Source organism: Lycorma delicatula, chromosome 1, assembly GCF_047948215.1.
Source record: "Lycorma delicatula isolate Av1 chromosome 1, ASM4794821v1, whole genome shotgun sequence".
NCBI classification, from domain to species: domain Eukaryota; kingdom Metazoa; phylum Arthropoda; class Insecta; order Hemiptera; family Fulgoridae; genus Lycorma; species Lycorma delicatula.
In genome coordinates, this window is record NC_134455.1 from 163,208,706 (window position 1) to 163,326,518 (window position 117,813).

At 30.3% G+C, this 117,813-nt stretch overlaps 1 protein-coding gene and 1 long non-coding RNA gene across 2 annotated transcripts; one reads left to right on the forward strand and one right to left on the reverse strand.

Moving 5' to 3' along the window:
* Positions 1-1,977: 1,977 nt before the first annotated feature.
* Positions 1,978-88,834, forward strand: LOC142325106 (ubiquitin carboxyl-terminal hydrolase MINDY-3 homolog). The gene is made up of 9 exons (XM_075366454.1): positions 1,978-2,235; positions 22,756-22,898; positions 31,437-31,681; positions 39,875-39,989; positions 42,006-42,159; positions 47,591-47,728; positions 56,775-56,934; positions 77,710-77,869; positions 88,578-88,834. The coding sequence occupies exons 1-9, from the start codon at positions 2,121-2,123 to the stop codon at positions 88,722-88,724; spliced, it is 1,377 nt and encodes a 458-aa protein (XP_075222569.1). The 5' UTR covers positions 1,978-2,120; the 3' UTR covers positions 88,725-88,834.
* A 17,738-nt stretch (positions 88,835-106,572) lies between these two features.
* On the reverse strand, positions 106,573-109,031 carry LOC142325111 (uncharacterized). Its single transcript, XR_012756490.1, has 2 exons — positions 108,745-109,031; positions 106,573-106,742 (listed from the first exon to the last, which is right to left on the reverse strand). It is a non-coding gene; the product is annotated as an uncharacterized LOC142325111 (long non-coding RNA).
* Between the last annotated feature and the right edge of the window lie 8,782 nt (positions 109,032-117,813).

Here is a 117,813-nt window from a genome sequence, read left to right on the forward strand (position 1 = left end):
GAGCTGCATCAAACCAGTCAAATGACTGAAGAAAAAAAAAAATAGAAGTGAATTTTAAAGAGCTGATACAAACATTCACTTTGAGTTATTTATTTTTCATAACTTTTGATTTATAACTTCTTTCATCTTACAAATACTACATCACACTTGCTATCTTTCCAAGAAATAAACTGTTTATGATTAAGTCCCTTTACATGGTCAACAGCAAATTGATCGTGATCTCTTTTTTCGTGGTGTTATTTCAATCATTGTCCATAACAAAAAAGAGTAAATTGCATAGTCAGCTCATTAATAAGTGTACATATGACATAAACAGTTAATAATGAATTATGAAAAATAATTAAGTCTGATAGATTTTTAAAAATATAACAAATGTTATATTTTTAAAAATAACTCATCTGCAAGTCCCTTAGTGTACTTTTTATTATGTTTGTACTACGATTCCACGTTTTGTGTATTAGTATTTTTTTTTGTAAATAGTATTTTTAAATACTTTTACATATATTCAGTATGACTTGTATCACGGTACCTGTGTTATTTATATTATAATTACACATGTGTTATTGTTGTAATTTATCATGTACAGTTCCACATAATTATGATGTGATAAACATAATTTTTATTTCAAGAGTCATTAGTGATCACTAACCTTTTTTTCTTCTCTTTCCTGTTTGGCTTCTGGTAATTACCATTCAGGTATTACTCAGATGATGAATGAGGGTGATATGTATGAGTGTAAATGAGGTGTAGTCTTGTACAGTCTCAGTTCGACCAATCCTGAGATGTGTGGTTAATTGAAACCCAACCACCAAAGAACACTGGTATCCACGATCTAGTATTCAAATCCATATGAAAGTGATCAGTAACCTAGATATTATTATTGTCATTCACATTAATGGACTCAATGTAGGTTTTGTTGAGCTTATGTTGGGTAATGAATTGTAACTTGCAGTATAGTTTGCTGATATAAATGAAGGCAAGTATGACACTAGCTTGTATTCTTTCAAGTAACACGATGTTTCTATTTATCATCTCGTCTTTTCTTGTCTTTGTAGGAGCCTGGTTCAAATCCAGTTAAAAGTAACACATATTTTTAAACATGATTTAATTTACATGACATTTCAATACTCTATACAGAGTTGAACTAACATAACTGCGACAGAAATGGTTCACCTGTAACTGATGAAAATAAATTTCAGTGTAGTAATGAAGAGTAATCATATAACTTTAAAAAGATGGTTAAGTAATTATTTTTATGAGGGCTATAAATTAATTTTAATGGACTTACAGTATAGGCAGAAAAGTATTAACTCAGAAAATGATACACACACACTAGCAAGTAATACAATAGAATTATACTGAATTAATAAACAATACGTGTATTTATTAATACGCAATTTGTAAAGGAATGTAAAATCTTCTCTCTCAATTATGTACTTTGTTGTATTACACACTTGTGAATAAAAGAATTGCACTTGCGATTAGAATCTCTTAAAGATCTGAGAAAATTTGGTTCAGTTACTAAATTTCCACACAAATTGAGCGTCCTAAAGTTCGGATGAAAGTGCTACACAGGCAATTCAACCTCAATTTAAAACAAAGCGTTTGTCGTTAAATGTGACTACTGTCTAATTGTCGATGAAATTTAGAAATTCTCCATATATAATATGGTGTTTAAGTATTTAAAATAGGTATATTATATATATATATATAATATATATATGTATGTGTGTGATAAATTAAAATATAACTTAATTGATGATAATGTAATATAGTAAAAGTAATTCATTTTTTTAAAGCGAAAATCATTAATCCTTGAGTAAGCGATTAGGTGTATTATAAAAATTTTATATTTAAAAAAATAAACAAAATTTCTGCTATTTAATTAGTCTATATTTTATAAAATTCATTTGTTCTGTATGTAGTATGTTTTTAGTGGGTGTGCCTTCTTGTTTTTAACTACTCATTTAAGATGAATAAGTATCAGCTGATTTTGTTTTCTGAGGGTATTATGTTGTACTGGATATTATTTTAGGTTATACGTTAGTTTCAGTTAATTTATTGTAAGTGATGTAAATTTTTAAAAGATTTCATAGTTTATCGGATAAAGTATTATTACCATGGATATTACTGACAGCCCGTCAACATCTGGTGTTAGTAGTGAACTAGAAGAGATAATAAAGTTAATGTGGGGAACTCATGTGAAAGAAGATGTGTTTCAAAGGTGGACGCAAGGTATCTATAATATCTAACGAACGAAATAATGAACGTGTGATTTTTCTGTTTTTCGTCTATTAAAATTTGCTTGTATAGTTTTACTATGTCGTAGTAGGTAATGTATTGGAAATCTTAGATTGTTGCTTATTACAGCCACTTTATTTAATTATGACCATGCTGATTTAAATAGGAAATGAAATTTTTTTAGATTTTTTAGTTGTTGACCAGAGCTTTAGTTACTTTTAACTATGTTAAATATGACTCATAATGAAGGTAAGTTCATTTATACTCTATACACTGTGCAGTACTCGTATCAGTATTAATAATCTATTTTACTTATTTAGTGGTAGATTAATCCAAATAAACAACAAATTCATGTTCCATTATTTTAATAATTGTACCTTCTGGTTTCTGAAAGACACTTATCAATAAGTCCTAACTCTTTTGGAAAATTAATTACATAAAAAAGTGTCACTTCCATTGAGTTAGTTGTAGAAAAACCTTTTTAATCTTTTGTTGTTTGTAAATATGAAAATCATTTTGAAGTTCTTGGATACAGTTTTATATGAAGGACCATATCAAGTTTACTGATGCTTCAACTTCTTTACCCAAAATGTTAATTAATAAAGGAAACTTAGATTCACAAATAATGAGAATGGTTATCTTTGTTCTTTTTATCTCTATGTTCTGATGATTAAAATTTCCAATTTTTACCAATTTTTAGATTTTGTAATATGACATGATAATGATGTTTCACTAGTGTGTAACTGATTTTTGCTACATAAAGTAACATTTTACTACTTAATAGATGAACTAGCTACATTTATAATATGATAGTAAATTATACAAAATATAAGCGTAAAAATTTTCAAGTATAGTAATCTATCTATTTAATGATATATAAAGAATCTATTTATTTAATTTATCTTTACAAAAAAAAAAATAATGTGTTAAATAACACCAGTAGAGTTAATGGATAGAATAGTAACCTACATCCATTACAGCCTCTAAAACTCTTGAGATGTCTCGGAAAGTAATATCTTAAGTCAAATTGAATGGTGAAGTGAGAATAAAATGCCATTTCATGAATCCTCATTTAATAAACTAGTTTCCATTGATAACCAAAGTTAACATTGATTGTAGTTTCCTTAAATACTTTTGGCATTTAATATAAAGGGAAAAAATTGTATTACAAGTGTAGTATGAGAGATTGGCATTACAAAAATTTGCACCTACAACAAGTAGTTTGACCATGAATTTTAGCAACTCCTAACTGCTTCTACTAAGCAAGGTAATGATTTATTCAAAGTAGTAAGTTATACAGGCATTCCAGAAAGAAGTGAACAAATTTCTTGAACTGAAGAATATAGAGATGCAGCAAACAAAAAAGTTAAGTAAAACATCTTCACATCTTTATTTATCTTGTTTATTTTTAAATAAAATGTTATATCTTGTTAATTATAGTGGTTATGATACTGTAAATTGTTTAATACTCATAATAGTGTGTAGAGTAGGCAATAAACTCATAAATTGAATGAATATTGGATCTGGATCATGTGACATCATTGGCACTCAACAACTTTAATTAAATGGCATCCTTAATATAACTGATTATTTCTATTTATATTTATGGTAATCTGATTAGTGAAATGCTAATTAAATGACTGGTTTAATATATACATTAATTATAATATTTGACTAATATTTAATCAAAAGTTAAATAAAATTACAGTAGTCTATGCATGTGAATAAAGGCTAAGTGAATAAAGGAAGTGACTTCCTGGGGATTACAAAGTAGATTTAATATTTTATTTTTTTTGAAAGAAGTATGTAGCTTGTAATATTATTAGATTTAGATTCATTTTTATAAGGAACATAAAATTGAGGGAGATATATATATATATATATATAATGTTTATATAATCGTAACACACATACATATATATTTTTTTTTTTTAAGGAACAAAATTTTATGAGGAACACAACACCAATTTGGAACTTTGTTTCAAATAAACCTTTATAATAAAAAATTAAATGTACGACGCATATTCATAAAGTAAGGGCCGTCAGCTAAATATTAGCGGGTCTGAACACAGTTTCACGGATGCAGGGCCATCTATCGGCTATTTTCGAAGCCACTGTAGTTGTTTTGATATCGTAGTCGTTTGCCTGCTGGTAAATGCAGATCGCAATGCCCACGAAAATTGTTTTTCCCGCCAGTTTTGAAGTGCGCGCTGTGATTCGATTTTTGTGTGCAAAAGGATCTTCAGCTGCTGAAGTTCATCGGGAGTTGTGCCCAATTTATGGACCTACAGTAATGAATGAAGGAAAGGTTAGACAGTGATGTCGAGACTTTAAAAATGGCCGCACAAATTTGTATGACGAAGAACGGAGTGGCAGGCCCAGTATTGAGACCGACGAAATCGTTGAACAAGTGAACCGAAAACTGTGATGTGATCGGCGATTGACGATTAGTGCTTTGGCTGATGAGTTTCCGCATGTTGGACATACCTCTATCTACACGACTGTCACAGAAAAGCTCGGATATCAAAAATTGTGTGCAAGGTGGGTACGGAAAATGCTCACCGGCCAACACAAAGAGCAAAGAAGTGGACGAGCGTTTTTGGATTGCTATCGACGAGATGGAGATGATTTGTTTTCCTACATTGTTACGGGCGACGAGACGTGGATATCCTATACCAACGTAGAATCGAAACAAGTCAATGCAGTGGCCCCATTGAAATTCCCCAAAACCGAAAAAGTTTAAGCCATCTCCGTACTTAGTCGAAAAATGTTGGCTATCGTTTTTTGGGACGAAAAAGGCGTCATTTTGGTTGATTTTATGGAACGTGGATCAACAATTACAGCTGATGTGTACTGCGAAACGCTCACCAAAACTGTGACGTTCGATCCAAAAAGTACGACGCGGGAAACTGTCGTTCGGCGTAATGCTTCTTCATGACAACGCGGGTCCTCACACCACTGCTGTAACCAAGAAGATTCAATATTTTCGTTGGAAACTTTTTGACCACCCTCCATAGTCCCAACCTTGCACCTAGCGACTACTTCCTTCTCTTGCATTTGAAAAAGTGGCTTGGTGGGGACAACGATTTAAAAACAATAAGGAACTCAAAGACTGCCATTGTCAAGTGGTTCATTTCCCAGGCAGCGAACTTCTATGCAGAGGGGTTAAAGGAACTGGTGCAGCACTAGAAAAAGTGCTTAGAACTGAATGGTGATTATGTGGAAAAGTTAAGTAGATATGTAATAAACTAAAACGTTTCTCTCGAGTTAATTTTTTTAATGACCAAACGACCCTTTATGAAAATATACCTTGTATCTTTAATATAGCATTGTAATAAAATAAATTTAAGTACATTCTGTTTCCAAGGAATAAGCATTTTTTAGTGTACATTATAAAAGTTAATTTCTAATATTCTGAGTTATATGAAAACTCCTTATTATTTATTTTTGTTTTGAATAATGCATTCGTATTAAATCATAAAAGCTGAAATATTAGATAGAACATATAGCTCTTTAATCTTTAAAGGCTGTTTCCTAAATTTTCTATTCGTAGTTAATTAACTACTAATAGAAAATTTAACAAAAATTTTTTAGAAAATTTATGTTAATTAACAAGAAGACATGAAAGCATTCTGTTGGAATCTGTGTTAATTCTTATAAAGATCTATTCTGTTGCGTTTTGATCCTATTCTCCAATATAAATAATTGCAGCCACTAAAAATGATTAGAGTTTACAATTATAAGTTCTTAAAAAAATTAGTATTTAATTGATTGTAAAATGAACAATGAGTACTGTATATTTCTTATTGATAAAGGAATACAAAGAAAGAAAGATTCTTTTGTAAGAAACTTGGATTTCCGGAATATCTAATTTGCACCTCTGATCTCATTTAAGAATTTTATTCATGAATAATGTTGGTTGCAGTTGGCTTTATTAAAAGAAAATTTGTCAAATATTAGTATTTTCTAATCTAAACTAATAAATCATAAAAAAGAACGTAGGATTGATTATGCGTAAACCTTTGTAGTGTAATTTGTGGCTTAGCAGAAATTAAGTAGCAGTTTAAGTAGAACTAGATAGTATTGTTAGGAAAATGGAAATTTGCATCAAGTCATATAAATGATTTCAAATGCTTATTTCTGTGGTATTGAGAGGGATTATGTGTGTAGCTAAATGAGCTGTAAAAAATCTGTATTTTGCCACAGCATTGGTCATCATTGTTACCCACTCTACTGATGGTATGGTAATAGTAGTAGAATGTTTAGAGAAAAGTAGAGTAGGAGAGAAAAATGTAGAATTGTGAGATCATAATTATGTTATTAGGCTTATTATAATGCTGTGCATTTATATTAAGTATATTAAGAGATATTATGAAAGTTGCTTCCTCTTTGTTATATACTACAGAATTTTATATTTATTCTGTGATAAAAATATGTTTGGCTTTGATATTATTGTCAAAAGCATTACTGTGCATACATAGTTTTGTTTTGTTGTATATACTTAGCCCTCATATGCTGTCTGTGGAAGACTTATGATTTACTCTGTAAGGGTTTCTTTTCTGTTAATTCACTACCTAAAGATTTTACTACAATGTATATTTACTCCTATATATTGAATTTTTATGTGGCTATTAACTAGGTTATGCATGTGGTTAATACATAAGGTAGGTTTAGATCATGTTAATGTAATGTAGTAAGGTTAGATAATGTAATGTAATATGAACATAACCTATAATATTCATATAATTTGAACGTAACACTCACATCATTCACTAACTTTATCTAACATTAAATATACAGCTTGTTAATAGCAAAAGTGATATTTAAACTAAATACAAAATGATAATAAATTAAATAGTAATATTTAAAATGGTATCGCACGGTGGCAAGAGAGTCTGTTTTCGTAGTTGCATCAAGATACCTGGACGATTCATTTGGCATCAAGATACCTGGGTGATTCATTTCTCAGGTGGAGCCATGAATTGGTAGGAGGCACATTAGGTTGAGTTTCGAATTCATGTAGTTTCTTACCGGCCATGGGAGTTTCAATGATTATCTATGCTGAATGCGTAGGCATGCTTTGGTGTTGTGCATTTATTGCAAGGTGGTGACTTTCCTGCACATACGATATTCAAGTATTGCAGGTGAGATTTCGCTAGGTCCAATGTAGAGCGACTTATTAGTAGGCTGACGGCCGACAATTGTGTGGAGGCTATGCTCTTCAGTGAACATAACTGGGGGCTGATAAGCAATATGGTGGGTAGGATAATGTGCTGTAAAGCTTTGAAGGAAGTGGCGAATATGTAGTGTGGTATACCTGTTATATTTTTGGTGTATATATTATGTGTGTTGGCATATGTGAGGAGTGTTGCTCATGGATAAGGGTACATATGATATTAGAGTAGGGCTGCCAGACAGACAGTCCTGTTCAGGAGTGGTGGTGTCTCACTCCGATGAGTGAACGGGGACTCCTGGGATCCTTAGGTGAGGAGATTAAAACCATAGACCTGATTCAGGTACCTCTTTGGGGACTCTGAATTAAAGGTGAGGTAATTAACATGAAGACCAAGTCTAAGCTTCTTCATAACCAGGCCTGGAATGGCTGTACAGGGATTTTGAGGCAAATGGTACCCCCAAGGTTGAGTTATACAGGAACATGGATCTGACCTGGGGGGAAGGGTTTAAAAAAAAAAGGAATAACAAATAGAAGGAGTGGGGATTGTGTCATATCAGCTGTACCACCTGCTTCTATGCCATGGTGTTCATGTTTACTCCAGTATTCATTAATTAATTGGTAAATATGGTGATTTTCACATTTCAAAGATGTTCATATTAATCTTTACTTAATATCCATTTTATTAATATCCATTTTATTGTGAACAAAATAAACTAATAAAAATTTCTTCCAATATGGAAGTCAGTAGTACATATTTACATAAATTGTAAAGAAAACTTTTGAGCCGATTTTCAATTTCATCAGGAGAAAAAACATTGAATTTATTGTTAATTTGACTTTTAAGTGGATTGTAAAACAGCTACACTTTTATTTTTTAGTTCCTGAAAAGTATTTTAAAAAGTAGACTTATTGCAAAGGATTACTACATTTCTTGGAGGAAGAATTCTTATACTGAGGATCTGAGGATGTTCCACTTCAAAATTGTAAATTCAGGATGATAATGTAGAACCTAATTCAGTGAAACTCTCTTAATATGTTATTTAATAGATTTTATTTATTTTTTATTATTTAAGTAGTATTATTTTTTATTTAATAAACTCCCTTAAACATTTTTGAAGGTTTGATCGAATGATTAGGATGTGTAAACGTGACCTATCCAATCACCAAACCTTACACCCCTGGACTTGCTCCTTTGGGTATGTTTGAAGCCAGGATATATCAGAATGGAAAGCCAGCAACATGGGAAGAGCTGGAAAGAATACATGTGAATGTGGCTTTCAGTGATTTAAGAAAACTGGAATTTATACAGGGTTATTTACAGGATTATTAAATGATTTTTGTGGGATAAACTGAGACAAATGAAAGCCTTACAAAAAGTCTCTTACGTAAAATTGCAAATGCATTTAGCAATTTATTCCTCTTAGATTAACAAATATATCTCTTATTTATTAGATGGGGTTTTGTTAGATTTTTATATTGGTGGTCCAGGGCAAATGCAAGTGTGTTTTTCTTGAGTTTTTATTAGAAATTAAAAACTGTTTCAAAAATATTTCTTGAGAATTAATGTTGGAGTTGATCAGAACTTTAAGTTGGCAAACACACTTTGACAGAGGGTATTTGAGATAAACAGGTTGGTTGTCCATTTTATTGGTAGATAACTTGTTAATTTTATTTATATTTTTATTTTTTCGTGTGTGCTATTTTATTTCAGTTTATTATGAATGAGAAAGCTCTTTACATCACTATCATACTGATTGTTTTGTGTGATGGTTACATGTCGTACATGTTTGTTTTTATTATTTAATTTTTTACTTTAATTTACTGAGCTCCACTACCCTCATTTGTAATGTTATTATTCTGTATAAGATTCATTTATTCTATTATTTTTTATGTTAACTACTATTAGGAAACAAAAAAAAAACTTTAAAAGCCATTTACAGAAATTTTATTTAAAGTTTGAGACAGCTATTTTGATAGTTAAACAATCAGCAGAGATTGAGGAGATTATAATTTTAAGAAAATAAAGTTATAAATGAAATAGTAAGTGAAAAAAGGCACATAAACAGTTCTTTAACAAAGAAAAGTTAAAAAAATTAATAAACAGGAATTAGTTGGGAAACTTATCATTAATAATGTTACATTTATTATTGGTTAATTTATTCAATAATATTATGTATTGTTATATTTTCATCAGTGATTATAATAATAAATTTATTTACTTTTTTATTATGTTTGTGAATTACATTTAAATTACTGGTTCTTATAAAAAGATATAAAAACTGCCAGGTCTATTAAATTTCATTTAATTAAATCTACTCGCATAATAGTACTTTTAAAACAGCATAAGGTGAGTATTTTTAATAATGATTTTAGAATGAGTAAAAATTACAAAAAGCTGTTAACATTTTAGATAATTGCTGTAGAAATTGTCAAGTTAGTGTAAAAATATCTGAATCATTGGAACCTAAGACTGAAATTGCCCGTCATTATTAATAAGTTAAGATTCCTATCTAATTTCTGTTTATTGCATACATTAAAAAAATACTTTTTCTGTGACTGGATTTCGGAAATATTGGATTATGTCTTCCGTATTTATAATAAGCCAGATTTCTTTTACTCTTGTTTTTCAATCTTTCTTTTAATTTGTCCTATATATCCTAAATTGCAGTTAAAAAGAAACCATTTAACTTGCCTGTATCTCTAACAAAATTTTTTTCTTTCTGATGTACTTCATTTACTGTAATACAATTAACATCCAGTCTTCCACATAAATCATCGCATTAAAAGTTGCAATCTTATTTCATAGGTGGCATAGAATGAAAATAATTTTTTATATAAAAATCAGTGCGAATACTTTTTTGCAAATATCAAAAGAAATTTTATTGTTGTTTTGAATTAGCTTTAATTAATAGGTTTTATGTTTTTAATGATTTGGCTTAGTTTTTTCACAAAATTTTAGTATGGTAAGAAGTATCAAAAATATCATCCTTGTATCTCAGCCCGACTTATAGGAAATTTGAAATTCTCTTTTACCTTTAATTTGTAGGGTTGCCTACAAAAAGATAAGAATGGAACTTATAAGGGGTTACCCATTGCTGTTTCATAAATTTTTAATTAAATTTATCAGAAGATTCTGTAGATTATTATTTAATAAAAATGTTCGCAATTATAATAAAACCATTTTTCACAGGCCGATGGATTTTATTATTTAATGCAAGAATAGTTCTATTGTTTATTTGATAGAAGTGGATATTTTATGTTTTTTAAATTTATTTTCTTTTTGTAGAGAAGAATTTTCCATTCATAAATGTAAGAATTTTAATTTACTAAATATCAGTCTACATGATTAATATTTACTGTCGCCAATTATTGGTATTATACTGATTTTTGCTTCCTGAAATCTTTTTTTAAATTTCTGAAGAACTCATAATACAGTATTTATTGAATGGAATGTTTAATGATGGGATAGTAAATATTTGATGATAACTTAATCTTATTAGTCAGTAGAATTTATCATCTTACTCTATACTCAAAAATTTCACATAGTAACTTACATTTCCAATTAGAACATACATTCCCTAGCTACAAAATTAATGGTAGTGGTTTTATCCATATTTAGGTTTAGAATTTACCTAAAACGTTATTTTGTGAATAATTAATTTTAGATTGAATTTATTGATATGATTATATCAAATACACATGAAAATTCATTAGTTGCTATAAAACTGTGCTGTAGTTAATACGAGTATAATCATTCCACATCATCAGTTGAGGTTAATGGCTCCCTAGTTCTGTTACTTTTGCCTCGATAATAATTAATAATTTGCATAAGATACTTTGCAAGTGAATTTTGTTAGTCTTCAGTTTCAATTTGGCGTAATACATAATTCCTGCCCTACATAACTTTGTACAGTAAGTGTTCTTACATTTGACATGTTCTGTGTTGTGATGAAGTGAAAAATAAATGAGAAATTTGCTGAGTAACTTACATTCTGGTTTCTGGAAGCACCTCTGTCACTTCTTTATCATGGTTAGGATCAAGCACACAATGGAATGCAGGTTATGTACCTTGTTGGTGTTAATTACAAGTTTTATTGGAGTGAATATTAATGTATAGAATATATAGAAGTGTTCCTCAAGATTTGGTTATTATTTTCCTCAAGCTGTTATTGTTTAATACTATAAAGAAATTAATACACTATGCAAAACTTGACTTCTGTGTTCTCAGTTTACAGATCTAACTCTGCTTACTTAGAATGCACTGCTTACTCAGATTTAACATTGCTTACAGGATTGTTATCGATTTAAACAAAAGGTAAAGGTGGATTTCATTGCTGTCAATGACTGGACCACTAAAGATGGACTAAATATAAATGATAATAAGAATCAGATCAATTAAGATTAATGATTTATGTGGTTCTGACTAATGGTCAGTTTGATTGGCTAAACTACTGTGGGATTGAATATAGACAAATGGTTAAGGACTAGGAACTGACAGCTCTTGACAGTTCTGTAGTACTCGTGCTGAGTACCAGGTCAGTACTTGATTTAAAGTGTTCAGGATGTTCTTCTAGTCAATTTAATAGCTCTGAAATTGTTGGAAATCCTGTTTATGTTGTCTTCTTTAGCTGACTGTGAAAAGCTCTTCAGAACTAAATATTTGCATTCACCACATCAGAAAATAATGATAAAAAAAATCTTTAAACCCTTTAAGTCTGCTTGTGTTCTGATTGGGACAGGACTTTAAAGAAAACTTATTGCAAAGCTCTTCGAAGGTGTTTTCCCAATGTTCAGTCACAAAACCAGTTTCCTTCTTGAATAAGTGTGCTATTTATCTCGGTAATAGATTTTGGAATGCATTTTTTTTTTGTAAAGAAAATCCCCTTTCTTATGGTGAAGTAAATTTCATTATATGTAATGATGTGGGCAGCAATATCTAAAATGCATTTGATAGGTCCATATGTTTTTGAAGGAAGTTTTAACAGCATTTCAATCCTTAATGTGCTTGAAAGTTATTTTATTCCTCATCTTTGATTGATTAGTATGAAAGTAACTGCCATTTTACAGCAAGGTGGAGTTCCAACTCATTATGCTCATTTGGTAAGGGATTTTTTAAGCGAACATTTTGAAAAATGATGGATTGGTAGGGTCTCTGAAATACAGTGGATGCCTAGGAATCCAGACTTAAAAACTTTCTAGACAACTCCTTTTGGGTCGTAAAGAAAAAACCTGCTACTAAGGAATGTTAACCAGCTGAAAACTGCTGTCAGGTCTGTTTTTACAATTTTTATAATTATTTCAATAGAACTGTACAGACAATGAAAGAGCACAAACAGGTTGTAACTTAAAGTAAGTTTTATGTGTAAAAACATTAAATAAGCTAATGACAAACAATTTATGTATATTTCTTCATATGGAAAGTAACTTTGTGGCTACGATGTACAATGATTGATTACTTGAACTTTATTGCATTTTGCTAACAAACATGCAATTTAATGCTTCTACAGATTCCCCTTTTCTAAAAAAAAGTTTTTTGTTTTCCAATAGGTTAGACTATATAAGTCAACTGCCAGCCTGTGTACGGTACTGACATATTATTTTCATTCAGACTAGACACTAATCTATTGAAATTTCCCCTCCACCCTTTTAGATATTTTTGAAAAATAAGGAAGCAAACTTACAGGTCTGTAATTTTCTATTATCATTTTACTTATGTTTTCATAAAGGCTTAGTTTTGTCTATTTTTAATTATTCTGGAACTACTGTTATCTCAATTGAAACATTGTTAATTAAGCTTAATGATCCTACTATTTGTTCTCTGTTGTAATTTAGGATAACATGTTATTTTATCAATAACAAGATTTTACAAATTGTAATTATCGAATCTTTCTATCATGGCGGTTCTAATACCATTTAAAATAATACTGTTCAACACAGAAATGTTTTTTCCTGCTTGAATGTATCAATTTTATATTCCAATTAGGTTATAAAAAACTAATTTAACCTTTAAAATGGTAGATTAGCTCTTATTTTCAAGATCAAACAGTAAATGTATTTATAGGAATTTTTGTTTAAAAACTGCGAAATTTCATTGTTTGCGTCTGGCTAACCTGTTTGAAAACATTATTGTTGTTATTTGAGATTAGTGCTTGTCTGACTGCATTGGAAGGTTGGTGAGTGTTAGTGATGCTTTCTTTGTTTTCTTATATTGTGTCAAGAAATTGTGAAAATGCTTCACAAATGCATTCATTAATAGTGCTAATAACCTTTGCTACATATGTGGTGAAGTGACATTTTCTGCTTAGAAGCAACCTATAACACTAGTAAAAACAGCCTACTTTACTTACTTTGGAGTCAAAGTAAGGGATCAGGACAAGTTATGAGTGCTCACTTTTGTTGCAATGTACATTCAGTGAATCTTTGTAATTGATTAACTGGAAAGAAACATTCAATGAGCATGGGATTTCAAAGGAAAAAAAGTGGACTATAGAAATCTGAACCTTCCATCAGCTATTCATCCCTTCTCACAAGTTAATGATCTTACAGTACCTATGCCTCCACAAGAACATGAATTGCTGCTAGATGATGACTAAGACAGATCAAGTGACACGGTGAGTACTACATTACAATATCCTCAAAATGATTCGAGTTAGCCACAGAGACTTAACACAGGATGAGTTAAGCAATCTGATTCGAGATTTAAGCCTACCTAAAGACAAAGTTCTTAGGAGCTTAGGATTTAGGCTTAAGCAATGGAATCTTTTATCACCTGATTTTAAAGTTAGTTTTTACAAAGATCAACAAAAGCGTTTGATGCCATAATTTAAAAAAAAAAAAACAATGTTGTTGCATGCTGTGATGTGAATGGTTTGATGAAAGCTTTGAATGTAGGGTATAAACCTGAAGAATGGAAGCTATTCATAGGTGCATCAAAATTGAGTTTTAAAGTTGTTTTGCTTTGTAATGGCAACTCTCTACTCTCCATTCCTTTGGGCCTTGCTGTGGATATGAAGGAAACATAGGACATTTTGGATTCTATCAAGTATGAAGAACATAAATGCCATGTCTAGGGATTTGAAAGGTGTAGCTTTACTTCTGGGCATGCAGCTGGGGTACACAAAATATTGCTGTTTTTTATGTGAATGGAACAGCCATGCTAGGAAGTCTCTTTACAAAGTAAAAGTGTGACCACACAGGAGACTATGCTCTGGGAAGAAAAAAATATTATAAACAATCCTCTCATTGACAGTAGTAAAATCATATGCCTCCTTTACATATCAAGTTAGGTTTGATGAAGAGTTTAGTAAAGGTAATGGATAAAGATGGTGAGGGGTTTAAATATCTTAAAGGAAAATTTCGTCAACTAAATGATGCCAAAGTCAAAGAAGGTATCTTTGTTGGCTTTCAAATCAGTTGATGAAAGATGAAAACTTTAAAAATGCACTTAACATCAGTGAGAAAGCAGCTTGGGAGGCTTTTGAAAAGGTAGTTAAGGGGTTTTTAGGCAACAAAGTAGCTGAAAACCATGTTGAAAATATAAAGGAGGTTCTGGAAAAATACCATAAGTTAGGATGCAATATGTCTTTAAAAATTCATTTCCTCCACTCACATTTGGATTTTTTCCCTAACAGCTGTGGAAAGGTAAGCGACAAACATCATGAAAGATTTCAAGACATTGATCCCATGGAGTGGAGGTATCAGGGCAAATGGTATGTGTCTATTCCTACAGGTTATTGCTGGACATTAGCAAGGAATGTTCCAGATCAAGAGCACAAGCGGCAAGTTAAAAGGAAGCATTTGGAAACATAAAAACAGTAATGATAAAGATTTTTAATAACAGTATTAACTTCTTAATAATTAATTTTCTTTTCTTTAACAATGTAAAATGGTTCGAAGCCTACCTAAAAACAAAGCCGAGCTCTTACAATCTAGGCTTAAGCAATGGAATCTTTTGTCACCTTTTATCATCAATCTTTTTGATGATAAAGTTAGTTTTTACAGATTGACAAAAGATTTTTACATTTTATAAAGTTTTTTATGTAAATTCAATTTTTACATTGTTGTTTCCTGTAATGAAGATCATTACTTATATACTGAAAACAGTATATGAATAAAATAGGAGCTAAAAACGGGTTTTGTAAGTTATATTCTTTTTTCTTACCCAATAAACAATCCAAATCACCCATTTCAGTTAGAAAACAAAATACTTTTTTTTTTGTTGCCTAGTATAATTATTGAAATTATCTCTTAAGATAATTTGAATCAATGTATGTCATTTTCTTGTTTTGCTTAATTTTAATTGTTGCTGCTGGAAAATACTTATTAAATTAGTTGCTAATTTTCTTATTTTCACTTGATAAATTTTCATTTAAGTTTTCGCATCTAAATTTATTTTTCTAGATCTATTTTTCCTCGTGTATTACTTTCCCTACTGAGGTAAGGTTTGCTAATACTTTAAAACATTTTGAGATTTTAGCTTTTCAGCTCTGTTCTTTATTTTCATACTTTTAATTTTCTTAAATTTCTTTTATGTTTGCTTATTCTGAGCAGTTCTTGGTTCTTTTTCGTAGCAAAATTTTCCTAACCTGTTCTCTTAAGTTCGCTTAGTTTTTGGATATCCATTCATATTTTGATGGATATCTACTTGTAATTTTCATAGAAGGAAAGTTGCATTGTGATATATACTTATGTTTTAAATTAGGCCCATTTTTTGTTGGCATATCCAACCAATCTGCTTTTTAAATAGAGCAGGTAATTAAAATATTTTATTATTTAATACCAATTAAATATAATTACGTCTTCCAAACTGTAACAATGAAAAGAAAAACTTCAGTGTTTTGCTGAACATAAGGTTTAGAAACATTTTGGTATCCGCTAAGACTGATAGTTTTTATGATGTTACGAAAGTCCTGTGTTTCTTTTGAATAATTTTTGAAAATTAAGAGTTATTTTAAGAATTAAACAGTTTAGTTTAAAAGAGTCGTTTTTTATTTCCAAAGTGAAATTCGGCTTGTTGATTTGTCAAATCGTCATCGTTGTTTTGGGGACTGAATACGCTTTCTTTATTAAATACATTATACAAATTTAAACGACTGTTATAGCGTTTCTCCTACTGAATAATTAAATAAGTAGTCAAATTTAAATTATATTTAAAATCTGTTATTAACAATAATGAATTATATTATACGTTCTTAATAAGTTTGACAGCTACAATTAGAGCATAAGAAACAATTGCATGGAAGGTTTAGCTAAAACATTATACCACTTATTAGAAATGAATCATGTGAAATATTTTATATTAAAAACAATGTACTTAATATTTAACGTAGGAAAATTTTTATGACAAAATAGCAGTCTGTATTATTGGTTGTGAAAAGATCCATTGGAGTTACAGATTTCTACGTTTTACCGGTCATGCGGTACAAGAAGTTACAACAGTTGCATAATTTTTGGACACGTTTTGATGTCAAAGAGAGCAGAATATTGAACGTTTACGATTATCTTGTATTTTTTTTTATTCGGTTTTGATTTCTAAGCACAACGAACGAATGCAGGGGGTAAATAGTGATTGTGTTTCGACATCGCTTTCAAGATCGCGCTAAAATAAAAATTGTAATACTTTTTTAATCTTTAAATTTTTATAATTTAAAGCCGGCACGAAATTAAAGACAATTATCAAAAATTTGCTAACCGTTAATTTGTCGCCGACTTCAAAACATAGAAAGTTTAATAATGGAAATGTATTATTTGTTACATTTTCTGTGTTTTTAAAATATCATATTTTAAGTTTATTTTAACTTTTTTAGTATAATATGGATGTGTCATTCCCAACAAAAATATGGGTTGGGCAACAAAATGTAAAAAAAAATTACATTAAAATTTCTTTTTGAATGTGTATAACTCTAAAAATATTGCTTGTGAACTTTTATTTCTATTTTTTCTCCAGCTTTTAGAAAATAATAGTTCCTAATAGTTTACCCATCGTTCGGCATTCGTGGCTTATATTTTTTCCTGGCGATAATTACCTCCTTTGTTTGTTATTGACATGTAAAAAACGTTTGCGAGAAACGCCAAGGCATGATGACACCGTTGGTTGTTACTTTGTCGTATAGGCCCTTGACGTTGCTGCCGGTTATTGGTAACGTCTTTGAAAAGGTTCTGTACCTGCATATGAGTGAGAGACTGATCTCAGAAAGCTTATTGATGGAAAATCAGTACGGGTTTCGTCTCGGAAAGGGTACCAAGGACGCCATACTCCGCGTGATGAGTCTGGTAAGAGCTAGCGAGAAGGAATATGTTCGGGAAATTTTCCTGGACATCTCCGGTGTGTTTAATAACATACGGTGGCTTTCTGTCGTTAATCAATTACAAAAGAGACAGTGAACTGCGAGTAATGTAGAGTTACTGCAGACATCGGGATGTGCTGCTCCGCGTGGGCGGACATGAGGTAGGCAAGACGCAGTCCAAGAGTTGTCCTCGGGGCAGCGTGTTGGGTCCATTGTTATCGGTGGTGGAGTTTGATTTCCTCCTGCGGCTGAGATTGCCCGGCGGCTGCCTCATCGTGGCTTATGCCGACGATGGATTCCTGCTGGTCGAAGGAAGCTCGTGGAGGGTGGTTGGTTGAGTTCCGAGCACCCAGGCATGCAGGATACTTGAATTGTGGGGTCATCAACATAAGATGACGTTCAGCCTGGAGAAGACCACAGTGATCTTCTTAAAGGCCGTTTTGCAGTGAGGCCTCAGGTTCGTGTTTCAATGTCAGGCCTTCGTATTAAATATGTTCAAGTTCAAAAGTACCTCGGGGTGTTTCTTGACGAGAGATTACAGCTCAAGAAGCACCTTAATTACGTCGCGGAGAAGACTTGTCGTGCCTTCTTCAAAATTCGACGCGTGGTCAATCCTGTTTGGGGTTTTAATTTTAAGACTATGAGTATCCTGTGTAAAGGTGTGTGCGAGGCAATTATGCTATATGCGGCGCCTGTTTGGGCAGATAGGCTAAAATTTAAAAGCTATCGGGATAATATTATTAAGAGCTCAACGCCTTATATTGTTAACGGTAACGGGAAGTTACCGTATTATTTCACGGGAGGCAATCTTGATGATTGCAGGCGTGAAACCTATCGATTTAATTGCATCAGAAAAGCAGCAGCGTTATGTTGCTAAGAAGTCATGTGAATAGACTTCAGAAAAAAATCGCGAGATAGAACGGCATGGCAGTACTTTATGGTAGGCCAGATGGGATGAGGCAGAGGGTGTACGTTATACGCATGACCTCATCCCAGACGGTGTTGGTTTGCGGGGCGCCCCTTGGGTTCACCCTAACAAGTATGTAACGCAATTTCTTTTTGGTCATGGCGCCTTCCGAGACAGACTCCACGATTGTCCTGGTGGATTCAGGTGTGGTGATCAAAACTGCCACATGGAGGGTGTCTTCCCGTACGGTGTCAGGATGTAACTTTATAAAAATAAGAAAGTTGATGCAAAAAAATTGTTTAAATAGACGACTAGGACTGAAATAGAGCTGGATAAATAAAGTTTCTGTGAAAGTAAAAAAAAAGTGAAAAAAAAATCAAGTATACTTCCATACTTGATTTTTTTTTACATTATGTTTTTCAATTAATTTTGCAGAATTTTTGAGTAAAAATACATTGAATGTAGGAATAACTTTAAGGTGTATCATTACAGCAAAAAATCCATGGAATTCATGTACCAAGGAATGTTAAGACAAACAAATTTCAATGTAGTTAATGTAGTCTGTAATTTTTTATTTAAAAATGTTTTGCCCAAGTTACCTAAAAGAAAATTTACAACAGGATCTGTAGCAAACTTTCTATGCAAAACAAAAAAAGAATCTGAAAACTTTAATGGATTAGGCGTGAGATTAAAAAACGATTACAGATCAAATTTATGACCTTGTCCTTTTATTGAAGTCTGTAAAAAAAATTTACGAAGTGTAAAAGAAAAGCCAGGTAACAATTTTGATGAAAAGATTATTTTAAACTTTTTATAAGTAAAAATTAAGAAAAAAGTAATTATTATTATATTATTTATAAGTAATTATTTAAAAAAAGATCGAGATAAATTTAAGTAAATAAGTATGTAACAATTAATATACTTGTAATGATTGTTTTAATTACTGCAGTAGCTGATTAATTCTGTAATGTAAATGTCTTGCTTATGATTGTTACAACTCTCTTTGTTTATCACATTTTTGTACTCGTTATCTTAGTCATCTTGCTACAGATTTTGATTTTTTAAAAAAATCAATTCTAATATTTTTCAATGATATTCTTTTACATAAAATACATTATTCAAATTCTGTTTAAGTTAAGCAGTTTAAGTCCTGGATAATATGCCATTTTAAAAGATAATCATAGTTGGTTGATTAGTTGATGACATTGCAGAGTTTTTAAAAAAATCACTTCATCAAATTAAAGATGATTCATTTTTTAAGATTGTGAACATAAATTTTTTTCAAACTAAAGCTGTATCACTCAAACATTGCCATTTTGCAAACCTATTATTAAAATATTTGTAATATAAACTATACTAAGCAGTAAACTATGTACATTTTGTGTTTTCTCTTACTTGACGAATAAATTTTGTTAGGTAGAGGTTTACATGATACCCCTTCCATGAATTACTTAAATGGAAAATGGTGTAGCTATTTTCCATACTTAAAAACAGTTACTTTAAAATTGAATTTTGTTTTGTAAAACTGCTTACTGTGAAAAATGTTCCGGTGATGCTACAATTTTTTTAAAGGCCTTGCCAATCACCAAAGAAATGAACGAACAAAAATCTAGTGTGACAGTATAAATTACCTGTGTGTTTTGACTCATGAAACACCACTGCAAACAATAAGAAATACCTGCACTATAAATGTTTTCCCATTGGAACGTTTAAAATTAAGAATTACTGGCTGGGGGAAGTCTTATCAGTGTAATAAATAGTTTATGCTGCAATAAAACATTTCATTCTTATTTTAAGAATTACTAAAACAAACCAACAGTATACACGTATGTGCATCATTTAATTCTGATGTGCTATCAATTTAATAGATAGTGGGGAGAAATTCTCTTTAAAATGATACCAGGCATGTACTTAAAATAAACTCCTAAACAGGATACTTTTTGTATAGCTTCACAACTGGTACCTTACAAATTTAGTTGCAAATTTGTAGTTATTCAGATAAGTCTACATCTTAACTAGAGGGTTTCATTTTTCGATATAATTTTTTAAAAGTTTTTTCAAAATTCTAACAGTTCAAACCATTTTCTTTCAGTTCACATTTGGCTTAGGGTTTTTAGTTGAAATGGGATGTTGGAAAACGTTTGTTAACTGTTTGGAAACTGTCAACTTCTTTTTACTGCAGTCTATGTTGCCGGCCTCCATGGTGTGAGTAGTAGTGTCTTGGCCTTTCATCTGGAGGTCCTGGGTTCAAATCCTAGTCAGGCATGGCATTTTCACATGCTAAAAAATTGCCGTTTCATCTCTTCCTCTGAAGCAATACCTAATCATGATCCCTGAGCCTAAAAAAGAAAAAATATATATACCGCAGTCTATGTTGCTATTTAAAATACAAAAAGAAAATCCTGTTTTGTTTGAACAATTAACAACTAACTTAATGCAACAAAGAAAAAATAATTTAATGATGTATTATACCATATGTGTACTAATAATAATTCTATAAACAATTTTAATTTAATTTTTTGTTGTAAAAAAGTGTATTTTATACTTTATATTTTTTTGGTATTTTAAACTTTATGTAAATATAGTTTTAATATTTTAAATATTGAGTTTAAAATGTATAATTCATTTAAATTGTATGTATGAAATTGATGATAACTTTAATAACAGTTTTATTTTATAATATTAATTCAAATTTTGAAGAATAAAAGGAGCTATTTTAACAAGTGCGATCAACTACATTCAAAATGTAGTAAAATGATACCAAACTACTGGATTGTGTCACAAAACTTATTATTTGCTTGTTTATTGTAATTCCTACATTACTTCATTTTATAATATACATGTAGCTCCTGCTCTGCTTGTAACAAAACAAGAATTAATGAACATATTCGTATAATTTCCTTTTTAACATATTTTTATTGATTTTGATTTCCTGTTTTGGCTCCTTTGTACTGTTGTCCAAGACAATAACAATCAAACGTAATAGAATAAAATAGTTTTATGTTTACATTTGAATACAACCTATAACATTAAAAATGTATAATAAAAAGTGAGTATGGGCCTTCCAGTATTGAATCTATTAGGGAAGAATAGAAACAGTGATTTAATTGTTTATTTAAACATTATTTCAGTTTAAAATTAATTATTAAATTACATTTATAATACTTTTGATCCAGTTATCATTGCCAAATTTTAAGTTGTTCATTGATTTAAAAATATTTTTTATTGTTAAAATACATTCTGATGGAAAAGTAATTGCTATAAAAGTGTTCAAGAGCATATAAAAAAGAATTATTTCACTAATCAATTTCGTAGCTGCATTCTTGAATTGTTCAACAAGTAATTGTTTCAGAATTGGGCATTTTACCTAGAACTTAAGGTTTAATTAATTTAAGCTGACGTTTCTTTTTTTTTAGTGATCACATGTTTGGGTTTGTTAGAGAGTTATTTTATTGTTTGTTGATATTTATCTCTCGGTTCATCACATAGATCATTCAAATAAAATTATTTGATATTCTATGTGGTGGTATTTTTTTACAGAATTCTTTGTTAATGATGAAACAGTGACCTTTCCTTTGTTTGCTTTTATAAAAGTGGCATTCTGTGTGTCTCATTGTGCTGTTAGATGGTTTTGTGATTTTTAAGGTGTGGTTTTGTTCTTTGAAGTGTTAATAGTTTTTATGACATTCTTTGTGTCACATCATAATTGTATGTCTTAGTGATGCTGTTAGAAAAAGAGATTGTACTTTTATGAGGGGTAAGCAAGAGACTGGTTGCATTTTACCTTCATCTACAGAATTGAAGTAAGTATTCAGTTGTCTCTCTTTCTCCACCTCCATCCCCTCTTCTGCCTGTATTTCTATTTTATAACTTGTTTCTGCATGAGCACTTTTATTTGTTTGAATGTTTAAATAGACTTGCGTAGTAAAATCTGATTAACTCTAGCACATGAGTATATGACAGCTCTGGGTATGACAGTGGAGTTAGACAGTCGGTGAGGTCGTACTGTTGTAGAATGGATTTATGGTTTTTCAGTCTGTAGATTGTGTTTTATTCTAGTTTCACCTTAAACCTGAAGAAATCATTAGTGAGAAATATTAGTTTCTTGTAATTTTGTAATTAATAATAAAACTTTATTGTTTCAGGTTTCAATTTTAGTGCAGATGAACCAACTGCCTTAATACAGTGGGAAGGTGGACCATGTGCGGTATTAGCTCCCGTTCAAGCATTTATTATTAAGACATTAATTACAGAAACTTGGTCTTCAAACTGCAGCAACTGGCGGGAGGTAATAATTTTGATTGATGTTAAAAATGGTTAATATTAGGGTGTATTCACCCTAATTCATGATGAAAAATCCCTACAGTAAATGTAAAATGAGTTCCTAACTGACCATGCAAATTTTGCAAACTTGTATTTGCAAAAGTGGTAATTCATAAATAGTGATAAAGATTAGAATAGCTCCTATTAAAACTTCCATTATTTCTTTTGGGGTCTCTTATAATGTGGAAAATTTATTAAATGATTTCATTGTTTAGTGGAGACATATCTGGATGATCACATTTTGAAATTTGTAATCATTATTCGTATACAGTTCACTTCACATTCACACTTTTCCCCTACGTATTAATCAGCTGATTACATCAGTTAATTATTTATATTTATTTAAAATTTAATGTAAATTTTAGCTTTTATACGTTTTACTTTATAGCTTTATACCTAGGTTGTCTGAAAAGTTTTGAGTTTAACATAGAAAGACATATTTTTTCTGTCAACTATAATTTTATTTTTCAACAAAGTCTCCTTCTAAGTCAATACACTTTTTGCACCTCTTTAATGCTTCCAAATAGTAGCTGACTTCTTTCTCCTCACTAGGCGTTTATGTATGCAATAACCTCGTCATCCGATGAAAATCACTTTCCTCCAAGTGAAACTTTAAGGTTAGGAAACAAGAAAAAGTTACTTGGGACCAGATCTGGTGAATATGGTGAGTGGTCAACCAATTCAAAGTACAATTCGTGAATTTTAGCCATGGCAACCATCAACGTGTGAGCAGGCGCATTGTCTTGATGGAAAAGCACTTTCTTCTTCTTCTTCTTCAAATGTGGTCATCTTTTTGCAATTTCTGCCATCAGCTTGCAAAGTAATGATGCATAATACTGTCCTGTTATTGTTTTAAAAGTTTCTTTTTGAAGATGATCGATAAACAAAATTCTGTTACTATCCCAAAGAACAGTTGCCATCACCTTCCCAGCCGATGGAAACATCTTTGCCTTTTTCAGAGCAGATTCACCCTTTGCAGTCCACTGTTTTGACTGTTGTTTCATCTCAGGAGTGTAGTGGTGGAGCCATGTTTCATCTACAGTTATGAATCTACGCAAAAAATCTGACTCGTTTTGCTTAAACTGTTCCAGCAGTATTGCTTCATTTCAGCCTTGGAAATGTTCATTCAATTGCATTTTTGGTACAAAGTAAGCAAACGTGGTATCCAACACATGAGTTCGATGCAGTTGCAGTGAGGCAATATCAGTTAGCGTGTGGTAACAATGAGTGAAGAGTACGTCACGAGTATTCCAGTGTGGGTAGTGAGTAAATGCAGGAAGTTGTTCAGTGAGTTTTTGGTAAACAGTAGTGAAAGTGACAATATTCTACTCATTCGTAAAGTGTATTTCTATTGTAAACAGTAAAAGTAACAGTATTTGTAGAAAGTTAACAAGATAACAATAGAACAGTCTAAAATTCATATAATTATTAGTTTCTATTAGTCATTTTAATGTTTTTGGTAAATTGGACTGTATTTTGGTTTTTATAATTTAACTGTCATTAAACAAATCTTCTTGCCCATTCTATTTTACTATTGTTTAATATGCATTATCCTTGTTATTTATTTTTATATGTCTTTAAGGTAATAAATGGTATTTATAAGACATTTTTAGTTTGTTAGTTCTTAACATTTTGTTTGAACTACGAACACAGGACAATATTATTAACAAATAAATGCAAAACAGGTACTTTTAGCATTATTTGTGCAGGTGTTTCAAGGGGATGGGAAATTTTGAAAATTGTGTTGTTGGTAACCCTAGGTGATCAGAGTACTGATTAACATGGAATCCAATTTACACCATTTTGGGATTTAGTTATAATTAATCAATGGAGCAGTGTGCAATTTGCTTAGGCCATCAGAGGATTTCACAAAAACAAATGTGTGGAGGTTGTTCAGAGTGAATTTTGCAGTCACTTTAATTTAGGATGACCTAGACCACGTTTCTCAGAATATGCAATTAAGACATAAGTACAGAACTTTTGAGAAACCAAATTTGGCTCAAGAAAAGATTTTCTGTTTAAGTATGTGAACCATCTGTATACTAATATCAAGACTGCCCAAGCTGATATCATGATATACCCATTCTTCAACTCACAGTTGAGGAGTACATCTATAATAGCATCATTCAAGTGTGTACATATTTACTAATTGCTAATATGATAGTATACATATATTAGTATACATATATTTTGGTTCTCTACACAAACATCTTAGGTTACAGTTAGTTGTATTGTTTCAGTTGTTACTGATAACAAAAACCATTTATTTTATATATATTTACCTTATAATAATTTGTATGAGGTAGGAAGAAACAACCCACAAAATGTATAGAAACTACAGTTCTGACTTTTGCCATTTGCATAACAAAAATCAGTTAATTAGTTTTATGAAACGGATGCAGACACATCTTTTGGACAAACTGAAAGGATTTATTTTTCTAATTTGTTCTCTTAAGAAGCCATGCTAGAGCTAAAATTTGACCAAATCAGTGTTATGCATCAAATGTAAAAGGGTTATAATCACATAAAAAGGAATACTTCAGTATGTGATATTTTGTATTTCTTATTTTCTTTAAAAGCAGAATTTCTTTGGTATTTAGTCAAAGTATAAATAGACAAAGCTTATGATCAGGGGAAATTTGGATCTGGATATTTAATAAATCTACTTGCCAAAAGTTTTGCAACATTTTGAGAAAATGTCAGTTTGTGAAATTATGTATCTTACAAATTTGACTGCACCTAAAATCTCAATTGCTTGATTAAGTCTTATCAAACTAATACCCAAGGTGCTTATTCTTCTATTTCAATATCTGGTTTCAATCATGAGAAAATTCTTACAAGAAAGAAAAACATTTCTGAGAATCAAACTACATCAATTATAAATTTTAAATTTAGACTATTCAAAAACTAGGATCCCCATGATTACTCAGTAAGTATCTTTTAGCCACCATCAGCTTTAAGGTGAACGAAAAAAAATGAAATGAAATTTTATAAGCTAGATTTCATTTATGTAACGAACAAGGACGTAACAATTTAAGTTTTTTATTTTATGCAGTTAAAAATAACAATAAGATGAATATCTGTCTAGGTGAATGAAAGACATCTTTCATTCTAAAGTCTATAATACTTATAACCCCAACAAAGTGTTTGGTTATATGAACATAAACAGTTCAATGTATGTACTATTCTAACATATTTTTTAAAATTTTGATTATAGAGAATTATATGAATAAAAATAATTGAAAATGCACGAGATTTGGCGAAAGACACTGAACACAAGGTATACACAATAGGGCATAGTGTGGTATTTAGTTAAAGATCACTTCAGTACCTCAAAAAAGTCGCATTATGACTCTGAATAAATTTTTACAAGTACTGCGATAATTCAGATCTTAATGATGTTAAATTATTCAACTTGTGTCAGAGTATTATTTGAAAAAAAATGAAAGAAAAGAGACTTGATTTTTTTTTCAAATAACATTCTTATTCTAATTTTAAAAATAATTTGATTATTCATTTAGATTTCCACATAATTATGTTTGAGATTTTTGTTAAAATCAACAGCTATATGATAAAATGATCCAACTAATTTAATTACATCTCACTTTGACCTTCATATCAGAAAATACAGGAGTTATTAGACTATTAAAAAGATTTATATTTCGCAATGGCAAGAGGCCGACAAGCAAAATATTCTAGTTGCATTTGATTTTGCCCAAAATCTTCCACTATCAAAGTTCAACTGAACTTCTTATTTCAATAAAACATAAATAATAACAGTGATAATGCATATTAAAAAATAGTAAAGTAGAAAGGGCAAGATTTATTTAATGTGACGTAATTATAAAAGCTAAAATACAGTCCAATTTACTAAAAACATTATAATGACTAATAGGAACTAATATTGTATTAACAAGATAACAATAGAACAGTCTAATGTTTATACAGTTCACTTTCTGCAAATAATATTACTTTTACTGTTTACAACAGAACTATCCTACATTTTATGAATGAGTAGAATACTGTTCTGTTACCTTCACTACTGTTCACTAAAAACTCACCGAACAACTTCCTGCATTCACTCACTATCCAAACTGGAACACTCATGACGTACTCTTCACTCGTTATCACACACTTACTGATATTGCTGCCACCGACTATACTGTTATTGCTTATCACAATTATGCTGAACACGGCCTCGCAGAACTACTGATTCTGTCTGCTAGCCCCTGGCTGTATCCCTCATCCCTTTAATTGTTGAAGCAAAATAATTTTCATCATCCATGCCCTTATGTTTTTCTATAAATTCTTGTTCTGGTTCAATAACCCTTTTGGTTGAACAACAGCTTTTGAGGGGCCGTTGTCTGTATTATAAAGAATAGATTGTTAAATGGACCTGTTAATCTGAGAAAAGAATTGCTTTTAGCCCCTTCTGGATTCTTCTTTTCATTGTTCTTTCTTTTTCATTCTCTTTCTTTCTTCTTAATTAAAAGAAATCCGTTACCCTGATATGTTATACTGGTCTTGTTATTAATATGTATTATTATTTTTCTATTAATTTTTTACTTATTTCTTTAATTTTATTTTATATATTACTTCCTATCTGCAAATGATGATTGTTTAGCAATTAAGGTGGCCATTTGGTTTTAGATTTTAGGTAACATTTTTTGACAATAGTTTTTCTTGTTTTTCAACTTACTTGTGCATTTTTAAATTGGGATTGCCTTTTTTCTTTTCTTTTTCCCATATTGCCTCTGGTAATTACCTTTAAGATAATACTTCAGAGGATGAATGAGAATGATATGTATGAGTGTAAATGAAGTGTAGTCTTGTACAGACTCAGTTCGACCATTCCTGAGATGTGTGACCCAACCACCATAGAACACCGGTATCCACGATCTAGTATTTAAATCTGTGTAAAAATAACTGACTTTACTAGGACTTGAACGCTAGAACTCTCGACTTCCAAATCAGCTGATTTGGGAAGACACGTTCACCACTAGACCAAGCCGGTAGGTTAAATCGGGATTGCCTAAAGTATGAAAACGTCAATTCAGTAATTCATTTTAATTCACTTTACTGCTTTTGGTTGTTCATAATTTAATGATTAGTATATAAAATTTAATTTAAATCTAAGTAAGATTTTTTCATGTTATTAAACTGGAGGTACTTAGCCTCCATTTGTGTTTGTTTATTTGCTTGTTTGTCGTCATACAAAAATATCCAACTCACTTGTAGTTAAACACGAGCTATGGCTTAACTTGAAATATTCTCATGGGATTTGTCCCTTCAAATAAAAGTTTTTTTACATCAAATGCGCTGTACCAAAAAAATTAAACCTTACAAAATTTATGACAATTTCTTTTAGAAATTCGGAAGAAAATTCCAAAACAACCCTCCTTTTGCCTAAAACCTTTTTATTATTCATTCATTATATTATTTTTTCATTTTATTTTTATTATTTACTTGTTTGTTTTGTTTATAAAAACACTTCAAGGAAAAAATTGAGTAAAAATTGAAAGTTTTTGGAAAATATTTCTATCTGAAAGAGGTTCCATCCCTCTTAAGAAAAATTGTACTTTTTTATATACACGGTAAGGATTACATTGAACAAAACATTTGTAGAATAAACATTTTAAAACAGTTTTATTAGGAAAACTTCAATATTTTTGACATCTCATTCTCTTACATCATGTGCCAAAATATTAGGTATATTGAAACAAATGAAATTAGCGTAATAAATTCTAACACCAGAACAAAAAATTATGGAACTTATTAATGATAAATAATTTTATATCCTAATATGTATGTTGCAGTCTGTTCAACTAGTGAACAATAAGCATGGCCCAATGAAATGAGGATGATATGTATGACATGTAAATGAGGTGTGGTCTTGTACAGAATAAGGCTGACCATTCCTGCAATGTGTGGTCCTTAATTGAACCTCAACCAGCAAAGTACATTGGTATCTGTTGTCTAGTATTCAAATCTATATAAAAGCAACTAACCTTTACTAGAATTTGAACCTCAGAATCTTTGACCTCAAATATCAGCTGTTAGACAACTTACTTGTAATAATTAATTAACCCCAATTTTTATCATCCTGGTGGGCTTGATAAATATAACAAAATAAAGTATACCCATTGTAATACATCATTTATAATACATTAATTTATATATGTTAGATTATAAGATTATATTCATTAATATCCATCTTTATTAATAAATATAAATTGTATGCAAGTCATAAAAATGAGAATAGCATACATTCGTCATAAACTGTACCCAATTAATTTTTAAAAAATTTAATATAAAATATTGTCACATTAAAATATTTCTGAAGTAAAGAAATTTTTTAAGTATATAAAAATTGAAACAACTCTTCAGTAAACAATTTTTAGAAACTGACTGAAGCTTTCCTTTAAGGTAATAAGTTATAACCAATAATCATCGAAATAATCTTATCAGGGTAATACAGTTAGTTTTATATACATTTCACCAGAGGCACTGTAAAAAGAGAAATAATGCTTCGTATGAGATTTTTTGATGCCTGTTCCTTGAAAATATTTATTAATTTTCAAAAAATATTAAAAGATGGAATTATTGCTCAGTTAGTGTTTACTTCATACACTTGTTTGGTCATGTATATGATTAAAACTGGTAAATCTGATAACAGTATCTTAGGTATCAATAAAAAGTGAAGCAGGAATTGCTTACAGTTGTTTTATCTAACAAATACTTTTTTTATATATGTATAAATGAAAGTTTAGATGTAAATTTTTAATGTTGTCTTTAATTTTTATTCTTTGAATTACCAGCCATATACCTACCAGATATGTAAATATGAAACTGGAATTTGCCCATAGATGGCCCTAGCTGTCAATGTAGTTACCATCAAACCTCATCATCAACGCCATTTTCTTTTTCTGGCAGCTGACAAACATTTTCAACTCACAATAATACAAGTTCCATACAGCATAATTTTAATAGCATTGAACATGTTGAGTTTAGTACCTTCAAACTATGTTTTGCAGACAGCATTGATTTTCTGCTACCATTTAAAGAAAATGCTGTGGAATCGCATCGAGTGCTTATTGAAGCTTACGGTGAGCATGCTCTTGGTAAATCACAGTGCTTTGAGTGGTTTAAAAAAAAGAATTCAAAAGTGGCGATTTTGATGTGAGAAACGAAGAACGTGGAAGACCACTGAAAAAGTTTGAAGACAACGAATTGCATGCATTTTTGGACAAGGATGATGTTCAAATGCAATAACAATTAACAGACCAATTAAATGTAATGCAAGAAGCCGTCTCCATACATTTGAAAGCCATGGGAAACATCCAGAATATGGGAAAATGGGTTCCACATGAGCAAGAAAATCAAAAAACCACTTGCAAAAAGCTGCTCACCAGATACAAAAGAAAGTCATTTCTCCATCGAATTGTGACAGTTTATGAAAAGTGGATGTATTTTGAGAATTCTAAGCATAAAAGATTATGGGTAATTCCAGGCGAACCACTGACATCGATTTCAAGGCTAAATCGCTATGGAAAGAAGACAATGCTCTATGTTTGGTGAGATCAGAAGGGTGTGATCTATTATGAGCTGTTAAAAACCTGGCGAAATTGTTAATACTGAATGCTACCAACAATAAATGATTGATTTGAATCAAACATTGCGTGAAAAATGACCAAAATATCAAAAAAGGCAACACAACGTGATTTTGTTTCATGATAATGCACCATCACACACAGCAAAACCAAAACGGTGAAGGAAGTGATTGAGGTGTTCAGTTGGGAAATATTTTTCCAGCAGAAATATTTACTCACCAGACTTGGCTCTGTCCGACTACTATTTATTTGCATTGATGACACTTGCTGAGCAGTGCTTCACTTCTTATGAAAATGTACGAAAATGGCTCGAAGACTGGTTTACCTTCAAAGAGAACAGTTTTTTTAGTGTGGCATTCATAAATTGTCAGAGATGGAAAAAATGTATAGCTAGCAATGGTCAATATCTCAAATAAAATTTTTTTTATCTTTTTCATACTGTAAATGTGTATTTTCTATATAAAAATTCTGGTTTCATATTTACTCACTTGGTAAATACAAAAAAAAAACTGAAATTATATATTTTTTTTAAAAATAATAAAGCCAAACAAAAAAGTAAACAGTAGTTGGATAAGCTTACATTCAATTAACTCAATGAATTAAGGTACAAATAGAGCATAGTTAGTCAGATTTATATGTTAAATTGTAAAAAAAAACAAGTTAGTTGTAAAAAGATTTTATTTAAGTATAAATAAAAGATTTAATATTTATATTTCAGTGAGTAAAACTAACAGATTTGATAGATGGGATGTTATTGTATGAAAAATTAGTGGGTCTAATTGATCCATTAAAAATAGTGGTTGCTATTTTAATATGAGTTTATTTTTAATTTTATTTATTGTGTGTGTAATTTTACATTGTATATATTTTTAGTTGTTTTCCATATTTTTCAGATGGAGGCTGAAAAAGTAAATAGGTTATTAATAAGAGCTGCTTGTGAAATCTTATGTCAAGCATATGGTGGGCGAAAGTACATGTTAGTTCATTTAAATGACCAAGAAACAGTGACAAGGTCTTCTTGCGACAAAAAACTTACTGATATTGATCGTTCTTGTATTCTAATGGAAAGAGAAAATTTAATTAGTAGCCCTAAATTAGATCATAGACTAGACCATAGAGACTTCCATTCACAGTTAAGGTGACTATCTCATTAAAATGTTGTGTAATCTTGTTAAATGTAGGAATACTAGTTAGATGTTTAAATTTATTAGAACTGTGTTAAAATTTCTTTTAGTTTTCATTTGATTATCACAATTAAGGTGACTTAAAACAGTTTTCAATCTTTATAGACTTAGTGACAAATTTGTTAGATTATATGTGTACTGTATATACATATATATATATATATATATTTGGCACAATATACATATATTGTGCCAAATGAGGTGGTGTATCGAGAAATAGAGCCTGTTACTGATACTATGCGGAAAAAAAGAATCTCTTTCTTCGGTCATCTCATAAGGACACCACAAACAAGACTGTCAAGAAATATCATTGAAAAGCTCTGGTTCCAAAAGCTAGAAGTAGGATGGATCAAAGAAATTAGAGAAGATATGAAAGAATTGGGAATTTCCCTGACTGACCTACAGAATAAAACTGGAAAAATTACAAAGCTAAAAGATAAAAGCATTAGATTTAAACAAACGACAAAATACAACGAAGAGGGTGTTTACGGATGAAGAAAAGAAAGCAAGATCTGAACGGATGAAGAAATACTGGGCAGCTCGAAAGAGTAAAATAACACGCTTTTCTCAGAAAAGATCCAACTAAAATTGACTTAAGTGGTCCCATGTTGGCCGTAAAAGCATAATAATAATAATAATATATATTATATACGAGGTGTGTTCAAAAAGTAACGAGAATTTTGAAATTTTGCGGGTTGTATTAGTCCGTTTCTCAGGATTTTTTTGTTGTTGTATTGGTAGACATGTCTGAAAAGCATCTATACATTTTTAGTCATATTGGATATTTAGTCTGTTGTCAGCTGTCAAAAGGATAACATGTGTTTTGGTATGATTGGCGATTTTTTATTTGTACAAATAATGGATCAGAGAATTTGTATTAGATTTTGCTATAAGAATGTAATGTAGTGTAGCAATGTTTTAAAAATGTTAAATATTGTTTTTGGTGAGTCTGCTATGAGTAAAGCAAGGGTTTATGAGTGGTATAAGTGTTTCCAAGGTTATGCAGATGACAAGCGCCCCAGACACCCCGGCACATCAACAACTGATGAAAACGTGGAAAAAGTGAAAGAAATGATTATGAATGATCGCCGAACCACAATTAGAGAGTTGCTGATGATGTTGGGATATCAATTGGCTCATATCATGAACTTTTTTCTGATGTTTTGGGTATGAAACCTGTGACAGCAAAATTTGTTCCAAAATTGTAGAATTTTGAACAAAAACAGCGGCGAATGGAAGTTGTTCATTAGTCACTAAATGAAGTCAACAACGATGCAGAACTACTGAAACATGTCGTAACAGATGCAGAAACATGGGCTTATAGATATGATGTTGTAACTAAGGCTCAATCATCCTATTGGAGGCATTTTGGATCACCAAGACCGAAAAAAGCTAGCTCGACAAGTACGGTTGAATGTGAAGGTTATGCTCACCGTGTTCTTCGATTTTAACAGCATAGTGCATCATGAGTTCATGTGCATAGTGCATAATAGTATTACCTACAAGTTCAATGCAGTTTGTGTGAAGCAGTCTGAAAGAACACCCAGATTTGTGGCAAAACAATTCATGGCTTTTGGACCACAATAATGTGCCTGCTCACACTTCAATGCGTGTTTGTCAATTTTTAGCCAAAATCATCTCTGTAATGATATCTCAGCAGCCATATTCGCTAGACATGGCCCCGTGTGACTTTTTTCTATTCCCAAAAATAGAGAGAACCTTAAAGGGCCATTGTTTTACAAGCATAGATGAGATTAAAAGCAAATAGCTGAAAGAGCAAAACACTATTCAAAAGATTGAATTCCAGAAGTGTTTCAGGGATTGGAAAATGTGCTGGCATAAGTATATAATGGGGACTATTTTGAAGGGGATAACATTTATGTAGATGAATAAATAAAATTCTTTCCAAAATACAAAAATTCTCATTACTTTTTGAACACACCTCGTATTTTCTATGATTTGGTAAAAATTTCCTGTAAAAATTGTTTTGAGAATTATATAAGTGGTTTATTTTTTTTTAAATTTTAATTTAATTTAATGCAGATAATTAATAATTAATTTATTATTATAATAATGTATATTGTTTACTTAGTGCATTACATCTATTATTTTCTGAGAGAGAAAGACAGAGAGAGAATGGTCATAAAATGATAAAAATTGTTTTAATGAGGCATGTTGATTTTATCACCAACAGTTAAAAATATTCATTTCTTTCTAAATCGTTAACTTACAAGTTCATTACATTTGAGTTTACATTACATTTCATGTCATTTTGACTTTAGACCAGTATATAAATTTTATTAAACTGATATAATATTTGAATATTATAAAATTACACTGAAAGCTCATTTTGCTATTATATAATGTGGATAGATTTATTTGTCTTGTTGAGTTAGTGTATATTATTACTGTTATTAGATTTTAGACTGTTAATGTTATAATTGAACAGCACCTTTAATTGTTAAAAGTAAAAGTGAGTTTTAAATAATTTTGAATGTTTCATGTATTTGTTTCATTTATTTCATTATTAGCATCTAATTCTACAGTACTAGAAAATGTCTGTTCTTATTCAATGTCCTCTTAGATTGCTTGCAGTTTTCCATCATCTCTTCATAGGACATCCTGTATCCTTTCAGTTGTCTTATATTGATTATATTGAAGAGCCTGTTTTTGAGTACCTGCTCATCAGCCATCCACAATAAATGGTCATGACACCTCTGTTGTCTCCAGTTTTATGATTCAGTTTTATTGTTATGTTTCATCTGAAATACCCTCTATAATTTTCTAGTAACTTATCGTATCCACTTTTGAACCATCGTTAACAGGTATTAACTATCACAGTTTTACTAAGAAGTGACTACAGTCTTTTAGCAAAAAAAAAAATCTTATTAGCTTTTATATTTAAAACAGTATTTCTCTGTAGTTCTCACAGTTTCCTTTACCCTCTGTCTTAAAAATTAAAAAAGCAGTTCACACATCAGGAATGACATCACTCGTTTAACACATGTTTAAAAAGTTTCATAAACTAAATTAAAAAATGACCTTTTCATTTAAAAAATTCGTGATTTATTGCCAACAATCTTGCAACCTTTTTTAATTTTCAATGATTTTAAAGCAGTCAACAAATTCATTTAATTCCATTTTATCGACAGCAGAATCACTACTGTCAGTAGCAAACTCTTCTTCATTAAGTTGTGCCATAATTTCTTGATATGACTAGTACACTCTTTCTCTGTATTTAGTCTAGCTGAATCATGAACATCAGAGTTAAGATGTTTCAACTTTAAAAACTGTATCATGTGGACCATGTAAATCTTCCTTTTTGTTTTCAATAATCTTGTCCAGTGACTTCTTTTCATGTATTTCATATTGCAGGTTTAGAAATGTTTCTCAAGCATTTATGTTCCTTATAATTTGCATCTGTTGGAGTACCTATAAATTGTGGTAATGTTTTCTTATTATCAACAGCATTCTGAACATCATTATCCCTGTTCTTAGTGTTTTCCTTTTCCAAAACAATTTTTCCTTTCCAGAATCTCTGAAACTGCTACCTTTAACATAGAGACTTAAGTTATTCCATTTACTACCAAAAAGAGAAGAATTTACGACCAAGAAAAAGTGAGTGGTCTTTGTAGATTTAATTGGAAGACATTCTAAACAATATTCAATCTGTTAATAAATAACTCTTAATTTCCTTATCTTACAAAAGGTGAACTTTAAATACTTTGTCTTGCTTCTATTTTTGAAAGGGACTCAGTTTTCTCTATGAAGACACAGATCAATTTTTGATGATTTGATCCCACACACTTCCTCTATAGTGTCTGGTTTGGTTTGTGATCACAAAATATGAATTTATAATCTCATCAGCAAATGAACTTTAAAAGAAGTATTTCTTATCTTAGTTATTATGAATAGAAAATTCAGTTAACTTATTTCATATTATTTTACATCACTGTTTAAAAAATACTTGATATTAGTGCCAAAAACACCCTAAAAGAGCTCGATTCCCAACTTGTGCATCAAGATCACCAGAGAGAATGAGGAAATCCCCATTTCATTTAATAGTTTTTGGTTTATCCTAAAACCCTTCTATGTTGTCAACTTAACTTGTTTTGCTGCATATTTTCCAACTATTGATTGAAATCATCATTCTGTTTTAAAGTGGCAGTAATAATTCTCTTTTATTGTATTATATTCCCTATCTATTTCCTATTAACTACGATAGCCATACTTTTGCTTTTTCTCCATGGCCTGCTTACACCACTTTATATTAAAGAATTGTTATATAAATCCATTGCAATCAACTTCTTTGTATTTGATAGTAGTGAGATATTTATTCTGCTTCTTTTTATTTTTTCTGTTTAGCCTCCGGAAATTAAAAAAATAATTTTTTTAAATATTTTTTTTTTTTTTTTAATGTAAGTTGGTCAAATATCCTTATCCAAACTGCTTTTTCTTTTGATGTTTCCATTCAGATACTTTCTAAAGTTGCTATCCATATCCAAATCTATCTTTTGGGCCACCAGCATGTGAAAAATGTCTCTCATACTCCTGCATAAGGAAGATACCAGTCTGACTAAGAAGATCAGGTATTATTCTGTTGATATTATTATATCTTAACTGAAAAGTCTCTGTTTTTAAGGAGTCAGGAATTTATCTCTTCACCCTCTTCTACCTTCTTACATAATGACAAACCACATGTCACCATCTACTCAGGATTTAAGCCAAGGACTAAGAAATAAGATTTGCTGGGAGAGCTGATATGCATTTACTTTTCAGCCCTTTATCAGTGTTTTATTTGTAATATAAATCCATTTTTTTTAAAATTAAAGTAATAAAACTGTTGAAATTATCATTTTAACACCATACATAGTTTAATTACCAGTTTACAAAAATCATAGAGATATGGGAACTGGTTGTTGCAAAATTTAGCCAAAGTATTTGTCTAAAAATCTAACTACAAAACATGATAAATTTCTGTTGTGAATCTTTTAGTAGAAGAATGCATTTATAATATAAATACAGAATAGAAAATACCTAATTTATAAATATAAGAACATATAAAATTGTTGATTAAGAATTTCTATAAATATTTTTTGATTATATTTAATTTTTAGATGGGTACTGTTCCATAGCCTCCAGCAGTATTAGCACCTCAGCCTTTTATTGAAAAGATCCCTATTTTAAATCTCGGTCAGCTCGGCTTAATATATTTCATTATGAAATATATTAAGCCGATATTATGCTACATAATTTTCAATTCATATTCCTGTGCATGTCATTTATAATTAAAATGGGTTGTATATGTTAATGCACCCATTTAATAAATATGTAGTTGTAATATATGAGGACTATTCGAAAAGTAACTTCTGATTCATTATTAAAAAAACTTTAATTGATAAAAAAATAATGTATTACATATATCTTTTAGCTACTTTTCTACATAATTGCTTCTAAAGTGAGGCACTTATCATCTGTAAACAAGTTTTTGAATACCCATGTCATAAAACTCTACTACCTGTGAATTAAGCTAGTTAGTAGCACTGTTTTTCAATTCCTTGCAATACTGAGGACTGGAAGTTAATTTCTGAATGGCCCCGAACTGAAATAACACTGTAACTTACTACAAGAGTTACAGAAATTGAGAAGGGCCATACAAAACAAATGATGTGGCATGCTGAGTTCAGGCATCATTTTTCTTCATAACAATGCTTGTCCACATACTGCAGAACGCACTCAACCTAAATCAACTGTTTCAAATGGGAGTTGTTTAACCATTTTCCATACAGCCCTGATTTTTCTCACAGTGGTAATCACCTTTTCCCAAAAATGAAAAATGGTTAGTGACACAGGATTTTGAAAATGACGAGGAGTTGAAAACTGTGTTACTGCCTGGCTTAATTCACAGACAACAGAGTTTTATAATGAGGGAATTCAAAAACTTGTTTACAGTTATGACAAGTGCTTTAATTTTCATGACAGTTATGTAGAAAAGTAGCTAAAAGTTGTAGCTATGTGATATACATAATAAATTGTTTTTTATCAATTGGTTTTTTTTAAATAATGAATCAGGAGTTACTTTTTGAATAGCCCTTGTATTTATGAATGACTGTGATCTATTTAAAGCCCTTTGCTTTTTGTCACTTAGTAAGTGACTTGCTTCCAAGAAATTCTTGCTTATTTACCAATCTCACGCAAATGCAAACAATAACGTTTAGAAAAGAATAATTTGTTACAGGAAAACATTGTTATAAAATCATTTCTCATTTCTGTATAAACATTCGACATTTACTAATATTCTTTTTAATAATTAAATACTGTACTATTACTTCTTTTTGCCGTGTAATTTTTTTTCTTCTTTGAATCTTTCAAGCAATGGATTTTTAACATTCATCTTGAGGAGCATTTTGTTTTGGTAGGTTCCTTTTAGAATACCTTATTGTAGGGTTTTAACCTTGAGTGCTGCTACTAGTCAGTTGTTTGTGTAATTTTATGGGTTTTTTTTTAGTGTTTCTTTGAATTAAATGTCACTTTGGATAATCTGTACTCCAGAATTTATTTTTTATCTTATTAAAATTAATAATAATAATTATTAATTTTATTAATAAATATTATTAATTAATTTTTTAATCATTAGTTTTATCAATTTTTACAACGTAATGATAGAATCTCTATGATGATACCACAAGGTTAGTCTATAAATAAATATCAATAATTGTATAAATAATTTTAACTTATTTATATGAAGTATTATTGTTATCATTAAAGCACAGTATAACATAATGGTTTTAGTCATGTTTTTTTAATATTACTTCCATATTACACCTTCTATATGCAGTGCGCACACGCATGTGTGTTTACTCTTATTTTTCTTAATTCTCAAGTATTTTCTCATATGTTGTTAAATCAACATAAGATTCCTAGTGTGGTGATTTGTAACTACAAATGTTCTGCGTTACATTATCAAAGGAAAAGAAAACCAGTTGTAGCATGGAAGAGTTAATAGTTATATTTAAGGATATCTTGTAAGTAATTACCATTTGATAATATTTCCTGTACATTTACAGATTTATAGAACTCAAAGTCTGTCAATTTGTTGATATTATTTATTAAAGTCTTCTACTTGTGGCTCTCTTTAGATATTCACATGTGAGTTGTAAAGTTTACACAAATAAATTGTTTTTGTTGCTACTAACTATGAAATTCAAACAGCGATAGATTTTTGGACTATCAGGGTGGGATATTGGTTGTAGTTTATGAACCAACTGGATGCTGAGTTTGTTCTTAACATGAAGAATGAGAGAAATATACAAAAATAGGATAAAGTATTTCAAATGATGAGCAAAAATAATGGCAAACACTGTTCTAGATAACTTATGTAAACAAAAGTGAACACAATTTGAAGAAGTGCACTTACTGATAATGTAATTAAAAAAAATATCAAGTTGCCATCTGAGGTTTAATTTGATTTTTCTGGATGTTCTAAAATATTCTTTGTAAAATTGTATCTCAAAATTTAGGCGACACAAAATTTGTTTGCATTGGATGGCAAAAACATTTTCAGAAAACCAAAACAATGTTGCCAGTGGGATCCATATTGAAGTTTTTGTGCTCAAATTTATTTTGTTTTTTTTTTCTGAAGAATACAATTTGTATTTGTCTCCGAGTCACTTCTATTTATCCAAAAGTTGAATTTTTAGGTAGAAAGTGAATCATGAGTTCATGGTTGAACTCTGTAAGCAGAAATTTAATGAACTGATGGCAATGAAGAAAGATGACATCATTTTGAAGCTTACTTTATCACTGTGATAAATCCTCAGTGTTTGTATAATTATGTTGAACAGTAGCTACTCTTTATTTAAGCCTGAAATAAAAACTTTTTAGAAAAAAAACAGTAGTTTTAGTGAAATTGATATTTTCATATTAATTATCTTTAAAGAAATCAGTTTTTCTTTTACAAAGATTCCTCTCTATGAATGATTTAAATAAAATTTTAAGTCATTCTTGAAATATGTTTCAGCTAATGAGAATAAGATAATATACTTAAAGCTAAATATTATATTATTGTTATTATTATTAAACTTAAAATAATATTTGTTTGTACTTTACAATTTAAATTTTGTGTAAAGAAACATAATTTTTTTTAGGGTTCTCAGTGTAGACAGTTCAGATGAAGTTGAAGCTTTCTACTTAGAGAGGATAGAAATGTTAAGAGAAACGTTTGGAGTTCTTCTTTTTCTTTATTCTGTCATGTATACTAAGGTAATTACTAGAAACCACGTATTTTTTACGATTTAATGGGATCTATGTGTGATTACTTCTTGAATTAAAAATTGCTTAATTTTTCTTAAAAATGTACGTATTCCTAATAAAATAATTGTTGGGTTTCTGGAAGTTGCAGCTGAACAGATGAAAGTCATTACAAATTTCTGCCCTTGCTTTTAACAGCAAATTTACTGCTTCCTGTGTAACAGTATTATAATAATGTGACATCCTTATACCCATGACCCTGGGACATCAGTATTCAGTCATTTATTCCTGAATTCTGACTTTTCATTTATTCTTTATTGGTTTTGCTTTCTCTTTTTTATCTCCCACAAATAAGATTCATTCCTGTGATAAGAAAGTAAAGTATTCCCTTGGATAAGTACAATTATCTGATGCTTAAAGGATGTAATCAGTGATGTATTCATTTTTTTATGTGGAAAGAAAGTGTTTTACAGAATAGCAGCTTTATTTCATTACTTTCTAATTTTTTTTTTAAATCCATTTTTTCTTACTTGAATTAAATTGTAATCTTATATAAATATTCATAAAAAGATAGAATATAGGTACATCTGTTCTTACATGTATACATTATGTAGATTACATCATAATGGGATAAATTATAAATATAAAAACGTTAATTATAAGGTAGATTATTGTCTAAGTGATTTTTATTTATTTATTTTTATTTTACAATTGTAATTTCTGTGTTTTTAAATTTTTTGACAGTAAATTTTGTTTTTATAAATTTTTCAAACTTTTACCAAAAAAGAATTTAGGTTTTTTGTTTACATTAAATAATTACTTTTCTGACAAATGTAGTAATGTAATGTTTTTAAATAAAATTTAAATTTTTCTAACTTTTCTTTGTTTTATTCAACTTATACACCATTTTCTTCAGAATTAAATTTTCTACAAGTTTTGTTAAAAATTTTATGTATTTTTTACCCATTTAATAAAGTTATTGTATGTCAAAACTAAAAAACAGGGCATTTTATCCCAATTTATAGGTTTTTGTCCCAGATTTCTCTAGACTTACGCAGATACAGTTCTGGGGCCTATTTTATTCAATTTTTCAGGTCAAAAACAAGAAATCACTAATTCTTCTCCTTAATTAATATCCTAAAAATTTCAGTATGACCTCATTTCACCAGGATAACTGAAATCCTAGTGAAATCTTTCACTTGCCATTACTCACATATGTTTATAGTACCTTTTTCAGTTATTTTCATGAGTAGAATAGGTTATCCAAGTCCCGGGAGAACGTTTTGATACACCTGTATATAACAATGTTCAGCATGTAGGACTAATGATTTGACCTCAGTGGTGAAGTTCTCTTAATTTAATCCAATATATCTGTAGGATCATGACCTTTAATTAACCCAAATTGAATACTTCTGGTGATAATATTCAGGAATCACGTCTCAGGAATGGTTGACCGGAGACTGTACAAGACTACAGTTCATTTACATTCATACATATCATCCTCATTCATCCTCTGAATCACCTTATGGTGATTTAGAGGCCTCATTCATCATCACCTTATGGTGGTTCCAGAGGCTAAAAGAAAAAAGAGATCAATAGTATGTGGAATCTGATTTTATAATTTTTTTTATTTATAAAAATAAGAAAAATAAGGAGGTTATTACCGCCCTGTTTATAAAATGCTGTCAAGTTGATTATAACATATTGATCATTTAATTTGTATAAAAATGTAATGCAATAAAAAAAAATAATTCAGAGAAGATTTTTTAAATTATCAAATATTTGTGAATATGTAATGAGTACATCATCATGTATCTATATTTAAGATTTAATCACTGATGCTGATTGACCAGTTGTTATAATGTATTATTTTTAAATTTTATTACTACTTTGTATTAAAAGAAAAATACAAAAATTAAAAAATAAAATAAACATTATTTATTATAATTCATAATTACTGTTAAAATCATTACTATTGTAAAATTACAATCTGAATATGTTGATTAAGTTCTACTGCTCTTTCCACAGGGATTAGAACAACTACATAATGAAGTAACAGATCCAGGTGAACCACTTATAGATGGTGAATATGGTTATGGAAGCCAGTGCCTAATAAATCTCATGATCACTGGTAGAGCTGTTGCACATGTTTGGAATCATGATCAAGATGTTGGAGGACTCAGTTAGTTTTTTATTTCTATTTAATTAAAACTTATTACTTTTCTTTTAAAAAGAGCTTTTGTATTACTTTTCTTTTAAAAAGAGCTTTTGTAGTTCAGTGTTATGTTAAATTTGATTATTGAGATATTTACTGTAATTTTTTTTAGTCTGATTTAGATAATTTAAAAGAAAACTAATTTTCATGATAGTTGCAAATAAATATTTTTAACAATGAAATTTTGAACATTCATCGAAGACTTAAGGAAATTGTTATTGTACTTTTTTTTTCTAGTATTAATTTGTAAAGTTTATTATTTGTATTTCAGTCAATAGCTGGAAAAAAATCACCCTGGGATTTTTAATACTGTTAAGGTACTATTTAAATGAGAACAAAGTAAAGATGAGCAAAGTCGGATTAATTTAAAACCAGTTAGAAAATCTAGTATAATAAACTCTAATTTACCTTGCCTAACAATTTTAGGATGATGAACTGTAAATAGAGAATTGTTGTTCTTGATGATTTAAATAAACAAATAATGTTATACATTATAATATTCCATAATTCCCTGATAAGTTAAAATTGTTGAGTTATATATTATTCTCTTATTAATAGTAATAATAGTATATTAACAAAAAACTGCATTAAATTTAAATAAATGTGTAATATGAGCTGTATATTTTTAATTATATATTTTCATTGTAAATAATAAAATTTCATTGTTTGCTGTTGGGATTTATTAGTGTGAGTGAGTAGCAATAAAGCTTAAATACTTAAATGTAACATTATGGTCTCATTGAACTTACAATGAATGCCACATACACAAAATTAAAGTCTTTTTAAGATTAATTTTATTCCTCTGTATGTTAAATTATATTTTAAATTCTGTTAATATAAACCACCTAATACAGAATATTGACAAAACATATATTACTGTAGCCATAACAAAAATAAAGAATTTGCAGAACGTTTCCAAATAAAACAAGATTACACAAGCATACTATAAGATAGATTGTATAAATATTGAATTATACAATATACATTTAAAATTACAAAAAAGCTTAGGACCACTCATTTTTGATTATATAAGACAGTTAATTGAAGTTAATATAGAAAAACATAAATATAACCTAAAAAATATTCATGAAATTAAAAATAAAAGTACAAATAATTTTTTTTTTAGTACTGTTTTATTTACAGTCAGTATCCCAAATAGCAAAACTATAAGTAAATTTATAAAGCAGCAGTGAAGTGAAAGAGAAGTATCCAATGATACCTCCCAAGACAATACAATAGAAATCTGAACAAAGCATAATACAACTAAAAGTACAGTGAATAAAATACAACTGATAATTTACACAAACTCTGTAACAAAGTACAGTTAAATCAATAACTAATGAAAGGAGAAAAAAAGATTAATGGTCAGCATAATTAAATTGTTAATAAAACAAAGAAAGTATAATACTTGTCACACAACAGTTTCAAGATCCAACATACGCAAACTTTTCAGTCGCTTCACATCCTCACTGTTATCCAATAGGTTAACAGCCAAGTAGTTTTCATGCTTGTTAAATTTAAGTATATACTTTGTGCTCAACTGATAAATTTCTTCATGAATAGAGCATCCGTAAGTAATCGTGGATTTTGTTCTTCGTAAACCTCAGGCCACTGATATGTTTCTCAGCACTTTTGTTCTAGAACCATTGGAGGATGTCGATATTGTTATTGGAGAATTTATTAACCAGAAATATATGTTAATAATAATTCAAATAAATTTAAACCTAATTGTATACATGTTCAAGAAAATTCAGGTAATAACATAAGTAATATATTTTTAAACTTAACAAATATCAATTTTAATGATAATGAAAATTCCTTCATCACTAATGCATTTAGATTCAACTTATATGATAATAAAATTAATGTTATTAAGAACATCATTGTATATTCTGAAAAAAATTCAACAGAATGGGTCCTGCAGGTAAGGAACAATTATATAATATTTTCAGCTACAATATCCAAAAAATTAAGTTTACAAAATTTATTAATAAACCATTTATAATTAAACAGTTAGAGAAAAATTAAATGCAAACAATCTTTTAATAGTAAAATCAGATTAAAAAAATCACTGGGGTTATTATGACACTTGACAAATATAATAACTTAATGAAACAATGTATTGTTGAAAATAGATTTGAGGAATTAATGATCCAACTTACAAATTTCTAAAAATAACAAAAGTTTAATAAAAAAATCCAGACCAATTTTTAATAATAATAATTTAAAATACAATTATAGATTACAACCTTTTCAAACGATTGCCACTTAATTAACTGGACTACCAAAAATTAATAAATTAAACATCTCAAAGTAATTTGATCAGTTTTAATCTGCCTCCTGTTATATTATATCCAAAATGGTAGGTAACATTCTTGGGAAAAAGTAAATTTACCTAATACATTTAATATAAAAAATGGTTATGAATTAGTAAATAAATTAAAAAGTTTAAATTAAATAAAGACACTAGAATGGTTATTTATGACATAACTAACATATGTCCTAGCATACCTATAGACCACACCATAAAAATAATGAAAAATAAATTAAAAAGTAACCAAGGAGATCCAAAATTCATTAAAGGTGTCATTACTATTATAAGAATTATATGTCAACAAAATTATTTTTAATTTAATAACAGATATTATACACAAAAAAATACCTTTCGTATGGGATTTCCAAGTTTTAATATGGACACAATATGTTGATGATATTCTCATTATCTTCACCCAGTTACAAAACAATGGTCATCTAATGTAATTAAACAAATTAAATTCTTATGAAAATTTTCAAATGAAAATTCAAAATTCACATTTAAAATAGATAATAATAAAATGTTAAAAATTATTTTGATATTAGTTTCAAAATAAACAAGGAAACACCAAATTAGAACAAATATAGGAAAAACAAATAGATCCTTTAAAATTAGATTTCTTTAACATTGTAGAAATTACAAAAATAATAAATTAGATTTGTTTGATATGGCAAACCATCTAAACAATAAACATACATCATCTGATATTAACAGAAATTTAGAAATATTAGAAATTAATAAAGATGATGTAAAATTAAATATTTTAGAAAAATACAAATGTAAAAATACATATGTAAATACACACTTTCAATTTGATGAACCATCATGTTTGAGGAAGACAGTCATATAAAAACTGCAACAGATAACAGCACTTGAATAATAAATTAATACACAATTTTCATTATTTTAGTATGTTTAATTTTTATTATGCAGTTTAATGAAATATTTCAATCATGACTAAAGATGCAGGATCCTACAAAAATACTTTCTTGGTAAAATTAAAGGTAAGATAGGTCTTATCTCAATATTCTGTACTAGGTGGTTTATATTAATAGAATAAAATCAAAGTCATCAAATTGATGAAAATGACGAAACCTGTAACATTACATAGCACTGTTTTAACTGGATTTTAAGCTACTTTACATAACTGTATGCTTTTCATGGTCTAAAAGACAAACTAGCAAATGTTTAACAATGTTTAGTGCAATTTTTAATTGTAAAATTGTAACATTCTTCCATGTATATGTTTAAGAATTTGTGATCATAGAAAATATCTGGTTTTAACCTATGTTTGTTTGTCATCCAAGCTAACATATCTGACCAAATAACATATGTTTTTATCGTTAAATTAGATTTTTTAAATTTAATTTCTTAAACTTTATTTTATGTAATTAATTTTATAAATTATTCTTAATTTTCGACTATTTAAACAAAAAAACTTGTATTAATGTAAATTTTTTGTTGGTATTAATGTAAAAAAATACTTTATTCAAGTACTAAAAATGTTAAATGGAATTAAAGATAATAGTACAAAGTATGGTAATATATTATCGCATGTTCACGGCTTGATCAGGACATTGAGAGATTGACAATTGAAAATGTTTATACAATTGCAAATTTATTAGTTAAAGAACATAAAACAAGATAAATCACTTATAATGACAATAGTAATAATAATAATAATAATAATAATAATAATAATAATAATAATAATAATAATAATAATAAGCTACAATAATAAACAACTCACAATAATAATTAGAATAATGATAGTAGATAGTAATAAATAAACAAATAATGATCGTAGTAATCACAACCACAATAATAATAACAAACAGTGGTTATATACAAAACAAAATTTAAAGTAATTGTCAGGATTTATTCACAGGTAGATAAATAATGAAAAGTAGAATTCAGTCCCATCGACAAAAGACTTTAGCATGACCATTAGTCTTTTATTACCAACAATATATAAGACAAGTATAAAGTTCTTTTACTGCAAATATCTTTGCTGTTCACAAATAAAACTACCCTAACAATTTATGAGTGAAATTTAGTACACTATCTCTCACTTATATTCTTACAGTAACTCACCAAGCCATTTGTTGTTTTCATGTATTGGAATTACTTATAACATCACCATAATTGTGTCAAACCTAAACTAGAAATTCGCTCCTTCACTGACCTCCTTGCAGTATACCCTCACTGACAGTGCAGACTCGCATCTCTCAGACTGATGTCGTAACGTCTTGCTTAGACTGATTCACAAAACTCACATCACAGACTTCATCTCGTAGAACTGATTTTTAACTGGTCTTCCCCGGAGTATTTATTCTCCTGTCTTCTTACCTGCTGAACCAGACCTAACTCGAAATGTTAGAACGATCATCGCACTCACACATTCCCATGAAATTCCTACCCTAGTCCGGTAACTCTTCTCATGGAACAACAAACATTTGTTTAGGTGTGTCAGGAAACAGTGTTACAAAGGACCATTGTTAAACGGAGCTGTTACCTATACTAAAAGGATTTCTTTTAGCCCTTTCCGGATTCTTCTCATTATTATATGTTCTACTACTTTCTTCTTAATTGGTAGGAATCCGTTACTCAGGTCCGTTTACACCAGTCTTGTTTCAATTTAATGTTTTTATCTTAATTTGTAAATAAAATTCAAATATTTGAAATATATTGAAGATGGTTGAATTTTCAGAAGGAGATTCAATATAAGTGATCAGCAGTTCTACAAAGAAGATTCATAGAAGTGGCTGTTACTTAGTTCTTAAAAAATGAATTAGGTGTACAACAATGGTGCTATCACTAGCAAAATTTATTAAATCATTTTAAGCAGGATACACGGGGTACAAATTTTGAACTTTTTTGAAGAAACTTCTCATATTTTATTGTGAATATTAATGGGTTTAATTTTTACTGTTTATTTTTAATATAGTGTAACCATTAAAATGTTTTACCTTGTATATAAGTTCATGCAAGGATAAATTTTATGGTCTTTATGTTCTTTTTTGTAGAAACTATTTTCTTATAAAAACTTCTATAATTGTATTAAATTTAAAAAAATTGTTTCAGAGCTAAGAGGCATTGATAAACAAAGTAAAATTGGTTTTCTTGCTCTTCTTGAACATTTACGATACTGTGAAGTCGGATCATTCCTTAAGAATCCAATTAATCCAGTGTGGGTGCTTGGTAGTGAGACTCATTTAACCGGTAAGTTTCATCAGAACACTTTACCAAACTATGTGATTTTCTAGTATTTCAGCTCCGTTTGTTTGTCTTCAACAACCTCAACAGATATGGTCCATAATTTGTGGTAACAAATAGGTTAGTAATTCTTTAATCTGAAGCAGTAAGGATGAAATTTTTAAGAAGTTTCTTTGGCAATTTTGTTTTGATGAGAAAAATAGCAAAGTATTTTTAAAACTGTGAGAATGTTCAAGGGTTTTTATTAACTTCAAATTTTAAGATATAGCAGTTCATAACAGTTTAGTGGATTGTGTTGTAGTTCTGTGATTTCAATTGCAGATATTTTTTTTGGGGGGGGGGCCACTATGAAAAGACATCAGTTTGGATTGATAGGGATAAATATTCGTGGACAAAATCGGGTTATACTAATTTTAAAAATAATTATTCTTTTAAGTATATGGAAAATTGGTTCCATAATTTCTTGTTGTTACATAGTTGGGTTGCAGAAGCAAAGCACTGATAAAGAAGTATAATAACTTCATAAAGATTTTCTTGAAGCACATTTTAGTATAAAAAAAAAATTGATGTGGATACCACATGACTTGCGTGATTGCCTATTAAATTACATTTACACATTTTTAAAAGTACATAAAATTTTATTTCACTTCTAATTTTTTGATCTTTTTTCATATTTTTTTTTTTTATTATATTATGCAATTATTATTTATCATAATTTTTTTTTACAATCACAGGTTAATAATTATTAATAAACCATTATATTTAAATTGCCTACAAGCGCCCATGATGATGATGAGGTAGAATGTGTATACGAAGAGATTGATGAAGCAATTAAACACGTAAAAGGAGATGAAAATTTAATAATAATTGGAGATTGGAATGCAAGCATTGGAAAAGGCAAGGAAGGAAATATAGTGGGTGAATATGGGCTGGGCAAAAGGAATGAAAGAGGGGACCGACTTATAGAGTTTTGCACGAAGTATAATTTAGTAATTGCCAACACCCAATTTAAAAATCATAATAGAAGAATATACACTTGGAAAAAGCCAGGCGATACTGTAAGGTATCAGATAGATTATATCATGGTTAAGCAAAGATTTAGAAATCAACTCGTTGACTGCAAAACTTACCCTGGAGCAGACATTGATAGCGACCATAATTTGGTGATAATGAAATGTAGATTGGGGTTTAAAAACCTGAAGAAAAGGTGTCAGATGAATCGGTGGAATTTAGAGAAGCTTGAGGAAGAGGAGGTAAAGAAGATTTTTGAGGCGGACATCGCAAGAGGTCTGAGTAAAAAAGATAAGGTAGAAAATGTAGAAGAAGAATGGGAGAATGTTAAAAAGGAAATTCTTAAATCAGCAGAAGCAAACTTAGGCGGAATAAAGAGAACTGGTAGAAAACCTTGGGTTTCAGACGATATATTGAAGCTGATGGATGAACGTAGAAAATATAAGAATGCTAGTGATGAAGAAAGTAAAAGGAACTATCGGCAATTAAGAAATGCTATAAACAGGAAGTGCAAACTGGCGAAAGAAGAGTGGATTAAAGAAAAGTGTTCAGAAGTGGAAAGAGAAATGAACATTGGTATAATAGACGGAGCATACAGGAAAGTTAAGGAAAATTTTGGGGTACATAAATTAAAATCTAATAATGTGTTAAACAAAGATGGTACACCAATATATAATACAAAAGGTAAAGTCGATAGATGGGTGGAATATATTGAAGAGTTATACGGAGGAAATGAATTAGAAAATGGTGTTGAAGAGGAAGTTGAGGAGGATGAAATAGGAGAAACAATACTGAGATCTGAATTTAAGAGAGCATTAACAGATTTAAATGGCAGAAAGGCTCCTGGAATAGACAGAATACCTTAGAATTACTGCACAGTGCAGGTGAGGAAGCGATTGATAGATTATACAAACTGGTGTGTAATATTTATGAAAAAGGGGAATTTCCGTCAGACTTCAAAAAAAATGTTATAGTAATGATACCAAAGAAAGCATAGGCAGATAAATGTGAAGAATACAGAACAATTAGTTTAACTAGTCATGCATCAAAAATCTTAACTAGAATTCTATACAGAAGAATTGAGAGGAGAGTGGAAGAAGTGTTAGAAGACCAATTTGGTTTCAGGAAAAGTATAGGGACAAGGGAAGCAATTTTAGGCCTCAGATTAATAGTAGAAGGAAGATTAAAGAAAAACAAACCAACTTACTTGGCGTTTATAAACTTAGAAAAGGCATTCGATAACGTAGACTGGAATAAAATGTTCAGCATTTTAAAAAAATTAGGGTTCAAATACAGATATAGAAGAACAATTGCTGACATGTACAGGAACCAAACAGCAACAGTAATAATTGAACATAAGAAAGAAGCCGTAATAAGAAAGGGAGTCTGACAAGGATGTTCCCTATCTCCGTTACTTTTTAATCTTTACATGGAACTAGCAGTTAATGATGTTAAAGAACAATTTAGATTCGGAGTAACAGTACAAGATGAAAAGATAAAGATGCTACGATTTGCTGATAGTAGAATTACTAAAGATGGACGAAGCAGGAGCGATATAAAATGCCGAATAGCACAAGCTAAACGAGCCTTCAGTAAGAAATATAATTTGTTTACATCAAAAATTAATTTAAATGTCAGGAAAAGAGTTTTGAAAGTGTATGTTTGGAGTGTCGCTTTATATGGAAGTGAAACTTGGACAATCGGAGATCTGAGAAGAAAAGATTAGAAGCTTTTGAAATGTGGTGCTACAGGAGAATGTTAAAAATCAGATGGGTGGATAAAGTTACAAATGAAGAGGTATTGCGGGAAATAGATGAAGAAAGAAGCATTTGGAAAAATATAGTTAAAAGAAGAGACAGACTTATTGGCCACATACTAAGGCATCCTGGAATAGTCGCTTTAATATTGGAAGGACATTTAGAAGGGAAAAATGTGTAGGCAGGCCACATTTGGAATATGTAAAACAAATTGTTAGGGATGTAGAGGGTATACTGAAATGAAACGACTAGCACTAGATAGGGAATCTTGGAGAGCTGCATCAAACCAGTCAAATGACTGAAGACAAAAAAAATATTTAAATTAAAAAAAAAAAGTTAAAAGAAAAGGATATGAAGTCGAATTTGAGCTGATGTGCCTTCCCCTTGTAAGATCAAAATATTGCATTAATTAAAATGTTATTTGGCTATAACCCTGGAATCAATGAAAATAAGTACCACTTATTGTATATCATTGAAAAGCACTCAATGAAGGTTTATTACTGCATTTAAGAAAAAAGCAAAAAGTCCAAAATACAAATTTTTTGGATTTTGGACTTTTTCGAACATTTTTGGTCAAGTCAATTGCAATCAAAAGGGGAGGTGCATAACTAGATGTTACAACAGTTCTAAATCCAAAATTTCAACATACTATGGCTAATTGGTTTTGAGTTATGCAAGATACATATGTATAGATGTCATGTCGAAACTAGTTAAAATGAATATTTCCATTGAAATCAGAAAACTGAAATTTTTCGTAAACACACTACTTCCTTTACTTCAAATAAGGAAGTAAATTTATCAAAATTTAAGCCAGAAAAATAACAGACATGCTTCTCTGGTATTCCTGGATTAGAATTAAGTTGACAATGTTGTTCTTCCTTTCTTCAGATAATCTCTTGAGACTTTTTAAAATCTTTTCCAATGTTTTCAATCTTAATAATGTTGTTATTATCTCTGTAATGTTCTAATTTACCAAGGCCTGTAGAAACCATTCTTGAAATTTAAAAATAAAATGTGATTGTTTTTTTCTTCAAGTGATATGAAGAGTTAACATATAGAGTGACATTATCACATTAATTGCTTATTTTATTTCTATCTCCTGGATCTCAGTTACTGAGGCAATATTTTTATTTATAAAAACAAATATCAATAAATAATCATTACCCTTCTGTTAGTTTGTTATTTTTTTCCTCAGAAATAAACCCTAAAAACCTCTTGTGACCGATCATCCCATTGGCATGCCAACTGAATTTGATTGGAGATACTGATGAAACAAACACAAACATTTTACCTTAATATTTAATTTGATAAATTAATAAATATTTTATTTAATTTATATTCAAAATAATATAATATTTATTTCAAAACAATATTCAAAATATTTAAAAAAATAATGAAATTACCATTATTTATTACGATTATTAGATTTTTAATTTATTTTATTTCTTAAGATTTATCTATTTATTATTTATCTAAAAAAAAAAAAAATTTTTGTTGAGTATATGTATAATCTTACATTATATTGTTTAATTTATTAAGAACCAACAACATTCAATTTATATATCCAGTAGGTAACCAAGTTTTGTGATCCATTACATTCAAATTGCTCTCATCATAAGCCCATTTAACCACCGTTTGATACCTTACATGTTAAAATGAAATTATATTTCATTTAATAATGAAAAAATCTTTATAAAGGCAAATTTAGTTAATGCATTTGAAATTTGTATTATTGTAATGTTAGGTTATCAGAATTGTATTTTATGATTTATTTTATTTATCAAGTTAGACTAAATTGAAAAAAATTTTATCTATTTATTAGCACTATTTTCAGTTGTTGGGATTATTAAAAAAAATTCATTCTGAAAAATCAGTGTACCAATTTTATATTATAGGATTTATTAAATCAGGTAACTTAGTGAGCTGGCATCAATAAATGTTGCAAGATTTTAAGATATCAACATAGGAAGAAAATAGTTGCTTCAGTTATGGTACTTTGAAAAAAATGGATATAATTGCGATATATATTAATCTATTAAAATCACTAAAAACCTCGCCAAAGAATGTGTTCAAACATGGAGATTTGATTCTCAGAAAAATGAATGATTAGTTTTACATTAGATCATAAATGAATTTCTTGTGTCTCAAGAAATGTAAGTAACACTATTGACTGCAAATACCAGAATTTCATATATATTTTTTTCTTACTGATTTATTTTATATGTTGAGTATTGTATAGTTCAGAGGTTCCCAAACTTATTTTTCTCATAGACCACTTTCAAAATTTTGCTGGTTCCGGTGGACCCCCTGCAGCTATATTTCTACCATATTTCCAGTCGACAGGAAATGTGAAGATTAGATCTAACTATGAAATATTTGCGTTACGGCTGAGTTCCTCTAACTAACAGCTTCCGAAAAGAAGTGAGAATTGATTGGTTTATTTTTGATTGACTGAGCTGTGAGTGGATGTCAAAAAGTAAAGTTGGCCAATCAGAAAAATGCTTCCATCCAACTTTACATTTTTGACATCTACTCACAGCACAAGAAAGCAATCAGTTCTCACTCATTTAATTTAGAAAACTTCCCATTCAGAGTGGTAAAAATAAAAATAAAAATAGTATATTTTTTTGTGTTGCATTTATTCAAATATGTAATCATTGCACTATTAATTATTATTGTTATCATATTGCAATGTAATATAATAAAATTGTCGTAATATAATTAAAATTAAACATTAATAACATAATGTAACTTCTACAATGACAATCACAAAATAGTTACAATTTTAATGGGAGGGATGTACTTGATAGATTGACAGCAAATTATCAATATTTGGCTTCAGTTTTGTTAGGAATAAGCGCAAATCTCCCCGTTCTGATATTGAATCTGCTCCTTTGTTTTGATAAAAGGTTTGTAACGACACTAAAACTTTTTTCGACAAGATATGACGAGGGAAACGCTATCAAAAGCTTTCTCGCAATTCCCCACAGTCCAGGATATTTTTCTGGTATTTCTGCCTGCAGCCAAAATGTTTGATACCCTCTTTTAAATTTCACCTTCAGCTCCTCATTAGTGCTAAGCTCGAGTAGCTCCTCTTGTAATATCATATTCTCCACTTCCGTTTCATCAAATGGATTTATGATCCATGGTGGTATTTCCATCATCAGAATATCTTCAAATCTGATTTTGAAGTCATCATGCAGGGCAATTAAATGTTGAACATATGTCTGAATATCCTCATCAAGGCATTCTACCTGTGACAAGTTTGAAAACTGGGAAAATATGTGCCGACTAATATTTTGCATCATAAATTTCAATTTTCCAAGAAAAGCTGAAATTACACCCTTTGTTTTTATTAAATTGAGATTGTCCCCTTGTAATTGTAAGTTAATGTCATTAAATTTTTTGAACAAATCTGTCAAATACGCGATGTCAGCTTTCAAAGTGATCAGGTTTTCTTTTAAATTTGAATCTTTACCTTCCAGAAAATCTAAAACTGATTCAAAAAGTGACTAAAATCTTGTTAAACATGCACCTTTCGACAACCAGCGTACTTCAGTATGTAAGAGCAATCGTTGGAAGTCTTCATCATTTTCATCGCACAATTGGGCAAATAAACGCGTATTCAATGCATTGATTCTTATCTTGTTAACAGCATTAATTACAAGTTGAAGCGATTGGTGCAATCTATCACTCAGATTTTTCGCTACTAGGTGTTGTCGGTGGATGACAAAGTGAATTGCAGTTACCTCTGGTATAATTCTTTTAAGATGGCTTATAAACCCACGATATCGCTCGACCATTGCTCCATCTGTTGCCACCAAAATGACGTTTGTGAATGGAATTGATTTTTCTTTAAAAAAATCACTCAGGACATTAAATATTGATTCACCTTTAGTGTCCATCTCCAAAGTTTTCGCAAATAGTAGCTCTTCATGAATTTCTTCGTCCATAACAAATCAAACATATGCCAATAATAATGCTTCATTACCAGGTAAAGTTGACTCGTCCAGTTGAATAGAAAAATGAGTTGTTTGCAGATAATTACACAAGAAACTTTCAATATCAGAGCTCATTTCATCAATACGTCTGTACAGTGTTGTTACTCAAAGGAATTCTTTTGAGTATGTCAAATGGAGATTTGTGCAGAACAGTTTTTAAAACCTCTTCAACAGCTGGTAAAATTAACTGTTCTCCAATGGTGTGCGGTTTTCCAGATTTCGCTATAAGCAATGAAATATTGTACGATGCCCGTAAGCCATCATCGTTACTTTCAGACGTTGAAGCGAACATACTGTGCACGGTAGGTCTCTTTTCATATTTTTCCTTCAATGTTTGAAAATATTTCAAATCTTTACCTATTTTATCTGGATGACACCTTCTTAGATGATCTTTGAGCTTCGATGGTTTCATAGAGTCATTGCTCAACATTTTTCTGCACAAAAGGCATATAGGCAATCGCTTGTCTGCCTTTGATGGAAGAGATCCAAATTTTAAATAATCAACACTGTACAGTCGACATTTCTTCTTAGATTCAGCCATGTTTCGTATCATTTACCTACCGGTAAATAAAAAAAAAACTTTGTTTTAGTAATCTCAAGGCGGTCTTACTTAACAGGATATGACTATTTTAACAGAATAGGATTAATTAATTATTGCAATGTAATAAAGTACCAGTGGCAAACTGATTCTAATTATTAAAAGCAATAAATCTGTAAGAACCATAATAAAGTTTTATGAAAATGGCTGAACCGATTTTAATGTGATGTAAAACATTTTTTCATTAATTATATTTTGATATATTTCTGTAAATTCTATAGAAAATACTTTTAAATAACCAATATTTTGATATCACAACTCTGCGATTTTAATCATTTATTTATTACTTTGATGCACGTTACGAGTATGTAAAGACAGGTGAATTTATGAAAATATACAACGTGTTACAGAATAAGGGTTACAACCGGGAAATGGTATGTTCAGGATCAGTTTTTAAGTCGATTCCAATAGTTTTTTTTTATATCTGAAAAAAAATTTAGACCAAAAATTAATAAATCCTTAAACGAAAGAGATTTCTTTTAGGAATAAACCTCGCCTTTTGTACCTACGTATTTTTTGTAATTTGTGCATTTTTTGTTTACTGACGTGTACAATAAATTGTCAAATAAATAAATAAACAATAAATAAAATAAAAGTACTTACTACTTTTTCTGACATTGGCAAACGCTAACATCTATTCACTTTACTTTTCTTTTCAAAATTCCGGAAACAAATGAGTAACGTTTATCCTTGGCAATCGTATTTATATTAGTGAAGAATCAAACAAGTTCATGCAAGATTGCTAGCACACACACCACAAGTCGTATTTCGTCCCTTTGCATGACTGAACAAGCGTTGAGGACGGCGGCGGCGCTTTGCAAGTCTCGACACGTTCGTTGTACTGAATATGGAATATGCAAGTTTTTACAAGTAACAGTCGCTGAGCTTCTCAAAACATTATCTGCCTAGATTGATACGCAAAGTCAAGCCAACATTTTAGTTCTTCACTATCGAAACCAGATGAATTTTCGTGGACCCCCGCTTACGAATTGTGAACCACCATTTTTTTGTCACGCCAACGTAGACCCCCGTCGAGTCTCCCGTGGACCCCTGGGGGTCCACCTGGACCACTTTGGGAATCAATGGTATAGTTTATATTGTTCCAAATTGCTTGAAGTGATAGTTCATAAAACAAGAAAGCATTTCTCTTGAATGTGCTTACTTTTCTAATATTACTTTAATGTTTTAATATTGTTAATATGTGCCCTCTCTCTCTTTTATATTATTCTGCAGATATTGTTTAAAATAAGCTTTTTAAAATAAGCTTTTTAAAATAAGCTATCCTAATGTTTGTTGTGCCATTGTTTAAGGAAATTTGTAATAAATGTAATGTACATTATTTATAATATTATAACACATTTCTTATTAATGATTTTTTCTGTTACAAAGATTTTTACTCAGATGCTATTGTGTAAAATTTAGCACAATTTTTTTCATGTTGGCTTTTATGTATCTTGAATTAAATTTTAATTAATTATGTTATATTAACTTTTAGAGCGGAGAAAAGCATTTATAAAGAAAATTTATGTGGAACAGATTGAAAGTGAGTAGTGTAAGATTTACCGCATGATTTATGCTCAGTGAAAATTCCCAGCTTTTATACTATTGCTCACATTTTCAGTATAGTTGTCTGCTTATTGTTTTTTATTTGGTTATTGATACTAATTGGCATTTTATAATTTCAGTATTATTTTCATTTGAAAAACAACTTGTCAGTGCTGAGACACCAAGTGAAGTTGCAAGAAGAGTATTCAAGAGTTATGATCCAGAGGGGAATAATTTCATAGCTGCTGATTTATTGCAAGATGTATTAGGTTCATTAGATCTTGTGTCTGACACAGAGTAGTAAGTCTAAATTTTATTTATTAAACCTCTAGTTTTCATTATCCATTTATTTTATTTGTATGGAAATTAGATGATATAAACTAAATGAAAACAAATTTATAAATGAAAACAAATTTATGTCACATTAGCTATAGCACCTGTATGTAGGGTCATCGAAAAAGTTTGAGCAGTTTAAAAAAATTGTATCCCAGAAATTACTAGACATAATCAGAGTGTTTTTTTAAAAATTCACCAACTCAAAAAGTTTTTTTACATACCTTAGAATGTTTCAATATGAGCTCTGTTGGTCACTCTGCAAACATCCAGCTGATAATTGACTTCTACCCAGGTCCACTGGATGCAAACTGGTCCACTGATTTGTAGGTGTAACTGTGTCAGTAGCAGTGGTGAACTGTTATTTTAAATGTAGTACATACCTGAATTTTTCACTGTAAGTAATGTTTTTAATATATCCCCATAGAAAACATCTAGAGCTGTCAAATCTGGGCTTTCTCAGGGGCCGAAGCACAGGACCGGCCCTACCAACCCAACGATTAGGGAATCTTTCAATGAGAGTGCATTGAACGCCTAGGCTAAAGTGTGGGGCACAAGATCTTGTTGAAACATTTTGACAAAGTTACTTTGTTGTTCAGTTTGATCAATTTGTGGAAAAAACGTACTGTTGTAGCATGTCTAAATAAACATTGATAGTAGGCTCATGAAAAAAAGAAATTGATCAATTCCACAACATCAAACCACTCCATACGTTTAATTTTGGGGAATCCCTGATGTACTAAATAATTTCACTAGGTTGCTGAGATCCCCATATCATACAATTATGTCAGTTGACACAACCACTGACATGGAAAGTTGCTTTGTCTGTAACAATACACATTTTAAAAATGTTTCATCATCTTTAATTTTATTAAGCATTTTACTTGTGAATTCAACACATTCAGGACGAAGTGTAGATTTTATATGACGTTTAAGCTGAATTTTGTAAGCATGAAGGCGTAAACACTTGTGCAACACATTTTGAATAGTTGTCTATGGAATTCCTGACTGTAAACTTTGTTCAATTTTTAGGGCTTCTTAAACAACTTTGGTGTATATGCTCAACTGCTTCGTCACTCATTTTGGGCCCTCTGGGGACTTTTTCACTTCCACATTGTCAGATTTCTTAAAAGTGCTTGTATCACCGTCTAATACTGTTTGCATCTGGGGATCATTGCCATAAACATGCTGAAAAGTCCATTAAACAGTTTTAACCGATTTATATTCTGCTAACCACAAAACATACATACTGTGCTTTCTGCTGAACGTTAACATTGCACTGACTGAGTGGCGCAGAGGCATTGTACCATTGTGACCTTCACCTCAAGATTATGGCCAGTCACATCTACATAAATTTGATGATATCCCAATTATTTTGCAGTTCCAATTAATACTTTATCTCAGTTACATAGGGAGATATGATTTTTTTCTATTGCTGTAAACGTTTTCAGTGACCCCGCCGTATATATATAATACCCATGACTACAAAATCGTATAAAAGAAAATATTAATCACATAAAACATAAGTAAATAACAAAATTATCATTCATAAGTTAAAATAGCTCTTGATATGTTATTAATAGTATTTAATCTAGTATTATAACTATCTACCCAGTTGGATTATTTATTACATATTGAGAATATTTAAAAAAAAATGTTTTAATGAGTTCCTAATTATAAAAGGATCATATGGAAATAACATCCATTCTTGCAGGTGGTTCGCATTGTACTATATTTCTTAAAAAGAAGTATTTTGATTTAAGGATAATTAAATTGTTTAGAAGATACATTAGATATTAGATAGTTTGCTAATTAATTAAAGTTAAAAGTTTAAGAATTAAAATTTATAGCAGAAGTGCAATGAAACCCTTTCTCATAAACTGAAGCATTATGTTATGAAATGCAAAAATAATTCTGTTTTCTGGTTTGGTAGAAGTAGATGTTTCTTTTTTAAAAAAATGACTTTTTTGTTAAGGTAAAATACATTTACTTATTTAAATACATGTAATTATTAAAATTTTTTATTTATAAAATATCAATTTACATGATTCATAATTTCAAAACTATAATACTCAAAACATCATTAAAATAGAATATTCAAAATATAAAATTAAATTCTCATATCAGTTGTTAAACAGTCATCTGCAGATTATGAGGAATAATTATTTTCCTAAAATTAATCCTTTCAAGACCCATATAACTTCTGTGACCCTGTACTAATAAATATATACTGTAAATCAACCTGATCCACTCAACTACAGACTTAAGAAATATCATTTTACCTTTGTTTGTTTGTTTTTCTACAAGAGTACTTTTTCAGGATCCCGCATCATCAGTTGTATGTAAAAAAACTTTATACAATTGCATATTAAACATAAAAAAATATTAAAAGATTAAAATTTAAATTTAAAAGATTAAAATGTTTAAAAAAATTAAAAGATTAAAGTTCAAACATGTATGCAAAGGCATATGGAGTCAATTGGGTAACATGCATGTGTCCAGCCAAATACAGTACATTCAGACTTTGAAGGAATCCTGCTATATAATATATTGAAATGGAAATTTACAGTGTTATGGTACATAATACTGACTATTCTATTTTCTGCTTCCTGATATGAATTTTGGTTAACTTATTGAAAAGTTTAACTTTGGTTGTCTGTATGAAAAGTTGTCCCTCTTATTAATTGATATTTTATTTCCTTTTTAAAACGTGTAAAATGATTCTTGCTTAGATTGTAATTCCCAAAAAGACATTGATGAAAACAATAAAGAACTGGAAAATTCTAATTGCATAGCTTTTATAATTTTTATAGAAAAATGAGTTTGACAATAGATATGTACACTAAATGCATATGTTTTATTTGAAAGTAGTTTTTTAATGTAAAAATTACCTGAGGGTCTGTTGTACTAATGTACATCCTCAAAGAGATATCAATCCATGGTTATTAAAGGTATAACAACTATAAGCATAACAACTATGGTGGTATAACAACCATGGAGCATTTACCATACTCTTCTGATCAGTAACTGATTTTTACTTGTTTCCTTGCTTGAAGAGGAAAATACAAGAGTGCCAATAATGTGATTGCCAATGTGACAGAGCATCCGAGGATGATATCACAGAGTGGGTTCCAGTGCTGTTTTCAACAACTTTGGCAAAAGTATGTAGCTACAGAAGGATACTGCTTTGAAGGAAATGTATTCTAAAACTTTTTCAAGTAAGCAGTTTTTGAAAATAAACAAATTTAGTAACCTTTTGAACCTTCCTTTATATTTACCAGGTGGTTCATTTAAATTGAGACACATCTATATCTCAAAAACTGCACATTTTAGGAAAAAATGTTTCCTATTAAAGTTTATCCATTTCAAGGGGAAATACATGCACAACCTATGTTATCCTTGGTAAGGTCAAATAAAGGTCATTTCAAGGTCAACATATTTTTTTAAAAAATAGGAACCTATATTTTTTATTGCAGAACTGAATTCTTTGAAAAAAAATTAAAATTTCATTTCAGACTTATTTCTAAAATAGATAGTTTTTTAGTTATTCATCTAATGCTGTAGGCCTATAAATTGGTGTTTTTAGTTTCATTAAGTCTGGCCTAGCTGGGAGTTACATCCAGATGATGTTAAATTTTTAATAAAAAAACAATCAATGATAACAATAATGAAGAAGAAAAAGAAGTTAAGCATGTAAACACCAGTAAACTTTTTAAAATAGCCGAATAGTGAAGTTCAAGTTGCAAATGACATTTGTCTTGTAAATGTATTTTCAGTGTCTTCAATTAATTTTTTTATTACTTTGCTACTCACTAACTATTAATAAATTTATTAATATTATTTATTTATTATGTTAGGGAGCTGTGAGCAATTAGTTGGGTTTCCCCCAATTGGTACACAACTCAATTCCTTTCAGGACATGGTGCATTCAAGAAAAGTTTAGCTAGGTTTGATTTGACTATTCGGGCTTGTGCCTGAACTGTAGGGTTAATGACACTGCAGACCATGTCCTTTATGTTTATCCCTGGTACGAGGCTGAACGTACCATAGTTGTTAGGGAGCTCGAGAGAGTAAATTCCTTTCTTGGTCTGCGAGTCAACTGGAAGAATCGCAGAGAATGGACTATTGTGGTTAGCTTCCTCCGTTTCCTCGCCCTGAGCAGTACGACTAAAGGGATATAAGTAGAGTAGCACCCTGGGTGGTTAGGGGCCGCCTGGACAGTTGATTAGCTGGAGGTAGGCGTCTTAGCATCAAGCCATGGTTAGTTAGTTAAAGTTATGGTGATTATTGTTATAATGGTAGCTGTCGGCAGAACAACGACTGCACTTCCGAGGGTATGGGTAACCATGCAGCTGTGAGGTGTAGCAGCATCTGAGCGATGGTAGTAAGTGGAAGTAAATGTCATGCAAGCCTCTGCGATGGAGCTGAGTGGGAATAGGAGGTTTGTTTGCCTCTCCCTGATAGACCAAATCGGAGTCCATAAATGAAACGAAGTTAGGGATACGAACTGAAAGTTGAGTTCACTAAGGGAACTAGGAATAAATTTTATTGCTGCAACAACATTTTTAAGAATATTTTATTTATTCATTTGCCTCGAATATTATGAAACATTTACGCATAAATTGGCTCTATAAAGTGTAGAACTAGGCGTGGAGTTCGTGCTTCCACAAACTTGGTTAGCTAGTTCAGAAGACAACAATGTAGGACATTGAGGCCTGCAGTGAAGGCAAAAGCTACGTTAAGCTAAGTTAAAAATCACTGATGTAAATGTCTACTGAGGCATTTACATCGGTGGCATCCCAACAAGGCTTGGCTTATTACTGTGAGATGTAAAAAGTTAGAGGACTAAAGACGACTCCCATTAAAGTCCATCAGGTGTATGAATGGGAGGGGGACCGGGTGGTCACAAGGTGGGTGCCTTCTCCTATGTGGTTTTTGGATGCCTGTTGTGTGTACTCCAACTGGAGAAAGTCTTAGGTAGGTACAGGATTTTTGAATAGTAAGCAGGTAGAACTAAATTTATTGAACTTATAGAAAATTCCTGTTTTAGATGATGCTAATCCCAGACAAACACAACAAACACAAAGTATTATAATAGTAATATATATATATTATAGTAAGATAATTTAATGCTTCTGACTGATTCAGAGCCATTGGTGATAGAAATATATGGTTTTTTTATTACTATCTCCCCTCTAGAAATGACTTAAACATTGATATAGAAATAGAAATATAATATATAAATAATTTTTTGATTTCATTAAAACGTTTTATTTATCATATTAGAAAATTTTAAAAGGTTTAAGGTTCAGCTTAGAAAGAATGAAAAGAATCAAATTAATATTTAGGAAATTCTACAAACAATGAAATTTGAATAGTGAAAATTGGTCCAGTAATAATTGAGATATTTAGGTTTGAAAATTTGAAAAATTAAATGAAATCTTACGTAGAATAAAAAATATTTTGAAGGCCTAAAATCCATATACAGATATATTTTTGGTGTGGGAAAACAACTGTTAAATAGATTTTTTGTCAGTACAAAAATTTTAACTCCTAAAACATGGCAAATTTGGAAATTTAACCATATAATGGGTAATACACAATCTTATGAGAAAAGGTAGATATGAAAATTGGTACATCGGTTGCGGCATTATAAGCATTTCAAATCTACATATATATAAATGAATGTTTGTTTGTTTGTCCTGGATGCATTCCTATACCATTCATCAGATTGTGATGGAACTTTGGTGAGTTGTTGTGTGCATGCCCATGAAGGTTTCTGAATTAGTTTGGACCTGCTAGGTGCCGCTGGGGTCGAGATATTTAAAAAAACTGTATTTATGGTCTGATTTGCCTCATAATCAGAATACTTATACTTACATGAAAAAAAAATACCTCTGCAAAAAATGTACCTGCTAAATGGCACTGGGGGTTGAGATATTTGGAAAAATTTCATTTATGGTTTGATTTGGCTTATATTCAGAATATATATTAGTTACATGAAAATAAATATTTTTGCAAAAACTATACTTGCTAGGTGGGTCGGTGTTGAGGTATTTATGAAACAAACAAATATACAAACAGACTTTCTTCTTCTATATATATATAGAATTATATATGTGTATATATATAATAGGTAATATAAAAGTGTAATAAATAATATAATAATGAATAAATAAATGTAATAATAATGTAAATAAAGTAATATTTATATAGAATATATATATAAGATAATGTTCTTATGTGTGTCTGCTATAGACTAAAAAACTACTGAACCGATTTATGAGTGGGTTTTTGCAAAATGGTTCACATTGTCTGGAGAAGGTTTAAAGCTATTGAAATCCTTGATCTGACTAATAGAAAGAAAATTAAGGGTATTTTTAACTGACTACTCTGTTTAGAGAGTAGTTTGAATTAAATCTGATAGGTAGTGCTGTTCTGACAGTTGGATTTATTTACATTTTGACTTTTATATAGTGAAAGGTTAAATTGTTTGAAGTTCCGTAATGTTTTGTAAGTTTCTTAATGTTCAGTATTAATTGTGATTTGCAGCCATAACTCTTTTCGTTAAAAAGTTATTTTCTACTGACTACTGTGTTTAGAGTGGTTTGAATTAGATACGATAGGTAGTGCTTTTGTTTTGCCAGTTGGATTTATTTACATTTTGGCTTTCATAAAGTGAAAGGTAAAATTTTGTGAAGATCCGTAATGTTCAGTTTTTTAATGTTTTATTAAACTTTCAGATGTGTTCATTTAATCTATATACAGGGTTATCATAAAAGAATGCTGCGGTTTTGAACATGGTTTAAATTAAAACAGAATTACTTACAGTTTGTTTTCTATTTTTCAAATTTGTCGTCTCAAACATTTTTTTACATAATTAATAAATTTCAATATGTGCGCCCTTAGTCGCTCGACAAATGTCCAAACGATACTCAACTTTTCTCCAAACATTAGTTAACATTTCTTCATTAATCCTGTTTTTTATGTGGTTTAGGTAGCGAATTTTTTGTGTATAAACAACGCTTTTGATGTACCCCCACAAGAAAAAATTGCAAGGTGTCAGGTCTGGACTCCTTGGAGGCCAAAGTATGGGTCCTTGCCAGCCTATCCATCGATCTCAAAATTTTTCATTCAAAGCATCTGTGACCAATGCATTGAAGTGCGGGGGAGCACCATCTTGTTGGAAATGAAGTTGATGAATGTTTTCGAGTCCATCCAGCTGAGGAAAGCAATAATTGGTTAACATGTCAAGATACACAACTCCATTAATTGTTTTTTCAGCAAAGAAGAAAGGCCCTATTACACGATTTTTCATCACACCACACCAAACATTAACTTTAGGCGAATCGCGTTGTTTCTCAATAATTGCGTGTGGGTTTTCAGAACCCCATATTCGTGAATTGTGTCTGTTAACACATCCATTCACATGGAATGTAGCTTCGTCTGTAAAAATTATATCATCTAAAAATGATTCGTTTTCACTTATTCTGTCCAACATTTCAACAGCGAAATTGTAACGTTTTACATCATCATCGGGTTTCAATTCCTCAGTATCTGGATTTTATAAGCGTGTAATTTCAGTTTTTTATATAAAACTTTGTGAACTGTTGATTTTGGAATACCTAATTCGACACTTCGACAGGGGATGGACTTCCCAGGACTTCTAATTGCCGATTGTCTAATTAGTTCAACCGTTTCGTCTGGTACACTTGGTCTGCCGGTTGATTTCTGTTTCTAAACTGATGTGTTTTCTTCAAATTGTTTGAACCAACATGTTATGTTATTTTTGTGTGGTGGATCTCTTCTGAATTCACGTCGAAACGCACGTTGAACTAAAATTACGTATTTTAATTCAGCCATCAATAAAACACACTTTGCTTTGTCTTTATCTGAGAACATAGTAACTCACTAAACTCACCGCAACAACAATACAAGAACTGACGTTGTGGTTACAACTGCTGATAAACAAACTTTTGGGTTTGAGGCTTTCAGGTATACCAATATAACATCTAAAAATTTCCCTACAATTTTCCAATGAATTACTGAAACCGCACCATTCTTTTATGATAACTCTGTATATAAATATATATATATATATATATATATATATATACTCAAATCTAGCAGTAGCAAAGCATTGCCGGGTCTGCTTTTAATAAAAATAACAAATTATTTGGCCCAATTTTTTTGAAGAATGAAACCTCTATACTTTGATTTTTGTGCTTTTTAGTTGAAATTTAAGTTTAAGGTTTTAATAAAAATGTAAAATTTAAATAGAAATTAAATTATTGAATTTAGTAAAAAGTTGAAGGCAAATGAGAGATGCCACATTATTATACAAACTACTTGCATAAGATTGTGGCAATTACATACTCCAGAAAAGTGCTAATAAAGAAGATAAGTATAAGAAGGGGTGTCAAAAGGTTTTGAGGCTAGCTCTGTTGACAAGAAACTATGTTACTTTTATTATCTACAGGTATACACTGTCACTTTCAAAGTAGACCCCCCTTGCACAGAAATACAGCATTCCCAGTGTTCTTGCAATTTCCGGAATGTGTCCTAGAAATCTGTTTCTCGAAGCGTGGCAAGTACATTCTCCAACTCATGCTTAATGTCAAAGTCGTACTGCAGTGTTGTCAAAAGACAAAACAGCACCCTTTAAGCTGAATGTTCAGCTACAGGAAGATGGCAAAGCCTGTAGAAGCCAAATCTGGAGAGTACGGTGCCTATGGAAGTGAGATCATGTGTCTTGTGAGAAACTCTCGTATGAGGAGAGAATGGTGACAAGGTGCATTGTCGTCATGGAACATCCAGATTTTTCAGAATGCACAATGGTTTTAACATTTTCCAGTTTGAGCTCCTTGAAGGTCTCTTGAATGTTTGTTGTCTTTTAGTGATGTTCTTCCAATCTTGAAGTGCACATGCCACTCAAAACACCTCACATGACTCATGGCAGTGCATTGCTGTATATTTACTGCACCATGTAGATTTACTGAGTTTCACACAAGATTTCATGTTCACTCTTTGTTCAAGCTTACTGTTCATGTTGGAATCACAAAAATGGTAACACTCATGGCCATAATAGCCCGAGCCGCACAGCTACTGATGCACACAATACAATGTCTCTTGACATGCTGATTTATGAAGGTCAGTGCTCCCTGTGACTGTGTATGTGGAATTATGCTGAAATATCGTTTGGAATATTACAGAATTAGTCTCAAAATCTTTTGATACCACCTCATATGATGGTACTAATATCATACTAGGAGTGTAGTGTTTTTATTAATAGTTATGAAACTATAGATTTCTTTTTCCTGCTCAGTGTTTTTTATTGTGTAACAGAATTACATCTAAGACCAGGAGATTGAGCCACTATCAAAATGTTCTAGAAAATGTTTGATGGCTAGAATGTTATTCAGACATGTGGAGTACTCATAAACACAGATATAGTAGGGGCTCTCTTAACCGGGGTAATTAGGGGTGTTGCCGGCTTGGATAACAGAATCCATGGTTAACAGACACTTCAAGTTTTATTCTTAAATTTGGGCAACAAACCCTATTAATATCGAATTGGTAGCAGAATAAGACTCAAATTAAAAGTGATTATAATATTATATTTATTGTAATAAAATCAATAGTCACTAATCACTCTCGCATCAACTTGCATAAACTTAGATTTTGTAATAAAAAAGTGTCACCTTCTTTTGTCTTAAGTGAGTAACACGGTCCATAGCAGTGCAATCACATGCCAGTTTTATACTACCGTTAAGTCAACAAAAGGAACATCGTTTCTTGTCTAATTAAAAGTTGCTAATTTAAAAGCTTCATGTATACTAATTTTAAAGTCGGGTGCAGAAGCTTCTTCTATTGATGCTAGTGTTTTTGATGGCAGCATTCTAAAATTTAATCCTGTCCCATCTGAGTTATATACTTGTTCTGGCCTCAGATTTTCTGACCGAACAAGAGCAGAAAATGTTTTGATAAAATTAGCAACATTGTCAGTCTCCACAGATAATTTTTCCCCTAATACGGCTAACTGCCTAATGGCATTATGATTTCTAAATTTCTCCAGCCAGCCTTTACTGGCAGAAAATGTATCTGGACCATTCAATATTTTGTTAAGTTGAATAGCCTTTTCTTGCAATATAGGTCCAGATATTGGTACCCCAAAGGTTCTCTGTTGCCTGAACCTCAAGGAAACGGTATCATCTGAAGCATCCTGGAAAGGGTTCTTCAGCATAGATTGTTAATTTAAAACTTTTTGGGCACTTTTGAAAAGTATTATACAATTTCTTTTTTGTTTCATTTCCAGTCACTGATGGTTGTTTCTCTTACGCCAAACTCAAGTAGTTTTTTAAATCAATTCTCCGGCATTTAATCTTCTAATTGCTTCAAGTTTTTCTCCATTGACATTACGTTCTGTTTTATATTTTCTATTAGTAATATTTTTGCCGCAGCTAGCTATTACACAATAACATAATAAACAATTATAACAATATTATAACATTGTAACACAATAACCATATTATAGTACTACAAGTAAACAACCCAACACACTACAACTACTTATGCTGTATTACAGTCCAGCAGATACACATTCACAAAATATAAGCCGATCTTTATGCATATAATAGACAATAGAGAATCTATTATTCTGCTTTACTGCCACTTGCTGTAAATACGCAATTCTAGTTACTACGCAATGAGTAATTACATAGAACAAATAATTTTCAGTAACAGAATATAAAAAAATTTTTACATGATTAAACAGCTTTCGGTTAATCTCTTTTTAGTTTTACTGTACTTCAGACTTTTTGCACCTGAGGCTAATTATGGATTTAATGAATGATTTATAGAATAGTGAAAAGATACCTGAACGGGATTCAAACCCGCAACCGTAGCATGAAAGGCCGAGATGCTACTTGACCACAGCAGCCGGTCATCTCAGTTAAGAGAGATCTCAGTTAAAGGAGGCCCTGCTGTATGTTTAAAAAAGTTTTAAGTTTTCAAATTGTCATTTATTGAACAAACATAAATAAAAAGTCTGATTATTATTTATCAAAATTGAGATTTTTAAGTATTTTAAAATTTATATTCTCACATACCATATTTATCTGTGTATTTGATTGTTTTTCGTTTATAAAAAGTATTGGTCTTCTTATTTGTTTTTCTCTCTTAACAGCAATTATGAACTTGTTTTTCTAATGACTTACAAAGATTCAATATATTACTTAAGTTTGTATATTCTTAACTTTATAATTATTATTTTTACATAATGCTGAACAATATTTACACCTTATTTATTAATTTAATTTATTACTCATGGTATTTTCTCCTATGCTTTCTCTTCCGTACTTATTTTAAACTATTTTTTAAAGAATTAGTGTTGAAATTTATTTTAAATTATCTATTCTATATAAATTTTATATTTATTTAAATTATTTTATTTTAGATTTAAATATTTTAACATTTTTGTTGCATAACATAGATAGGTTGAAAGATTATGGTTAAAAGAATATATAAAAACCAATTTTTTTGGATGGTTATGAAATTACATCAATTATATGTATGGATATTACAATTAATATATAATATCTCTATTACGATTAATGTTAATATCCTTGATATTATTTCCAGTGATTATTAATGATGATACTGTTTAAAAAATTAGCAGTAAAGAAATGGATGATTAAAATTTTCATGAATTCCCATCCTTTGAAATATAGTACCTATTTTCCAAATACTAATTTATGAAAAAATGATATCCATACAAGAAGTATAAAACAAATATAAAGAGCACATGTGTGCACGTGCACACACACACTCACACTTTTATTATAGTTTTTTGTAACAGTGTGTAGAATTCATGTTCCCCTGATTCCAATAGCTTAATTATCTCAAGGGAAAAGGTATACAATTTGAGATATATATATATATACATACATCATACTTTTCCTCTGTTATATACTGTAACTCCTGGAAAAGTAAAATATTAACAATAGAATAAAAACTTTGATTGACATTAGAAATTGTAAGGTATATATTATGTATTGAGTTTTCCATTGTTGATGTTTGCCACTAAAAAAGTAATCAATTTTTTTTTTTAAATTTGTGAAATGTAATAAAATACACTCTTTCAAAATATATATTAATAGATTTATTTGCTAATTTCATCCTATTTGTATTGCTTTGGGTAGAATTTCTTTTTTATTGTTTAATGTTTTACCATGCCTGCTTTGTTCTACTTGCACCATTCTATGTTTCTCTTCTGCAAAACTATGCTCATAAGTATACTATCTACATGTTTATAATCAAATTGATTTGTCTACTCCCAAGTTTATCTTTTTCTTCCAAAGGATCTCCTTGATGTTATCTTTCCATTCTGTTCTTCAGGCTTAGTTTCCTGTAGACATTACTTTAGAAACTTGTCTAGGATAACTTCCATCTCTCTTTCTAATCACATGCAAAAATTTTGCTTTGGATAGATGTTGCAGTCACTGTTTTAGCTTCAATTTCCACCTATCACCTGAATAGTAAATTCTGATTTGCTTTATTTCTTTTACAACTATTTGTAGTAAACTCATTTCCATTACTTGGCTTCTACCTTGTTGCTCAGATTTTATTGCTCATGATTTACATTTGTAGATAAGGGCAGGATTGAAGATTGATTAATATATTGCTATTTTAGTATTTTCCCTATTTTTGTATTGGTAATATGAGGTTTATCCCAATTTAAGTATATTGGTTGTGTCCTATCTACAATTTGGCAATGTAGCACCTCATTAATGTGTACTAGTGTGCTGTGATCTTTCTTTTTCTGTTTAGCCTCCAGAACCACTGTATGGTATTGCTTCAGAGGATGAATGAGGATGATATGTATGAGTGTAAATGAAATGTAATCTTGTACAGTCCCAGGTTGACCATTGCTGAGATGTCTGGTTAATTGAAACCCAACCACCAAAGAACACCGGAATCCATGATCTAGTATTCAAGTCTGTATAAAAGTAACTGCCTTTGCTAGGATTTGAACCTTAGAACTTTCAACTTTGAAATCAGCTGATTTGCGATGATGCATTCACCACTAGACCAACCCGGTGGGTTAGTGTGCTGTAATCTAGATTTACATGACTTTACTTTTTTTATCTGGATTAGTTGAATTAGTGCTGCTGCTGTTGGTGTGCAGTCCCTTTTTATAACCTCATTACGTTTGTAATGCAGAAAAACATTGAACAACAGTCCACTAATACATTTAATACTTTTACTGAAGCTTATGGAGATTTCACTGTCTTGAGAATATGATTTCTAAGTGGTACAAAGTTTTCAAAGAGGGTTAAAAAATGTTAAAATGGACTCATTCTTTAAGTCCAATCTCATCAACAAATGATCAAAATGAGGAAGTGATGTGAGCTATAATGGCAAAGGACTACAATTAATGTCAGAATGATTACAGAAATAACAAACTTGGACAAAAATACATAAAAAAATCCTAACAGATCATTTATTCCTACAAAACAAGAGTCCAAACATTTGTCTGTAGAGCATAAAAGCAAATCTATTGGAAATTGCTCAGAATTTGCTGTAAAAGCTTGAAACTGAGACAAATTTTTTGGATAAAGTAATAAAAAAGAGTTCTCCTCTTCCAAAGAAACCAAATTTGAGCTGATCCTGGGTGAAAACAATGATTATCAAATTTTTTTGACAGCTGTAGTATTGTGGACAACAAATTTATACTTTAATTAATTGACAAAGATATCTTGGAACAACTTTGAAAATCAGGCCTGCAAGCCTGACAAGACATTACAGACTATTGGGTGAACACCACAGTAACATGCCAGCTAACACTGCACTTTCAGTTTAAGAATCTCTGGTGAAGAAAAACATTCCAACTTTTCAACATCTTCCCTACAGCCCAGTTTTAATTTTATGCAGTTTTTATGTTTTCCCTCAGTTAAAAGTTAAGTGATGAGTCTTATCTTGGGACTAAAAAATATAAAAGATTGTACTAATGAACTATGAACACTTACAGCAAATAACTTCTGGTACCGAAACTGAAATAAGTTTAGGCTTGTTCTGGATTTCTGTCCACCGGTCCTGGCACTGCTTACTATTAAACATTTTAGTCTTTCCTTCAGTGATGATCACTTTTTTTGTTTAGCTCTTTTTGCCGGATGTTAAGATTTTTAATATTTTATTAAAATAAGATTGTAATTTTTCATCTTATTTAGCTATTAGAATAATATCCAAAATAAAGTCTGTGATCATCACTGAATTCCCACCTTATATTTATGTTTACTTCCTCTTACAACTTTCATTACTCCATCAGGTAAGATAACGGAATGGCTTCCATTTAATAGCACATTTGGTTATAAACTCTTCTCATCTTAGCTATTTTTATATAACTATCACTGTGAGCAGACTTTGTTCAGTACCTAATATTTTCGTTTTACTTTTTTCTAAATTACTTCCTAACACATAGTAGTAAAAACAAATTCCAACTTTTTGTCTGCAAGTTATTTGTTGTTCAGGTTAATACGCATTCTGTATAGTATATTTAGAAATCATCATTTGGGAGGTTGTTTGCCTTTTTTGTTTAATTTGCTGAATAACTTTTAGCAAATTACTAAGTATTAGTATTATTATTATTTTTTTTTTTTTTTTTTTTTTGAGTTTTTTAGGGGCATCGACTACTTTGGTCATTATTGGCATATCATTTGGCCCCATCCCACTTCAAAAAAAATAAAAATAAAAAAAAGGTTCATAAATTCACATTTTGATATAACTTTCGAATCCTTTAAGTTTGACGCCTAGGCTTTCCTTTCGGCCATCCTTTCTTGCACCGGTTTTCCATTCTTCGAACAGCCTCAACTTCTGATGATAGTGTGTCTGAGGCCTCAGACATGGCTTCGTCTTCCTCTCTTTCTGATGCCAGTGATGTTCTCCGGCTGCCATCAGGAGATGAAAACTTCGTTGGTGCAGTTAGCATCGTTGCTATTGAATCTAAACTTGCAAGCAATGCATTTTCGGCGGCTGATGAACTTGGTTCGATCTCTACGGGTGTGCTAGGATCGGCTGAAACAGACGCTCTCACCAAAGCTGTTCGCTGAGCTTTTGGAGGCTCTATAGGTACAGTTTTAATATCGTCTGTGTCTGGTGCTTTCTCAATAATGACTTGCACCTCCATTTCGGTAGACTCAGATTTTTCCTGTACTATTGTCAAAGTGTCCTTAGCCTTCTTACTCGATGACGGAGTAATCTTTTTGTCTTTGCCAGATAAACCAAGATTTTTAACTGTTACGTCAGTTGGTGGCGTTATGATTGCTGGTTTTGCTGGTTTTTTGTGCTGTGTCGGTAAGTTTCTTATATCAACGACGTCAGTCTGGGAATAAGCCTTCGCATGTTTAATTGGTTCTGACCGATGAGTCAACTCAATCTTTGCATCAATGATTTTTTCTGTCATTGCTGCAAGACTTGGTGCCAACGTATTAAGCAACTGCTCCACGTTAATTTTAGATGTGGAAGGGAAACTTGCTTCTGCATAAGTGGTCGATGGTCGAGGTGTTCGTTGAGTAACAATTTTCTTCGCTTCAGGATAACTGACCTTTTCAAGTGTTTTAACTTCCTGAATGGCTGTTTCCAATTTAATACTGGGCAGTTCCTTGATCGGCAGTTATGGTGCCCTTTACAATTAATACAGATTGGAGGGTCTTTACATGGATCACTCTCATGTATCTTCATTCCACATATGCAAATTTCCTGCGCTTCACATATAGCTGCAGTGTGTCCGAATCGTTGACACTTAAAACATCTCATAGGCTGTGGAATGAAAGCATGTACATCAAGCCAATGGATGCCAGCTCATACCTTTTCAGGAAGATTAGGCCTATTGAAAGTCAATATATGCGAGACCAAAGGAAGAACTTCACCATTTCTTTGCATAGTTAGCCTACGACACTGAATCACTCCCTGACTAGACATTTCCTGTACTATTTCTTCTTCTGTACAATTTAGAAGATCCCAGCAAACAACAACTCCTCTGAATATATTAAGGGTGCTATGCGGTTGCACTGATACTGCAAATTCACCGATCTTCTTCAGTGCCTGGACTTTTTGGCTTTGACTGTCGTTGATAGTTTCGACGTGCAATCCGTTAAAAGTCTTCCAGATTTTTTTGACAGGACCACCAGCACAATTTGGCTATTTCTCTTGCGATTAAGAATGGGCTAACGTTTTGGAAGTTACCATTCTCTTTTGTAATAATCAAAAATCTTGGTTTGGGAACATTATTTCCAAACAAAGACCTTCTCAAATCTCTACTGATTCTATCAGCATCTTTCTTGATTTTATCTGATTCCTTACCCTTTTTCCTCTTTGCTTGTGGCAAATCAGAGGTTTCTAAATGAGGGTGTTTACGTGCACCCTCTGCCACGTTAGATTGTTCAAGAATATTCATGCGTATTCTAGCCTTCTGTAGCAAGGCTAGCTGCTGGGGGACACCCCCACTCCAGGGTTACTAACCTTGGAGGTCCGATCTGGTACTCCGGTGGAACCGGCATATGTCCTGGCAGAGAATGGATGTGCAATCTCTGCACTGACTCCAGGCTCCTACTCACCGAAGCTTTCAGAGCTCCCATGCACCGACATACGTGGGCACCATTGCTACATGCTTGCCATCGCAGGGGGCATGTGAACAACGGAAGGATCTCCGTTACACCTGCAATAACATTGATCCTGGCCACCACTAAAAATGAGCTTAGAGCTTATGAGCTTAGAGCTGGCCGCCAGCTCTAAAAATGGTATGAATCCATTTCCAAATCGTTTATTTGTCCATATCCTGCAGGTGGACGAAAACTCCAGTCCGTCTGGTGAACTGAAGGTGGAAACAGGTCAAAAGTAAAAAGCATAACCAAGGAATTTACTCGGAACCCCATGAGCCAGCTATAAGTATTGTACGTAAGTACAGCTGTTACCGCCCTGGACGTGGAATGTAGATGTTGTGTTCCGGACGTGGGGATTATCTACCTCAGGGCATTATTATTATTTTTTTTTTTTTAATTTTTACGGGCATCAACTGCTAGGGTCATTAGCCCTCGTCACATTCTTAAAAAAAAAAGGTTAGTATCATCATCAGGATCATCATATGTAAGGGTGTAAAGGCCCTTACATTTTATTTAAAAGCACAAACTACACAAAAACATTAAGACACAACAAAAAACAACACTTATGGGTTGTAAAGGGCCCCGATTTTAAAATTTGAGATAAAATTCTCAAAGAACATGAAAGTAAAAGTATAAGTCTGTACAATACCATTTACCTTATTCTACCTGTCTCATTTATTAATTAATTTTAGCACCCTTGGGGCAACCAGAACCGCCGTTAAGCAGTGTATCAGTCGCTCCAGGATGCCAAGGCAGTTGACTCGCTCCTATAAACAGTCCCGTAGGACGTAACCCATCGAGGTCCTCCCAGCATCATAAAGGCAATCTGACCACCTGTTCAGGACGGCCAAAAAGCCCCTCGGCGGGGAGGCTACCCTTCTCGGTCTTGACCTACTTGGCTACAGGTATGCATTGCGCCCACCCATAGCCTCACACCCTCAGTCCACCCTTGAGGGGGTGTGTCCATCATTGGACACACCCCGACTCGCTGCTCTTGAATGCAGGCGAGCCAGGGTGGCCTAGGCAAGAGAGCTACCTCCTGTCACTATACGTGCCACGCTTCGAGACTCCCTTATATATATATAAAACTACCTCTTAGAGTTTGGTTAAAACAGCTTTAAATTTTCCACTATTGTATTCTTCTAAGAAGTCTACTGGCGTGTAAATATGCAACTATTTTTCTTTCATTTCCATTATATAAATCAGCAGCAATATCATTTCTTAGCAGGAACCTCTTTCTGAGGTCCTCATATATGGTACACTCTTCCAATAGATGCTTAATTGTAAGTGTTTTATTACAAACACCACGCATTGGTCTCTCTTCGCCGGTTAACAAATATGAATTTGTTATTCGCATGTGACCGATTCTTAAGTCTGGTCACAGCCACTTGTTCTCGGCGAGTCAACTTCATGTCGCTTTACCATTTATACGGAGAAGTTTTGACTAAGTTTAATTTTGTAGTTAAACTCCTCCAATCAGTATTCCATTTGTTTCTTATTATGTTAGTTAGACAGTTTTTAACATCTGCCACTCTTACAGGAAATGCATCCAAAACATCGCAGACTGTTGCCTTTCTGGCAGCTTCGTCTGCGCTTTCATTACCTGGGATACCAGAATGCCCTGGAGTCCATACAAATACGCATCGCTGTCCTCGTTGACTTAGAGGAACAGGAAATCCTGTACAAAATGGACAGGATGTTTGCAATTAGGACATCCTTAATGTTCTTGTTCTGAATTGCTACAAGTGCACTTAGAGAATCGGAACATATTAGCACTCTCTCTTCGCAATAATGTTCTGTGTACCGAAGAGCTTGCTGTATGGCAGTAAATTCTGCCGTGTAGACACTGGCCATATCTGGCAGTTTCCAAAAGTGGGCTTCTCCATTTACATATATGGAGCATCCAACAATATTTTCGGATTTAGAGCCGTTAGTATAAATTCTGATATGTTTTTCATAGTTGCTAAAAATTCCTGTTGGATGATAACTGCTGGCTTCTTTTTTTATTTCTCCCTGTGAGAGATCCAACCTTGTATTTACCGCTGGAAAGAGCCATGGCGGTATTTCTCTCATGGAAATTGCTAGTGTCTCTGGATTAGCAACTTCGTGTTTTCTTCTTAATTCGTGGTACCTAATTCCGGCTGGTCTGGAATAGGTAGCACGATGTTCATATAATGCAGCCAAAGAATGGTTGTTAAATTAGAATCACTGTAACACAAAATTTACATCACTTACAAAAGAATTTAACATTAAATCTCAGTTGTAATGGTTAAATTAAATGTTAATGAGAAAACCTTACAGCATATAAAGTAAGAAAAAAAACAGTAACATGAAAAGTTACACAATAGCCATAATTAACCAAAACTTCTAATGTTTAAGTAGATTGAAGAACTCTTTTCTAATTCATGCAGAAAACTTATTCAGTTAGAAAAAAGAGATTAATGAACAATGTTTCAACCAATGACAAAGAACATACAAAGTTTGTCAAAACATCGTAATAGCTGTCATTATGTGTCATGTACATCAAACCATACTGAGGGTTAATACACTCTTCCTAAATTATTAGTAATTTAGAATTACTAATAAATTTAATTTTCCTTTTTAAAAGGGAGATTTTCTTTTAATTATTTATTATCTAATGATGACAATTGCTTTAGCCCATGTGTTTGGAATCTCCTCTTTTACTATTACTTATGGTTGACCATGGAGATTTATTAAATTTGAAATGCTCGATTCTACTTTTTTTAAATTTATTTGTATTACTAATTCATAAATATGCTTTAGTTAATAGCATTACTACTATATAAATGAATGAATGATTCAATCAATATTTATTCCCACCAAATAATGCAATTAGTAGTGGTACTAATAAATATAACAATTTAAGGCATACATATAAATTGCTTTACAAACTGGATTACGTAATTATAATATATATCAATTCGGGATCACTTGCATAAGAGAACTTGAATGTTAGTGATGGTGCTATCAAGAGAATTTAATTACAATTATTTTATAGTTAATCACTCAGAGTAAAGCTGTTATAAATTAATCATAATATTGATCTACAATTTAGAATTCAATTTCACACAATGATAAAATCAGCCAAAATCATGAATTCAAAATAGATATAAAAAATTTATTTTGAAATAAAATTTATTCAATATCCATTCCACCATTTTCCTAATTGTGGAATTACTATTTTGTATTATTTTAAATATTAATACTATTTTATGAATTGCATCTAAAACTCTTAAGTTATGTTAATAGCAATATCCAGTGATTCCAATGGTTTTTATGGGATATATGAATAATACATTCCTTCCCACCATAAAGATGTGACTTTCACATTTCTTTGTATTTCACTACATTCCATACAATAAAATATGAGTCCTGGAATTAGAACCACATGGCCCATAACATTTTGTTTGGATTCTCCTGATCTAGTTTTTAAATCTTGTGCATTTATTTTCTTTATAAAAGGTTACATAATCATTCAACAATAACATGAACAAATGTATTACTTTTTAACATTTAAAAAAAATTTATTTGCTCATTTACAAAATACAAGGAAGTGGTTTTCAGAAAATCATTTTGGAACTAATTTTAAGCTTTAAAGTGTGTATATAATATGGCGTTGAAAGAGGAAAAAGATCAGAAAAAATAGAAATGCTGTCTGAGGCAGTTATCATTAAACACTATGAAGTTACTGATAACTCCATTGTCATTTATAAATGTTCAAATATTTACCAAGTAACTATTATTCATGTACTGAGTAATTTGATGTTTACATAGATTTATTACCACCCAAATAACAAATTTTGTGACATATCAAGTGATTTTAATTTTATTATGCAAAGACTATCTGTTAATTATATTTTAGCTTTCATATTGCTAAAGAAAAACTAATGAAATTACCTATTAATGAGTTTTGACTATGAATATTGCTGTATAATGATAATATTGTTTCATTTTGCTTTAAAATTATTAAAAAACCACTAGTTAATTATTTCAGTGTATTCTTTTATCAAATACTGTAATGTGTGAATATAAATTAAAGTAATAAGTATGTTAATATTTTCAGTGTGGAAATAATGAAAAAAAAGATGGATGCTGATAATCTCGGAATAATATTATTATCTGCTTTTATGGATGAATTTTTTCCAGAGGAAACTCCATCAGTTCCTGATACATTCACATTGTTTCATTATAATGGTCTTGCTAGATCATGTCCAAATAATAAGGTCAGTTAGTTTTATAAAGTTATAAAGTTATTTGCTTTCTTTTATTTAATTCTATATTTATTACAAATTTATGACAACTGATAAAACTTTATGGATGACTATACAGATTTGCCAAAAATCTTTGTAAAAAGTTGATAAAGGTAGGTTTTATGTACTTATGAATATCCTAATTTGTTTGCTTTCAATGTGAATTAATTTACATCAGTTGATTTACAATATTTATATAGTTCAATTAATTCAGTTTATCTAATATAGAAAAAAAGGGAATTCAATTGTTAACAGAAAGCTAAAATTCTTGTATTTTTATGAAGGCGTGCAGGCATGTTTGTGAGAAGAGTGATGCGTCTGTTGAATATTGTCGGTTATAAGTATAATTTACTTTAAAATAGTTTTTATAAGATGCTGGACAATTTATTTAAACAATTAGATTATGTTACTAGCTGCCTGGGTAAGTTTTTAATACTTTGATTCATTAGATGTTTTAATTCTGTCCTTGTAGCCTGGTGCAGTCCTTTCTTTTGCAGATGCCAATGTTCAAGTAGGCATTGGCCTCCCAGCAAATCCCTGTTTCATCAGCATTATTATGTGGGAACTAATTTTTTTTTTTTAATAATTTCTGATTATTCACTATAGAATAATTTTGCCCCCACTTCATCTGAACCAAGCTGTTTTCCATGACTCTCTAATTCTCTAATACCATGGTGATCTTTAAACTGTTTTAGCCATTTCAATTAAAATTTTAATGTCTCAGCAATTTTTAATTTATCAGCCAAAATTATTGGGATTAATAAAAGAATTCTCTCCACCTTTTCCTGGAAAAATCTCTTCACTATTATACTTTCAAGTTGTCCACTTATAGCATCTTTAAGTGACTTTATGAAAAGGTCTAACAAATGTTTCATAACTTGTTACAAATTAGGGTGTTGTTTAACATGTCTAGTACAGTTTGTTGCTCAATCTCAAACTCATTTGTAAGCAATGTAGCACTCGCCACTTTCAAGTCGTTTAAGTTCTCTAATTTTATCTAAACTGTTAAAATAACTTGCTTTCTCTTATTAGACATGGTACTGTATATTATATGCACTGCAATAAAAAAATAAATAACTCACCAGACTATTCAACAAATAGAATACACAGAAGCACTATATATGACATAAAAATATAACTGTACTGAACTGTATAAAAGGCAATGTATCAAACTCAATGACATAGAAAGTTGTAACATAGACTGTTATGTAGCCTTGAGGGTTGTGTCTGGCCTTGAGAGCAGTTCAAGGTAATGACAACACAGACAATGGTGTGAGCATGTTAATATTTCATACTGTACAAAGTGTGGAAGAGGCAAGAATTACAGCTATTCAGTATTGTACTATGGCAAGTATGCAGTAGGAAATACCTCCCTGTGAGACTGTTTATCTACCGAAATCTGTTTTCTCACATTCTTATGCTCTTACTCGCCAGAATACACATATCACAAAGTTAAATATGAAAGCCTACATGAAAATAGAAAGCTGCAGTACTTTTTATATATGTAGAACAATGAAACTTTATATGATGTTAGGGAAATATGTAATGCATGAATGAAAACCCAAACACAGATAATCTGAATCCCAGTTAATTGGTCCAGGGATAATTCAACACTTCAACATTGGTGTAGGGATAATTCTACACTTTACTGTATTAATAGATACAGTAGGCCTTTTGGGTAAATATAGTAATGTTGCCTCTGCTATTTTAAGTAAACTTGAAATGGTGAAAATACTGATGTTAAATTGTTGAAGGAAAAAATTAATAGTATTATGTCTAAATTAGAAATGAATGAGAAAAAAGTATCTATTTAGGAATTGTAAAATGTTATCAAAAATAATTAAGAAGTATTTAAAATCAAAAAAGAGAATATTATTTTAAAACAGGAAAATTTCATTTAAAATCCCAAATTAATCAACTTAGTCAGGAAATGGTTTGTAACATTGAAATTTTAAATGTCCCATTTTCAGGTGAAAATTTATTGCAAATTTTTTATAAAATTGCTGAGGCTCTGTATATTTTAAATTTAATACTTTCATGTTGGTAGTTGAAAAGTGGTTAGAATGGATTAAATTTTATGATTATAGTTGAATTTTTAAAAATTGTTGATAAATTAATATTTATGAAATTCAGCACGATATTAATATTTAACTACTGAAAAAATAAAAATATTAAACAGATCTGCTTTCATTATATGTAGTATAAATTATATGCAAAGATTACAATGTCGATTTTTTTATTACATAATTACTCACATGTAATCAAAGCTACTACGATGCAACAACTTACAGATAGCAATGCAGTATGTACATTTCTAGCGTAGCCATGAACGACACAGGTTCGCCAATCTTAAGGAGCAAAATTTCCCTGCGGTCTTTAGAGATATTCCTCGTAGATCTTTTATAAGAAACTATTACATCTATAAACATTATAAAAATGTTAAAGTAATTAATGTAATGACATTGAATATTACCAGATGGCTGTTCTATCCTTAAAGACAAAAAAAGGAAATAGTTATAAAAGATATGAAATCAAATTAATATGGAATGTTATAAAAATTATTTTACTAAATTTGTGGAAAGTTTGAATAGGATGCATTTTTATAGTAAGGTTGTTAACCATGTCTATTGAAATACCAGATGTACAGTTCAATTTGAGGATGATGAAATTCATAAACACAAAAGGTAGTGAAAATTTCAGGAAGGAAAAGTATTATCGGTTTGACAAAGAATGTGGAATGCTAAACTGAGGGTTAAACAATAATTAAGGGAAATTGTGTGATAAATATGATATAAACTGTTAAATCAGTATGTTTATTGTAGGAAGATATATTTATTCTTAATTAAGCTAAAATGAATCAGTTAAATTAACAGCGAGACAGATTTTTGTGGTAAAAAATTTCAAACAAATTTTGGACTGCTGTTAGCAGTAAGATAATTTTGAGAACATAGTGTGAACATAGTGTTTTAACAAGGGATTTTTTCCACATTAAACACCAGAAAATATTATTGCTCTGATTTGTTTAAATGTCCAGCTGGAAAGACATTTTTACAGAGGAGCTTAGAATAGTTCTTTGAGAATGTAAGTGGGATAAATCCTATGGCAAGATAAAATAGTGCATGAATTCTACTGTCATATGCTTGCAAATTGGTAACACTACTACTAACCCTTTTAATAAAAAAATAAATTATAATTTAGGACTTTTCAGCCATTAATTTGAAAGTTCATTTTAAGAAAGGAGATAGTTCTATTCCTTTAATTATCAAGGTATTAATTTACTAAACTCACTCTTAAAGATATTTATAATGTGGTATTCCAATCCATAAATAATGTGAAAGAGAATTTATGAATGACTCAAGAGGAATTTAAAGTTCCCAGAAGAACAAAATGGTTCAAAGCAGGGAGAGGAACCCAGGATAATCTGCTCTTTCAACATTGATAAACATTAAGATGTGATATGACCTTCCATTTTTTGTGATTTTTGTGAACTTAAGAAAAGCATTAGGTTTAATTAATCAATATTTCTTACATAATTAGCTTTTGAAAATGGGGTTATGTTCTGATATGCTGAATATTCTTAGAAACATTAATGGCAAGCATAAATTAAATGTAACTGAGGAAGGTATTACAGGGATATTGAGTTACCATATTGTACATTATGTTTTCTCATTAAGTGGTAATGATGTTTGTATAACTTGTAATTCTTTCAAGCAGGACTCTGCTGTATTTTTTGCTTGAATGTGTTGCCTTGAACTTATTGAAAAACTATTATATTCTTGGACTTGTGAATAAAAATGACTCTCTTTTGAATAATTTTGTTCAGTTATTAGATTTGAATACCTTGGATGCAGTTAATAAGATTTTTAAGTATGTTACTTAGCTGCTGAAACTGAGATCTTTTATTTTGGGGAAGTGGGTATTTCTGGAGTGAAGATTTTTTGTGTTTGATAAGAGAACAATAAAAAATTTTCTTCTGAGTTTTTGCTCTCTTGATAAGTAAAGGAAAAAGTAGTGAAAGACTTTATTATAGAGTCAAATTTAAGAGAAAAGTAATTTTATAATTTTATTTCTGTTTCTTTTGTGTTTATTATAAAGTCAGCTCACACTGAAAGATATTCCAGGTTATAAATATGAAACCGAAATTTGCCCATAGATGGCCCTAGCTGTCAATGTAGTTACCGTCAAACCGCATCATTGGCACCATTTTCTTTCTTTGACAGCTGACAAAAATTTTCAACTCACAACATAAGTTTCATACAATATCATAGTTTTATTTAGCATTGAACATGTCAAGTTTTATACCTACAAACTATAATTTGCAGACAGCATTGATTTTCTGTTATCATTTAAAGAAAACTGCTGCAGAATCGCAAAGAATGCTTGTCGAAGCTTACGGTGCATGCTCTTGGTAAATCACAGTGCTTTGAGTGGTTTAAAAAAAAAAATTCAAAAGTGGCGAATTTGATGTGAGAAACGAAGAATGTAGAAAACCACCAAAAACATTTGAAGACAGCGAATTGCAAGATTATTGGCTGAGGATGATTGTTGGCTCAAATGCAACAACAACAACTTGTGGAACAATTAAAGTAACACAAGAAGCTGTCTCCATATGTTTGAAAGCCATTGGAAAGATCCAGAAGATGGGAAAATGGGTTCCACATGAACTGAATGAAGGACAGCAAGAAAACCAAAAAAACCACTTGTGAAATGCTGCTCGCCAGGTATAAAAGAAAGCCATTTCTCCATTGAATTGTGACAGGTGATGAAAAGTGGATTTATTTTGAGAATCCTAAGTGTAAAAGATTATGGTTAACTCCAAGTAAACCATCAAGATCGATTTCAAGGCCAAATTGCTATGGAAAGAAGACAACGCTCTGTGTTTGGTGGGATCAGAAGGGTGTGATCTATTATGAGCTGCTAAAACCTGGCAAAACCGTTAATACTTAACACTACCAACAACAAATGATCGATTTAAATTAAGCATTGCATGAAAAAATGACCAAAATATCAAAAAAGGCAACACAAAGTGATTTTGCTTCATGATGCACCATCACACACAGCAAAACCGTGAAGGAAATGATTGAGGCATCCAGTTGGGAAATACTTTTGCATGCGGCTTACTCAACAGACTTGGCTCTGTCCGACTACTATTTATTTGCACCGATGGCACTTGCTGATGGCAGCGCTTCGCTTCTTATGAAAATGTACGAAAATGGATCAAAGACTGGTTTGCCTGAAAAGAGCAACAGTTTTTTTGGCGTGGCATTCATAAATTGTCAGAGAGATGGAAAAATGTGTAGCTAGTGATGGACAATATTTTGAATAAAATATTTTTTATCATTTTCATATAATAAACATGTATTTTCTATACAAAAATTACAGTTTCATATTTACACACCTGGTTGTATCTTATAAGCATTAAATAAAATAAATATTAACTTTTTTATGTGTAATAAAATACGATGGCTATTTTATTAAGTAAGGTTGTTTTTTAATGCAAACAAAACTAATAAAGATATTGTCAAAAACGTTTTTTTTTTCTTATTTCTCTCTTTACACTTTATGCTACTTTTCTACATAATTACATTGTTTGTTTAAACATTTATCATAGCGTTTTACTAAACTGTTAATGCCCAGGTCATAGAAATCAGCCACCTGTGAAGTCAACCAGTCTTCAACCATTGTTTTCACTTCTTCATTGGTGCCATAATGTTGTATGTTGACATTGTCTGTTTGGTTTTCACTTTGATTGGAGATGTGTGTTGCTATTCGATTGACTGCTGCTTTGATGTTGAAGTAATCGAGAAACCTATATCTCGTTCCCTAAGACAATGTGGTCCAAAAGTTCATTTCCTGCCTCACTATATCAGGTCAAAAATGTTAAAGCACTAGCCATTCTCCTTTTTTGATGTTCTGCAGAAAGCAGCCTGAGCGAGCACAGTTTTTTGAACTGCAAGATTTCAGAAACGATTTTATGTAGAATAGACCCTGTAACTCGTAGTAATATCTGTGACAAAATGGGAGTCATGAATCGTCGATCTTCACAAATTTTTGTATCAACTTCGCACACCAAATCATCTCTGATTACAATTACTGTTTATCATGGACATTGTCCCTGTTCTTGAACAGTCTTCTTACACATTATGCACTTTGCTGTCACTCATTGAATTTGGCCCGTAAACTTCACCTTGTGGTCAAAAATTGAATCACAGACCATATTTCACTATCAGCAGCCCGCTCAATTATTTGAAACATTTCAACTTCACAATATAAACCATACACAGAATGCTACGACTGCAAATGGCTTCTGCATTTGTGCAAGACATTCTGGGCCGGGGTGTATTCGTGTTTTAACAGCCATACAAAATGTATAAAGCTACAGCCAATCAGACCTTACTTAAAAATAGCCCTCATATAAACCAACTTATTTTTAAGTTAACAAACAATAATAATTTAAAGAAAATGTAACCATGATAATTGGGACAAACTGTTTGTTATTAAATAACATTTATCCTCCTTAAAAATTCTTATTCAATTAAGGAAGCCAATCAGTATATTAAACCACATTATAGCAAACATTCCAGTAATCCAAATCAAAACATAAAAGCAGTATGCAACATTTTTCCAGTAAATTTTGTTCTACCAAAATGGCAGTTATGATTAACCTGTTAGATTAATTTGATTATCTTGCTATATAATTAGCTGATATGAGTTGCAGCCAAGGAAACCTATATTTAAATCAATTTAAAATGTAGGCACTTTTAAGAAGATTTCAACTCTCATATTAGTGGTGTACTTTGGTTGGGATTGTGTTATGTGTCAATCAACTTATATTTCTAAAATGGTAGTAGTAGGCTGTAAAAAGCAATCAGCTCCTGTAATTAGCCACTAAATTCTAACAGCATACCCATTCTTATGTATATGGCAGTTGTATTCACCATTATTCGGTGATCAATGGGAACCAGTTAAACTTAATGAGTGATGGATGATATATGACCCTTAATGGCAATTGTATAGCAGAGGGGAGTCCCTTATGGAGTAGGATTTCGGTAGAATAGGGTAAAGAGATGGAGTGTGACAATAAAATTCTTGAAATGTTATTGCCTTCTGATACAGAAGGTTAATAATTTAAAGACAGACCAAACCAATTATATTTATAATACTTTTAGTTCCTCATTCTGACTTTTGGTTATGATTCTATTGTTTTCAATTAACAAAAGATGCTGACATGCATTTTTTTAATGTAATCAGCTTACATTCAAAGACTGATTTGTATATTTATTCACTTAGAAAGAAGGGATACAGATGTTTATGAGTCCTAACTCAACAAAGCTCAGGAGGTAATGGTAAATAAAATGTAAAATATATTGGGAAAATGTAGGAGTTAATAAACATGGTTCTGCAGCAACATATCAGCTTTAGTTATGAATTACTAAAAATTTCACATTGTTTGTTTTCAAAGATGCTATTCCTGAAGTCTTAGTTGCTGCTGTACAATTTGCAAGTATTGATCTTTAATCTTTAACCATATAAACTGACTGCTGCTTGTTAAACTTAGATAGTTTTTATCAAAACATTGCATGTATATATATATATATTCAATTTAATAGTTATCAGGTGTGTGTGAAAAAAATATATTATGAATGTTGTATATCATCCAAATATATTGGTACTTTCAGTATTTCCATTACCTTCCATTTTTTTCTTACATTTATGTTTAATATAGTTGTTGTAGTGTTAATACATTTAGTGTTATTATTAAAAAATAAAATAAAAAACCAAAAAGGTTTTGGTGGCAAAGAGATGTTTTTAAATTTAACTTGTGGTACCCATCTTTTAAATAATTTAAAATTATTAGATGGACAAGGGTTTAGAAACAATACATTCATGATTTATTTGATCAGGCAGATTTTTAATCATTATTAAATATAAATATTATAGAATTACCTAAAATTTAAGGAAAAATTCTTTTCACTAACATAGTGACCAAGCAAGTTATTCAAACTGTAAATTGAAAAATGATAACTGAGGTTTTATGAATTATTTTAAACCGATTGAATATATCCAAACTGTATCTGGATATATGCACCATTTCAGTAATATTTCAATGTTTCTTATAAAAATTAAAAACAAGGTACAAATATTTTTGTATTAATTTTGTAAGTAGACTTATTGATATGGTGTAAATGTCTCTAGCTGAAAGAAAACTAATACAGTGTATCCAAGAAAACACTAAGTTTTATCTAGAAAAATTCTGTGGTTACATATTGTCAGTGATTTTTTTTTTGTTTTTTTTTTTTTGCTTGATATTGCCACTTAAGCTTGAAGCTTGTGCACGGGATATGGAAAATGTAACGTATGAAAAATGACATGCTTGACTGGGATTCAAATCCAGGACCTGTGGATGAAAGGCCGAGATGCTACCACTCACACCACAGAACAAATCGCCGGCCTGGCGATTTGTTTTCATAGAAGTTCATTATGTGGTAACAGAATAAGTCTTGAATTTTTATTTTTTCTAATAAGGAATACTTCGTTGGATATGCACAGTATGTCTGAAAAGTTCCTGAGCTAAATTAAATAAAAATAAGAAATAAAATATTACTGATTTAAAGATAAACGAATTTATTCACATCAGCTTTCTACATAGAACCCTTCTCTAGTTATACAATCGCTGCAGTGCCAGTAGAGCCCGTCAAACGCTCTGGAGAAATCACTTTGTGGGATCACCTTCAACTACTTGATGCAAGCCCTGTGGATAGTCGGATGTGGTCGAAAAAGCAGCCTTTCATTTCATCTTCAACTTCAGTTTTGAGAACAGAAAATAGTCTGGTGGAGCCAGATCAGGTGAATAATTTGACCAGTTGGGACAAATTCATGATGAATCAGGCCCTTTGAGTCGAAGAATGCATTCAACATTGTTTTCACTCTAGATTTTTGCTGCCTGACTTTCACTGGTGTTTGTGCTCCAGAACTCAACCAAGCAACAGATTGATGCTTCGTTTGTGGATCATTCATGAAGCACCAGCTTTCATCCCCATTACAATTGTTGACAAAAAATTCAGTTTGCTATTGGCAGTTTCAACGATGTCTTGAGCACAACAAAGACACACCTGTTTTTGTTCTTTGGTCAAGAAATGTGGAGCGATACGAGAGCATACCTTTTGGTAGTTCATTTTTCTGTTAGAATTAAGCATACCGTGTCTTTACTGATGTTTAGCTCTTCTGCTATGGCCTGAAGTGTAAGATGAGGTTATTCAAGCAGGAGTGCAAACACTTTCACAATGTTTTCATCATGAACTGCTGTTGACGGCCTTCCACTTCATTCGTCGTCATCCAACGACTCTGCCGTCTTTAAACCGCTTCCATCATGTGTATATTGTAGTAGAAGATGCAGCTTTATCACTGATTGCTTGATGTATCATAGCATAAGTTTCAACAAAAGGTCTTTGAAATTGAACACAAAATTTTATCACACTTCTCTGTTCCATGTCATGAGCTCACACAAGGTCACATAAACACAACGTACATGACCAAATATAATTCGAGACTGGAGTGACGAAGTGTGATGAAATTTTGTATACACACTCTTCAGACATGTACTACATAGTTCCTTGGTTGTCAGAGAGATGGCGCTACTTGTATCGACTACAGAAATTTAGTTTGGAAACAGTTCAGACCTACTGTTAGTGCTACTTTTTCAAAGCTCATAAAAACTGCTGAACCTTTTCTTCCTATAAAACCTGCCATAACTTCTGAAAATTTGTTTGCATTTTTACTTAAATTTATTAAAACAAAGATTGATATTGTTTCTGATGTCTTTTTAAATATTTTATGTTTAAACTATATTAAACAGGCATTAACAATTGCTCTACCCTTTTTTTATGGGAGAATTACCATTAATCCACATAAGTTGACATAAATATATCCTTTTTTCTTAATTAAATGTATGTTGGATTCCATAACCATAATAACAGTCGGCACCCTGACATGAAAAAAAGCCATTACTGAAAATGCCTTATCCATTCCATGCTTCCTAAGATGAGTGAGGAATGAAGTGGTTTCTCATTGTCTTCTTCACTTATCTGAATTTTCTGTTGTAAATTAGTGGGCCAAATTAACTAAAATGCAGGCAATATTAAGTTGTACTAGTGGATACCTACAGTCTGATCTTCAGAGGGGTTAGCAGTATAATTAACATCATTACTCTCAGAGAAAGCAATTTAGATTGGTTCCATTTATTCCTCAGATGCTTTCAAAAGAAAGGATATGATATTTTATCATGTTAGACCTGCTACGGGTAATAATTTTCTTTTTATTGTCGATCCGAATTTCTTTCATTATTGAAAAAAATTATTATAATCCTGAAATCGTGTCCCATTTGTCTTTTTTTTTCTAGATTTGTAGTCCTTATATCAGAAAGGTAACTTGATTTTAAGGTTCCACACCCAAAAAGTTATTGTTAAATTCATTTTGTTGGCTTTTCAAGTATTGGCCTTCATTTAGACAAAAAACAAAATAATTGGGTAAATCTTAGCATTCTCTTAATATTTCAATTTTTAAACTTAAAGCAACTTAACTTTCAGTAGACTTCAAAGAGCAGTGATTTTGGTAAAGTGTTGAGTAATATTATTGTTTTCAACTACTAGTTTAACATTCAAGAAACTTTTTATGCTTTCAGGTAGTGTATCAAGAAGGAAGTGCAGTACTTCTGGAATGTAATATGAAATGTGTTATGGAAAGCAATCCTATGCTTACTTGTTTACAAACCAAATGGCCAAGCATTGAGGTACACTGGGTACTGGGATCCACACCATCTCTTAATTGATTAATTTACTAAACTGCAATCTATAACAACTACTCTAGTGTTACATATTATCGTTATATTTTGTTACTGATTATATAATATGTGACAATAAATTGTATTTCTTCTTTTGATTATTTTTTTTATTTTGCTAAGAGTGATAGAAATAGAAGGAATCAGTAGGATTTGTACAGCATATTAAGTGAAGTGCTAATAATTAGTGAATACTGTTACAAAAGATTTTGTTTGACATAAAGTGAAAACCTCTTAAAATAAGTATATTATAATGGATAGGTTGAATATTATTGCATCGATTTCTGATTTTTAATAGCATTTTCATGTTTTATAAAAAATGAATAAACTTTACTTCTGAAAACATGCAAATTAATTTTGAAATTCACTATATGAATATATACATGTTTTTGTGTTAATTTTACGCCTTTAAAAGAAAATTAAACAATCAGAAATTCTCACTATTTTTTCATTATTCTTTTTATTATATTTTTTATATTTTGCTGTTTTAGAAAATATTATAAGTGCATGGATATTGTCAAAGATATGTAACAAAAATATGCTGCAAAATTTCTTAAGCATATTTATAAACTGCTTCAATGTTTTGTTTGTGATTTTCATAGTCTTAATTAAGAAAATAAATAATTTGGTTTATAAAATTATTTACTTTCATTATTCTTTATGAAATTAATAAAATAAATAATTCATTATTTAATAACAAATTTTTGATGATTTATATAAACATATATTTGTGTTTGTTTTTTTACAAATAATAAACCAAAAATATTAATATAAGAAATACTTTTTGGTATTATATAAATATATATATTTATATACTCTATTATTTATTCATAAATTATACAGATTTATTTTTTTATTTTTTTTAAATATTTTTGTTTTGAATGTCAGATTGAAGTGGAGTTATGTCCGAATATTTTTTTTTTTGAATATTTTCTCTACATTCTTATGTTACAAGAAATTGATTATAGAACAAAAATTTTCAGAAAAATATATCATTTCATAAAGTAATAATTTGAAAAATCAGTTGTTGCACTATTTTATATTGTTATCATTACAAATATTTGAGTATTGTATAGATTGTTATGTCATTGGTACTAAGATTACTAAGATCAGTTATTATAGTACATTCTTGACTGCCTTTGTATTAGATATAATGTAATAACTGAAAATGATTATCCATTTGTAAAATAATACTAAATCCAGTTTTTGAGTAGTTTTTAATTTAATTGTTTTTTCCCCCCATCTGTTTCACAGATATGAACTGCTTCACAGTTAAAGAAACAAGAAAATATCTTATTTTAAATAATGTTACAAATAATCTTAATACTGCAAAATATGGACTATTTGATTTTAATTTTTATGCAAATTTGAAGGTGAAGTGAAATGCATGACATAAGAGCAGTAGATGCATATATGGGATGTAGTTTTTTGTTTTCTTAAGGAGCAACAATTTTCACTTGAGTCAAAATTATTTCATGGTTAAAAAGTAGTTGGTTTAAATGTTCAGTAAAACATTTCTGTACTTTTTAGAATGTATACTCATTGTCAATTGCGAGATGATTATTCACCTCGTATTACCTAGCAGATTAAAAATAAAGTGAAATTATCTATTTCTCAGATGAACATATGCTGGCCCAGTTTAAATAACTGCTAGTAGTAATTAAGAGAGTTGAAATCATACATACCTGCTGAATTGAAGTAAGTCTGAACCTAAATCATTAATGTAAGTTAGGTATTACATAATCAGTAAGGTAATTAATTAATTATAATTAAGTTCACGTCTGCACTTACCAGTTGTATAATTTATATAGATTTTAAATTATGTTTAATTATGAATTTGATTTACGAGGGCTGTCCGGAAATTAACTTAGGTTTTGAAATAAAAACCAACCAATTAAAAAAAAAAAATTATATAACTTTGAAAGGGACAATCTTAAACTATTTTTCTACAGTCGCCATTTAAATTGAGGCACTTATCATAATAACGCACCAGCTTTTCAATTCCTTTTCTGTAGAAATTGCCTTAGATTTCAACCACTGGTTTTCACCAGCTTGAAGTTCTGTGTCACTGTCAAAGTACTGTGTTGCGAGCCAGGTCTTCATCACTGGAAAGAGGTGGTAATCACTCAACGCCAGATCCGGACTGTAAGATGGGAGATCCAAACAACTGCCACCCAAAACCATCTCTTGGGTACGATTAGCCGTGTGTGGACGTGTTGTCATGAAAAAACAACACTTTTAAGCTCAGTTTTTCCCGACGCTTGTTTTGCATCGCTCACCTTAGTTTTGTCAGTGTTTCACAATACCTTTCTGAGTTAATTGTTTTGCCACGTTCAAGGACATCAACCAGATGCACTCCCTTAGCTTCTCAAAACACAGTTGCCATAGTCTTTCTGGCTGACAAGTTTGCAAACATTTTACTGGTTTTCTGGGAGAACTCACGTGCCTCCATTCCATGGACTGTCTTTCTTTCTCACAATTGACATGCTTTACCATGTCTCATCTCCCGTTACGACACGATCAAGTAGTGCGTTAACATCCTTGTCATAGACTTCAAGGAAATTCAGCGATGCACATGTAGTCAACATGTGCAATGTTTTTTGTGGTCTTCCATCAAATTTTTGGCACCCATCATGCACAAAAATTGTTATAACCAAGCTTCCCCGATATAATTTCATGCAGTAAACTTCGTGAAATTTGGGGGAAATACAGCAAGAGTTTTGTAATCATAAAGAGGCGATCTTCACACATTTTATCATTGATGTTCATCTTCAGTTCAGTTCATCAGTCACAAGGTTAGGCCGACCACTGCGGCCCTCATCATGAACTTTGGTGTAGCCATTTTTAAACTGAATGCATCACTGCCTCACTCCACCTTCACTCATTATTCCATATCCGTACACTTCACAAAGTTGCCGATGAATTTCAATTGGTTTGAGGTTTTTGCCAGTAAAAATCTAATCACTGAACGATCTCACAATTCAGAAGATTTTCTATTGAAGTGCACATTTCAAATTCACAACGAACAAAGTAGAAAAATCAATTCACACACTACGACAGCTTGATGTGTACTGAGTGTAGAAACGTTTTGAATGGCAGCTCTATCTCCACGCTAGGCGCAAATGTGAGTTACTTTCTGGACTGCCCTCGTATAATACTTTTTTTAATCATTTAGGATTCTTTTGTTTGTATTATACATAGATCTGAGACTGCAAACTCTTGTCATTACATAACTTTGCAAGGTGAAGCTGGTTTTGTATTTAAACTTTGTCACTAAAGCAAATATCCTTTTCTTAAGTTTTTTCTTATACTTTAAATGAGGATTGTAATGCTGCTCCTTCATAACTTAGAAATATCATGATACAACCACAGATTGATAGGTGATGTGGACGCATCATTTTAAAAATATACAGTTCTTTCCAGAGTTGTAATTTCTGTCATAAGACAAAACATTTTATAACACTCTCTACATTATCTGTTCAAGTTTCATCATATTTTATATATTTATTTATTTATTCAGGCTAAGCATATGCTTAGTCCTTATACACCTGCATACTTATACACTCATCATTTACACCTCACCAAATTTGTTTTGTAGCAACTACTGATGATATTTGTGCATTGATTGTGGCAAGTTAAAGAAGGGAAGCTGTTTGAATGTAAGTTAAATGTTCCATTTTGGGAAAAACCATGAGTTATATGGGAGAAATAATGCGAATAAATATCTACAGTGATTATTATTTGACCGATTATGGTATTCTTGAGTTGTGTAGGAGCAATAAATAAGTAGTTTTATTTATTAAATTAACAATAATATTTAAATTTTGTTATCACAAGATTCACAATATTTTAATAAATTTATCTATTTTAATAAACACAAAATATTTAAGTCAAAATTGGTCATTTCTATTAATAACTGACTGTTTAAGCTAAAAGCATTGTTTTAAATATGGTGAGGTAATGTCCAAAATTTAGCAAAAAATCTTCAATGTATACAAGACATAATCAGTGTCAGTAGGCGCTCATTCATTAAATCCTACAGCAAAACAAATGCTGAGTATTTGTTCTGCTTTTAAGTTGCTGCCAAGTAATGGCGAGCTTCGAGTGAGTGGCAGCGATTACTACCCAATGTAAAAACATGTTTTCGCTCTTAGTAATCACTCTTACCAATAATTGTTCTATTTCTAACAAATGAATGGAACAATTTTGAAATGAAATACTGACAGCTAATTCTGTACTGTACATTGTAAAATGTAATAATGGATGACAAAATATTACCTGTTACTAATTAATTACACAGTAAATATTGTTATAGGTGGTTATTACTATAACTTTTAATTACTTACTGAAAAATTAATTATCTATTTAATTCCTTGGTTAGAATGCTGACATCACTATCTTAATTGTTATTGTCACTTTCACTATATAAAGAGACAGTGAAAGATTCTGTCAGAAAATCTATTAATGATTCTTGGCTCTAATATTCTCCTTCTAGATTTTTTTAACCTTTTCACTGTGTGGTTTCCAGTGTTCATCATTTGTTAAATTCATTTTATCTTCACACAGTTTCTGCTTTTCTGACATCTTAAACATTGTGTTGTGGCTCGCAACATGTCGTTTTACCTATGACCGTACGATCTTGATTGGATTTAAATCAGGATGGTAAGGTGGAAGCCACAGAACTTCATGGTTACTTTTTTCCAACAATTCATCAAATTGGTATTGTTTTCTGTTATTTTTGTTCAATGTAATTAGTTCATATAATTATGGTTCAAGCATTTAAGACGAAAATGGATTATGATGTTTCTGTAGTCAAACAATCATGTCTTGTTTCTTACTTGATAGCACTGGAAGTTTTTCAGAAAGGCTATTACGATATGGAGCATTGTCAGTAACTACAGACTCAGGAGGAAGGTTAGGAACTAATTTTTTTTCAGCCCATTTCAAATAATTTTTAGTATTCATGCTATCATGGTAATCGCCATGTTTTGATTTGGCTCTTCCAAGTTATCATTGTGTTCGGAATAAAGCCCATTTCACTTTCGACATGAATTATAATTAAGCATTCACCTTTATTTATTGGTAAATGAAGTCCTGCATCACTGTTATCTGCCCATGATTTTGACATTGATTGAAATGATAAAACAGATAGGATTCATCTTATACAATCACCTGGTTATATTTTCTAAAATCACTGATTGCCTGCAAATATGAAATCCTTTTCTGCCTCATATCATGTTTTTCAACTAAAATTTTCCTTTTATTTTCTGTTTTGCGCCACTTAAAACCTAATTCTTTCAAAATTCTTCTCTCAAAACTAGTTTCACTGCTGTTAAAATTAATTTTAATTTTTAATTCTTTACAGAGTTTGTTAACTGTTGGCAGCACCCCTATCTTTGAATGAAATTCATTCACAGTTCACCTAACCACATTTTTATTAAAAATCATCTAATCCAGTAACTGGTTTAGAATGTTTCTTTTTCAGCATGACGAACAAACATTATGGTCCCTTGGATCGAAGAAATTTTTTTTTTTGTTCTTAGGCTTTGTACCTCAGTCCTGGAAATGCCACAGGCAGCTGCAGTTCTCTCTTTACACTTCTGAATAGCAATTAAATGCTTGTCATTTTTTAATTCTCCTACAGCTAAAGATTCTTTCTTCATGAAATCATACATTGTTTATAATTTCAGGCACCTGTCTTTGAAGTTTTTTTAACTTTCACAACAGACTTTTGAACAAACTACATAAAGTTTGAACTGTAAACCACGATAAAAACTTTTTACTAAATATTGTATTGTACATTAATTAACTTTGTAATGAAATATACAGCACACGCCAAAAGAACCATACTGAGAGGCAGAACCATGGAACTGAACTTTATTTATATGGAAAAGCAAAAGAAAAACAAAAATAAAAATAATTGTTATGTATTTAAAACTTGATGTCATTTTCTTGATATTGTAAACACAAAAAATACATTGCTTCATAAGTAACAGTTACATCATGTTTATGCTACTAAGGAATGACTGATCATGGATGTCAATGTTTCAGACAGCAGTAGTATAGCAGTGACATGCAAAATTTAAGATATTTAACCAATTTCTTCATTTTACCGTGTAAATTTGCAATTACATTCCTTGTGAGGTGGCTGATTTTCTCTGTGAGTAAGCGTAAGTAATTTTTAAGTCATTAAAAAAAGAGAAGAACCTTAACCACTTGAATATATCAGTAAGCAAAAGTGCGTGTGTTTTTAAAGAGTGATAGATTTTTCTAAAATGAAATTTACAACTCATTTCAGTCTTTTTATTAGTACTTCTTATATTATTATTTAAATCAGCTGATGTTAGCCAACCATAGATAAAGATGAACAATTATTGTAATAATAATAATAATAATAATGGTACAGTCTATTTCTTTTATGCAATTCAACTGAGAGAAATATTTGCCAAAATAATATTAATGTTTAATAAAAATAACATTTAATATTAAAATATTTGGTGATACAAAATTGTATCACTAGGCAAGTCATTTGTACCATGCGCACCCTAGCCTCCTAAACATTAATGTACCAATGTTTTCCAATCCCTACTTTTCATATAATCTAAAAAACTTAGCTCATTCTCCAAAAACCACTTATATATGCTATAAATTGTCTGCATAATCTATAGATACCTAGTTATTCATAAGTTTGTTGATCAGGGATTTAATTTTATGTGGATGAACACAATCATGGATTTTTCGCTCTAGAAATGGATTGTTATTTATGTTTGCCGATAACTATAACATTAAAAACAAAGTAACTTTACAAACTAATAAAGAAAGCTATATAACCCTGTTTTTCTGAACATTAAGATTATCTGATAATTTTATATTTACAAGACTTCAGAAACAAATTTCTGTCTGGTTCCTCAATTTTAACTTGGTGAAGTATTATGAATTATAAGGAATATAAGTCATAAATTATAATGAACTTTTTATAAAATTTAGATTTTTCATGTTTACTCATCAGTAGATTAAAGATTTTAGATTATAGCCATCTCAGTTAGATGCTTGTGTTTTTATACAAACATAATTTCATATGCCAAAATAAATTCACACAGTCTTCATTCAAAGAAATGTGTGATATAGTAACTGTATTCCAGGTATGTTGTATTTTGTATTCAAATTTTGAAAAATTGAAATTTGATTAATACATACATTAAAAATAAATCAAAAAAGTTTCTGTATTTAACACTTCACTTTAATATGATGTAATAAGTTTTGTGATACTTCTGGATTATCCAGATTCATTTAGCTGGATTATATCTGGTTCAATCTAGTTTAGTTAAAAAAAGTTGTACTGTAACTGAAAAACACTGGATCTTTCCAACTAATTTATTAGTGATACTGTTCTCTGCAGTTAAAATCTACAGCAAGTATATTCCAATACTGAGTATTGGCTAGCAGAATTTGTGTATTCGTCCATAAGAAATTTCAAAATTTTTAATTAACAATTTTGACAAATTAACAAATTGTAAACGAATGTTTTTATATAATTTAACATACCCACTGAAGATGAAACCGAGATGAATTTAATATAACAACTCTGTGAAAATCAATTGTTGAAATTAATACGGTAAGTTTAACTTATCTATTTACTGTGTTTGGGTGGATTATATATCATTTAATATTTTATATATATATATATATATATATATATATATATATATATATATATATTCAGATTTTTTTAAATAAGCCACCTAGTACAGAATATTGTAATAGAATTATATAGTACATAATATTCTGTAATAGATGGTTTATTAAATTAAATTTAAATATATATAGTTTTTTATAGTATAGAGGAATAATATGAGTCTTAGAAAAATTAATGTTAGTAAAATATGTGTGTGTGCATAAATATATTATGTGCAACATATATGTAAAATGTATATATATATATGTTTATTATATATTATGTATATTATATATATATATATATATATATGTATATATATATAATGTTTGTTTTATGTGAATGCACACACACTTTAAAAAATTTTTTAAATTTAGAATTTTAAAGTTGAATTGCTCTAAAACTTAAGATAAAATTCTAGTAAAATTACTTTAATGTAGAATACTACATTTTTACTCATACTTTTACCAGCTGGAGCAAATTTTAATAAAATAGTTGAAAAAAGTTTATTTTTATTTTTAAACAATTGGAAGTTAATTAAATTCTTCAATAATGTTTTACAGGATTTTAATACAATGTTGACAGTTTTTTTATGTGAAAAACAAAATTTTTCATTACAGTAATTGTATTAAAATCTGTAGTTTTAGAGCAATTCAATTTGAAAATTTTTAAAAGTGTGTGCATTCAATAATACAAACATTAAAATTGTACCAACCATTTTTGAGAAATCCATCTTTGAACTTTTTCAAAATAGTAGTTGCCTACAATGCAAAGAAAAAGTAACTTTTGAAATTAGCCTAGGGTGTGGATAAAAATTCATTTCTTTGTGGATTATTTGTTATTAAAAAATTTCATCTGTTGTATGTACAGAATGCTACAATATAGAATATTCATGTAAAGGATATTTTAATCTTTAGATTGCAATAACTGTGCTAGAGATTGAGTAGATAAAGATAGAGATTGAGTGCAGAATAAAGATAAAAGAAATTCATACAGACACTTCACCACAGATCAAATGTGTATGCTGTAAGTGTTGTGTAATTATTGAATACCTGCCCATTCCTACATCTAGTTTTAGAAAATGAGAAAATTTTAATTAAGAAATTGTGAAAGGATAATTTATTTATTTATTCATTAGTATACAACAGAACAAATCCACTTACAGTTTACCTATCCATATATTTATGTAATCATAATATAATCCTACATTTAATGTATATCTAACTAGAACTGCTATCATGTATTAATCAGTGAACAGAGTTTTTTCTTAAAACAAGATAAAAATTAAATGTATTCTACAAAGATTGTACCCATAAAACTTGGCACAATAATGCACTTGAATTCAGCTCAGTACAGCATGTTGGTTTAACTTTTGATAATATGGTACTTATGAATAAGCCCGTCGACCAATAAATTGGAAAATTTTGAGTTATTGTTAATATCACCCAGTAGAATGATTATACTTCCATTTATGTGTATTTATTTTATAAATATAATTTAACCAAACTTAGCCTACACTCGCTAACGTTGACTAATTAACAAAGTAATGTTTTGAGTATTTAAATAATAAATTCATCAGCCTTTGTGGTAGCATCTCAACCTTTCATCTAGAGGTCCCGGGTTTGAATCCCAGTCAGGTGTGGCATTTTCACACGCTACAAATCATTCACCTCTTCCTCTGAAGCAATACCTAACTGTGGTTCCGGAGGTTAATTAAGTAATTATTGCAATTATTTAAATAATCAAAACATTACTGTTAATTAGTCGAGGTTAGCGAGTGTAGGTTAAGTTTGGTTAATTTATATCTATAATTATAAGCAGCAAACTTTGGGGTTATTGTTAAATATCACCCGAACCATTATATTACTATTTTTATAACCATTTATATTTATTTATTTTATAAATATAATTTAATCAGACTTAACCTACGGCTCTAACCTTGACTAATTAACACAGTAATGTTTTGAGTATTTAAATAATAAATTCAGTAATTATTGCAATTATTTAAATAATCAAAACATTACTGTTAATTACTTGAGGTTAGTGAGTGTAGGTTAAGTTTGGTTAATTTATATCTATAATTATAAGCAATAACGCTTATATTTTTAATATGTAAAATATGTATAATGATTCCATAACTTTTAAATATTTTCAAAGTTATGTGATCATTATGATTATGATCGATGAGAGGTACTAAAGTACCGATAACATGTAGAGATCATCATAAATAATGATGAATGGAAAATAATAATAATGAGCTCTAGGAGAATTTAATATTTGTCTAGAGCACATTTTAATAGCAGAGACATGTATATCCATTTTATTTAATAGGCAGGAGTTAGCCGCAAATCTATTAATGATTCTATGTAAATATATTAAACCTCCAAGATTTCTCCTATACTGTAAAGAAGGTTATTGAAATTCTTCCACTAGACTCACTTGATGAATCATGAAAGGATAGACTATGTTTTCTAAAGCACAAATATTTCAACATTTTTATCTGTACACTTTCAGTTTAGTCTACTGTTTTATACATGACTGCCCAAAAAGGAGTCTTAATATATTTTAGGTGTATATATATGTTGTTCCACCATAGCAGCTCAACAGTTAAACCAATTTAGATGTTTAGCCCTGTGTTGGAATCTTTAAGTTATCAGAAATGTCTTAGGCTACATAAAATATGTATACATTATATATATATATATATATATATATATATATATATATATATATGTATGTGTGTGTGTGTAGTAGTGGAGATTTGCTGGTTGAAGTGCAAACTTTAATGAAATGAACTGTGAGCTGGAATTGAACTGAATGATTCAAATCAATCAAATGAATAATATTAAATAATAATAGAATTAAATTTATGTTAAATAAAATAATACTAAATAACTTTAAAAAATTGCTATTTAATAATAATGGGCTTCCCATGGAGATTGCATGTGAGGTTAGAACAGTGAGTTGAGCGAGCACCTCGTGTTGGTTATGCCAATCATCACCCAACTGGTAAACGGGGTTTTCCACAGGTTTTTTAAGTGAAGAGGAAAACATTTTGTGGCATCTTGAAATTTGCATACTAGAGATGCCAATAGGAATGAAAATAATGATCCTAATTACAAAATAAACAAATATGTATCGAAAAATATAATTAATTTCAGAATACCAACTTAAAGTTACATTGTTACTTAATACAAAATCCAGTTCTTTTTTTGTATTGCAATAAACAATCAAAAGTCATAAAACTTAACTCTAAGGAGATCATACATGAAACATTTCTGGTATGTCAATTATGTTCAACATTATTAGGAAACCTGACTTTACCTGATTACACCTAAGCTACTTATTTCACTTTTTCTATATATTTTCTTTATTAATTCATTATTATTCGGCCAATTCAAGTAATGATTTTATTCTTCTTTACAGTAATTACCACTGAAAAAGACATGAACTTTTTGGACTTAATTCATTTTTTATAACATGAAAAATATTTATTAAATTTACAGACAAAGATGTTCATAACTATTATAACAATTATTTTACTTTCATCATAGTTTATTTTAACTAAAATAATTCCCATCAGTAAACCTGTGGAATTATATCTGTTAATGGAAGGAAAGGTGAATCAGCAGCTTCTTCAATAATTTTCTTAAGCAAAACTAGAAAATCACAAAATCATTCACTTTCATATTTTTCTAACATAAAATCTTTAGTGTCTCACTTTTTTTTCAAATGATATACTTTTGGTTTCACAAACTCATAGCAACTCTTCATGACTAACATTTTGTAGGTTTTACTAGTAATAATAAAGTTCTAGTTCAGTTAATGTTATGTACATTTTAATAATGAAAAAAATGACATTGATGTGTCACTTACAAAAATTTTATTACAGGCAGAGGTATTTAAATACTGTCTAGTTATTAGCTTTGAAACTGTATGTTGCAAAACATCTTTAATCTATAAAGCAGTGTTCTCAAACATTTTTGAAGTGAGAACCACTTTATAAATCAGTTGTGTGGACAATCTTATTCTTGCTCCCTTTTAAATATTCATTTTTTAATAATTCAAGGCTGTTAGAGTTTAGCTCTTTAACTTATTAACTAAAAAAATAAATAAATGTTGGTACTCACATTAATGAGACCTGCAGATCCTTACACAGTTCTTCTATATTTGGATGTTTGCTGTAAGTATAAATCGGAGATCATCACACATATCAAGTCAATTTCAGTACTTTGTTTTTATTAAGATGAAAACCTTCTCTCACACCGTTATGTAGAAGCAAACTGAATTATAATCTTTTAGGCACCATTGTACTGTTCATTATATTCTCTTTTCACCGGTGATGAGGTCCAGAAATTAATCATTGCTTCTGTTTGGAATTTTATTTTAAGTCCAATGTCATTTGAGAGTTCAATTAATTGTTCTTTTTCATTCAAAGAAAGTTATTTTTAATATCACAGTGGAAAGGATCATAAACCCATGAAAAGTCATCATACTTACTTGGAAAATAAGTTTCAAATTGTGACCCTCAGGAGTTTCAAGATGCAAATACACATCATTGCATAATTCTTTTTCAATAATGAGCTCATTTTCAATTAAAAAAAGACTTTTGGGCTGCAAATTGTGAAAAATCCTTGTTTTACACAACTGACCCGTAGACTAAGTTTCCTCTCAAACCTATTTATTTTCTTAGGGACAGTGAGAACAATCAAAGAATTACCTTATAGAGAGAAATTTAATTCATTTAGTTTTGAGAATACATCTGGAAGAAATGTCATTTTACTTAGTCACATGTCCTCAGCAAGAAATGATGTAAAATCTTTGTTAATTTTGTACAAATAACAGGATTTTGTGTCTTAATTTAAACAGCCTTGTAAATAGTTTACACTGTGAAATCCAGCAAACTTCAGAATGAAGAAGAAGCTGATTGTACTTGCTGACCATGTCATTACATAGAAATGAAAAGTCTGCTTTTCAGAGGTCTTGCCTTAATAAGTTGATTGTCTTAATGCTGTCTTCTAACATGTTTTTAATTTACGTTTTTAAGTCTTTTAACACAGTTTTGAATTTAGATGATATACATGTAGCCGCTAAGGCTGTGAATAAAACAATGGGTCCAGGTTCATCAGGAACCATATCTTTGACTTTAGCTTCAATGCCACTATGCCTACTGGTGAGCACTCGAGGCTCATCCAAACAAAAACTTAAAACATTTTTCCCGATCAATTTCATGCTGTTGCATGTACTCAATAAGAACTAAAATTTCTTCTCCAGTCGTATGACCTAGCAAAATCTTGGAAAATAATATCTCTTCAAAAATGGTATTCTTAAACTCATATCTAACATAATAAATCAACTGCACGTCTTCAAAACATCTGTTGTCTTGTCTACCTGGAGTGAATAAAATAAGAGCCTACTGATAAGTTTGGATTCTATTTATTACCCATATCATTAATTCAGCATGTAACTGTATCATTTGAGGGTGGTATTAAAGCAATGTCCTTAGACAATTTTTCACTAGACTTTAATTATAGCTTTGTGCAGCAGTAAGTATTCAGGTCTCAACTATAGAATGAGGTGAGCTGCTCTTCACGATAAGAAGATTTGTAATTTAGGAAGTTTCTAAGGACTTTTTAGCTGCCAAACCAATATTAGAAACAGCTTTCATTTCTTTATTCATTTTTTCAACACATCATTGAAATAATTGGACAGTTTTACTTTTTACAATTGCTTGTCTTTTCTCTAAATGCCGTTTCAATTTCGCAAGTTTCATGCACTTGTTTGAAAACACTGTTACAAACCAAACCTGAGGTTTGTTTGTTGTGACTGCACCAAGGTTTTGGTTCACTCTCATTGCCACACCAAGTAAATCCTAGTTCCAAATAACTCTTGTCATATTTACTAAAGTATTTTTTCTTTGAACAGCTACCACTAGATATATCTTTAATGGTACTAGAGTCACTAATAATATTTTCACACATAGCTTCTGAACTATTAGCACTATCTAAATGAAACATATGATCATGTTCGTTTAATTTCAAAGATCCATTACTCCCAGCGAATTTTCCATTATGTATAATGGGCACTATTTAACACAGACAACTACTACTATTGTGTACCACATAAGAAGGATTTCAAACAACTAACTGCTAACAGACAAGTGAGAAATCAACAGTTCACAGAATTTGTTATAAGTTATTTGTGATTGTTTACAAAAAAAATATAAAATTAGAAAATTATTGTTTTCTAATTTTATATTTTTTTTGAAAACTATTGTTTTCTAATTTAATTTCTCATACATCGTCATTTGGAAAAACAGAAATTAAAAAAATTAATGCACAAATATGCTCAATTTTCAACAAGTAAAGATGAAATTTGTTCATGTTCTATTATTGGTGTACGATGTATGTGATTATTTCAATGTGCATATAGTTCAGACTGGGTAACTGCAAAACTATTAAGAAAGTCATAAATACATAAAAGAAGGTTTGGTGCTTTAATCCACTGTTATGAATTCAGGTAGTCCCTGACTGGGTTACAGTCATGGTGTCAGATGTGCAGAGAAAAGATTGCAAGAAACATCACAGTCATAGTGCTTTAAATCTCTCTTTTGTTGCTAAGAGTAAAGTAGATAGTCTGTAGGTGTAGGGTAATTTGACCCACCGGGTTGATCTAGTGGTGAACGCATCTTCCCAAATCAGCTGATTTGGAAGTCAAGAGTAACAGCGTTCAAGTCCTAGTAAAGCCAGCTATTTTTACACGGACTTGAATATTAGATAGTGGATACCGGTGTTCTTTGGTGGTTGGGTTTCAATTAACCACACATCTCAGGTATGGTCGAACTGAGAATTTATAAGACTTTACTTCATTCACTCTCATACATATCATCCCCTGAAGTATTATCTAAGCGGTAGTTACCGGAGGCTAAACAGGGGGAAAAAAAGGTGTAGGATAATGAATTTCTTAAAAGATGAGTACTGGTAGAAAAAATGAAAGATAATTATTGTGTAGTTTCCAAATTCTGATATTTTCAGCTGTAGTGATATCAGCTGAAAACCGGAGAACCTCGGAGACGTAAGTGACGAACATAGTGAATGCTTCCACCAAGACATTTTTGGTGATGGAAAGCCGCTATAAAGGGAAATGGAGTACTAACATTCTAGCTGATTACTGTTGGACATAAATTCGGGATGTGCTGGAGGCCATTTATAAAAGTAAAGCATCATTCCAACCTAGGTAAGGCCATACAAAATTATAAATTTTACATATTTTAACTATGTCTTCCTTTAATTTTTTTGAAGTGTAATTTATTTAAAAGTAAGGGTGATTGAAAAATTGTATTTACAAAAATTGTGTAATGTACGCAAAACAGCAATCCAAGAAATGATATCACTCTTAGAGAAACATTAAAATTTTTTTTTGTCTATCAGTGTAACGTGCAGTTAAAGTCTGATAGTACGGAAAGTATTTTAAAACCACTGCTATTATTAGAAGTGGACATGGTAAAATTTATAAAAAATAGTAAGGCTGGGTTAGATTCAAAGTGAGACCAGGTCGTTTGTCGAGATATTGGAATTACCACTAATAAAAACTAAGTTAAGACAATAGCTTATCATGTTAATGGTTTAGCTTACAAATTATTTGAACTAGGTTTTTGGATTTTATTAATATTATTAAGTTTTCTTTTGCCTTAAACATTTACTTCTTGGATTTTGGTAGCCATAAGGGATTCAGGCTTTGGTAGAGCAAGTGGAGAAACTGTTTTAGGTGTATATAAGAAATATGTTAATTCTGTAAAATTTATTTGTTAACGTGGTAAGGATTTAATTGACATAAGGTACTTAGTGCCAGTGTATTTTAATGGTGGGAGTTGATTGTGTGGATATTGGTAGGTTTTAAGATGACCATGTACATGAAAAATTGTTAGGGAATGGAAATGGAAGAATTACAGATTTGCAAATAATTGCGTTTGAGTTAAAGCTTGGAGGTTGTTACTATCACCAACATTTATCCAAAGATGTTGTATTAAGTACTAAAGGGCAGAAAATTATAAAATTACATTAAATACACAATATGATAATACTAAGTGGGAGAATAGAAGGGGGAATTTACCTATCTCAGATGGTGGCAAGTTGGTAGCAGATCTGCGTTTTATGCCAATAATGCTTGTAGAGATTGTGACAAATTTTTCAGTCCTACAAGAAATTTTTTCTGGTCATACACTGTTAAGAGTATAGATAGGTTACAAAGTATAACCTACCTTATCCAAATTGAAGTGGACATCCATTGCTTTAAGTATTTTAACAGTAGAACAGGAGTTACCAGAAAAGCAAATGTTGATTAAGGTTAAGGAATTTATTGAGAAAATAGCATATGATAAAGAATAAGTGACGTTGGAAGAGAAGGCAGCCTTGGCTTGAATTATTTTTTTAACTATTTGGGAATGTAAAGATTATATTTTTAAATTCAGTAGTAGCAACCAAAGAAATTTTTTAAGTTCCTTAGAAATTTTATTTCAGAAAAATAAAGTTAAGAACACTTTACTAATAACCATAAGTGGAATTCACATTTACTTAATAAATTTAATGAATACATTTGTAGGGATATGAGTGCTTAAAGTTTTTAAATCAATAAATGAGTAAGTAAATCTATCAAAATTTACAGATATAAAAGCATTTTTATACACTAACTGAATATTGTAACTATTATAAATGCTGTTTTTATTTGTATTAAGTTTAGCCCATAAACTTGTATATTGAAAGGCCTCGATGTTTTAAATAAATAAAACGTATTCAAGTAAGCAGCAGGAGTATAAATAAACTATATTTTATTAAATAATTTTATCAAAAAAATTGTAATTATTTACTTTGTGATGACTTCCTTAGCAAACTAATGTTTACTCTTATCTAATTTAAAATCTGTTATTTAATTTATTAATTAAATATAATGAACTACTATTAACTGCAGTAACTAAACTTAATAAACATCTTTATTAACATAGATTATTAACAATCATTATTAACATCTATTATTAAGTGCAGTTAATAAGTTTACCTTTTTCCCTTTATTTTTCAGTTTTTTCAGAACTGGTTTCTCAATCATCAGATCTTCTTTTTTTGTGATGTTAAAATTTTTTTTTATGTCGAATTATTAAAATCCTTTATTATAAATAATACTGTACAGACTGCTGTTATTTAATGATCTGTAAACAGTAAGTAATATATTTATTACTTTTGTTTTATATTTACCATCATTTTCAGTTTTGCTATTGTAACTGATTTAATTATTCCTCCTCTGCTAATTTATAAAAAGAGTAAGATAATAAATACTGTGCATAGACAAAACTTTAAATAAAAAAAAAATGTTTATTGATATTTATACAGAAATTTAGCAACCGCCATGGTAAACAATTTTAATGCCTTGAAAAATTAAAAGAACTTAAAATGATTTAAGTTACAAATAAATTTTCTTTTAGAAAAATAAAGTTTAAGGATACTTTACTATTAACTATTTAAGTGCAATTCACATTTAATTAATGAATATATATGCAAGTAGTATTTGAGTACTTAGTATACTTTCAGTATACAAAATAAATACAGCATTAAGTAAATAACTGCCAAAATTAATAAATGTTAATGGGTTTTAGATAATTGTAGTAGTTATTTTTTTTATTAAAATTTTCTGGAATATTATAACAAAAATTATTTTGTAAAAAATAATGCAAAAATCATATAAAGTTCATACTTTTTCAGAAAGTATAAGGTAACTTGAACCTCAAATTTATATAAGTTAGGATGAAATTTTCATGTTTAATAACATAAAATAAAACTTTTTCAACATGTTAATCAATGTCACATGTCAATCCTAAATATGGTTTAAAATTCAAACTGAGAATTGGTCATTTAAGTCTGCAGTGTTTTATAAAATTTTGTAATTAACTCCCATATTAATAATTACATCAAATTGGTATTCATTTCACATGAAGCATGCAAGTCAAAACAAAGTTTCCATCAGAAATTAAGCAATATATGTAAAACAGTTTTTGTTTATAAATTTTCGGAAAATAGTTCACCAAAGCCCAATAATTAATTGCAAGCAATCATATAATCAATAATTAATGTCTAGCAGGTATCTAAAGAAATAAATACAAAGAACCAAGATTCATCCAATTAAATCATGATATATTTAAACAAAATAAAACAAACAACAAAAATGAGTTTACATTAAGCTAACATAAAAGCTTCTATTTACATAACAAAATATATGTCTACTATACATGTTCATACATAAAGTACATAGCACTTGTTCATTTCATCACATTAAAGCTTGTTTTCCTGCAAGAAACATTCAAAATTTATTTTAAAAACAATCCATCATTATAAACACAAAATATTTATCTTTATTCATAATACATTTAATGTTGAAATGATAATTGACCTAAATAGTTTAAAATCTGTTGGTTGAGTGACAAGTCAACTGTTTAATAAGGGGTATTAAACCCTAACGAATATCTACAATAGACAGAATGACAATTTTGTGTTGATGCAACTATCCATGCACAGAAAATGAATCTGCTACATATTTTCTCTTAATGGCTTTCTTTTTAAATTTCCTTTGCCTCGTTATTTGTTAACATTACCTTATTTTGTACACACTACAATGAAGAACTGAAATAAACAGCTGATGCAATGAAATTCATAACCATTACATCAAAATAAACACAATAAACTTGTTTATTGTGTTTATTTCACTGAAAAAGTGAAATAATATACCGGTTGCTAATTATGAATAAAAAAAATTATCATTAATGAAGAAAAGTAATGATAATTTTATAACTAACATTGTGGATCAATACCATTAATTACACAAAAGGGGTGATATTGATGTAGTGGAATTTATTGTTTAACTATAACACAATAAATTCTATTAACCAGAAAAAATAAAGATGTAAAACTGTGTAATTCAATGAGTTGGATAAGTGCATATTATTTGAGTGATATTTATAATATATAGCAATTTTTATTAATAAAAGTCTTAAAGAGCTATTACCATAATTTTTATTTTATATTAAATAAATTTTACTACATTTGCTATGTTATCTTTTGGTTCATGAGATGGAGAGTAAGCAGTGCTTTAAAGTATTCCAAGATCTTGGCTATACTTAGAGCATTACACATACTCATTATGTTAACCGTTAGGTCAACCGATTGTAGAATGCCATAAACATGAATTTAATATACATTTTATTGTTCATCTTATTTATGATTATTGCACATTGGAAGTTCATGCATCACATTAAAACTATTATGTAGGTTGTGACTGGATAAAAAAAATTTTACACTCTCAGCCTCATCTACGCAAGACTGGATTACTCATTCTTGTTGGTATCATCTGTTTACAACCATGGCATAATTTTCTGAGAAAAAAAGTTATAGCTTGAATTTCATTACTATACATTTATTATTATTATTAATATTTTGTTTATAATAACTATGTTTATGTATCATCAGTATCAGCTGTTTAATCCAGGAGTAAATAATTTTATTAAAAAATGAACTTGCAATATAAGGTAATGAATTATTAAGCTTACACTATAAATTTTCGACAGTGATAGTGAATAGAATAAAATTACCAGAACAGATTATGCCCTGCGAATAAAGTTTACAGAAAATTAACTCAAAATCAAGCAGTCATAGGTAATGATTCGTGTCACATATCTAAAAATATCAGACATAAAATTAATGTAAATAAAATGTTCAAATATTTCTATATTTTTTCTTTGAGTATTTTACAATCTTAATGAAGCAGTGTAAATAGTTTCACACGAACCACAACTGTATCATGCTGTCTTGGTAATGAAGATAAACATTAGTCACTTTAAGACAATGTTATATATGCAAACAGTATGTGTGCAAACTACATATGTTTTACTACTTAGATGTAATTAGAAATTTGATAGCAGCATGAGAGTTGGGGTCAAGCAATGCTTCCTTGATTTCTCATTCAGAAAAGCTACAAAAAAAAGGGAATATAGTGGTGCTACCCTTCAGATTGTTTTTAGGCATTGCAGGTATCTGTAAACAGCAATCCCATTAATTAAATGGAACTTGGTTCTACATCAGTTAATTCAGTTCAATGATCTATAATACAAGAAAAAACTACTCTGGATCAATCTTAGATCTTTAACCCAATCAACACTGAACTAAAACTATGACTATTTACAGCTACCGGTTTTAATTAATGGATAAATAATAATTCATTTTTATCAATTTAGAAATAAATTTTTAGTTCAATATTAACAAACAGTATTAATTAAAACTCTGTTTAAAAACTTACTGAAAAAATGCAGTTACTGGAAGAAAATTCTCATTCTATATTCATTAAGGAAAGGCACAGGGACAGCCAGAAAAAAATCATAAATAAATGACTTTTGACTAAACAAGTAAATAAAAATATAATTAAAAATAAGTCCTTTCTTTAAACACACAAAAAAAAATTAAAACCATTGAATATTCTAAGCTTCAGTAGAAAAAGAAATTAAAATATTCTTAGGTATACTAAAAATTTTATTCAGTGTTAAATTAGAAAAACCAAACTCAGATACATGCATTGAACTTTGAAAATAACTGTGATAAACCTCATGTTAATCCCAAGATGCTGATTTCAAAAAAAAAAAAAAATTTCATATTGTTCAATGACACTGTACTATCATTTAATGTGATATACATCGTGAAAAGTGGATGAAAAGGTATATGATCTGGCTAATTAACAATCCACTATGATACAGCTGTTGACTCTAGTTTGTATGAAACCAGCCTGAATGATGTAATCTACAAAAAAAAATACAAGAAATCAGACTGACAATGCAATATTAATCAAAACGCACGCATATATAGAAAATGTTCACTTCCTTTTTCACTTAAAAAAATAAAAACAGTATTAAAAAAAGTATTTTAATAATTAGAAAAAAAAATTGAATATTTTACATGTTAACATATTTATATACATATTAATTTATGTAAATAACTGTTACTTGACTATTTTAATACCAACAGATCCTTTTAATATTTCCTGATACTTTTATAAAAGTATAGTATTAAAATAGAGTAATAAAAAACTAAACAGCTCAGCATTTGTTGTTTAGTAATCTAAACAAAAATTGTTTAGTAAAACTTAACAGCGTAATCATTGTGTACTCTTAAGTAAAGCTTAAACGATAGCAATCAGCAAATTTTTTCCTTTAATAAGCCATATAAAATGAACTATTTGCTAAGAGTCAAATTGTTTGCCAGTTAATTTTAAATATTTTTAAAAATTTAATAATATCACATAATTTAAATATATGATAAAAGTTGGCAACTCTGTCAGAAAACTACAACTCTATTTAATTAACATACTACTTTTAACAATTATTAAAAGCATACAATAGTTAAAATTTTCAGTAATGTCAATTTTTAATTTATTATGAAAAATTCAATTAATATTTTAAAGAATTATTAATGATAATACAGATTTCATTTAAACTAATTTTCTATTCAAATTAAACTTTTATTATATTGTCTATAAAATATAACCCACAAAGTTAAGAGTCAGAGCTGTCTAATTACAGAATCTTTGGTCATTCACCCTAAAATTAAATAGATCTGACTGGTATTGTCCCTTGGTCATGTGACAATACCACTTACTAGCAGTTACATCAACAGGTATATATACATAGTAATGTATTTTTTATTACTTGCTTCTCATCAGATTATGACTAAACCTAAATCTATGATAACTAAATCTATTAAAACATTAATTTAATACAGTTATTAAAACAAAAAATTATTATAACAACTATTTTATTATTATTCCTATCGTTTTGTAATATTCAAAACTTTTATGGGATTAAATCTATAATACTAACTACAAAATATTACAATGAATTCTTATAGAATAATGATGTTGCAGCCTGTTGTTGCAATTTTTTATTAATAAAAAATTCTTTTAACTAAGAATCAAGCGCAATTTAAAAAAATACTCAATAAAATAACAATTTTAATAATAATAGAACAAACAGATAAAATAACAATTAATTATAGATTATTTTTTAAATATGCATTTATATATATACCTGACTAACAGTATTTTAATTATTTTAAAATTAATTTGAACATTTACTTAAAAAAAATACTAAAAATTTACTTGTATTATTTTTCAACTATTTAATACTTTCAATAAAAAAAAAAAAAAAACAAAATTCCTAATGTATTTATACTACTTTTTGTCAAGTATGCTCTGTATTAGTTATAGAGTTGGACTATAAATCAAAACAAAATAACTTCCATCTGTATATCTTTGTCTATTATTCTATCTCAAATAATTTTTTCTCTAAACAGTTCTCTTGACTCTATATATTAACAAAAATGCTCGATATAAAACTTCTCTAACTGTTCTTTTAGTTGTCTACATTACAATAATCCTTTAAAAAGTTAAAGTATAGTATCCTTTAAAGTTAAAGTTAAGTATAATCCTTTATAAGTTGCTTGTACTGTACACAAAAATGACAAAATTCAGCAGATTTACTTCAACAACAGGCAAAAAAAGATAATAAAAATATATTTGAAAATTTAGTGATATTGAAATAGAACATAATAAGAAAATATTTTTTTTTCATTTATATTTATAAACTAACACACCACAAACTGGTCCCATCAGTCAAGAGGATGGGTAAGTATGGAGGAGAAGGAGAAGTAACAACCTCATATAAAAACCTGGGTCCATCTGGCTCAGGACGTTAGCACCCAGTTATAGGATCCCTGCCTAAGATTACTAAGTGAAAATTGGTCAATGGTCTCAACGATGGAAAAGGAAGATTTTCAACGACAGAGAGAGCAGAAGAACCTAAGGTAGATCACCCTGAAAAAGAATTCTTCAAGTTTGAAGGTGGTACCAGCCCCACCACCAAACTTACCTTGCACAGTGTTCATACCGTGGCCAGGGACCTTTTATTTACTGACAAGCATCACAGAATCTTGGAACGTCAATGGATCAACAGGTTAACTAATTACTTAAAAGTGGCTACAAGGAATGTCTAATCCATGAAAAATAAAGAAAGAGAGATTTTAGAAGTTATAAAAGAGAAGAAAATAAGTTTTGCTTCCATCCAAAATGAAAAAAAGGTGGATCCTTTTTGGTCAACAAGAATCATAAATTATGAATTTCTAAGTAAGCATATTTTAATCTGCACCTTGGAATATATCAAGGGCATTACAGTGGTAGCAGTATACACTCCTGAAGAAGGAAGAGAAAAGTTTTAAGAGAAGTTTAATTATTTTAGGTAATTTAAATGCTAGAGTTGGCAATATAATGATAAGTAGAACTGTGGGATCATTTAGTAAAGATCACCTGAATTCAAATGGGCGTAAATCTGTAATGAACTTTTATTGTTTATAATGACTGGTAGGTAATAAGTACGTAATACTATTTTTAGAAAGAAGAATATCCATAACTACGCTTGGGCTGTTACAGGGAGTTGGTTTCTCATAGATATTATTGTTAACAGTAAAAATAAATATTTGGTTCAAGATGTCCATGTACGTAGGGGTTGTGATATTGTTTTTGTCACTTTTTGGCAATGGGTAACATAAAATTATTGCAAGATGGAAGAAGCAAATTTTAAAAAAGAGTAGGTAAGAGGAGGAGTATGTTTAAAGTTTATTTATTGCAAGAAGAAATTGCCAGACATTTATATAATGCCTGACATTCAATTCCTTCTATTGAGGAATGGAAGAATCTGAGCAACGAGATGAAGAAGGCTGCGGATCTCTTGGTACCAAGAAAAGAAGTATGACGAAGAAGGGTCTTCGCATATGGAATGATGAAATTAAGAAATCCATACAAGACAAAATAATTAATTTTCATAAATATTTACAAATTAAAACAGAAGAGGAGTGTAGAAAATATTGGATCAAACGTAACAGAATTCGGAAGGAATCTTGGGATCAGTACGCCAGCCAAGTACAGCAAGATGTATATGGACAAAGTATGGCATATAAAGTTTTAAGACACATGAATAGAGATGAGTAAATTAGATTATTCTAAATATAATTATTATTTATTACACACTATATTTTAAAATATTTACATCATCCACATTTTTGTTATCGAGATTACTTTTAGTTCTGTTTGATCTGGATAAATGAGATTTTATTGCATTAGAATTCTGATTTAAAAAGATAAAAATAACTGTTAATTAGAGAGAACATCCGTTAACTGAAACAGTTAACATATGTTTAGTTAACAATATTTACTGAAATCATGAAACATGACATTTTTTATAAAAATTATTTTCAAAATACAAATTCCTCTTATAACACATATAAATTTTATATTTATACAGAATTTATCCTCTAGGCCAGTAGTATAGCCTTTAACAAAACAAAAAATTTTTAATCTCCAACTTACTTCCTGAATTACATAGGAAAGAAATTTATGTAGGAACTTTATACATTACTTGTTTAAGTAGACAGTTTTACTAGTTCTTTCAAAAACTGATAACGGGACTGGAAATTAATTTTTTTTTTTTTTTAATTTTTATACACCAAACAAGAAAAAAGATGTACAAAATTTAGTCAACAGTAAAATTAAAACTACATATTTGGAAATTACACAAAACTAATACTATAATTTGTTAATTAAAAATAAATATAAAAAATTACGAAGTAATTTTAATATAATTAAAATATAATTGAAGTAGAAAAAAAAAAATGTTGCCAAACACATGCAAGCAAATGCATCTTAAACTTCATTTAAAAAAATCAGATATCTAATTATTTTAAATCACGTAACATTTGCTAGTTTTAACAAAAATAACAACAGAAAATTTTATATAAAACTTCATGTACTAATTTACCAGAGGAATTTATTACCTACATACTACCTTCTTTAAACTTTAAAAGATACTGATAAAGATTCATTCTCCAAAAATATTATTTCTAAATTTTTGTATCTTTCATTTACAAAAATTTAATCTGACTTCCTCCGTTCACAAGCTTTGGCTCTCTACGAGTCACTGCCAACTAAACTTATAACTTAAAATATCACATGCAGCTACCAATTATGCACATGCTACCAGACACAAAGAAAATAAAAATATTTTTTTTTCTACTTGTTCTAGTAAAACTTCCGTTTTAATGCGCTTATGGCTTCCTTGTTCTGTTCTAATAACTTCATGTCCAAAATTAATGGTAATGAAATTTAGTTAAACCTACATTTTGTTTTTTTAATCAATTTCATGAAGTGAATGTGATTCTACATCAAAAATATATAGTTATATTTAGAATTTGATTTAATGAATAAATTCTTTTAGAACATACTTATATTTACAGCTTTTGCAAGTAGAATGCAAAGCATTTTAAAGCAGATTAACGTTTTTTTCTTTCTTTTTTGTTCAATTTTACATGTGAATACACAGTGTGCCAAATAAGTAATGAGACTGATTTTTTCCACAAACACTTTCAAGAAATGCGCCAAATGTAGTAACCACTTTACCCGTTAGATTCTGTTGTGCAAGTAGCAGTGGTTAAACATAGCATCATGGATCAAAGAGCTGTGATAAAATTTTAATGTAAATTAGGAAAAATGGCATCAGAAGTTTACAAAGGTGTTTTAAGTTTGACCAGAGACAAAACTTTGGAATATGAAATGGCATGGAACATCATCACCGAGGCAGAAGAAACTCAGATTGCAGAAATCGCACATCAAGACAATGGTGATTGTTTTTTTTTATGCTTCTGGAGTGATCCATCGTGAATTTCTCCTTGCGGGCACAACAGTGACTGGACAGTACTACTTTTAGTCATGCAATGTCTCTTTGCTTGCAAGTGTTGTGTTAGGACGCAACTGTTCCAAAGCAAGAGTTAGGTTCTTCTGCATGACAATGCACCAGCTCATAGCACACTACCCGTGAAAGTATTTAGCATAAATCAGATCTGTATGCTCGAACACCCACCTTACTGGCCTGATTTGGCACCTACAGACTTTTTCTATTTCTGAAAATTAAATGTGCTTTAAAAGGAGAATGCTTCAGTGACATTGAGGACATCCAACATGCTGTGACCAACAGACTGAAGGAGGTACAAAATCACGATTTCCAGTGTTCTTTGTGTAACTTGTATGATCGATGTAAATGTTGTGTGGAGGTGCAAGGGGATTATTTTGAATCCATGTAACTGCAAAATTAAAATAAGTTCTTAGTTTCAATGTAATGCTAGTTATCTCATAACTTATTTGGCACACTGTGTAAACCCCTAATCTGCAAAATTTGTTAATATTTCCTCAACAAGAACTAGGTTCAATTAATTCAGAGTTAAAAAAATTTAAATGACCAATCATCACTGCTAACTACATTCACTGACAACTAACTAATGGCTGTGGTCATCAAACACAAAAAACAAACAAAAATTTGATCAAAAATAACCACTAAAATCTAACTTGAACTAACTCTAGTATTAAACAAAGAATAACACATGCTAAAAAATTAATATTAATGACATGTTAGCCATAAAGGTGATTTAACTACTAACTCCAGGACAGATGAAAATAGAATTCAAAACACAAAATTTATAATTAATAACAAGAAATAAATAATAATAATAATAATAGTATGATAAAACTACTATCTCCTACCATACATTATTAAAAAGCAAGTAGCATTTAAAATTAAAATACAAAATAAAGTACCTATTCATTTCTAAAATACTGCAGAATAAAAATCCCTGTATGTACATATGTATGTATATATAATCACTATTTGTGTTTCATGTTTTTATGTTTTGTATTTCTGTATGTTCCATTAATTGGATCTTTTCAAAAATGTTGTTACTACGTAACCTTTAACGTTACCTAGGCTATTTTGGCCATTTGTGATATTATTAAAGATAATTTTCTTTTGGTATTATTTTGTGCAAACGATTCCTGTGTTAATAAGTTTAATCCTTAATAAAAAATATTCGTTGCTATGCCCTATTATTAGGCTTGTTACTTTTTCTGCTATTTGTTATTTATTATCTAATATTTTTTAACACTGGATATATTTGTTTGTTTACTATTTATTTATTATATTGGATGAATTATTATTAGTTTTGGATCACTTGAGAATGATTCGTGGGTCCCAGGGCGTTATCAGGACCACTATGGGCTCTGGTTATAGAATGCTACATTCAGGTTTGAATTCACAGGTTTTAGAGTCTTCTTGTAAGGACAAATGTAAAACTTTTCAGGAAAATATAAAGTGCTATGAAGAATTAAGTAAAAGAAGTTCATTACAGGAGATGATGAAATGTATGGAAAGTAAGGTGGAAGTGGGATATGACTCTTCTGATGGGATTGTGACAAAAGATTAAACTGCTAATTATCCTGGGGTGAGAAATAAGTCTGGTGTTGAGTCTTTGGTGCATTTCTCTGGTTCAAGTAGAAAATGTTTGCTGACTCAGAGCCTGGAGGGGAATTGATTTCTGAGGACGAGGCTGCATTTTATGTTGTGAAAAATAAGAGGGCACAAAACAAGGCATAAAAACACGAGGCTGTAATATTATTTAATCCTGTAAAGGAAGTCTGCCAGAGGGAGATGGCAGCGAAAACCAAAGAATACATCCATATGGAACTATAGTACCTTAAGCAATTGGAGGCTAAGAAAAGAGAAGGGTTGATAGAAGTTGCCCTCAGTAAGGGTCCTATGAAAAAAGTTAAATCATCCCCAAAAATTAAAGGAAGATCAAAGGCAAAGTCTGGCGATTCTGATTCCTCTGTATTAGTGGAGGATGGTGCTAAGGAGCCTGTTACAGAAAAACCTGTTTCTGGAGTGAAAGTAGGAAATACAGAGGTTGAAGCTGAGAGCTTATATATATGGAGTGTCTCCTGGGACTTGAGCGTTGCCATGCATCATTACTGGATTGGGCCAGGAGAGAAAAGAAGAAGGGAGGTGGTATAACTGATCTGGAGGATATGCTATTCTCTACGTGTAGGGATATTGACCGCTACATAGCAAGGTGTGCATACTTACTTGGCCGAGTCCATGGACAGGAGGAGCACTGATCTACTATGAAGGAAGAGTTGGTAAAGATCTCACCTTCGGCGGATGGTGTTATTCAAGCTAAGTAAAGCTATGGTGATGTATTGAGAGATTATTTGGAAGATGTCCTACAAGTTGCTAATTTATCCAAGATATGATTGCCACCCAAGAGAGATAATGTGGTTTTAATACATCAAGAAAAGAATGATACTGATGTGCCTCAGCTCTATGCGGAGGTCATTACTGTGAAGATCAGGGAGGTGATTAAGCCTTGAGAAGATGACATTTAAATAAGAAGTTTAAGGAAAATAAAACTGGGTGGAGTTCTCCTTCATGCTTTGGACTGTAATGGAGCCAAGAAAATCTTGGAAAATGAGGCATTTAAAAGGCAGGGGCTTACACTCCTCTCATGATCGTTGAAGCCAAAGGTGTTGATTTATGGTGTGCTTGAGAATCAAAACAAGGAAGAGGTTTTGGACTGCATCTTCACACAGAATAAGAATGCAAGACCTTCAGCTAAGTCATTCTGGGATTGGTTTCTAGCTTCTTCATGAAATGAGAACCCAGAAGAAGGAGAAGCATTGGGTTGTTGAAAGCTCTGCTAAAGTTCAGCATTGGTTGCAGTTGAAGGACAGGATTTTTATTGTCTGGAACTGCTGCCATGTAAAGGACTATGGTGAGCCCCATCGTTGTTACAAATGACATAGTTAACGGCTATATAAGCATAGTTTGTGAATAAATAATCCTTCATAAGACAATCCAAAACAAAACATGTTTTTCTTTAAAAATATAATTATGATTCTGGGCACAAAGACGTAATGCAAAGAATACAGTTGAAATAGATTTGAAAACGTATATAAGTAACTGATTTGATTTTACATCTCTTGTCATAAAAGAATGATTTAGAAAAGAAATTCTATCTGTATCTTTAATTCTTTAATCATCATAAGCAAGTTTAGTAAAACAACCAAACATTCAAAAAAGTTTGGAAATAAAAAAATCAATTTGATTTAATTTATTTATAAATGAGCAAATGCAACATGATAAACAAAATGTTGATTAAACTAAAATTTGCTCAAGATTGTTTTCGGTGTTGTATAAATATGCATTCAAAAATAGAAGTAAAACAGTTCTCCTTATCCAGTGATTCAGGCTTAAAGATATAAAACTATTGTTAATTCTAAGAAAGAAATTCATGTCACAATAGTTTTCCATGAAAATTAACTGCCATCTATTACAAGAATAAATAGAAAATACTATATACTCTTAGTATCTATAATACTAAGAATTTATTGCACCTATATACTATCAGAATAGTGTGAATAAGCAGTTTAAGTCTCTCACAGCTGAAA

Excerpts from the sequence above, each read along its gene's own strand:
- LOC142325106 (XM_075366454.1), top strand. The coding sequence starts at position 2,121 with ATGGATATTACTGACAGCCCGTCAACATCTGGTGTTAGTAGTGAACTA. Across the intron at positions 56,935-77,709 it reads CTTGTGTCTGACACAGAGTA|TGTGGAAATAATGAAAAAAA; the intron begins GTAAGTCTAAAT and ends TAATATTTTCAG. Across the intron at positions 77,870-88,577 it reads GATCATGTCCAAATAATAAG|GTAGTGTATCAAGAAGGAAG; the intron begins GTCAGTTAGTTT and ends TTATGCTTTCAG.